At 47.2% G+C, this 143,260-nt stretch overlaps 2 protein-coding genes, 1 long non-coding RNA gene and 1 other non-coding gene across 6 annotated transcripts; 1 reads left to right on the top strand and 3 right to left on the bottom strand.

Annotated features, from left to right (window-relative positions):
• Positions 1-986: 986 nt before the first annotated feature.
• LOC117068009 (NADH dehydrogenase [ubiquinone] 1 beta subcomplex subunit 4-like) lies at positions 987-1,516 on the bottom strand. The gene has a single exon (XM_033185275.1). It carries the CDS (start codon positions 1,374-1,376, stop codon positions 987-989), a length of 390 nt encoding a protein of 129 aa, XP_033041166.1. The 5' UTR covers positions 1,377-1,516.
• A 35,839-nt stretch (positions 1,517-37,355) lies between these two features.
• SLC47A1 (solute carrier family 47 member 1) lies at positions 37,356-86,168 on the bottom strand. 2 transcript variants are annotated; one of them, XM_033184321.1, is made up of 17 exons: positions 85,905-86,120; positions 77,370-77,471; positions 72,239-72,307; positions 70,582-70,730; positions 69,011-69,053; positions 66,416-66,460; positions 62,260-62,357; positions 61,879-61,976; positions 61,660-61,773; positions 61,507-61,574; positions 56,946-57,054; positions 56,749-56,824; positions 50,649-50,718; positions 50,275-50,407; positions 45,915-46,009; positions 44,328-44,406; positions 37,356-39,049 (listed from the first exon to the last, which is right to left on the bottom strand). In XM_033184321.1, the coding sequence occupies exons 1-17, from the start codon at positions 86,037-86,039 to the stop codon at positions 38,823-38,825; spliced, it is 1,710 nt and encodes a 569-aa protein (XP_033040212.1). In that variant the 5' UTR covers positions 86,040-86,120; the 3' UTR covers positions 37,356-38,822. The 2 variants fall into 2 exon arrangements, with proteins under 2 accessions (XP_033040212.1, XP_033040213.1); XM_033184322.1 differs by lacking the exon at positions 45,915-46,009 and having other exon boundaries at positions 38,922-39,049; positions 85,905-86,168.
• Positions 86,169-110,749: 24,581 nt separating this feature from the next.
• On the top strand, positions 110,750-115,428 carry LOC117066514. 2 transcript variants are annotated; one of them, XR_004430369.1, is made up of 3 exons: positions 110,750-111,377; positions 114,962-115,115; positions 115,239-115,428. It is a non-coding gene; the product is annotated as an uncharacterized LOC117066514 (long non-coding RNA). The 2 variants fall into 2 exon arrangements; XR_004430368.1 differs by having other exon boundaries at positions 110,750-111,397.
• TRNAW-CCA lies at positions 110,887-110,958 on the bottom strand. Its single transcript has one exon. It is a non-coding gene; the product is annotated as a tRNA-Trp (tRNA).
• Positions 115,429-143,260: the final 27,832 nt, after the last annotated feature.

The following is a 143,260-nucleotide window of genomic DNA, read 5'->3' as shown; positions in this document are numbered from 1 at the left end:
AAAAAAACAGGAGCTTAATGCCTAGGTATGTGTTTAGATTACACTGGGTTTTACTACTTGTGAACACAGTGTTGTTTATTTGAACTGTTTGTGTTTTATGTATTCTCATTTTTGAATTCTTTTTCAGTTGATAATGTGAAAGCATTTGTTATAGCAAATTGGAAAATTGCTGGCACATCATAGGTGTCTGTGTAGTACTGTACTCTTTTCTTTCTTTTTTAAAATGTAAATTTGAAAGAAAAAGATACGGAAGTTACATGTGTTCCTTGTGGGGAGGGTAATATGGACAGAATAGATACGCAGAAAGTAGAAAGTGAATTCCCCACAGCTTTGCTCTCTTCTTTAGGGGTAACAAGAGTTTGCTGTGTCTCTTTCTACATAGTTTTTGTGGGAGTTCTTTATACATGTTTGAGTGCTTGTTTTCCTTTTGTTTTCTCTTGAACTTGTATCTTGAGATGAGTGCTTGTTTATGTATGTATTTATACACACACATAGTTTAAGACAAATTACATCATATTTTGTGAGTTGTTTGCAGTGTCCTTCTGTTTTTTACTTTGTAGTACATCACAGATGATGTTCCTCAACAGGATGTGGAAGGCCACTGTATGCTTTTTTATTTTGAGACTAGAGTCTTGCTCTGTTGCCCAGGCTGGAGTGCAGTGGCACGATCTAGGCTCACTGCAACCTCCGCCTCCCTAGTTCAAGCAATTCTCCTGCCTCAGCCTCCCTAGTAGCTGGGACTGTAGGTGCCCACCACCACACTTGGCTAATTTTTGTATTTTTTTTTATTAGTAGAGACGGGGTTTCACCATGTTGGCCAGGCTGATCTTGAACTCCTGACCTCAAGTGATCCTCCCACCTTGGCCTCCTAAAGTGCTGGGATTATAGATGTGAGCCACCATACCTGGCCAACTGTATGCTTTTTTTGTTGTTGTTTTTTAATGATTAATAGACTATTTATGTAGGCAGGAGTACATACGACAGACTTAACATGAGAGATTAAATGTCTGACCCAATTTTCCTCCCCGGATGAGCTTTTCTTTCCTGTCCCTGTCAGTTTTGAAAACATAATAGCAGAAGAAGAGGGGTCCAAGTCCACACAGAGCTCCCAAGAGTGAGTTTTTAGGAGTGGGTCTGAAATTAGGGTAGGTATTTGCTGATCTTGCATAGGTCCAACGAATCAAGGCAGGATCTTCGATGAGCCCTCTGCAGTTGGGGTGGTTGTACTGAAGCAGGTACTCTCGTTTCAGCCGGACTCTTATGGCCAATGGCTCAACTTGCGCCCGTCGGGTTTCTGGAGATATGTCGTATTTGGCTGGGTCGAGGGCTGGGGGCAGAGTGGCCAGGCGCGATGGAGTATACTTTGGGAACGACATCTTGGTGACCCAGGGCACAACTGCACCTGCCAGTGTATGCTTTTAAATGCCACAGAGAGTCCCATAGATGTACATTATTTTATTTAATCAGATCCCTGTTTTCATTTTTTGGTCACTACAAACAGGCTCTAGTGAAGTGTGTATGTATATATGTGTGTGTGTGTGTGTGTGTGTGTGTGTACACCTTTGTGTGCATTTTGTTAGTTTGGACTCCTAGAAATGGAATTGTCAGACCAAAAGATACACTTTCCAAATAGGCTATCCCAGTGAATACAGCAAGATAGAAGACTGCCCCTTTTCCCTCATTTTTACCAACACAGAATGTTAGCGGATTTGATGCTGTACAAATGCATAAGGACCAGTTAGCTATTAATTTAATTTAGATTGTTCTCTTCATTAGTGAGTTTGGCTCCTTTGTACTTGTTTAATATCATTTTCTTTTTCTTTTTCTTTTTTTTTTTTTGAGATAGAGTCTTGTTCTATTGCCAGGCTGGAGTGCAGTGGCATGATCTTGGCTCCCTGCAACGTCCACCTCCCGATTTCAAGCCATTTTCCTGCCTCAACCTCCCAGGTAGCTGTGACTACAGGCAGGCTACCACGCCCGGCTAATATTTGTATTTTTAGTGGAGACAGGATTTCACCATGTTGTTCAGGCTGGTCTTGAACTCCTGACCTCAAGTGATCCACCCGCCCCAAAGTGCTAGGATTACAGGCGTAAGACACCGTGCCCAGCCTGTTTAATATATTTTTGTAATTCTTATTCTTTGAATTGTGTACTTCTATTGCTTCACTCATTTTCCTATTGCTTGTTGTTTTCATATTGGATGTTAGGAAGTTGTATTAGTTCTCACTTGTGTTTAAGTGCTGCCCTTTTCCAGATGGAAATGGAGGTGGCTATTTTGTAATAGAGAACATTATAGCAACTATTAGTGCAAGATTGAAGTCATGGTAAAACTCCACATTGGGCTTGTGAGGTGCCTTACTCCTGCAGATACTCAGATAACAACAAGCACAGTACAGGAATCTTCTCAATTTGATGCTATTTCTCAAAGGCAGTTTAGTGCTTTTTTTTCCTTCTTTAGATGACTCTTACATGGTCTTCTTGGTATAAATGTATTGGTATTTGTGAAACCACATACATGTTTTAGTTTACTATATGGAAGGCAAAAATTAATGTTGTTTATATATATAAACTTATCACTTAGGTGGTTGTGTTTTTCCTTTCCCCCAGTATTCCCAGAGAAACATCACCTTATTTGGCTAATCTCCTTTTGGGTTTGCTTCAGAGAAACCAAAAAGATAGAATGGACTTTGGTAAGAAATAGTTTCAACTTTTGCATGCTTTCTAACTTCATTGTTTTATGTGCTGAAAGATTTAAAAAATAGAGATTTCAGAAGAAAATTGAAGTCAGTTTCGCTTTTCTTTTTGTTTATTTTCTTCACTAGTTGCGTAAATATTTATTGAGTGTTTATTACTATGTTCTAGGTATGGGAGATAGAGTAATAAAATCACTGTCCTCATGTAGTATATATTCTAGTGGTAGAGAGAGACAAGAAACAAATTAAAAACCATAGTTACATATTATATTAGAAGTTGCTAAGTATTGTGGGAATAAAGAAGTGGGGGTGGAGTGGGGGTGGGGATTGAAATTTTATTTTATTTTATTTTTTTATTTTTTTTTTTTTTTTTTTTTTGAGACGGAGTCTCGCTCTGTCGCCCAGGCTGGAGTGCAGTGACCAGATCTTGGCTCACTGCAAGCTCCGCCTCCCGGGTTTATGCCATTCTCCTGCCTCAGCCTCCCCAGTAGCTGGGACCACAGGCGCCCGCCACCTCGCCCGGCTAGTTTTTTTGTATTTTTAGTAGAGACGGGGTTTCACTGGGTTAGCCAGGATGGTCTCGATCTCCTGACCTCGTGATCCGCGCGTCTCGGCCTCCCAAAGTGCTGGGATTACAGGCTTGAGCCACCGCGCCCGGCCTTGAAATTTTAAATAAGATAGTCAGTGAAGACCTTATTGAGAAAGTGACATTTGAACAAAGACTTGACTTGAAATGAGAGTGAGCCATAGGATATCTGTGGGAAGAGCTTTTTAAGCAGAGTGAACAGCCAATACAAATGCTTAGGGCTGGGAACATGCCTGTAAGCTTGAGGAACAACTAGAAAGCCAGTTGAAGACTTGGGTTTTCCCACAAAGTGTGATGGGAGCCATTAGAGAGTTTTGAGTGGAGGAAAAGTGATCTGACTAATGTTTTTAGAAAGGATCAAGCTGGCTGCTGCTTGAGAATAGACTGTGTGCATATAAGGGGAAGAGCAGAAGCTGGGAGACTAATCAGGAGACTCTTGTCGTTACCCAGGTGAGAGATGAGTGTAGCTTCGACTAGGATAATAGCAGTGGAGGTGGTAAGAAGTCTTTCTGGAGGTAGAGGCAACGGCATTCACTGAAGAATTGAATCTGAGGGTGTGAGAGAGAAGACTCAAGGATGACTCCAAAGTTTTTGGCCTGATCAGCTGAAAGGATGTTGTCAGTTACACTGATGGGAAAGACTGTATGGATAGAGCAGGCAATGGGGACAAGATGAGTTTCTGTTGGATATGTTACATTTAAGATAACCATTGGATGTCTAAGGGTGGATGTCAGAAGTGCACTTGAATTTCAGAAAAGTCTAGACTGGGGGCAGATTGGGGAGTTGTCAGCCTGTGGTTGATATTTATTTATTTAATTAAAAAAATTTTTTTTGAGACAGGATTTTAGTCTGTCACCCAGGCTGGAGTGCAGTGGTATGATCATGGCTCACTGCAGCCTTGACATCCCCAGGCTCAGGTGATCCTCCAACCTCATCCTCCCCAGTACCTGGGACTACAGGTGTCCAACACTACCCCTGGCTAATTTTTGTATTTTTTTGTAGAGACAGGGTTTCGTTATGTTGTCCAGGCTGGTCTCAAACTCCTGGGCTCAAGCGATCTACCCACCTTGGCCTGCCAAAATGCTGAGATTACAGATGTGAGCCACCATGCCCAGCAATATTTATTAAATAGATTATTTTCTTTTTTTTTCCCCTTTATTTGAGAAAAGGCCTCACTGTATTTACCCAGGCTGGACTGGGAATGCAGTGGTGTGATCGTAGTTCACTGCAACCTTGAACTCCTGGGCGCAAGTGATTCTCCCACCTCAGCTTCCTTAATAGCTGGGACTACAAGCCTGCATCACCACAGTCGGCTAATTTTTTGTTTTGTTAATTTAATTAATTAATTAATTTGTTTTGAGACGGTGTCTCACTCAGTCGCCCAGGCTGGAGTGCAGTGGCGCGATTTCAGCTCACTGCAAGCTCTGCCTCCCGGGTTCACGCCATTCTCCTACCTCAGCCTCCTGAGTAGCTGGGACTATAGGCGCCCGCCACTATGCCTGGCTAATTGTTTTGTATTTTTAGTAGAGACAGGGTTTCACCGTGTTAGCCAGGATGGTCTGGATCTCCTGACCTCGTGATCCGCCCGTCTCAGCCTCCTAAAGTGCTGGAATTACAGGTGTCAGCCACTGCACCCGGCTTTGTTTTGTTTTTGAGACGGAGTCTCGCTCTGTCACCCAGGCTGGAGTGCAGTGGCACGATCTTGGCTCACTGCAACTTCCGCCTCCTGGGTTCAGGCAGTTCTCCGCCTCAACCTCCTGAGTAGCTGGGATTACAGGCACCCGCCACCACGCCTGGCTAATGTTTTATATTTTTAGTAGTGACAGGGTTTTTCACCATCTTGGCCAGGCTGGTGTTGAACTCCTGACCTTGTGATCTGCCCACCTCAGCTTCCCAAAGTGCTGGGATTCCAGGCGTGAGCCACCGTGCCCGGCCTGTTTTGTTTGGTTTTTGAGACGAAGTTTTGCTCTTGTTGCCCAGGCTGGAGTACAGTGGCACGATCTTGACTCACTGCAACTTCCGCCTCCCAGGTTCAAGCGATTCTCCTGCCTTAGCCTCCCAAGTAGCTGGGATTACAAGCGCCCGCCACCATGCCCTGTTAATTTTTTTTGCTTGTTTGTTCTTTTGAGACGGAGTCTTGCTCTGTCGTCCAGGCTGGAGTGCAGTGACGCGATCTCTGCTCACTGCATCCTCTGTCTCCTGGGTTCAAGCGATTCTCCTGCCTTAGCCTCCTGAGTAGCTGGGATTACAGGAGCATGCCACTATACCCAGCTAATTTTTGTATTTTTAGTAGAGACGGGGTTTCACCATGTTGGCCAGGCTGGTCTCGAACTCCTGACCTCATGATCCGGCCTGTCTCAGCCTCCCAAAGTGCTAAGATTACAGGCGTGAACCACCACGCCTGGCCTAATTTTTGTATTTTTTTTTTAGTAGAGATGGGGTTTTGCCATGTTGTTTAGGCGTGTCTCGAACTCCCGGCCTCAGGGGATCCACCTGCCTTGGCCTCCCAAAGTGCTGAGATTGCAGGCGTGAGCCACGGGGCCCAGCCCAGTCGGCTAATTTTTTTACCCTTTTGTAGGGATAGGGTCTCACAATATTGCCAGCGCTATTCTCGAACTCCTGGCTCCAAGCAATCTTCTTGCCTCAGCCTCCCAAAGTGCTGGGATTACAGGTATGAGCCATTGTGCCTAGTCAAAATAGATTATTTTCTAGTGTACCATTTAAATTCTTTCATTGAGTCTTCTGGCTTTTTTGTGCTATTTGTTATTTTTTTTAATGATTGATCTAGGGATTACAGTATGCATCTTAATTTATCACAATCTACTTTATATAAATACTAGTTGAGGTGGGGCGTGGTCGCTCACATTTGTAATCCCAGCACTTTGGGAGGCTGAGGTGGGTGGATCATGAGGTCAGGAGATCAAGACCATCCTGGCTAACGTGGTGAAACCCCATCTTTACTACAAGTACCAAAAAAATTAGCCGGGCATGGTGGCAGGTACCTGTAGTCCCAGCTGCTCAGGAGGCTGAGGCGGGAGAGTGGCATGAACCCGGGAGGCGGAACTTGCAGTGAGCCAGGATCTCGCCACTGCACTCCTCCAGCCTGGTTGACAGAGCGAGACTCTGTCTCCAAAAAAAACAAAAACAAAAACAAAACAAAAAACTAGTTGAATTCCATTAAAATATAGAAGCTTTGTTCCGTTAATATGGCTTCATTTGCTCTTCCCTTTGTGCTGTTATTGTCTCACATATTATGTCTATGTTGTAATCTCAGCAGTGCAGTGTTACAACTATTGCTTTATACAGTCTTACCTCTTTTAAAGAAGTGAGGAGAAGAAAGGTGAAAAACATGTATAGTATCTTTTTGTGTGTTTCTTTTTTTTTTTTTTTTTTCTGAGACACAGTCTTACTCTGCATCCAGGCCTAAGTACAGTGGTACAAACATGCCTCACTGCAGCCTTGACCTCTTGGGCTCAAGTGATCCTCCTGCCTGAAACTTCTATGTAGCTGGGACTACAAGTGCACAGCACCATGCCCAGCTAATTTTTAAATTTTTTGTAGAGAAGTTTTTGCCATATTGCCCAGGCTGGTCACCAGCTCCTGGGTTCAAGCAAACATCCTGCCTCGGCCTCCCAAGTGCTGGGATTACAGGTGTGAGCCATCATGCCCCGCCTTAGAGTACTATTTTAGCCTATACATTTATCATTTCTGGCACTCTTCATTTATTCTTATGGACTCAAGTTACTGTTTGGTGTCTTTTTTTTCTTTTTGTATTTTTTGTATCTCTTTTTTGTTTGGTGTCATTTTTTTTTAGCTCATATAATTCCATTCCTTTCCTCTTTTGTGTTGTCATATATATTAATTTTTGTATGTTACAAAACCCAGTAGTACAATTTTATAATTATTTTATACAGTTGTCCTTTAAATTGGTTAAAATACATAATGTACTCTTCTATAATTATCTGCATAATTACCAATGCTCTTTATACAGATTCTCAGAATCTTCATTTATCTGGGAATGTCATTATTTCCCTTTATTTACCTTCACTTTGGAAAAGTGTTTTTTTGGTAGATACTGAATTCTTGGTTGTTAGGATTTTCTCCAGCCAGTACTTTGACTATGTCATCTTACTGCTTTCTGGCCTCCATTGTTTCTGATGAGAAGTCACCTGTTAATCTTACTAGTTTCCCTAGTGGGTGATGAGTCATTTTTCTCTTAGTGCTTTTGAGATTTTTCTCTGTCTTAGATTTTCAACAATTTTAACTGTAGTCTATCTAGATGTGTATCTCTGTGTTTATCCTGCTTGGAGTTTATTGATCTTTTTTGATATATAAATAAATGTTTTTCACCGAATTTGGGGAGTTGTCAACCATCATTTCTTAAAATATTCATTCTGTCCCTTTCTCTTTCTCTTCTCTGAGACTCCCATTATGTGCACTTAATGGTCTATGCTTGATAATATCCCACATCTGAGTCTGTTCATTTTTCCATATTGTTTTTTCCTTAGAGTTTTTCAGATTGGAAATATCTATTGATCTGTTCTCAGGTTTGCTGATTATTTTATTCAGTTATTGTACTTTTTAACTCCAGAATTTCCATTTGGTTCTTTTTTATAATTTCCGTCTTTTTCTTGATATTCTTTATTTGATGAGTCACTGTCTCCTGCCTCAGTCTCCTGCGTAGGTGGGACTACAGGCACCCTCCACCATGCCCAGCTAACTTTTTGTATTTTTAGTAGAGTCAGGGTTTCACCGTGTGGGCCAGGCTGGTCTCGAACTCCTGGGCTCACATGATCCACCCACCTCGGCCTCCTAAAGTGCTGGGATTACAAGCGTGAGCCACTGTACCCAGCTGGCTTTCTCTACTTTTAAAAATGTATTTATAATAATTGCTTTAGGCCAGGTGCGGTGGCTCAAGCCTGTAATCCCAGCACTTTGGGAGGCCGAGACGGGCGGATCACGAGGTCAGGAGATCAAGACCATCCTGGCTAACACGGTGAAACCCCGTCTCTACTAAAAAATACAAAAAACTAGCCGGGCGAGGTGGCGGGCGCCTGTAGTCCCAGCTACTCGGGAGGCTGAGGCAGGAGAATGGCGTAAACCCGGGAGGCGGAGCTTGTAGTGAGCTGAGATCCGGCCACTGCACTCCAGCCCAGGTGACAGAGCGAGACTCCGTCTCAAAAAAAAAATAAAAATAAAAATAAAAACTGCTTTAAAGTATTTGCTAAGTCCAACATTTGGCCCTCTCACGACAGTTTCTGTTGATTGCTTCATACCCCTGTGTATGGGTCATACTTCTTTGTTGCTTTGCATGCCTTGCAGTTTTTTGCCGAAAATCAAACATTTTGTACAATACAAATAGCAACTTGAGATTTGCACCCTCCCCATCTCCCAATTGAGGGTTGTTCTTTTTTTTTTTTTTTTGAGACAAAGTCTTACTGTGTTGCCCAGGCTGGAGTGGAAGGACACGACTCAGCTCACTGCAACCTCCACCTCCCAAGTTCAAACGATTCTCCTGCCTCAGCCTCCCAAGTAGCTGGGATTACAGGCGCACACCACTACGCCTGGCGAATTTTTGTATTTTTAGTAGAGATGGGTTTCACCATGTTGGCCAGGTTAGTCATGAACTCCTGACCTTAAGTGATCTGCCTGCCTCGGCCTCCCAAAGTGCTAGGATCACAGGCATGAGCCACAATGCCTCGTTGGATTGTTCTATTTGTTTAGTAACTTGCCTGGACCAAATCTGTGGAATATTGTTTTCCTTGCAGTTTTTTAACATTGATTTATCTCCAAAGTTGTTTTTGTATTTTTTTCAGTTAAAAAAATTGTAAAGCCCAGTTTCCTAGGGATCACCCCTGTGTCTACAATTTTTAGTGGTCAGCCAGTGATTGGTCAAAGGTGGTGCTTCGAGACAGTAAGTTACCATCCTTTGTCCATTGATCTCTGCGTGGCTTGGGGAACGCATTAAAAGTTCAAGCACAGCTGGGCATGGTGGCTCACATGTGTAATCCCAGCAGTTTGGGAGGCTGAGGTGGGCAGATCACTTGAACTCAGGCGTTTGAGAACAGCCTGGACAACATGGTGAAACCCTACTACTAAAAATAAAAAAAATGGCTGGTGTTGTGGTGTGGGCCTGTAGTCCCAGCTACTCAGGAGGCTGAGCTGAGAGGATTGCTTAAGCCTTGGAGGTCAAGGCTACAGTGAGCTGTGATCATGCCAGCGTCCCCAGCCTTGATGACAGAGTGAGACCTTCTCTAAAAAGAGAAAAAAAAAGAAAATGTTTTATTTATCTTGACTCCAATCTTTATTATTTCTTTCCTTCTACTAGTTTTGGACTTAGTTTGCTGTTTTTCTAGTTCCATAAGCATGCAGTTAGCTTATTGATTAGATGTTTCTTTTTTTTTTTTTGAGACGGAGTTTTGCTCTGTCACCCAGGCTGGAGTGCAGTGGCACCATCTCAGCTCACTGCGACCTCCATCCAGCTTCTGGGTTCAAGCGATACTCCTGCCTCAGCCTCCAGAGTAGCTGGGACTGCAGGCTCACGTCACCATGCCTGGCTAATATTTTGTATTTTTAATAGAGACAGGGTTTCATCATGTTAGCTAGGCTGGTCTCAAGCTCCTGATATCAGGTGATCCACCCGCCTCAGCCTCCTAAAATACTGGGATTACAAGTGTGAGCCAGCATGCCTGGCCTATTTCTTCTTTTTTTTTGAGACAGAGTCTTGCTCTGTCACCCAGGCTGGAGTGCAGCAGCACAATCTGGGCTCACTACAACCCCCGCCGCCTGGGCTAAAGCAATTCTTCTGCCTCAGCCTCCCGAGCAGCTGAGATTACAGGTGCCCGCCACCACACCTGGCTAATTTTTTTGTATTTTTAGTAGAGACGGGCCTTCACCATGTTGGCCAGGCTGGTCTTGAACTCCCGGCCTCAAGTAATCTGCCCACGTTGGCCTCCCAAAGTGCTGGGAGTGTAGGCGTGGGGCACTGCATGTGGCCCCATTTCTTCTTTTTTAAAGGAGGTGTTTACAGGTATTTTTCCCACCTACTACTGCTTTTGCTACATCCCGGAAGTTTAGTATGTTGTGTTTTCATTTTCATTTGTCTCAAGATATTTTCTTATTTCCCTTTATGACTTCTTTGACTCAATGGTTGCTTCAGAGTTAGTATTGTTTGGCTCTATGTCCCACCCAGATCTCATCTTGAGTTGTAATCCCCATGTGTCTGGGGAGGGGCGTGGTGGGAGGTGAGTGAATCAAGGGTGCGGATTTCCTCCATGCTGTTCTCGCGATAGTGAGTTCTCACAAGATCTAATGGTTTGAAAGTGTGGTACATCTCCTTCCTGCTCTGCAATGGTAAGACATGCTTGCTTCCCCTTCACCTTCTGCCATGGTTGTAAGTTTTTGAAACCTCCCCAGCCATGGAGAACTAAATTAAACCACTTTTCTTCATAAACTGGCCAGTCTCAGGTTGTTTTTTTGTTTCGTTTTGTTTTTTTTTAGGGACAGAGTCTTGCTCTGTCACCCAGGCTGGAGTGCAGTGGAGCAATCTTGGCTCACTGCAACCTCCACTTCCTGGGTTCAAGCGATTCTCCTGCCTCAGGCTCCTGAGTAGCTGGAATTACAGCTGCGTGCTGCCACACCTGGCTAATTTTTGTATTTTTAGTAGAGACCGGGTTTCACCATGTTGTCCAGCTGGTCTTGAACTTCTGTTCTCAAGCGATCAGCCTGCCCGGGCCTCCCAAAGTACTGGGATTACAGGCATGAGCCATTGCTCCCGGCCTCAAGTAGTTCTTTATAGTGTTTGAAAACAGACTAAAACAAGAGTGTTTTGCTTAATTTCTACATAATGTGGGTTTTCCCGTTATTTCCTCTGTTATTGATTTCTAGTTTCCTTTTTTTTTTTAAGCAGAATCTCGAAAGGACAGGAATGAACCACTGTGCCCAGCCCTCGATACCTACTTTTATTCCATTGTGATTGGAAAAGATAATCAATCACCATGATTACAGTCTTTTGAAATTTATGGGCCAGGCATGGTGGCTCATATCTGTAACCTTAGTGCTTTGAGAGGCTGAGGAAGGAGGACTGCGTGAGGCCAGGAGTTTGAGATTAGCCAGGGCAACATAGTGAGAACCTGTCTTTACAAAAAATTTTAAAAATTAGCTGGGTTTAGTGGTGTGCACTTTTAGTTCCAGCTTCTTGGGAGCCTGAGGTAAGAGGGATTGCTTCAGCCCAGGAGTTTGATGCTGCAATGAGCTAATTGCACCGCTGCATTCCAGCCTGAAAAACAGAGCGCGACATTGTCTCTGATTAAAAAAAAAAATTATTAAGACTTGTTTTGTGGCCTAAGGTATGGTCTGTTTTGGAGAATGTCTCACGTGCACTTGAGAAAAATATATGCTCTGCTCTCGGAGACTAGAGTACTTTGTGTGTGTCTGTTAGGTCCAGTTAGTTCATAGCATTGTTAAGTGCCTCCATTTCCTTATTGATGCTGTAGCTGGCTATCCTATGCATTACTGAAGGTGGGATACTGAAATCTGCAACTATTGTTGTACACATCTCCTTGTCACTTCAGTTGTCAATGTTTGCTTCATGTATTTTGGGGCTCTGATGTTTATAAATCTTAAATTTGCTTGGTTAATTGACCCTTCTATCATTATTTAATGTCTTTTTTTTTTTTGGACACGGAGTCTCTGTCGCCCAGACTGGAGTGCAGTGATGTGATCTCGGCTCACTGCAACAACCTCCACCTCCCAGGTTCAAGCAAGTCTCCTGCCTCAGCCTCCCGAGTAGCTGGGACTACAGGTGCCTGCCACCATGCCCAGCTAATTTTTGTATTTTTAGTAGAGATGGTTTTTCACCATGTTGGTCAGGCTGGTCTTGAACTCATGACCTTGTGATCCGCCCTCCTCAGCCTCCCAAAGTGCTGGGATTACAGGCATGAACTACCGCGTCCAGCCCTTTTTTTTTTTTTTCCTTGAGACAGGGTCTTATTCTGTCACCTAGGCTGGAGCACAGTGGTGCATTTCAGTCCTGAAATGTCAGCACACACAAAACACATTTCAAAAAGTATATAAACATTTTCCTTATGAAACTAGAACTTATTTTAAGAGAACCCAAGAATGCCCCCAAGAGGCACAACCTGGTGGCAGAATTCACGTGTGCTGAGCAGCCCAGACATCCTGCCCTAAGCAGTTGCCATGACCATGATCTCAGGCAGCTCAGATGTAACACAGGTTCATTCTACAAATCCCTACTCCACTAGGGAACAAAACATTAGGTTCAAAGTAGAAAAAAGAATGGCCAGGTGCAGTGGCTCACACCTGTAATCCCAGTACTTTGGGAGGCTGAGGTGGCAGGATCACCTGAGCCCAGGAGTTTGAGACCAGCCTGAGCAACATAGTGAGAACCCCATCTCCACAAACAAACAAACAAACAAACAAAATCCCAACAAATTAGTTGGGCATGGTGGCACACTCCTGTAGTCCCAGCTACTCAGGAGGCTGAGGCCGGAGGATCACTTGAGCCCAGAAGGTCGAGGCTGTAGTGAGCCCTGATGGCACCACTGCACTCCAGCTTGGATGACAGACTGAGACCCTACCCCCATCCCCAAAAAGCAAAAGAAAGTGAGGCTGTTAGAGTTGCAAGTCACTCCCTAGAGAGACATGGGATCACATGGTGGGAGGGGAGGCGGAGGCTGCAGAACTCTATAGATAGCTGATGGGACTGTTGATGTGTGCAAGTGTCCATAGAAATGGCAGCGTCGTCACTGTCACCCTCTGCATCAACTGTTTGTTACTTTACTAATAACAAAATGGCTAAGGTAAATACGGCAAAAACGATTATAGTTCCAACAGAAACACAGGCCATGGCTAAAACAGGGCTGAATCAGTCACCCTGTGTACATACAACTCTTAGAAATTTGGCTTGGGCTGGTGCAGTGGCTCATGCCTGTAATCCCAGCACTTTGGGAGGCCAAGGCAGGTGGATCACTCAAGGTCAGGAGTTCCAGACCAGCCTGGCCAACATGGTGAAACCCCATCTCTACCAAAAATACAAAAATTAGCCAGGCATGGTAGTGTACGCCTGTAGTCTCAGCTACTTGGGAGGCTAAGGCAGAAGAATCGCTTGAACCAGGGAGGCGGAGGGTGCGGTGAGCCGAGATCGTGCCACTGTACTCCAGCCTGGGTGACAGAGTGAGTCTCTGTCTCAAAAAAATAAATTAAAATTAAAAAACAATTTGGCTTGATGCCTGGCCAAAGTCAGCTGAGGCACAAGCTAGTTCATGAGGCCTGGGGTCGGGCTTTTGTTCCTTCAGTTCGCGACCTCTGGCAAACCTCTGACCAGCAGCTTCCCTTTCCTCACTTACAAAATGACGGGTGCTGCAGTAGAGCCAAAACCCCACCCAACCTGAGTCTGCTAACGATGGGATAAGGGCTTAAACCTATGTTGAAAACCTCCATGACAGCCTAATGAAATGAGGCAGGACAAAGAAGCAAAGCTGGAGCTTCCTGGGAATCTCTGGAGACCTGACTGGCCAGGCTGAGGACAGCTTTCGACTGGACTGCTGACAAACCTGCAAGGAAGTTTCCGATCTCAAATGTCCACCGCTCAATGCACACCGTGAACATACTGGGAATAACCAGGCAGATGTAGGAGCGCCACTCCTGGAAGCACTCCCTTGTCCAACCTAGGGAACAGGAAAGAAAACAGGCGTTTGCTTTTCAACAGTCTCTGGCACCAGCAATTCTGTTTCACATACCCATACCGGCAAATGGCCAGAGACTAGGTGCAACCTCAGTTCTCCAGCAAAGTATAAAGATGCCAAACGGGTTGAGATGGCAGGCCCTAAGCTGGCAAGACTCAGTAGATGCCCTTTCACCCACACATTCTACTCCTGGGTATAAAAATCCCAGAGGGATTTTTGTAGACCTCTGTAAAAAGACATGTAGAAAGCCAGGTGCAGTGGCTCATGCCTGTAATCCCAGCACTTTGGGAGGCCAAGGTGGGTGGATCACGAGGTCAGGAGTTCAAGACCAGCCTGGCCAACATGGTGAAACCCCGTCTATACTAAAGATACAAAAAATTAGCCGGATGTGGTGGCACACGCCTGTAAATCCCAGCTACTCGGGAGGCTGAGGCAGGAGAATCGCTTAAACTCGGGAGGCGGAGGTTTTCAGTGAGCTGAGATCACACCACTGCATTCCAGCCTGGACAACAGGGTGAGACTCCTCTCAGAAAAAAAAAAGACATGTAGAATATTCACTGTGGCAGACGTTAGTTGAGGGGTGTGGGAGACAACACGGAACTAGAGAAGTAAAATATGATAGATGTACATTATGATTAAAAGCAAAATTGATGTATATATAGCAATGTGGATATTTAAAATACATAGTGCTCACAGGCAACAAAAGTAAACATAGATAAATTGGACTACATCAAAATAAAAAACTTGTGTGTATCAAAGGACACAATCAGCAGAGTGAAAGGGCAACCCATGGAATGGGAGAAAATATTTGCAAATCATATAAGGATATCTGGATATCATAATGTCCAGAATACATAAAAAATTTCTATGGCCAAGCACACAGTGGCTCATGCCTGTAATCCCAGCACTTTGGGAGTCCAAGGCGGGTGAATCACCTGAGGTCAGGAGTTCGAGACCAGCCTGGCCAACATGATGAAGTCCTGTCTCTACTAAAAATACAAAAAATTAGCCAGGCATGGTAGTGGGCACCTGTGATCCCAGCTACTCAGGAGGCTGAGACAGGAAAATCGCCTGAACCTGGGAGGTGGAGGTTGCAGTGAACCAAGATCGCGCTACTGCACTCCAGCCTGGACAACAGAACGGGACTCCATCTCAAAACAAAAACAACAACATCAGCAACAAAATTCCTACACTCAGCAACAAAAAAAGAAGTAACCTGATTTAAAAAAGGGAGGGCAACAGACTTGAAGAGACATTTCTCCAAAGATGATATATAAATGGTCAACAAATATATGAAAAAATGCTCAACATCAGTAATCTGAAGGAAATGCAAATCAAAACCAAAGTGAGACATCACATCATACCCATTAGGATGGCCACTATCAAAAAACCCAGAAAATAACAACTGTTGGTGAGGATGTGGAGCACTAGACCCCTTGTGCACCGTTGGTGGGAATGGTGCAGCTGATGTGGAAAAACAGTATGATAATTCCTCAAAAAATTAAAAATAGAATCCCCATATGATCCAGTAATTCCACTTCTGAGTATATGCTCCAAAGAATCAAAAGAAAGGTCTTGAAGAGATATTTGAACACCCATGTTCAAAGCAGTACTATTCACAAAAGCCAAAAGGTTGGAGCAACCCTTGTGTCTATCAGTGCATGAATGGATAAAACAAAGGTGGTGTATACATACAATGGAATACAATTCAGCCTTAAAAAGGAAGGGAATTCTGAAATGTGTTAAACGGGGATGAATCTTGAGGACATTATGCTGAGTGGGTGGGTAACAAAACGACAAATACCATATGACCTTCAATTATATGATGAATCAAGAATAGTTAAACTCATAAGAACAAAAAGTAAAATGGTGGCTGCCAGGGGTTCAGGGGCAGGGAGGAATGGGGAGTTGTATAATGAGCACACAGTTTCAGTTTTGCAAACTGCAAAAGTTCTAGAGATGGGAGGTGGTGATGGCTTTACAACAATGTGAATGGACTTCATGCCACCGACTATACACATAAGAATGGTTAAAATGATACATTTTGTGTTATGCATATTTTACCACAATTAGAAAAAATATAAAAAGAAAATAATGTGCAAAGTCAGGGGTTAACAAACTTTTTCTGTAAAGGGCCAGATGGTAAATATTTTCTACTTTGCAGGCCAAATGGTCTCTGTGGCAACCACTCAACTTTGCTCTAGCAGCCTAAGAACAGCCATGGGCAACATGTAAGTGATTACACATGGCTGTGTTTCAATAAAACTTTATTTTTAAAAAACAGGCTGCAAGTTCATGGGTTTGCCAACATCTGTGCTAAGTGAAAAGGTTTACAAAAAAGAAAGAAGTCTAGCCAAGTGTGGTGGCTTATGCCTGTAATCCCAGTACTTTGGGAGGCTGAGGCGGACAGATCACTTGAGGCCAGGATTCAAGACTAGCCTGGCCACCATGGGGAAACCCCATCTGTACTAAAAATACAAAAATTAGCCAGACATGGTAGTGGGCGCCTGTAATCCCAGCTACTCTGGAGGCTGAGGCAGGAGAATCACTTGAACTTGGGAGGCGGAGGTGGCATTGAACTGAGATCACGCCACCACACTCCATCCTGGGCAACAGAGTGAGAATCTAAAGAAAAGAAGAGAAGAGGAGGGGAAAGGATGGGAGGGGAGGGAAAAGAAGTCTAAACTATAACACTATATTAGGTAAATATAAACATACATATACAGACCAAAAAAACCATATTTTTAAAAGATACATATTAAAAGATATATGTCACTGGCTGGGCACGGTGGCTCATGCCTGTAATCCCAGCACTTTGGGAGGCTTAGGCAGGAGGATCAGTCGAGGCCAGGAGTTCAAGACCAGCTGGGGCAACATAGTGAAAACCTGTCTCTACTAAAAATAGAAAAATGATCCTGGTGTGGTGGTGCACACCTGTAGTCCTAGCTACTCAGGCGGCTGAGGTGGGAGAATCACCTGAGCCTGGGATATGGAGAGTTCAGTGAAGCAAGATTGTGCCACTGCACTCCAGCCTGGGCCACAGAGCGAGACCCTGTCTCAAAAAAAAATGTGTGTGTGTGTGTGTTTGTGTGTATAAACACAGAGTGAGTGCCTTGAGGGAGGAGAATGGGAACTTTGAAATGAAGGTAGAAATACCCTAAAATGGTAAAATGGGGCAGGGATAATGGAAGGAATGATGACATCAGCATGCCATGAATGTAAGTATGAGAAACTCAGTGCTGTGCATCTGAGGTTCAGGACTGGAGGGGGAGGGGGAGAAAGGAGGAGTCAGGCATTGAAAAACATCGAGAATTTCTGCAACATAAAAGCAAAGAAGGCACCAAGAGCCAATCGGCAACTTACCTTATCAGGAAGCAATAAGGTCTGCTCTAGGAAAGAAGAGCCGGGCCCTCACCCCATAACTGCAGACTTGGAAGTGAAGGTTTGAGGGAAGAACAACATGAAGAACAATAGAGAATGAGCTATATGCACTGTGATGGCTACGAATGGTGAGAAGGTGAGAGCGAGTCAAAGCATAGGTCCCAGTGAGCAGGGACTTAGGAGCCAGGAGAGCAGTGTCCCCCATCCTTTTGTAAACGAGGACCAGAAAACCTGCCTGCCAGCCTGCAGTCATGGCACAAGCACGCTGCCTATCCCAAGCCACTAGCAAAAGGGTCACTGCACAGGACAGAGGCCTGAAGCCAGAGCACAGTCACAGTGAGGAAACCCTGAACTAAGACACTGATTCTAGAGCAAGGATATTTCACAAGACCTGAGCAGATACAACCCTAAAAAAACGGACGGGGCACACATGTGACGCACAGGAACACAACCCCCTCAAAAGAGAAGGGCACAGACAAAGCCATAAGGAAGTCAGTCAAAACTACAGTCTCAGGTGGCAGGCATCCATCTGACACTGCTTAGTAAACTTGAATACTGTATTTCATCATATCAGTGAGGTCATTTATGTGCCGAAAACAGTTTGACAATTAAACTGTGACATAAGATCTTAAGACATCAATTGAAGATGAATTCCAATTTTAAAGACATTAAAATGGAAAACTTACGAGTCTTAGAATCAACAAAATACAGGTATAGATACGTTCCATGACTCAAGATATAAACAGATATTAAATCTGATACCAGGAAAGAAACTTCACAAAACCAGCACACAGAAGATTTCATACTCAGTGAAGTAGGAATAATAGGATAATCTGAAAAAAAAAATTTAAATAAGCATTCTTAAAATGTTCAAAGGCAGGAGGTTTTGAAATAAGAATCAGCAGATATAAAAAAGAACCAAGGGGCTGGGCATGGTGTCTCAGGCCTGTAATCCCAACACTTTGGAAGGCTGAGGCTGGTGGATTGCCTGAGGTCAGGAGTTCAAGATCAGCCTAGGCAACATGGCAAGACCCCGTCTCTACAAAAAAATACAAAAATTAGCTGGATGTGGTTGGCATACACTTGTAGTCCCAGCTACTTGGGAGGCTGAGGTGGGAGGATCGCTTGAGCCTGGGAGGTGGAGGTAGCAGTGAGCCAAGATCACACGACTGTACTCCAACCTGGGCAATAGAGTGAGGCCCTGTCTCAAAATAAGAGAGAGAGAAAAGAACTGAGTAAAATCTTAGACATAAAAAATATAATTATTGGCCGGGCGCGGTGGCTCAAGCCTGTAATCCCAGCACTTTGGGAGGCCGAGACGGGCGGATCACGAGGTCAGGAGATCGAGACCATCCTGGCTAACACGGTGAAACCCTGTCTCTACTAAAAAAAAAATACAAAAAACTAGCCGGGCGAGGTGGCGGGCGCCTGTAGTCCCAGCTACTTGGAGGCTGAGGCAGGAGAATGGCGGGAACCCGGGAGGCGGAGCTTGCAGTGAGCTGAGATCCGGCCACTGCACTCCAGCCTGGGCGACAGAGCGAGACTCCATCTCAAAAAAAAAAAATATATATATATATATATATATATATATATATATATAATTATTGAAATTATAAACTTTTAAATATAAATAAAAGTGCTGGGATTGCAGATATGAGCCACCACACTGGGCTTCACTTAGATTTCTATACCCAGCAATATTCAAGAGAAACATTCAAGAGAGCAGGCTGGGAGCAGTGGCTCACACCTGTAATCTCAGCACTTTGGGAGGCTGAGGAAGGAGGACTGCTTGACTCCAGGAGTTTGAGACCAGCTTGAGAAAAAAAGTGAGACCCTGTCTCTTCAGAAAATTAAAAAAAAAAAAAAAATTGGCCAGGTTTGGTGGCACGTGCCTGTAGTCTGAGCTACTTGGGAGGCTGAGGTCGGAGGATTGCTAGGGCCTAGGAGGTCTGCACTCCAGCCTGGGTGAAGAGAAAGACCTGTCTCAAAAACAAACAAAACTCCTCTCAACAAGTTAGGTGTAGAAGGAATGTACCTCAACACAATAAAGGCCATGTATCACAAGCCTACAGCTAGCATCATACTCAGTGGTGAAAAGGTAAAAGCTTTTCCTCTAAGATCAGGAAAAAGACAAGGAATGCTCACTCTCACTATTTCTTTTCACCATAGTACTAGAAGTCCTAGCCACAGCAGTTAGGCAAGAAAAAGAAATACAAGGCATCTAAATCAGAAAGAAGTAAAATGTTCTGTTTGCAGATGTCATGATGGTATATAGAGAAGACCCTATAGACTCCACCAAAAAATTATTAGAACTAATTTAAAAATTCAGTGACATTTCAAGATATAAAATCAATATACAAAAATAGTTTATGTTTCTTTATAGTAACAATGAACAGTCCAAAAAAAAAATTAAGAGAACAATTCCCCAGGCTGGGCAACATGGTGGAACCCCGTCTCTACAAAAAAATTACAAAAATTAGCTGGGCATGGTGGTGCACACCTGTAATCTCAGCTACTCGGGAAGCTGAGGTGAGAGGATCCCTTGAGCCTGGGAGGCAGAAGTTGCAGTGAGCCAACTCCACTCTAGCACCACTGCACTCCAGCCTGGGCGACACAGTGAGACACTGTCTCAAAAGAAAAAAAAAAAAATCCATTTACAATTAAATCAAAAAGAATAAAATACTTAGAAAAAAATGTAACCAAGCAGGTGAGAGATCTTTATATTTAAAACTACAAAGCATTGATGAAAAAAATTGAAGACACAAATGAATGAAAAGATATCCCACGTTTATGAATCAAAAGAATCAACACTGTCAAAATGTTCACACTACCAAAGTGATCTACAGATTAAATGCAATGTTTATTGAAATTCCAACACTTTTTACAGAATAGAAAAACAATTCTAAAAATTAGCATAGAACCACAGAAGATCTCGAATAGCCAAAGCAATATTGAAAAAGCTGGAAGTGCCGGGCGCGGTGGCTCAAGCCTGTAATCCCAGCACTTTGGGAGGCCGAGACGGGCGGATCACGAGGTCAGGAGATCGAGACCATCCTGGCTAACATGGTGAAACCCCGTCTCTACTAAAAAATACAAAAAACTAGCCGGGCGACATGGCGGGCGCCTGTAGTCCCAGCTGCTTGGGAGGCTGAGGCAGGAGAATGGCGTAAACCCAGGAGGCGGAGCTTGCAGTGAGCTGAGACCCGGCCACTGCACTCCAGCCTGGGCGGCAGAGCGAGACTCCGTCTCAAAAAAAAAAAAAAAAAAAGAAAAAGCTGGAAGTATCACATATCCTGATTTCAAATTATAATCATAATGAAAACAGCATAGTGGCTGGGTGTGGTGGCTTATGCCTATAATCCCAGCATTTTGGGAGGCTGAGGCAGGAGGATCACTTGAGCTCAGGAGTTTGAGACCAACCTGGGCAACATAGCAAGATCCCATCTCTACAAAAATTTTTTTAAAAATTACCCAGGCATGGTGGTACACACCTGTAGTCCCAGCTACTCAGAAGGCTGAGGAAGGAGGATTGCTTGAGCTGAGGAGTTCAAGGCTGCAATGAGCTATGATGGCACCACTATACTCCAGCCTGTGTGACAGAGTGATACTCCATCTCTTAAAACAAAAAACAGTATGGTACTAGCAATGGAAGATACATAACATAGACCAATGGAACAGAATAGAGAGCCCAGGAATAAACCCAGACATACGTAGTCAACGAATCATCATCAAATGCTCCAAGAATACACAATTGGGGAGGAGTAGTCTCTTCAACAGATGGTGTTAGAAAACTAGAAATTCACATGCTGGAAAAAAAATTAAGAAAAGAAATTGGACTCTTATCTTACATCATACACAAAAATCAACTCAAAATGGATTAAAGACTTAAACATGACCAGAAACCATAAAACTCCCAGAGAAAATGGGAAAAGCTCCATGACATTGGTCTTGGCAATGCTTTTTTTCTTTTTTTTTTTTTTTGAGATGGAGTCTCGCTCTGTCGCCCAGGCTGGAGTGCAGTGGCCGGATCTCAGCTCACTGCAAGCTCCGCCTCCCGGGTTCACGCCATTCTCCTGCCTCAGCCTCCCGAGTAGCTGGGACTACAGGCGCCCGCCACCTCGCCCGCTAGTTTTTTGTATTTTTTAGTAGAGACGGGGTTTCACCGTGTTAGCCAGGATGGTCTTGATCTCCTGACCTCGTGATCCGCCCGTCTCAGCCTCCCAAAGTGCTGGGATTACAGGCTTGAGCCACTGCGCCTGGCGGCAATGCTTTTTTTCTATGACACCAAATGCATAGGCAAAAAGACAAAAATAACAAGTGGAACTACATAAAACTAAAGCATTTCTGCAGAGCAAAGGAAATAATAAAATTAAAAGGTAAAGTACAGAATGGAAGAAGATATATGCAAACCATTTATCCAATAAGGTGCTGATATCCAAAATAAATAAGGAACTCATACAACTCAATAGCAAAAAAAAAACAACCCATGTACAAAGGCTTTAAATATTCATTTATCAAAAGAAGACATACAGGGCCAGGTGCCATGGTGCACGCCTGTAGTCCCAGCTACTCGGGAAGCTGAAGCAGGAGGATCCCTTTAGCTCAGGAGGTCAAGGCAGCAATGAGCTATGATTGCACCACTGCACTCAGCCTAGGCGACATAGCGAGACCTTATCTGTTAAAAAAAGAAAAAGGAAAAAGGCCGGACACGGTGGCTTACGCCTGTAATCCCAGCACTTTGGGAGGCGAGGCAGGCGGATCACGAGGTCAAGAGATCGAGACCATCCTGGTCAACATGGTGAAACCCCATCTCTAGTAAAAATACAACCGGGTGTGGTGGTGCGCGCCTGTAATCCCAGCTACTCGGGAGGCTGAGGCAGGAGAATCGCTTGAACCTGGGAGGCAGAGGTTGTAGTGAGCCAAGATTGTGCCTGCACTCCAACTTGGTGACGGAGTAAGACTCTGTCTCAAAAAGAAAAGATATGCGAATGACCAACAGGTATATGAAAAAGTGTTCAGCATTACAAATTATCAGAGAAATAGAAATCCAAACCACACTGAGACATCTATCACCTCACACCTCTTAGCACAGCCATTACCAAAAAGGTGTTGACAAATGTATGAAGAAAAGAGGACTTTTGTAAAATTTTGGTAGTAAATTGGTATAGCCAGTATAGAAAAAAGTATGGCGGTTCCTCAAAAATGTAAAAATATAACAATCATATGATCCAGTAATCCTTCTGGGCATATATCAAAAGGAAATTACTTTATCAAAGAGAGAGCTGCACTCCTGTGTTCATTGCAGCATTATTCACATTAGCCAAGATAAGGAAATGACCTAAGTGTCCATGGCCAGTGGAAAAAAGAGAATGTGGTGCACACATGCATGTGTGTGCACACGCGCATGCACGCAGACAATGGAATATTATCCAGCCATAAAAAGTAATGAAATCCTGTCATTTGCAACAACATGGAAGAACCTGGAAGCCATCATACTAAGTGAAATAAGGCAGGCTCAGAAACACAAATACTGTATGATCTCACTTATCTTAGGGGGTGGGAGAAATGGGGACATGTCGATCAAAGGGTGCAAACTTTCAGCTATAAGATGAATAAATTCTGGGGAACTAATGTACAACATGGTGAGCACAGTTAATATATTGGATACTTGAAATTTGCTCAGGGAGTAGATCTTAAGTATTCTTACCATGTGCAAAGAAAGGGGAACTAGGCCGGGTGCAGTAGCTCACACCTGTAATCCCAGCACTTTGGGAGGCCGAGGAGGGCGGATCATGAGGTCAGGAGTTCAAGACCTGCCTGGCCAACATAATGAAACCCTGTCTCTACTAAAACTACAAAAAATTAGCCAGGCGTGGTGGTGGGCACCTGTAATCCCAGCTACTCGGGAGGCTGAGGCTCCAGCCTGGGCAACAGTGTAAGACTCCATCTCAAAAAAAAAGTGGGGGGGGGAACTATGCAAGGTGATGGATATGTTAATTAGCTTAATAGTGGTAATCATTTCAGAATGTACACACATATCAAAACAACATGTTGTCAGAAGCTAAATGACTCAAGAAAAAACCCATCATGTTGTACACTTTAAATATATACAAGTTTTAATTGTCAATTATACCTCAATAAAGCTGGAACAAATAGAAAAACAACAACAAACCTAATCTATTAAACATACAGATGCATGTTAAAATATTTACAGTAATTTAGCTAAGTTGTAAGTGGTACTATTTATTTATTTATTTATTTATTTGAGACAGAGTTTCTCTGTTGTTGCCCAGGAGGGAGTGCAATGGCACGATCTTGGCTCACTGCAACCTCCACCTCCCAGGTTCAAGCGATTCTCCTACCTCAGCCTCCCGAGTAGCTGGGATTACGGGCATGCGCTGCCACCATGCCCGGCTAATTTTGTATTTTTAGCAGAGACAGGGTTTCTCCATGTTGGTCAGGCTGGTCTCGAACTCTGACCTCAGGTGATCTGCCCACCTCAGCCTCCCAAAGTGCTGGGATTACAGGCATGAGCCACTGCACCCAGCCAGTGGTACTGATTATTTAAGAGTTCAGTCTGCTTATGTGAATTGATAAGACACTAATAGAACAGAATGATTTGCAAGAAACAAGTAGGATATTTTGTATTTATCTTTTTTTTTTCTTTTTTCTGAGATGGAGTCTCACTCTGTTGCCCAGGCTGGAGTGTGATGGTGTGATCTCGGTTCAATCTCCATCTCCCAGGTTCAAGCGATTCTCCCGCCTCAGCCTCCCGAGTAGCTGGGACTACAGGCATGTGCCACCATGTCCAGCAAATTTTTGTATTTTATTTTATTATTTTTTTGTTGAGATGGAGTCTCGCTCCGTTGCCCAGGCTGGAGTGCAGTGGCGTGATCTCGGCTCACTGCAGGCTCTGCCTCCCGGTTCACGCCATTCACCTGCCTCAGCCTCCCAAGTAGCTGGTACTATAGGCGCCCACCACCATGACTGGCTAATTTTTTGTATTTTTAGTAGAGACGGGGTTTCACCACATTAGCCATGATGGTCTAAAACCCCAAAACAAATAGGAAAACATTTACATTTTCGAAAGCTAATTAGCTAGCCTGTTAAGTGAACACTCAAAGTTAAACAGGGAACAATTTAAATGATGGCAAAGTTACACAGGACTGGAATGGTTAGGAACTGAGATGACCAGATTAGTCTCCTCCGTTGGTGCAGCGTCTAGCCATCCCAACCAGAAGCTTGAAGATGCTTCTGAATGACCTGGTAGGTCATAGTTTCCAGAACAGCAGCAGAGAGAGAAAAGCTCCTGAAGGGCAAATGGGCCCTGGTGTGAAGTGAAGGAGAGGCAGCTTGGAAGATATCTAGGTCAAGTTGCTAAAGTTCTTGCATACAAGACACCCAGCAGCCTGCTTCATAGCAGGTGTGCAGAACACGCTCACCCTGTTGTAGGCGCCAGTCACTCATTTCTTTTGTTTATGCTGTCTATTCAAACATTTTCTTTCAGTAAAACCTCTCTTTCGTACCTGCATTGAAACAGAGAGCAGACTGTTACCAAAGCTGGGCAAGGCAAGAGGGCTGCGGCCTCAGATGGACGAGAAGGGACCCAGGGAGGCAGAGCCCTACTTCTCTCCACTGTGCACCCAAATCTTGCCCTCAAACTCCTCCTTCGCTGCTCCCTAGTGGCTGTAGGGACCCCGGGCCCTTCTCTCTAAAGCAGAAGCACAAGAGCCAGGCCCCAGGCTAGATGCAAAGTTGGCACCAACCCTAAGAGAGGGGAGGGGTCGGGCAGGGGCTGCAGAGAGAAGGGGGTGGTGGTGATTGAAAGGGGAATGGGACAGATTGATACAGCCATCTCTCTCAGGCTAGACAATATTCACCTACAAGGCCTCAATCTCTCAGACAAAGAACTCTAGGGTAGAATTAAAGGCGGAAAAATGTGAATTACTTTTATAGAACATTCCCTACAAATATTTACTAGACATTTCCAGGATTATGGAGTAAAAATTATAAAAAGAATCTATACCTGACTTTGTAAATATCTTATCTGCAGCTGGAACAAGAACGCTGCCTGTAAGTTTAAACAGAAAAACACACACTTCTCATTAATATAAATTCCAATGGTTTAGTTTAGTTCCGGTTTTTAATCTTAAATAAGACACTTCCCCTTGATGTGTGATCTCAGAGAACCTCACTCACATGAGACAATGCTAGGGCACTAACTATTTGGAATTTTCCAGAGTGGATAAAAGATGTACTCCCTGAAGAACTGACACAGGCAAATTCTAACTAGCTGAAGCAGAAGCCACCGTCTTGACATTTTGAAGGGCTCTGAGAGTGCCCAAATGCAGCACTCCCCAAATCCTAGATGATCCCAGAAACATTCTGGTTGATTTGCAATCAGAAGTAACTGTAGAACAAGGAATCAGGAAGGAAATGTCTTCCCCTCATCAATCTTTGTCTTTGTCTTTTTTTTTTTTTTTTTTTTGAGATGGAGTCTTGCTCAGTCACCCAGGCTGGAGTGCAGTGGCGCGATCCCGGCTCACTGCAAGCCCTACCTCCTGGGTTCACGCCATTCTCCTGCCTCAGCCTCCCGAGTAGCTAGGACTACAGGCGCCCGCCACAACCCGGCTAATTTTTTTTGTATTTTAGTAGAGACAGGGTTTCACCATGTTAGCCAGGATGGTCTCCATCTCCTGACGTCGTGATCCACCCGCCCCGGCCTCCTAAAGTGCTGGGGTTACAGGTGTGAGCCCCCACACCCGGCCCAATCTTTGACTTTAATTTAAGCTACTGGACATCAGAGTAGTACATGTCCTGAGAGTCAGCAAGGGAGGGACAACAGGACCAAGAAATACATGTTGGGCTTTTGGCATGAACTGCACCAAGATGGAGAAACAAACAAGAGTGGGGGGAAGGGGCACGTGCAGGGCAACACCTGTGAGCTGCTTCATGTCATGAGACACAACAGCCTTGAAACTTACAAGAAGGGCAGGAATGAAAATCAGCACATAAATTTGGGCTATTCTGAAACAAAATAGTCTTCAGTTAATATTAAAACAGTTGCTGGTCATACTGTCTTCAAATTGAACCCACAAGAGTATTTTCTAAAAATTAAAATTAAAAATTATTTATTTTTTAGAGACAAGGTCTCACTCTCATGCCCAGACTGGAGTACAATGGTGCCATCATAGCTCGCTGTAACCTCAAACTTCTGGGCTCAAGCAATCCTCCTGCCTCGGCCTCCCAAAGTGCTGGGATTACAGAGGTGAGCCACCAGACCCAGCTTAAAAATGGGAGAAACTTAATAACTTTAAGTGTTTTTCTTCAACCTACACCAACATGACACTAAGTCTACTAAACGTCTGCCATCTAAGGGGAAGCCTGACCACTTTCCATTTTTCAGCTCATTCTTAGCATAAAAGGTGGAGTGAACACAGCAAAAGGAACTAAAACTTGGGCAAAATTCAGAAGCCATTTGAAAGTGTCAGGGCCACCTAACAGTGAGCGAGACAGTCTTCTAGAAAGGACCACGTGCCCCAAGGACAATACCAGAGAATACGCTGGAATTACAGGTTAAAGAAAAAACCCAACTCTAAAGTCATACATGAAGGCGATTACACTGGTTTTCTACTTCAGGGGAAAAGTATTCTATGCATTTGCCAGACAGCAAAACGGAGGGACTTGGTGAATGGGAGACAGACCAGGCACACAACACCCTGGTCCTGTATCTTGTCACCCAGAGTCAGGTGGTCCCTGCAGCCCCAAGACCCTATGGTCCACAGTCACAGCTTCCTTTTTTTTTTTTTTTTTTTTTTGAGATGGAGTTTTGCTCTTGTCACCCAGGCTGGAGTGCAATGGTGCGATCTTGGCTCACTGCAACCTCCGCCTCCCAGGTTCAAGCAATTCTCCTGCCTCAGCCTCCCGAGTAGCTGGGATTACAGGCGCCCGCCACCATGCCCAGCTAATTTTTTTGTATTTTTAGTAGAGACGGGGTTTCACCATGTCGGCCAGGCTGGTCTCGAACTCCTGACCTCAGATGATCCACCCGCCTCAGCCTCCCAAAGTGCTGGGATTACAAGTGTGAGCCACCACGCCTGGCCAGCTTTCAATTTTTAAAGGGTTCAAGGCCATGTCATTGGCTGAAAATGTCCACATAGGTACAATGACCAGATAGCCACTTACTTTTAACCTAGGATTGAGAAATAGTGGACCTCACCTGGAGACTTCGGGGTCTTGTTTTAAGAGCAGGAGGATGCGCTCGGTGTTGACGAAGTCGGCCCAGCAGGGAAAGCAGCACAGCATGAGGATGAGGACTCCTCTCTGCATATGATCCCCACGCACTTGAGGTTCTTGCCTCCAAAGGACTTGAGGAAACAAACGCTGCTAACAGCATATGTCAGGGCAGGCTGAGGCTGGGGGCCTGTGCCACAAGCAGCCCCTCCCAGGGGTGCCTGCCCGCCGCCCAGGCAGCCCTGTTTCCCACCATCTGCTCCCGCCCTCCCCACCAACAGCTGACAGCATTGGGGGAGCTTCTGAGCCAAGGACAACCAGTGAGCCAGCTGGCCCCTGTGGCATTTGACACGTGTCCTGGGACAATGTGTCCCTGCTCCCAGGAGCTGGGACGGTTAACATGGTGGGTATAGGCAGCAGAAACTGAAGCTTAAAAGACAGTTTTCAACAATGGGGGAGACAGATGCTGCAGGAGAGCATGTGCCGTGGTAGAAGGTGAAGTTGTGGGGGACTCTGAGGGCCAGGGATACTGGGGGAGGGTGCAGAGGAAGAAAAGCACATACTGTAGGCTGAGAAGGGCAGTTGGGGGGGCGGCAAGAACTTCCGGGGGTGGTAGGTCATGGAGGCCAAGGCAGTGCTCTAGAAAGCAGGGATGGCCAAGTGGATTAAGGACAGCCAAGCGCTCACCTGAGGATTTTGTCACAGAAGGCCAGGAAGAGGCCAGGCCCAGTGGGCTGGGCAGGAAAAAACAAGGCATCAATGGGCGCTTAGTCAGGAGTGCAGCCCAGGCCTGAGTGCAAAGAACACCTTCAAGAAGCTTGGCCTGAAGGAGGCCAGCAGGGAAGGAGGGGTGGTGGTGAGGGAGGGCGATTTTAGGGTATAGGAGACCAGACTGGGAGGGAGGAACAAAGGACAAAATGCCCTTGAACAGGTGGCCCCAGAGGACAGCACTAGTCAAGCTGACTCTTCTGTTTTTTTGTTTTTGTTTTTGTTTTTTGAGATGAAGTCTCGCTCTGTTGCCCAGGCTGGAGTGCTGTGGCGGGATCTCGGCTCACTGCAGCCTCCACCTCCCGGATTCAAGTGATTCTCCAACCTCAGCCTCCTGAGTAGCTGGGGTTACAGGTGCCTACCACCATTGTATCCTTAGTAGAGATGGGGTTTCATCATGTTGGCTAGGCTGGTCTCGAACTTCTGACCTCAGGTCAGATCTGTCTACCTTGGCATCCCAGAGGGCTGGGATTACAGGCGTGAGCCACTGCACCCGGCCAACCCTGGTTGTATTTCCGGTCATTTGCAGCCAGGTACAGATGTTTGCTCCAGTAGTCCCAGCTACATGGGAGGCTGAGGCAGAAGGATCTCTTGAGCCCAGGAGTTCAAGTCCAACCTGCCTGGGCAACATAGGGAGACCTTGCCTCCAAAAATAAAAATAAAATGTTTTAAAAAGATGCTCCATGACTTACAATGGGCTACCTAGCTACCTCACAACTGTAAATTAGAAATATCGTGAGTTGAAAATGCATTGAATGCATCTAACCTACCAAACATCACAGTGTAGCCTGGCCCACTTTAAACATGCTCAGAACGCTTACGTTAGCCCACAGCTGAGTAAAATCATCTTAGATAAAGCCTATTTGTGATACAGTGTTGACTCTCTCATGGAATCTACTGGAGGGTACTGAAAGTGGAAAGCAGAATGGTTGTATTGGGCTTGAAGTGCAGCTACTGAACGCGTGTCGCTGTTGTACCATCGCAAAGCTGAAAAATCGAAGTCAGGGACCATCTGTATTTGACAGATAAAATGCAACAAAACCCATAGGGTGGATGGTCCTAGAAAGTCTCTATTATGAAAGGTAAACTGCCAAAAAATGGTATGTGGGGGAGGGTGGTGCTCACCTGAGACATGAAGGTGTCACAAGCTGAGGCGAGGCCGATGCCAACTGCAATCCCAGTAACCTTCACCACCTGCAACAACAGAGCCGGTGTGGCAGATGTTCTGGAGACGACGCCAGTTCAGGGTCACATCAGACAGCTCGCTTTTCATGGAGGAACCTCAAAAAGCTTGTCTCTAAAGAACTTCAGGGGGCGGGAGGTCATGGAGGTCAAGGCTGTATTTTAAATGTATGCTGTATTTTAGATCAAATGGGTGTCTACATCTATCCTTATTGATTATTGAACAAAAATGTACCTTCTGACTAAAGGACGATAACCACCTTGTGTCAACTGGGGAAATATGAAACCTAGTTTTTCTTAAATAGTATAGCACATTATAATTTCTATATTTACAGTTAAGTTGTGGGCCAGGTGTGGTGGCTCACACCTGTAATCCCAGCACTTTGGGAGGCCGAGGCTGGTAGATCACTTGCGGTCAGGAGTTTGAGACCAGCCTGACCAACATGGTGAAACCTCATCTCTACTTAAAATACAAAATTGGCCGGGCATGATGGCAGGCACCTGTAATCCCAGTTACTCGGGAAGCTGCGGCAGGAGAATCGCTTGAACCCAAGAGGTGAAGGTTGCAGTGAGTCAAGATGATGCCATTGCACTCTACCCTGGGTGACAGAGTGAGACCCTGTCTCAAAAACATAAAAAATAAATTAAGTTAGGTTGTGGTTAACATCTAAAGGTGATGCCCTGATCTGCCAGTAGGATGTGTATTTAGTAATAATAACAGCAAACTTTTATTGAGCACATACTATGTGCCAGGCACTGCCCTAAGCCCCTCATGCACATGGTGCTAGGACCACTCATCTCATTTTTTGTTTTGGGTAGCGTGAGTTACACAAAGTGTATGTCCCTTGCCCAAGTTACTCAGATGGTGACCTGAGTCTGGGAAGTCTGGCTCCAGATCCCAAGCTTTAGTCCTCCAGTGAGGAACAGGACTAGTTGTGTCACCCTCTTGACCAGACTTCACCCAGTCCCTGACAATCAAGGCCACATAGTGTAGCCTGCAAGTAGGGCACAAGAGGCATGCAGGGTGAGGGGCTGAAAGACCCTCGCTTGCGTCCTGGGTCTCACAGTTAGTGGTGATGTGAGTTAGCTTCTTCACTGACCATGACTCTGGCCTGGTGAACACAAACTCCAGCCCCCACCATGTAACTGACAGGCCACACACACACTGCCCAGCGGGACTCCACGAGACCAGGGTCTCCATCTAACCGTGCCTCAGGAGGGCTGTGGCACAATGAGGATACACCCACACTGCGACCCTGAATTCCAGCCAGGGGAGAGGGGCATGACTAAAGCTCCCAAACCCCTTAGACTGCCAGGAAAACAGAAGGGTAAAGCATGCCAATTTATGAAAAGTTTTGTGTTTTAAAAAAGTCACGGCCGGGCGCGGTGGCTCAAGCCTGTAATCCCAGCACTTTGGGAGGCCGAGACGGGCGGATCACGAGGTCAGGAGATCGAGACCATCCTGACTAACACGGTGAAACCCCGTCTCTACTAAAAAATACAAAAAACTAGCCGGGCGAGGTGGTGGGCGCCTGTAGTCCCAGCTACTCGGAGGCTGAGGCAGGAGAATGGCGTAAACCCGGGAGGCGGAGCTTGCAGTGAGCGAGATCCGGCCACTGCACTCCAGCCTGGCGACAGAGCGAGACTCCGTCTCAAAAAAAAAAAAAAAAAAAAAAGTCACACAGAGCTGGGCACGGTGGCTCACATCTGTAATCCTAGCACTTTGGGAAGCCGAGGTGGGCAGATCACTTGAGGCCAGGCATTCAAGAGCAGCCCAGTCAACATGGCAAAACCCATCTCTACTAAAACTACAAAAATTAGCTGGGAGTGGTGGTACGCACCTGTAGTCCCAGTTACTCAGGAAGCTGAGGCACAAGAATTGTTTGAACCTGGGAGGCAGAGGTTGCAGTGAGCCGAGACAGTACCCCTGCACTCCAGCCTAGGCAACAGAGCAAGACTCTTGTCTCAAAAAAAAAAAAGTCACATAGGAGGGTAAGGGGGATGGGGGGGATAGGGAGAGATGTGTTAAATGATACAAAGTTACAGTTAAACAGAAGGAATAGGCCTGTGTTCACCACACTGCAGGATGACTGCAGTAAACAATCACAGATAGCTTCAAATAGCTGGAAGGATACTGAAGCCTGGGCAACATGACCAGACCCCATCTCTACAAAACTTTTTAAAATTAGCTGGACGTTGGCCAGGTGTTGTGGCTCACTCCTGTAATCCCAGCACTCTGGGAGGCCGAGGCAGGTGGATCATCTGAGGTCAGGAGTTCGAGACCAGCCTGGCCAATACAGTGAAACCCTGTCTCTACTAAAAATACAAAAATTAGCCGGGTGTGTTGGCACATGCCTGTAGTCCCAGCTACTCAGGAGGCTGAGGCAGGAGAATCGTTTGAATCCAGGAGATGGAGGTTGCAGTGAGTCACTGCACTCCAGCCTCGATAATAGAGCAAGACTCTGTCTTAAAAAACAAAACAAAACAAAACAAAAAAATTAGCTGGACGTGGTAGCACACAACTGTGGTTCTAGCTACTTAGGCTGAGGTGGGACAATCACTTGAGCCCGGGAGTTTGAGGCTGCAGTGAGCTGTGATTGCGCCACTGCACTCCAGTCTGGGTGACAGAGCAAGATCCTGTCTCAAAAAAAAAAAGAGAAAGAAATAAAAGAAAAGAAGATATTGAATACTCCCAACACAAAGAAATGAGAAATGTGTTACTCTCCCCCAGGACTCAGTCTAACCATGTAAGCAGGACCACGGCCTTGGGCCCTGTGGCTTCCGCTGTCACAAGCTTTTATCAAACTGAGCTCTGACATTAGACCTCTTGCTTACAACACATAACTTTATAAAAGATGGAACAAAAATTGCTACTGTCTCTGGCGGCAAGCTGCCCAGAATACCATGCTCCATGTCGTGGTGTCTGCCTTCTGAGGGTCAAGGGGAATGGGGCTGAGGCTCAGTACCCAGGCCTGCCCTTCCCCCGAATCAAGGATTCCATAAAACCTCAGCACGATTTCCTGGCTCTCCCATGCCAATTCACCCCCGGCTCCAGGTTTTTCCACCCATGTTTCTTTGACCCAATTCTAACAGCTATTTATTTATCCTTCTTTTAGGGAAGTGTTTCTGTAAACTAGTTCAAATTATTTGTGGAACAAGGTGGAATATAAATAAATGTTATTTTAAAAAAAACACTTTTGTTAATCCTTTTATATTATGAACATTTGTCTAAAGGTAAAAAATTTTGTTTTCACAGTTATCTTAAAAATTAGTCTATTCTCTTCCTAGAATATCTCACTGCAACCTCTGCCTACCGGGTTCAAGAGATTCTCCTGCCTCAGCCTCACAAGTAGTTGGGATTATAGGCACTCACCACCATGCCCGGCTAATTTTTGTATTTTTAGTAGAGACGGGGTTTCGCCATGTTGGTCAGGCTGGTCTCGAACTCCTGACTTCAGGTGATCTGCCCGCCTCAACCTCCCAAAGTGCTGGGATTACAGGCGTGAGCCACTGTGCCCAGCCTAACCACAGTAAATTCTGTAGCCTGTTCCGTATAAGGGGCTCTGCACTCCTCCGCCTTTGACCAAGGGCGGTGGTATTTCAACTAAGTTGTCGAGACAATTTTGGCCAACATGGTGAAACCCCGTCTCTACTAAAAATACAAAAATTAGCCAGGCATGGTGGTGGGTGCCTATAATCCCAGCTCCTCAGGAGGCTGCATTGGGAGAATCGCTTGAATCTGGGAGACAGAGGTTGCAGTGAGCCAAGATCTCACCACTGCAGCCTGGGCGACAGAGCGAGACTTCATCTCAAAAAAAAACAAAAAAACACAGTCAGTTTGACTAGTGCTGTCCTCTGGGGCCACCTGTTCAAGGGCATTTTGTCCTTTGTTCCTCCCTCCCAGTCTGGTCTCCTATACCCTAAAATCGCCCTCCCTCACCACCACCCCTCCTTCCCTGCTGGCCTCCTTCAGGCCAAGCTTCTTGAAGGTGTTCTTTGCACTCAGGCCTGGCCTGCACTCCTGACTAAGCGCCCATTGATGCCTTGTTTGTTCCTGCCCAGCCCACTGGGCCTGGCCTCTTCCTGGCCTTCTGTGACAAAATCCTCAGGTGAGCGCTTGGCCGTCCTTAATCCACTTGGCCATCCCTGCTTTCTAGAGCACTGCCTTGGCCTCCATGACCTACCACCCCCAAAATTCTTGCCACCTCCCTAGCCGCCCCTCTCAGCCTATGTGCTTTTCTTCCTCTGCACCCTCCCCCAGTATCCCTGGCCCTCAGAGTCCCCCACAACTTCACCTTCTACCACGGCACACGCTCTCCTGCAGCATCTGTCTCCCCCAGTGGTGAAAACTCTCTTTTAAGCTTCAGTTTCTGCTGCCTATACCCACCATGTTAACCGTCCCAGCTCCTGGGAGCAGGAACACATTGTCCCAGGACACGTGTCAAATGCCACAGGGGCCAGCTGGCTCACTGGTTGTCCTTGGCTCAGAAGCTCCCCCAATGCTGTCAGCTGTTGGTGGGGAGGGCGGGAGCAGATGGTGGGAAACGGGGCTGCCTGGGCGGCGGGCAGGCACCCCTGGGAGGGGCTGCTTGTGGCACAGGCCCCCAGCCTCAGCCTGCCCCGACATATGCTGTTAGCAGCACATTTGTTTCTTCAAGCCCTTTGGAGGCAAGAACCTCAAGCGCGTGGGGATCATATGCAGAGAGGAGTCCTCATCCTCATGCTGTGCTGCTTTCCCTGCTGGGCCGACTTCGTCAACACCAAGCGCATCCTCCTGCTCTTAAAACAAGACCCCAAAGTCTCCAGGTGAAGTCCCCAGTTTCTCAATCCTAGGTGAAGAGTAGGTGGCTATCCGGTCATTGTACCTATGTGGACATTTTCAGCCAATTACATGGTCTTGAACCCTTTCAAAAATGAAAGCTGTAACTGTGGGCCACAGGGTCGGGCCCATGCCCCAGGGATGACACAGAGGCAGGGAGAGGAGAAGAGTGGACACCCAGGTGCTGAGGTCCTCTTGAACGAGGCAGCTGACTGGCCATTAGACATCATCCACAGGGAGGAGTGACAGATGGCTCAGAAGTGAACCCAGGGAGCGCCCTGGGCGCAGTGATGGTTGGCAAGCAGTGATCAGAAAAGTTGGACCCCAATCCTGGGCTCTGCGGGGACACAGCAGGAAATGTCCCCACCAGCCATGTATACGAATCTCCTCTGCCTTCGTGCCTCTTCCTAGAGCCCCAGTCTAAAGTTTCAAAGGAAGCAAAAATGTCCCTTAACCCAATTAGCTCACCAAATAACAGGCCTGTAAATAAAATGTGACTGATTCCACCTGGCAAGGTCTTCTCTACCATGAAGCCAAATGAGAAGCTCCGGTGGCCCTCCGTATTCTTAGGGTGTGTACCCACCTCACGGGGACACAGGGGACATTTTCTGAGACTGGGGAAAGCCGCCTACCATCACCAGCAGAAGTGTTTTCCACGTTCTCTGAAAGCCTGGATGAAATGCAGGAAGAAACAACTTTCCACATCACTAACAAAAGCCAGGGAAGACACGTCCCAGGAGGCGTGATTTCAACCCAAGGGAGAGGCTTTTCCACAAGGGTAAAAGGGTAGTAGCTGAATGCACTGTGTAATCCAATTAATGGCAAACAACCTAAATTACCTAAAAGTCTGCTGATTTAATTTCATAATAGAAAAAAGTGCAGTTTTTTCAGTTTTACACTTTTCTAAGTATTGACACAAGTTCCTTCCAAATCTAATCAGGTAATGGTAAGCCACAGGTCAGTCCCAGACCTGTAAACGAAGATGCATAAGACATGATACAATTCAAATTGATTTTTCTTTCTTTTTTTTTTTTTTTTTTTTTTTTTTTTAGACGGAGTCTCCTTCTGTTACCCAGGCTGGAGTGCAGTGGCAACATTCCAGCTCACTGCAACCTCAGGCCCCTGGGTTCAAGCGGTTTTCGTGCCTCAGCCTCCCGAATAGCTGGGATTACAGGTGCGTGCCACCACACCCGGCTAATTTTTGTATTTTTAGTAGAGAGGGGGTTTTGCCATATTGGCCAGGCTGGTCTCGAACTCCTGACCTCAGGTGATCCGCCCACCTCGGCCTCCCAAAGTGCTCGCTGGGATTACAGGAGTTAGCCACGGCGCCCAGCCTTGTGTGTTCGTTTTTGAAACAGGGTCTTGCTCTCTTGCCAAGGCTGGAGTGCAGTGGTGCGATCTCAGCTCACTGCAGCCTCCATCTCCTGGGCTCAAGGGATCCTCCTGTCTCAGTCTCCCAAGTAGCTGGGACCACAGGCGGTGCCACTACGCCGGGATAATTTTTGTATTTTTAGTAGAGACAGGGTCTTGCTATGCTGCCTAGGCTGGTCTCCAACTCCTGAGCTCAAGCGAGCCTCCCACCTGGGCCTCCCAAAGCGCTGGGATTACCGTCGTGAGCCACAGCGCCCGGGGACACCGCTCAAATCCTAAACCTTGGCCGCCCGTTAGCTCCTACAGGGGCGAAATCAGGCACCCACCGTGAGGGCGAGCGTGACAGCGTCCAGCTCGACCTTGCCCAGATGTCCACAGAAGATGGAGCTGACGAGGCTATTGAGAAAGATGATCAACTGAGCAAGAAACTGCGGAGGCGCAGAAAGCAAGGCGCGTTCATAGCCGCCCTCCCTCCTGGAAGCCCGCGCCCACCCCCGCGGGGCGGCTGCTCCAGAGGCGTAGGGCTGGGCGCGGGGCCCCCGAACTCACCAGGGGACCCGCCAGCGCCGCCAGCTCGGCCGCCTCTCGCTGCAGGTCAGGGGGCAGCGCGCCCCGCAGGCCCCGCAGGCGGTCGCGCCATCCGAGAGCCCGTGCCGCTATGGGGGCCGGCCCTTGGCGACGGCGGGGAGGGCGGCGGCGGGGACCTCGGCGGCCGCGGAGGCCTCCGTGCGGAGGCGGGGAGCGGCTGGGGGCGGCGCAGGCGCGGGAACGCAGCACGGGGGAGGGGGGATGGAGGACAGCTCGGCCCCACCCAGCCCGGACCCGGACCCGCTCCAGACGCCCAGTGCAATGATGCCGCCCGCAGAACCCTGCGGGAGGGGACCGGGAGGGCCCTTGGGGGCTGATGAAGGGGGCTCGAGGAAGGGGTCCCTGCGGGGGAGGACCCCTGGTGTGCTTTTGGATGACACAGGTTTTTATCAGGAGAGTTTGTGGGGGGTCACACTGGAAGAGCAAAATGCCTAGAGGGTGGGCAGACAGGACGGAGCTGGTGATTCCATCCTCCCCCGTGGAGGACGGGTCTAGCGCTTTCTGGCATGCTTCTCCTGGCCTGGGCTTGCTGCCGGTTCAGGTGTTTCTGGGAGAGGAGGGGTCCTGTCTCGCAGACACCCCAGCCTCCCTGCTCCTGGCGGCCCGGGGTGGGGCCAGCGGCTATTTGTGGCTGTTGACTGAAGGAAACTCCTCTCATCCCCGAGGGGTCCCTGCCCTACCTGGCAAGGGGAAGGGCAGGGAGTCCTGTGCGAGGGGAATGGAGACAGGGCTCGAGAGTTCCTGACGAGGAACTGGGGAGGGGCCTCTGCAGTGTCTGCCCCCAGCCCCCAGGCCCAACCCCGAGGGCCACAGTGCAGGCCTTTATCTGCCTTCCTAGAGATTGGGCCTCCTGGCCCCAAGAACAAGGCACTGAGCGTAGAGATACCTTAAGGTGGCCCCAGCCAAAATCAGCACTTGGGTGTTTTTTACTCAAAGCGGGTAACTTTTCTGATTTTGTTATTTCAGGAAAAGGCCGTGCCTAGAGCATTATATCCATCCTAGCACTAAGTCAAGCATGTACAGGCAAATCTCCATTTAATGTTTTATTTGGGACGAAAGAATTGCAGTTCAGGGCATCCATGTAGACCAGGTGGTCCTCGGTATGTGGGAACAACACAGAGAAGGCTGGAGGTTTTATCAAAAGAAATGTCAGTATAGCTCTTGGAGAAAGTTTATTGGCACCGGGAAGGGTCCTGGGAGCTGGCAAGCTACAACTGGTGAGCAACCGGGCAGGTGAAATTACTCCTAGAGCTTCAGCAAGTTATCTCAGCAGTTATGGATAAAGCTGGCCTCAGCTTACAGCAGGCAGTTTCACCAGCTGGATGTGCAGAGAATTACATTACTAGATTAATGTTAATGTGCCTGGGGTGCTTTTATCCCTGGCTTCTTGACTTTTAATTGGGTGTGATAAGAATGACTTAATTTGGTGTAATCCACTTTCACAGCACTAAGCATACTTCGGATGTACTAAGGCTTGCTGAGTTATCAGTGCGTATCCCACCCCAGGAAGGTTAATGAAGTAGGATTACTACTTAAGCTAAGATCTTTATTAAAATTTTGTCCTCTGGCCAGGCGTTGTGGCTCACGCCTATAATCCCAACACTTTGGGAGGGCAAGGTGGAAGGATCACTTGATCCCAGGAATTCAAGACCAACCTGGGAAACAAAGGGGAGACCCTGTCTCTACAAAAAATAAAAAATTAGCTAGGCGTGGTGGGACACGCCTGTGGTCTCAGCTACTCAGGAGGCTGAGATGCGAGGATCACTTGAGCCTAGGAGGTTGAGGCTGCAGTAGGTCACACACACACCCCTACCAGGAATTATCAGTCCTTGTTTGGATTTCCACAGCTCCAAAGATTTCCCGACTGTTTTTCAGTGCCCACAGTGCCTAGATCTAGACCTCAAATGAAGATTAACAAATGCCAGCTGGGCATGGTGGCACACCCCTGAAGTCTCAGCTACTCTGGTGGTTGACACAGGAGGATGGCTTGAAGCCCAGGAGTTTGAGGCTGCAGTGAGCTATGATCGCACCACTGTACTCCAGCCTGCGTGACAGAGCGAGACTTCCGTCTATTAAAAAAAAAAATTAAAACAAAAACAAATACCATTTGCCCAGTGAATAGTAATCTAAGGCCCAAGGAAAGACATCTTGTAAAATATATTTTACATAATTCAGGCAGTATGAATTCTTAAGCATTGAGTTTACGGGTTTGTGTCTAAAAAAATAGCAAAGCCATTGGCCAATGGTCCTTGGTTCAGAGAGTAGTGAATTATATTCCTCATGTCATCTTTCAGACAGTGTCTGGGGCCACAATATAGCTTTTAACCTTAGTTGCTTTTTCTTTTTTTAGATAAATGTATCTTTGCATTTCCAACCCTCAGAATCCATGGGCACACCTGAATGACGTTAACTCAAAGTAAATTGTCACTGGTGGGCCTGTGAATTGTGTGTAAGCTCAAAAAGCATCACTTGACCTGACTTTCTTTCCTGCCACGTCACTGAATTCTGACATAGAATCTCACTAAAATCCCCACCAGCAAGATTAAGAAGGCCCCCAGGAGCAGAAGCCCTCGCCGCAGCACCAGCTGTGTCCTGGACAACTTAGCACTGTCCTGTGGATGTTCCGGCAAAGGTTCTTCTTGGCGCATCTGCTGATCCAACTGAGTCTCGCCCGTCTTTCCAACATCGTTCATTAAAATTCCTTCATGGTGTTCAGGGCACCCTGGGAGGAAAAAGGACCTTAGCAGCTTAAAAGGTATGTTTTTTTCATTTGTATAAAGGGCTATGTATAAAAGGATTATGTGCTAATAGCTGAGAGAAAGTTAATTCAGGACGCTATTGCTACAGTGAATAAATAAAAGAAATCCTATCCCAGAGTGCCTCTCCACTCACTCCTTCACAAACACCGATGATCCTACCGGGGCAGGCTTGGGTGCTCCAGGGAGCACTCTCCCAGGAGCTAGAGAAATAAGGGAGCCCTCTCCATTAAACTTCACAGGGAAGCCCTCTCCATTAAAATTCACAGGGTTACAGGCATGATGGCTCTTGCCTGTAATCCCAGCAGTTTGGGAGGCTGAGGCAGGCAGATCACCTGAGGTCGGGAGTTAGAGACCAGCCTGACCAATATGGAGAAACCCCGTCTCTATTAAAAATAGAAAATTAGCCGGGCATGGTGGCACATGCCTGTAATCCCAGCTACTCGGGAGGCTGAGGCAGTGAGGCAGGAGAATCACTTGAACCCAGGAGGCGGAGGTTGCAGTGAGCCAAGATGGTGCCATTGCAGTCTACCCTGGGCAACAAGAGCAAAACTCCGTCTCCAAAAAAAAAAAAAAAAAAGATTCACAGGGGAAATTTTCAAGGAGCCAACACCAATTTAATAAGCATTTCAGAACAAAACACAAGGAGAAACAACCTAAGAAATAATTCAAGGCTGGGTGTGATGGCTCACGCCTGTAATTCCAACACTTTGGGAGGCCTAGGTGGGAGGATCCCTTGAGCCCAGAAGTTCAAGACTAGCCTGGGCAACATAGTGACACCTCATCTCTACAAACAAAAACTTCGCTGGGCATGATGGCGCATGCCTATAGTCCCAACTACTTGGGAGGCAGAGGTGGGAGGATCACTTGAGCCCAGGAGTTTGAGGCTGCAGTGAGCTATGATTGTAATACTGCAGTCCAGCCTGAGTGACCGAGAGAGACCCAGTGTCCAAAAAAAAAAAGAAAGGAAGAAAGAATACAAGGCTATTCACAGAATGGGAGAAAGATGTGACCGTTCACATCAAAGGGCCTACGAAGTATTGAAGGAGTGCAGGGAATTTCACCCCAAGATATGGCTCCCTCCTATAATGAGTATTTTAAAATAAAAACTCTTTAGAGATCAACAGGCCTTGAAAGAGACTTTTCCCCCTCCTACATGAAAGCCAGACAAACCCACCAAGAAGAACGATTGCCAAACCTTTTACAAAATGATGCCAGTCTCTCAGGTTCATTCAACTTCCAAAGAGAACCAGTCTCTCCACCCTGCCCCCAGTCCATTCATTCTGCCAAATATCCATTCATTTTCCCTAGTAATCATTTACTATCCCTCAACAGAAGCACCAAATGCCCCATCTCCTCTCTCCCCTCTGAAAGTTGGTTATATGCGTGTTGGTCCTCACTGCGAGGTTGGGTAATCACTGGGATTCTTCCCTTGTGCATGGTTAAATACATTTGTATGTCTTTTCTCTTACTGATCGGCCTTATTATAAGTTGATTTTTCAGTGAACCATCGGAGGGCAAGGGAAAAGCTTCTCCTTCACCCCAACAGTTTCAAGCAGATAATGACTCACATCTAGACTTAGTGTCAAGACACTTCAGAACAGTCAGAGTAATAGGCCAGGCATGGTGGTTCACACCTGTAATCCCATTACTTGGAGAGGCTAAAGCAGGAGGATTGCTTGAATCCAGAAGTTCAAGACCAACCTGGGCTGCAAAGCAAGACCTGGTCTCTACAAAAATATTAAAGGGTTAGCTGAGCATAGTGGCACACACCTGTAATCCCAGCTACTCAGGAGGCTAAAATGGAAGGACTGCTTGAGCCCAGGAGTTTGAGACTGCAGTGAGCTATAATTGCACCACTGCACCACTGCACTCCAGCCTGGGTGACAGAAAAAGACCCTATCTCAAAAAAAAAAAAAAAAAGGAATAATAAGAAAATTTCCTAAAATGAAGGCAGATTACATAATGGCACAAGAATAAGCTTGGCCATCCCACTTCCTAATGAGCATAAGTGGATGAATGTTAGGAATGTAGCAATATCCTCAGAGTTCTGAAAGAAAATCATTTTGGGCCGGGTGCAGTGGCTCACGCCTCTAATCCCAACACTTTGGGAGGCTGAGACAGGCAGATCGCTTGACCTCAGGAGGTCAAGGCTGCAGTGAACCATGATCGCACCACTGCACTCCAGCCTGGGTGACAGAAAAAGAAAGAGAGAGGAAGGAAGTGAAGGGGAGGGGAGGGGAGGGGAAGGGAAGGGAAGGGAAGGGAAGGGAAGGGAAGGGAAGAAGATAGGAAGGAAAATAGGAAGGAAGGAAGGAGAGAGAAAAAAAGAAAATCATTTTGAACAGAGTCATATCAGCTCACTCTTAACAAAATGCATTCCCTGGTCAGGCAGTCCTGGGTGCTTCTCAACCCCAACAGGGGTAGTATGAAGTAAGTGCCATTGTTAGGCTGGGCACAGTGGCTCACGCCTGTAATCCCAGCACTCATGCCTCATGCCTGGAATCCCTGGAATCCCAGCACTCATGCCTCATGCCTGTAATCCCAGCACTCATACCTCTAATCCCAGCACTTTGGGAGGCTAGGCCAGGTGGATCACTTGAGGTCAGGAGTTCAATAAAAGTCTGGCCAACATGGTGAAACCCGGTTTCTGCTAAAAATACAAACATTAGCCGGGCGTGGTGGCACACGCCTGTAATCCCAGCTACTCGGAAGGCTGAGGCAGGAGAATCACTTAAACCTGGGAGGTAGAGGTTGCAGTGAGAAGCCACTGAACTCCAGCCTGGCAACAGACTCGACACAAAAACAACAACAAACAGAGATAAGTGCTATTGTCAGGCAGATTTCACAAATCAGGGAAACTGGTAAGATGGTGGAAAACATCGACCAACCCTTCCCTGAAGATCATTATAGAATCTGAATAAAACAAATTAAATATAATCTTGAAGGCATCAGAATGCAAACAATGTAATGAAGAGTCACCAGAGCAAGATCCAGGGGATAAAGGAAACTCAGAGGGGCCGCCCAGCCTCTAGGGCTGCCTCGGATCAGAGTTCATTCAGATCAGAAAGATCAGAGGATGCAGGTCAGAGAGAGCTACATCCAGATCACGTGACGGAGATGCTGATCAGGGCTTTGGGGACTTGGGTACCTACCAAGAATCAGGCTCTGGCAAACCTCTCTGTATTTGAGGTTAGAACCCCAAAGGGCTGCATCCAAGACTTAAGGATGAACCACTCTGGGTGCGATGGCTCACACCTGTAATCTCAGCACTTTGGGGGGCCGAGGAGGGCGGATCACTTGTGGTCAGGAGTTCGAGACCAGCCTGACCAACATGGTGACACCCCATATCCACTAAAAATACAAAAATTAGCCAGGTGTGGTGGCACGTGCCTATAATCGCAGCTACTCAGGAAGCTGAGGCAGGAGAATCGCTTGAATCCGGGAGGCGGAGCTTGCAGTGAGCAGAGATCACGCCACTGCACTCTAGCCTGGGCGACAGAGCAAGACTCCGTCTCAAAAAAAAAAAAAAAAAGCATGAACCAGAAGAAGTAAACCAAGCCTCACACTGGCTGCAGCACACCTTCAGGTCGGCTGGATGCTCCAGAAAGCTCCATTTCCAAGATTGCCCTAGACTGCTGGTCACCCTCAGTGTCCAAAAGAAGCAAAAGAAAATCCTCTCTGAAGATAAATAGACAACATTCTTTCAGGCTCAAGTTACTTCTATGAACAATTTTCAAATATAAAGTCTGGAACATAATCAAAAATAACCAGTCAGGTGCGGTGGCTCCATGCCTGTAATCCCACTGCTTTGGGAGGCCAAGGCAGGAGGATCGCTTGAGCCCAAGATGTAGAGGCTGCAGTGAGCTACCATGGTACCATTGCACACCAGCCTGGGCAACAGGGTGAGACCCTCTCTCTATTTAAAAAAACTTTTTAAAAATTTTAAATTTTATTTATTTATTTTTTTGAGACGGGTCTCGCTCTGTCACCCAGGCTGGAGTACAGTGGTGCAGTCTCCGCTCACTGCAAACTCTGCCTCCCAGGTTCACGCCATTCTCCTGCCTCAGCCTCCCGAGTAGCTGGGATTACAGGCGCCCGCCACCTCACCCGGCTAATTTTTTGTATTTTTAGTAGAGACGGGGTTTCACCATGTTAGCCAGGATGGTCTCGATCTCTTGACCTTGTGATCCGCCCACCTCGGCCTCCCAAAGCGCTGGGATTACAGGCGTGAGCCACTGTGCCCGGCCTAATTTTTTTTTATTTTTAAAAATTAATTTAAAAATAAATTAAAATCAAAGATAACCAGACACACAGCACAGGAGCCTAGACAACATGAATGAAAATGGGCAGAAACAACACAATTGACCATTGACTGCATATCAGACAGTCTATGAAATCAAAGGGTTATTAAATGATAAAGGAGCAAGGATTACTGTGAGTGGGTGGCTAACTGCCTAACAGGCCAGGAATCGGGTGGGGGGATTACTCAACTGACTGAAGAAAACCATAACCACATTTGCGTGATGTGCACCACAAGCAAAGGTCCAAGCAAACAACTTGTTTAAAATCCACAAGTGTCTGCGCGATGAACAGCAGGGACCCCATTAAAACAAACAAATGTCAGTTTCCAAGCTATGGTAGAAGCACAGTATCTCCAAGTGTTGGAAATGCCTGGAAAGTGCTTGCAGAAATTAGGGGAGGCACTGGGGAGCTTTCAGTCATCTATAGCAGTCTACTAATGTGTGGAATTAAAGTAAATAAACTTGAAGTCAGTTTACCTTGAATTGCTTGTTACTTGACTTTATCATGTGTTTCTGAAACACTATTGCCCTATTTTTTTTTTTTTTTTGAGACGGAGTCTCACTCTGTGGCCCGGGCTGGAGTGCAGTGGCCGGATCTCAGCTCACTGCAAGCTCCGCCTCCCGGGTTTACCGCCATTCTCCTGCCTCAGCCTCCGAGTAGCTGGGACTACAGGCGCCCGCCACCTCGCCCGGCTAGTTTTTGTATTTTTTAGTAGAGACGGGGTTTCACAGTGTTAGCCAGGATGGTCTCGATCTCCTGACCTCGTGATCCGCCCGCCTCGGCCTCCCAAAGTGCTGGGATTACAGGCTTGAGCCACCGCACCCGGCCTGCCCTGTTTAAATGAGAGCTCATAGCAGCAAATCTAGCTGTGTCTCATGAACAGCCCCTCCAGTCCCACCTAGACAACCCTGTCCAAGGGCTGAGGGAGTCATATCATACCTGGGTGAAATGGGTCCTGAGGGAGAGCGGAATTCCCACTCCGAGCCACGTCTGCTTTCAAATTGGCATGTACCTGAGCCTGGAAAATGAAACTCAGTCAGTCCTTCAGGCTTCACGATGGTGTTAATAAGGTATTTTACTCGACCATCTAGTTTAGGAAAAGCCAAGCCATTTTCCTTAATTGGCATGTACAGCAGAAGCTCCTCTTATTCACAGGTCATCTTTCATAAAGATTGAAATGGGACCAGGCTCAGTGCTCACACCAGTTATCCCAGCACTTTGGGGGGCTGAGGAGGGAGGATTGCTTGAGCCCAGGAATTCAAGGCCAGCCTGCGCAACACAGCAAGACCCCATCTCAACTAAAAAATTAAAAACAAAAAACAAAAAACAAACCCAGCCAGGCATGGTGGTGTATGTCTGTATTCCCAACTACTCAGGAGGCTGAGACAGGAGGATCACTTGAGCCCAGGAGGTTAAGACTCCAGCAAGCTGTGATCCTGCCACGACAGTCCAGCCTGGGTGACAGAGTGAGAGCCTGTCTCTTAAGAAAGAGGAGGCCGGGCACGGTGGCTCAAGCCTGTAATCCCAGCACTTTGGGAGGCCGAGACAGGCGGATCACGAGGTCAGGAGATCGAGACCATCCTGGCTAATACGGTGAAACCCTGTCTCTACTTAAAAAATACAAAAAACTAGCCGGGCGACGAGGCGGGCGCCTGTAGTCTCAGCTACTCGGGAGGCTGAGGCAGGAGAATGGCGTAAACCCGGGAGGCGGAGCTTGCAGTGAGCTGAGATCCGGCCACTGCACTCCAGCCTGGGTGGCAGAGCAAGACTCCGTCTCAAAAAAAGAAAAAGGAAACAGAAAAGGTTGAAATGGGGTCCATGAGAGGGAAGGTGGCATGGGAACAGTACAGGGTGAGGGAGACAGGGACAAGAGAAGGACCAAGATCATTTGGAACTCTCCCTTCTTTTTATCTCTTTTTTCTTTTTTAAAAATTTTTATTTGTAGAGACAGGGTCTCGCTCCATCACCCAGGCTGGGGTGCAGTGGTACAATCACAGCTCACCACAGCCTTGAACTCTTGGGCTCAAGCGATCCTCCCGCCTCAGCCTCCTGAATAGCTGGGACTCAGGCATAAGCCACCGTACCTCAACTCATCTCATTTTTCTACCACCTATTTCTAGACCTCACACTGGCCCTAGAAAGTTGAAGGGAAGGATGCACACAAGCATCTTAACAAAACATTTGGTAATCATAAAAACGACATCAGGATGACTTTGATGCATCCCACCTTTCTCTCCAGTTCTAATTCTTGTCCTGAAATTGGATTTTCCTGCACAAGGGTGGCAGCCTGGCATGGGAGACAAGGAAGAAAGGAGCCCCCTGTTTTTCTGGAAATGGATAAAGCCGGGGTCATCTGGCCCTTCACATCTGAACTGTCTAGTTAAAACAACAAGAAAAATAGTATTTGTGAGATAAGAAGAAAGAAAATGAGAAAAGAACTTTCCAAAAGAAAAAAGGGAGAGAGCCAGATCAGATCCTGTTTTTCTAGGAGAGGAACCTTTACCAGGACAGAATGAACATAGTTACCTGCTGACACGCTTTTTTCCAATTTAGCTGAATAATAAAGCCTAGAAAACACACAGCTTGAAAGACTGTACAGATGATGATCCCTGACCACAGACCTAGAAATAGAAATATTTAATAGAAGTTAATTCCATAGAAAACCAGCTGCCCCTGGGGAATATGTTTTGTCTATCTCATTTCTATCAGCCATACTTAATATCTGCTTTCATGGCTGAGGTAGAGCCCACAGTGGGTCAGAGACCTCTACCCTGCTCCTCCTCGGGCTTCCAGAAGGTTCCAGAAGGTGCTGGAAAGCCCAGTACTCCCTGAGGCCACCCCCAAAAGGGCCATCTCCTTTGGTTCAGAATTTCAGAACAAATATTCAGAGGATATTTTTGGCCTTACTGATTATGATGCTTGAATATTAAGAAAAATGCCAGTTATAAGGAAATTAAAATTTCCCAGGACCAACTACTTCTGCCCTAGTTTCCTCAAAAAGGGGGACTAACATATATATTTTTAAAAAAAGCAGAAATCACTAGCCATATAAATTACTAATGTTCTCTCCCTCAGAGTTCCTGCCAGACCTTGGACCTTAACTTGCTTCTGACACAGACTTTGCTGGAAGCTTCCAGAGCAGGGCTGGGCACCCAGAGATGACTGGAGAACACCAAAGGCAGGCCAGGTGGGAACGGATGGCGGGAAAAGGGCCCTGTGGATCTCAAGGCACCACATAGGGCACAGAGGGAGACCCCAGGTGAGGAGGGTTTTTTGGTCAATAGTAAACTAATGGAAGAACAAAAAGCTTCAACAATAACCAAAAGACAAGGGCCTGACCGTAATAAAAACAGACCTATGCCTCACAACGTGCAGCATCCTGCCCAAGAACCCACCCCCTATCTGCAATAAACCCAGGAAGCCAGCCTTCCCTAAATCAGGCTCGCAGGAAGCAAGATTGCCGCCTCTGGTGACAATCCAGGAAGCTAACCAGTAACTTCTGTAACGATTGGCCCCAGATGGCCAGGACTTGATTAGCAACTGATAGCTTCCCTAATTTTGGTCTGCACTTCCAACTTAGAACTAACCAGAGAAAGTAAAATACATCCCCCCTAACCAATCACATGAGGCCCATTTCTAGTCAGCTACCTCCAGCATCCCCCAGATCAACAACCTTCACTCAGGGCACACCTGCAGCCTCCCCTTTTATCCACTGTGACGCTTTCCCACTCCTTTGCCTGCCTTTGAGTCTCTGCCCAAATGCAAGTGGTGGCGGCCAACACCCTTGCTGAGAATACACAGCCTTTGCTGGTCTTGCTTGGTTGGTCCTGGTTGATTTCCACAGCTGTCCAGATCTATGTAAGCGTTAAGGTGGCTAGTCTGGGTTCCTGGTTTATGGATTTGGTACAGGGTCTATAGCTCTGTTTTCTTGGTACCAATCACATTTTCAGGTATGATCAGCCTGCCCTTTTGTTTGTTTGTTTGTTTGCTTTTTAGAGGCAGGGTCTTGCTCTGCTGCCCAGGCTGGAGAGCAGTGGCATGACCACAGCTCACTGCAGCCTCCAACTCCTGGAGTCAAGTGATCCTCCCGCCTTGGCCTCCCAAAGCACTAGGATTATAGGTATGAGTCACTGCGCCCAGCCTCGCCTGCTCTTAGTATAGTTGGTGCCACCTGCTAGTCCTATACAAAATTAGTAAAAGAAAGCTACTGACTTCCACTTTCAAATCCAGTGTTCTCAGTACATAGAAACTACAAGCTCACCTGAACCATCTTAAACAGGAAATAACCAGCTACCTCCAGCTATAATCTGAAAGTTATGTATTAGGTTTCCAATAATTTTAGCATACATCATTTAAAGGATTTCTATTTGACCCAACCTAGGAGCCCAAAGTAGGATGGTTATTAGAATCTCATGGGCAAGGTCCAGGAATTTACATATTTACAACGTCTCCCAGGGATTCTGAGGGTCATTATGATTTCCTGGGGTTGCTTCTGAGAACCTGCAGAATTCTGATGCTCTCCTAGACACCTTGTGTAGGTATTCTGCATACCATACCAGAGGAGATACGATACTCAAAACCAATTCATACCACACTTTCTTCTAATAGGTGGGTGGAGGGATTGACTACAGTCTTCTCACAGAAGGGCCCCTACCATTTCTTTTCAGTGATTCTCAACTTCCTCTTCTGCTTTGCACAGTTAGTTATGCTTTTTTTTTTTTTTTTTTTTTTAGATAAAATCTCACTCTGTTGCCCAGGCTGGAGTGCAGTGGTGCCATCTTGGCTCACTGCAGCCTCCGCTTCCCAGGTTCAAGCAATTCTTGTGCCTCAGCCTCCCAAGTAGCTGGGACTACAGACGCACACCACCACACCTGGCTAATTTTTGTACTTTTAGTAGAGACGGGGTTTCGCCATGTTGCCCAGGTTGGTCTTGAACTCCTAACCTCAAGTAAACCACCCACCTCAGCCTCCCAAAGTGCTGGAATTACAGGCATGAGCCACTGTGCTTGGCCTAGATATATTTTGTTAAATGAATAGGTGAGCCAAGGACAGTACTTGGGATATAGATGGATTTATATTTCAAAGCAGGTTCCTCATGCCTGTAATCCCAGATACTTGGGAGGCAAAAGTGGGAGGATCACTTGAGTCAAGGAGTCTGAGACCAGCCTGGGCAACATAGCAAGACCCCATCTGTAAAAAATGAAACAAGGGAATAAAGTAGATTCCTCTTCTGAAAAAGTTGAACTCATAGAAGTAGAGAGTAGAATGATGGTTACCAGGGACTGGTGGCAAGGAGGGGAGGGTGTGGGAACGGGGAGTTGTTAAGGTACAAAGTTTCTGATAGACAGGAAGAATAAGTTTTGAGATCAATTGCACACCAAGGTGACTAGTCAATGTACTGTACATTTCAAATTAACTAGGTAAATTTCAAATGTCTCGCCATAAAAAAAGTGGTGATAAGTATGTTAATTAGCTTGATCTACTTGTTCCACATTCTATACATATATCAGAATACCACACTGTACCCCATAAATGCAAACAATTATAATTTATCAATTTAAAACTTAAAAGATATAAAAAGGAGAATTTAAAGTATTTCCTTAATACTTTATACTGATTGCATGTTGCAATAATATTTTAGATATATTGTGTTACATAAAATATATTACTTTAAAAATAAAAATAAATTAAGATTCCTATAATATTTGTATTAGCTAGGCAATGGCAAATCCAAAACATGAATCATACAAGAAACTCAGCTAAATAATTTTCTGCACTATCATGTAAGCCCAGTGAACTTTGCATTGGCAATTCTATTCTTTGAACAACTCCTGTATTTTTAATTAAAATATTATTGAACTTGAGAAAAATGTGCCACATAAAGGAACATACTGAACTGGAAGTTCCCTGTAGCTATCAGTTGACTTCTCACCACCTCTGAGCCTGCCAAGTACAGATGGATCAAAACAAGCCTCGCTTGTACAGATGGATCAAAACAAGTCACTACTCATCCCAAAGATAAATGTCCAGGTTTTCATATCATCATTTATTAACTGCCAATTTTTCCAAATTATTATTTTAGAAATCAAAGCTGGGCAGTCATTTATTTCTGTACTTTTTAAAAAGATTAGCTCTGGTAATTTCAGATGCGGTGGATTAAGTTTTTTCTTCCAAATGTGGGAAGGTGCTGAAGTCCACCCTCTTCCTTCTGTGCTGTTCACACCGACCACGTGCATGGCCTTGTGAGGAGACCCACAGGCACAGAGCTAAGGCTGTGCAAGGAGGGAGGTGGAGGCTGCGGAGCGCAATGAGTGTGATGAGAAGGGCAATGGCCACCTGTTGCCCTCCAAGGATCCAGCCACGCTGCTTGGTGAACGTACAGGGTGCCGCTCTAGGATGCACAGTGCCACCGTGAATGCTGACCCTGCGGCACCCCACGCACACAGGACAGACCGCCTACGATGGCCTCAGCCCTGCAGAGTCACCCACAGGGGATCACACGCTGTCTCTAAAGAACAGCATGGAACATCCAAAAGGGAAGCTTCCGAATGCTTCTTCAGCGGTTCCTACTGTCGCCTCCTTTAGAGAAGTGAGGGCTGGATGATTCAGGATAGGAGGTGAGTAGAAAGGGCATCTGTGCTCAAGTGAGTCAGCATGGAAGATCGCCCGCAGGGGTGCGAGGGGCAGGACAATGTAGCCTTGGGGTCCTGGCTAGAGCTGGAGGCCACCTCCTGAATGCCCTCTACGCTCTCTAACAAGACACAGAATGGACGTCGGTGAGTTCCTGAGTTTCAGCGGTGAGCCTCAGTCAAAGGCCTGTGTGCTCCAACAGACATTTCCTGGACTGGTGAGCAGCTAAGCCCTGCCTGCAGAGGTTAGAGCTTACCCATCACTCCAAGTTTGGTTGCGAACATCAGCGTGATCCCGATGGGGAGGCCAACCATGTAGTACCCAACGGTATTCACAATGGCTCCAACCTTCTGATTTCCACTCCCCCTCAGAATGCCACCGCTCGTGCACTGCAGGCAGAGAGCATTCCATCAGTCGGCGCTCCTCAAACACTCCCATCTCGTGAGCACTTCATTTCTGTGGGACTCTGACGCTAAAACCCATAAGGTGACAGTATCCTTCTAAACAAAATGTGATAACAATATTCAATCTTCCTACCTACGCTGACCTGTCCTCTCAGCTGAATTTACCACCATCAGAAGAAATCCATAGATCACAACAGGGCTTAGGGAACTACTACATAATACTTACAGCAAGAGCTTCAAAGAGGTGGGAAACAGCATAAATTGGAACCACCTGAGCCACCAGATTAATGATGTCTCTGTTAGGAAAAAGAAAGCACGTGGTGATTAGGAGGACAAAGTGGAGAAAGAAGTATATAGCTTTCTGGCTGGGCGCAGTGGCTCATGCCTGTAATCTCAGCACTTTGGGAGACTGAGGCGGGAGGATCACCTGAGGTCAGGAGTTTGAGACCAGCCTGGCCAACATGGCGAAACCCCGTATCTACTAAAAATATAAAATTAGCCAGGCCTGGTGGCAGGTACCTATAATCCCAGCTACTCAGGAGGCTGAGGCAGGAGAATCACTTGAACCCAGGAGGCGGAGGTTGCAGTGAGCTGAGATCACACCACTGCACTTCAGCCTGGATGACAGAGTGAGACTGTCTCAAAAAAAAAAAAAAAAAAGGATATAGCTTTCTGCATATTACAAACATGCACATGCATTGAGGCCAGCAGCCTAGTCAGGGACAGTTCTCCTGTTGCTGGGCCCATAGAAGAAACTAACTGCATGTTTTATCTCATGACTTTTAGAAAAGAATATGCAGTACCACATCCTTGTCTTCAGGAGATATGTTCCAAGACCCCCAGTGGATGCCTGAAATCGCAGAGAGGACTGAACCCTAAATACATTGTTTTCCTTATACACACACACCTATGATAATGTTAATTTATAAATTGGGCACAGAAAGAGAGTAACAACAGTAGTAATAAAGTAGGCCATAACCACATGCCGGCATCACTACTTTTGTGCTTTGGGGCTGTTGCTAGCACTGTGATACCGAAACCGTCCATCTGAAATAACTAGCAGGTGGAAAGCACACACAGCGTGGAGACGTTGGACAAAGGGATGATTTCATGTCCCAGGTGGGATGTGAGATTTCCTCCTAATACGCATAACAGCATGCAATTGAAAACGTATGAATTGTTTATTTCTGGAATTTTCCACTTAAGATTTTCAGGGGCCAGTCATGGTGGCTCACGCCTGTAATCCCAGCACTTTGGGAGGCCAAGGCGGGTGGATCACAAGGTCAGGAGATCGAGACCACCCTGACTAACACAGTGAAACCCCGTCTCTACTAAAAATATAAAAATTAGCCAGCTGTGGTGGTGGGCGCCTGTAGTCCCAGCTACTCGGGAGGCTGAGGCGGGATAATGGCGTGAACCTGGGAGGCGGAGCTTGCAGTGAGCCGAGATCACGCCACTGCACTCCAGCCTGGGCGACAGAGTGAGACTCTGTCTCAAAAAACAAAAACAAAAAAAGATTTTCAGACCAAAATTGACTGCAGGTGACTAAACCTTGGAAAGCAAAACCGAGGATAAAGAGGGGCTACTGCATAGTCCATGTGGTCAGTATAGACAAATCAAGTGATTTGATGACACCCCTCCCCCGTTCCCCACCAGGTGAAAAAAAGTTTGGTTGGGCACAGTAGCACGCATCTATCAGCCCAGCAAGTTTGGATGCTATGATCATCCCTCTTTTAAGATGATGCCACAGGCCAAGTCTGACTATGTCTCTTAGTAAACCTGAGTGAAGCGCTACAGAGTAAAAATTAAGTTCCCTCTACGGAACGAAGGTTGGTAAAGGCCATAGATATATTCTGTAGAAGTATCCTTGGTTCCTAGAAATGCCACCCCTAAAGCTAGAGACTTGGATTCTAACCCCTACACATGAAGGGAGATGAGAAAAATGCTGCCCTGACCTGCGGAAGCAAGAAATCCACAACACCCGTGGAGTGAGTTTGGTCACTCCAATCTAGAACCTAGAAGACTGTCTGCCAGTAAATACTTGTTTAATTACTAAATGAGAAATCCAGCAGTGGGCTGGGCACGGTGGCTCACGCCTGTAATCCCAGCACTTCAGGAGGTCAAGGCGAGCAGATCACCCGAGGTCAGGAGTTCGAGACCAGCCTGACCAACATGGAGAAATCCCGTCTCTACTAAAACTACAAAATTAGCGGGTGTGCATGCCTATAATCCCAGCTACCCGGGAGGCTGAGGCAGGAGAATCGCTTGAAACCAGGAGGCAGAGACTGCAGTGAGCCAAGATCGCACCATTGCACTCCAGCCTGGGCAACAGGAGCGAAACTCCGTCTCAAAAATAAAAAAAGAAATCCAGCACTGAACAAGAGGCTCACTTCTTCCTCACCAAAAAGGACAGAAATATAATTATTTTATTCAAATTTTATTTTCTGAATAGGTAACATGCACGTGGTCAAAAAATGGTACAATATGAACAAGATAGTAAGCAAAGTCTTACTGCAATGCCCTTCCAGTTTGCCCCAGTACCAGTACCAGCCCTGCCTCCTCCAGGTAACAATTCTTTTTTTTTTTTTTTTTTTGAGACGGAGTCTGGCTCTGTCGCCAGACTGGAGTGCAGTGGCCGGATCACAGCTCACTGCAAGCTCCGCCTCCCGGGTTTATGCCATTCTCCTGCCTCAGCCTCCGGAGTAGCTGGGACTACAGGCGCCCGCCACCTCGCCTGGCTAGATTTTTGTATTTTTTAGTAGAGACGGGGTTTCACCATGTTAGCCAGGATGGTCTTGATCTCCTGACCTTGTGATGCGCCCGTCTCGGCCTCCCAAAGTGCTGGGACTACAGGCTTGAGCCACCGCGCCCGGCCCAAGTAACAATTCTTAGCACGTTCCATATTTGTCTAGTGTCTATGAAAATATAAGCAAATACAAATGTATATTCTTAATTTTCCTTTCTATATTCTATCATTTCACATGCAGCATTCTCTATATGATGTTCTGCACCTTGCTTTTTCCACCTGAGATATTCACTTTTTTTTTGAGACAGGGTCTCACTGTCACCCAGGCTGGAGTGGAGCAGTACAAGCATGGCTCACTGAAGCCTCAACCTCTCAGGCTCAAGTGATCCTCCCACCTCAGCCTCTTGAGTAGCTAGGACTACAGGTGCACACCACCATGCCCAGCTAAATTCTATTTTTTGTAGAGATGGCATTTCACCATGTTGTCCAGGCTGGTCTCGAACTCCTGGGCTCAAGTGATCCTTTTGCCTCAGTCTCCCAAAGTGTTGGGATTACAGGCATGAGCCACTGCACCTGGCCTATATTCACTTTTATATTTCACCAAAATAGATTCTTTTCAATGTGCTGCTAAATTCTGTCTAACAATATTTTTATTTTGGATTTTTAGATTGGTATTAATACATAAGAATGATCTGTGATTTTCTTTTTTATGTGCAAACTTTGGCAGATTTTGGCACCAATGTTATATTTGCTTCATAAACAGAATGCGAAGTTTTCCTTTTCCTGTGCTCTGGGAAATTTTTGATCTGTGTTTGCAATTCCCTATGTTTTGAAGATTTTATAAAATCATCCTTTGGAACCTTCTGGCATTGTGCTTTTTGACATTTTAAAATAGCTTTCTCTTATTTCTTACCAGGAAATTAGTTTATTTAGACCTTCTATCTTTTCTTTTTTTTTTTTTTTTTTTTTTTTTTTTTTGAGGCAGAGTCTCGCTCTGTCGCCCAGGCTGGAGTGCAGTGGCCGGATCTCAGCTCACTGCAAGCTCCGCCTCCCGGGTTCCCGCCATTCTCCTGCCTCAGCATCCCAAGTAGCTGGGACTACAGGCGCCCGCCACCTCGCCCAGCTAGTTTTTTGTATTTTTAGTAGAGACGGGGTTTCACTGTGTTCGCCAGGATGGTCTCGATCTCCTGACCTTGTGATCCGCCCGTCTCGGCCTCCCAAAGTGCTGGGATTACAGGCTTGAGCCACCGCGCCCGGCCTAGACCTTCTATCTTTTCTAGGGTACATCCTGATCAGTTATTTCCCTAGATAATTATCTGTTTATTCCAGGTTTTTAGATTTCCTTGGAAAAAGTCGTGCAAAGTAGTCTCTTAGGATTTTAAAAAACGATTGTGGTCAGTAGTAACGTCCTCCTTTCTTTGTTAGAGGTGTCGTTTCCCGCCCCCTGTGATTAAGTTAGGTAGAGGTTGAGCTCTTTCACCGATTGTACCAGGGTGGGTCAGATCCTGGTCACCTTACAAGTAATTTGATTGTTGAGTTTCTGATGTTTCCTTGTCTCGTCAGTTCTATAGTTTGTGGGCCTCTTGTTTTTCGTTCTTCTACTGCGCTCTATGGTTTCCCAAGTGGACAGATTCAGAGTCCAGTGTCTACCATATTCCTTCTGAAACCATCCGTCTATCCTGGTCCTCATAAAGGTCATCCTGATTCCCTTTGTGAAAAAAGTCAACTACTTACCATCACCTTCCCCATTCATTCTGAGTGAGGGAGCTATAAACATCTTTCTATTTGTTTGTTTGAGACAGAGTCTCACTCTGTTGCCCAGGCTGGAGTGCAGTGGTGCAATCTCAGCTCACTGCACCCTCCGTCTCCCAGGTTCAAGTGATTCTCCTGCCTCCGCCTCCTGAGTAGCTGGGATTGCAGATGTGCCTCACCACACCTGGCTAATTTTTTTTTTTTTTTTTTTTGTATTTTTAGTAGAGACAGGGTTTCCCCATGTTGACCAGCTGGTCTTGAACTCCTGAACTCAGGCAATCCATCTGCCTCAGCCTCCCAAAGTATTGGGATTACAGGAGTGAGCCACCGTGCCTGGCCTAAATATCTTATTTCCCCGTAACAAAATAGCTGAAGCTGAAAAATGAAAACCAACGATCTGAAGTCAAAAGTCAAATGTGTGAAGAATAAACCATGAAATTAGTTCTGTCCACTCCACCAGCTTTCTGAATTGTGGTCAGTAGTAACGTCCTCCTTTCTTTGTTAGAGGTGTCGGAAGGCAAAGTCCATTTGCATCTTGTAACTGCTGACAACAGTGTCCCAAATAAGAAGTATCACCATAAAGTTTCTATATAGTCCGAATGTACACACTAGCATCACCGATGAAGGAAACAAATTCTGCAGAGCAGAGGGGACTTATCCAAGAATTCTTCAGTAATCAATCTGAGTATGTGACTTTTGAGACAGCTCACTGGTGAGATTTTAACTTCAATTAAGTTTGACAAACATATTATGCAACTACTACAAACCAGGCAGTTTGGCTGATACTAAGAAACCAAGAGGATTCTTACCATTGGAAACAAAATAATTAACTGAAAATGTAATGCATCCTACTAAAAAGGGCTTTCCACTTTTAAAATACATGACCAGCAGAAGCATAAAATCATCACCAATGGCCATTAAGTTGGCATTGTAGATTATAAATCAGTTCCTACATCTAATATGTTCTTCCCAAGTAACATCAGTGGAGCCTCTGATCTTGCAAATTATTCAGACATCCCTGCTGCAACAACCACAGGCGGCCCCTCTATGATAGCATCTATCCAACTTAACCATTTCTTTTTTAAATTTTTGAAATGGAGTCTCACTCTTGTCACCTAGGCTGGAGTGCAGTGGCGTGATCTCAGCTCACTGCAACCTCCGCCTCCTGGGTTCCAGTGATTCTCCTGCCTCAGCCTCCCGAGTAGCTGGGATTACAGGCGCATGCCACCATGCACAGCTAATTTTTGTATTTTTAGTGGAGATGGGGGTTTCACCATGTTGCCCGGGCTAGTCTCGAATTCCTGACCTCAGGTGATCTGCCCACCTTGACCTTCCAAAGTGCAAAGATTGTGCCTGGCCTCTTTTTAAAAAACATTCCTAGTTTTAAAAAACTTTCTGCTGGCACCTTGCTCTTGGAGGAACCATTTCTTTTTTTTTTTTTTTTTTGAGACAGAGTCTTGCTCTGTTGCCCAGGCTGGAGTGCAGTGGCACAATCTCGGCTCACTGCAACCTCTGCCTCCTGGGCTCAAGCGATTCTCCAGCCTCAGCCTCCGAAGTAGCTGGGATTACAGGTGTCTGCCACCACACCCAGCTAATTTTTGTATTTTTAGTAGAGATGGGGTTTCGCCATGTTGGCCAGGCTGGCCTCGAACTCCTGACCTTAGGTGATCCCAAAGTGCTAGGATGACAGTGAGTGGGATGTTTCTTTTTACTGATAATGATTTCAAACAGCAATGTTTCTGAACAGCCTGATTTTAGAGAACAAAATTTCTCAATGAACCATTTCTTTATCACAGATTTCACATTTCAAGAAAATCCTAGCACTCACCGGTCGGTAGTGAAAATGTACCCCACATGATCCTTACAGCTTAACAGCAGGACACTGAAGGCTACAGCAAAGAGCACTGAAGGTAAAAACGACAGAAGAAACAACACGGTGAGCAAGAAGATCCACAGGAAGTGGGGGAGCCTGGGCTTTGCATGGAGATACTGCAGCAAGAGCCTCGGGTAAAGGGGTCTCAGCACCTGTGATTAGTAGGGAAACGGTGGAGGACTTCCGTGCCTGCTCCATGTCTCCAGCACCCAGAGCGTTTCCTACCCGGACACTGGCAGCCACGCTGAAGCCTGCAGGGACCTAAAATGAAAAGGAAACCTGCAACAACGAATCTGCAGAGTGAGAACACGTGCACAGAAGCAGCCTCAAGTCTCACACCTGGTGGGAAAACTTGGTCCTAAAAGTTTTGAAAAGACTGATTTGCAACATCCCCTTTGTCTAGCTGGGAGCTCCCACGCTACTGTGGAAACCAAACCCCAGGTTAGGATGCTTAGCACAAACTGGGCTTTGCTGCAGAGCTTCCAACCTCTACAACATGAGGGTGCTGCACAACCATGTTCCTCCTCTGAGTGTGGGAAATGGACTGACTCACCAGGAGCCCAGGTTTGTGGGGTTTTTTTTTGTTTTTTGTTGTTGTTGTTGTTGTTTGATTTTAATAGGGACAGAGGCCAGGCACGGTGGCTCATGCCTGTAATCCCAGCATTTTGGGTGGCCGAGGAGGACGGATCACTTGCGGTCAGGAGTTTGAGACCAGCCTGGCCAACAAAGTGAAACCCTGTCTCTACTAAAAAATACAAAACTTAGCTGGGCGTGGTGGCGCACGCCTGTAATCCCAGCTACTCAGCAGGCTGAGGCAGGAGAATCGCTTGAACCCGGGAGGCGGAGGTTGCAGTGAGCCGCGATAGTGCCACTACACTCCAGCCTGGGCGACAGAGTGAAACTCCATCTCTAAATAAATAAAATAAAATAGGGACGGGGTCTCATTGTGTCCCTCAGGCTGGAGTGAAGTGGCACAGTCATAGCTCACTACAGCCTCGACCTCCTGGGCTCAAACGATCCTGCAACCTCAACCTCTCAAGTAGCTGGGATGACAGGCATGTGCTACCACACACGGCACAGTGTCTATTCTGAAAGACTATCAAGGGATCCAGTTTACAAGACAGGAGTGGCACTAAAGGAACTGCAGGGAAGAAACCCTGCATTGTGGTTAGGGATCACAATTCTGAAGCCAGATGGCTATGGCTTGGGTTCAAATCCCAGCACAGCCACTTTTATCAGCTGGATCACCCTGAGCAAGTTACTTACCCTCTCTAAACCTCTAGAGTTTTGTTTTATCTGTAAAAGGAGTTGAATCGGCTGGGCGCGATTACGGGCTCACGCCTGTAATCCCAGTACTTTGGGAGGCCGAGGTGGGTGGATCACGAGGTCAGGAGATCGAGACCATCCTGGCTAACACGGTGAAACCCCGTCTCTACTAAAAAATACAAAAAAATGAGCTGGGCAAGGTGGCGGGCGCCTGTAGTCCCAGCTACTCGGGAGGCTGAGGTAGGAGAATGGCGTGAACCCAGGAGGTGGAGCTTGCAGTGAGCTGAGATCGCACCACTGCACTCCAGCCTGGGTGACAGAGCAAGACTCCATCTCAAAAAAAAATAAAAAAATAAAAAAGGAGTTTAATCATAGAACCTATCTCATTGGGCTATTGTGGGAACTTAATGAGTCCATACATGCCTAACTGCTTAGAAGCAGCATGTAGGAATTGCTCAATAAAGATTTACCATTACTATTATTTATATATAAAGTTACCACTTGAAAAATTAATATTAATAAGGAAAAAGGAGTCATCACTTGTTGAAACATGAACATTGCCTTAAGATCAGGATGACTAAGGACCAGCTTAAAGAAAATCTGATACACAGATTGAGGAATAAAAAATAATAGAAGACTGAGTCTCTGCCTATAAATTCATAAGTGGGGACAAACATAGAGATCACCTGACAAATTATTTATTCATTACAAAGGGAAAGGCAGTAACTTGACAGGAGAAACCTGGCAGGCACCACCTTAACCAAGCAATCAAAGTTAATACTGGCAGGGTGCAATGGCTGTGCCTGTAATCCCAGCACTTTGGAAGGCCAAGGTGGAAGGATTGTTTGAGCCCAGGAGTTTGAGACCAGCCTATGCAACATAACAAGACCAAATTGTTTTAAAAAATTAGCTGGGAGTGGTGGTGCATGCCTGTAGTCCCAGCTACTCAGGAGGCTGAAGTGGGAGGATTGCTTGAGCCCAGGAGGTCGGACTGTAGTAAGCCAAGATCAGGCCACTGTCACCAGCCTGGGTGACAGAGCAAGATGCTGTCTCAAAAGGAAAAAAAACCACCGCCACCAAGTAAAAAGCTAGTATCACCAACACTGAGACAGATCAACATTATGTGTCTCCTGATACAGTGCACTAAGGAGGACACAGCATCACTTCTCTAGCTTTCCTGCCCAAAATAGACAATCTAAATTTATTTATAAGGAAACATCAGCTGCACCACACTGAGTGAACTTCTACAGATAATGGCCTATGTTCTTCAAAAATGCCAAGGTCAAGAAAGACAACGGAACAATGAAGATCTGTTCCAGATTAAAGGACACTAAAGATGCTAGGGGAAAATTAGTGATAAGGCACATTACCAGAACAATTGGTATTGTTTTGAATTGACTGTATTGATATTTTATTTGAACATGGACTATGTAGATAGACCAGACAGAATAAATGTGGCAAAACTGGTGAAACTGAGGAAAGCACATACATCTTTCTTTTGATTGAGAAGAAATGTAAGTGTAAATTCTTACAAGCCTATTGGAAAGTATATGAAAACATATTCAAAAGATGTAAAATCGTGCCTTGGTTTCTCTTTTACGAATCTTAAAGAAATAATCAGACAAGTGTATGAAGATATTTGTCCTAGGATGTTCCTTGAAGAGTTGTTAATATTGAAACATTGGAAATAAACTGTTCAACCATAGGAAATCGATTTTAAAAGTATATCACATATAGTGGAATCCTATATACCATTAAGCATTTTGACTTAGATATAGTTAATGAATTTACTCAAACATAAAATGTAAATAAAATACTAAAAGTGAAGTAAAAAATCCATGTTAAAAAAACTCTGCCAAGGATAGAAAAACAAAAAACAAAAAAAATAGGTCTGCAAGAGAATAATTCTTAAAGAAAACAGGAAATGTGTACTCTATGTACTTTTAAAACATAACCAGTATGTTTATGTTTATACTGCAAAATCTAAGTATCAATACTGCAAAAAATGCCAAGCATATCTGCTGGCTTGAGTTTCTCCCCACATTACAAACTCCCTTTTTGTTTTTTAATTTTATATTTCTAAAATGGTACTTGCTTCCTTCAGAATCTCCAGCTGATGTTTTCAGGAAAATAAAGTCAAAGAAACCCTCCTAACGACTGGTGTTCTCTGTGATCAAAATTTCCTCCCCTTTAAGGCTGAATAATACTCCACAGTACGCGAAGAACCCATTTTGTTTACCCGCGGACATATAGGTTGCTTCCACCTTTTGTCTACTGTCAATAATGCTCCTGTGAACACAGTTAACAAACACCCCTTTAAGTCGGGTGCGGTGGCTCACGCCTGTAATCCCAACACTTTGGGAGGCCGAGGCGTGTGGATCGCCTGAGGTCACAAGTTCAAGACCAGCCTGACCAACACGGTGAAACCCTGTCTCTACTAAAAATACAAAAGTAGCTGGGCATGATGGCAGGCACCTGTAATCTCAGCTACTTGGGAGGCTGAGGCAGAAGAAATGCTTGAACCCAGGAGGTGGAGGTTGCAGTGAGCCGAAATCACACCACTGCACTCCAGCCAAGGCAACAAGAGTGGGACTCCGTCTCAAAAAAAAAAAAAAAAATTCCCTTTAAGACCCTGCTGCCGGGCGCGGTGGCTCAAGCCTGTAATCCCAGCACTTTGGGAGGCCGAGGCGGGTGGATCACGAGGTCAGGAGATCGAGACCCTCCTGGCTAACACGGTGAAACCCCGTCTCTACTAAAAATACAAAAAAAAAAAAAAACTAGCCGGGTGCGGTGGCGGGCGCCTGTAGTCCCAGCTACTCGGAGGCTGAGGCAGGAGAATGGCGGGAACCCGGGAGGCGGAGCTTGCAGTGAGCCGAGATCGCGCCACTGCACTCCAGCCTGGGCGACACAGCGAGACTCCGCTCTCAAAAAAAAAAAAAAAAAAAAAAAAAAAAAAAAAAAAAGACCCTGCTTTCAGTTGTTTTGGGGATCTACCTAGGAGTAGCCACACTGTGTTTTCAGAGGCTTCAGAACCAGGCAGGAGCAGGCACAGTGACACAGGCAGCTTGATGTTTATGGCCATACACCCAGCCTCATCCCTCTGCTATGCCACCCACCTGGCTGCTCAAGGTATTTGTGTTGTGACAACTGAAAAAGATTCTAAAAGTATGGAAACAAAATCAAATCTTTCAAGGGAAGATTCAGCTGGGAGCTGCGTTAGGAGACAGAGAACCAGCAGATCACGTGCAGTTTCTCTCCAGCCCCTCTTCAGTTCCCAGGGAAGATCCAGCTGTAGCAGAGGTACACTCCCAGGCTCAAGGATGGGATTTGACTTTTGTTCATCGTTTCACAAATGATTCATGTACAAACGCCTATGCTCATCCATGGACTCTTTCAGATACTGAGCAAGGAAAACGCCTGGCACCTCCCCACAACTCCCCTGCTTACCATGTACACAACGATGGCCAGTTCATACACGATGGACTGAGCGCCCAGCTCCACCATGCCAAGGATGCCTGGTGAAAAGAGACAGCTGTCGCCTTGCACCCAGACAGGGCCCCCGGATTCCCACCAGTCCCCGTCATCCGTCCTCATACAGACCGCTGAGAAAGCTCCCGACCTCATAGGCCCACCACTCCATGCATAGCATGAGCATGCTGGGGACGGCCAGGCGGAGGAAGGAGGCCCAATCCTGCAGGCACTCGAGGGACCAACCTGTGGGAGGGACACACACATTTCCAGGAGATCTGGCCATCGGGCTGGAATTCAACCCGACACAAAACCCACATCCCAGTTGGAAGACAAAAGGGCAGTCGTTACCTCCCCATGTAGCTTGATGCAGTTGTTTCCCAAGGATGTAGAAAAAGAGGAGTAGAGCCAGGGTGTACTGGGAAATCAAATTTGCCACTGCAGAGCCTCTGGAAAGAATAGTCCCAGTGAGAGGGAGATACCTTCCTGCGCCTCTCCCTGCCCCACTCGGTGAGGAGGGGAGACTCATCCCTTCCCGTGCCGTCCTCAGCAGACCAAGGTCTTCTTCCCAGAGCAGCCTCACCCTCTAGCCCTGACAGTGCTTTCCACAGTATGCAAGAAAGAAACCACGTGTGAACACAAGAACCAGCTAAAGAGCCCACTCTTCTCCCTCCTGGAAAAACCACATGCAAGTCATCCCTTCTCCCTGTCCCAAGAGTACATTGGACTCACATCACCCCAAGATGCAGCTGATGGAGAAACAGATAGTTGGCGAGGGCATTGACAAGGTTGGCTGCAACTCCAGTTACGATCTGGGGCAGTAGAATTCCCTGGAACAAGGACACCGCATATGCCATCCTTGAGATCCACAGAATAGGACTGCCTTTCTGCTACCCAAGCACACAGGCTCCAGCTGGCCTGCTCAGTGGGTGTCACAGGCAGAGCAGGGGGGCTTAACTGGGGAGGCCACGTCCTTGTTGCTCCTGCCTTTCCACTCTCCCATCCCTTTCTCTTCCTTCTCTCTTTGAGGTATAAAGTGCAGAGTTCTGGCCACAGAGAGACACAGGCAAGATACGTTCAGCAGCAGAGAAGGAAAAAGATAAATGGCTTATTTCCAACATTGCAAGGACTGGCAGGGGCTAAATGGGTCAACAAGCCATCTTTGACACCGGACAATAGGAGAAAATGAGAATACTTTCTTGACCAAAATAGAAATTCAAAAAATTGACCTAAGGTCTTGAAGAAACTAGAGTTCTTTTCTAGAATATGGAAGGGATTCCAACATATCTAACTGTCAAAAGTACAGGACCGGAGAAACATCCAGACTATTTGGTGTGTCAAAGTAAGACAGGGCGTGAAAGTAAAACTACATCAGACCAAGGAAGTAAAACTCTGTTCTGCTCTGCATCCAGCTAGAATAGCAGACGCAGATAAAGTCAGTGCAAACGTAAGAGGAAACCTTTCTCCCAAGGTCACGCTGTCCCCATAAAGTGTCATTACTCCCCTAGTAGAATGACGAGTGCTTTCTGACTCATTTAGAAACTTTGTTCTCTAAAATCACACTGTTCGGAAACACTGCTGTTTAAAATCATATCAGTAAAAAGAAAACACCCCACTCTTGCCTGGAGGCTCAAAATCACTTTAACACAAAAAAGTAAGTCTCAATTTGAACCCAGGCACAGAGCTTCGTGGGAGCTCCTGGATGTGGCATTCTACATCTGTCCACCCTCAACATCCTTCTTAGCCTTGAGCTTCCAAAGGAGGAGCACCGGGTCCACGTCACAGCCCAGACCTGGTGTTGGGCCCCTCACTCACAGATCTGCTCGGTGCCTATCAAACCGTGGTTTCGATATGTTTAATAATGTCACCTGAGCCCCACCCTTCTTCAAACCTTTATAATAACTTTTCTTCCTTTGGTGAGGCATCCCCTGGCCCCTTTAGTCTCTCTCATTGCCACAGGTTGATAAATCGAACTGCAAACCCACTGGCCTGCAGGCCTGTCTCTGGTGGTCTCAGGCTGACAGGGCCAGGACAATGGTCTTGGCTGATGACTTGTGTAGGCCACATATTTATGGGGAGGCCCTGGTTAGTTTTTAGCAAGGGAATTAGTGATCAGATTTACTTTTCAGGCAGACGGCAGTGGATGGAGACAGGTTAAGGTCTTCTGAAATGACACAGAGGACAAATGACAAGAAATGAATTCAGGGCTGGGCGTGGTGGGGCATGCCTGTAATCCCAGCACTTTGGGAGGCCAAGGTGGGCGGATCACCTGAGGTCAGGAGTTTGAGACCAGCCTGGCCAACATGGTGAAACCCCGTCTCTACTAAAAATACAAATACTAGCTGGGCACAGTGGCACACGCCTGTAGCCCCAGCTACTTGGGAGGCTGAGGCAGGAGAATCACTTGAACCTGGAAGGTGGAGGTTGCAGTGAGCTGAGATCACATCACTGCATTCCAGCCTGGGCAACAAAGTGAGACTCTGCCTCAAAAAAAAAAAAAAAAAAGAAAAGAAAAGAAAGAAATGAATTCAGGTGGTGGCACTGAGAATTGGGAGGAGCAGGCAGAAGCTAAAGGACCAGGTGACTGACCAGATGTGGGAGGGAAGGAAAGATGGAGTCGAGGATGTGACAAGGACAAAAAGGACAGGTTACTGGGAGTGAAAATGGGGAGGCCACGCAATTCCACCCATTGCGATGGAATGGAAGAAGGCAGAGGAGCAGGCTCGTGGGAGGACGAGAGGAGCTGGCCAAGCCTGCAATACGCATACGTCTCCATGCCTAGTGGAGTGACCTTCTCCTCTAAGGCCCTCTTGACTCTCCTACTTGAAAGTCTGTCTTCCCCTGGTACCATCTGGCTCTCTTCACACCCTCCGCCCTCTCCGAGAGCATTCACTTTCTCCAAACTCCCAGCTGCTTCTCTTTGGTGCTACGCTCAGCTAAAGGTCGCCCTGTCTTCCTAGGGAAGGGCTCAGGGCAGAAACTCCTTCCACCCTGGGGGCCCGACAGCCCCTGCCATTTCTATAGAACCCACCCATCATCCCATCTCCCACTGCTCCCACAACGCAGACCCTTCATCACAGACCTTCACCATCATTTGTTTGGATCATGTCCATAACTCTCACCTCTTCCTCTCCCCATTAGTTAATTTCCCAAAACTAAATGCCCCAGCAGAGAACACAAAGCCTGACCTTGGGCCAGCCCGCCTCTCAATGCCATCATGTCACTGCGTCCCCTCCCAGCACAGTGGCCTAACGAGACTCTGCGGGCCTCAGCCCCTAGAAACAGGCATCCCCTCTGTCTGGGATGCCCTGCCTTCCTTCCTGACCTTGGAAACCCCACATGTCCTCTGTAACCAAATTCAAAGCTCCCAATCCCTCTCAGCTCGTGGCTCCTACTTCCAGGCCTTTCCCTGTGCCCCAGAGAACAGGAGGGAAGACTTTCACACTCACTGTCCTCAGTAGGTCACATCAGACCCTGAGGTTAGGGCCACCGCAGTTGTTGGGGGACTGAGTCCGGGAGAAGGCATTGCAGCGTGCTAAGGTATCCATGCTGCCTTAGCAAAGGTCTAGATCAAAAGGAGACAGCCCAGAGCCGGATGAGATGTGTGGGTTTCCTTCTCTCTAGTCTACGCCTATTTCTGAGATGTCATTCTAAATACTAATAGGGATTCTAAATATTCTTGTTTTGTTGATAGAGCAATATCCTGGCCGGATGCAGTGGCTCACACTTGTAATCCCAGCACTTTGGGAGACTGAGGCAGGAGGATTTCTTGAGCCCAGGAATTTGAAACCAGCCTCGGCAACATAGCAAGATCCCATATCTACTTTAAAAATGTTTTTTTTAGTAGGGTAATATCTTTTTTTTTTTTTTTTTGAGACGGAGTCTCGCTCTGTCACCCAGGCTGGAGTGCAGTGGCTGATCTCAGCTCACTGCAAGCTCCGCCTCCCAGGTTTACGCCATTCTCCTGCCTCAGCCTCCCGAGTAGCTGGGACTACAGGCGCCCGCCACCTCGCCCAGCTAGTTTTTTGTATTTTTTAGTAGAGACGGGGTTTCACCGTGTTAGCCAGGATGGTCTCGATCTCCTGACCTCGTGATCCGCCCGTCTCGGCCTCCCAAAGTGCTGGGATTACAGGCTTGAGCCACCGCGCCCGGCCTTAGTAGGGTAATATCTTAACTTTAAGAACACTGCATAGGTGGGAAACTTCCTTTCTTCCTCCTCTCATCCTGGCCCTCGCTGTTGCACATCCCTGGAGAGCCCACCAGTGCGGCCGGGACCCATTGCCGGGTACCCCTGTTTACCTGGACTTATCTAGAAGAATGTGGAGAGTCCCACATATGCTGATTTCATAAATCTACCCCTTCCGAGCCAGGGCCTTTGGCCGTGACTGTTTAATCACATAGGAGTTCTGGCTGACGTTAGGTGTCATGAGAGTTTGAGCTCTTACATCCTCGCTGAGAGAAGTGGGGCCATTCAGACAGAACAGAGCAGACAGGTTGGTTCCCTCTCTGCCAGACGAGCCGCCCCCAGCCTGCGCTCTGTCTCGGGAGCAAACAGGTATGCACCCTTCTTTCCAGGACATTGGTTAAAATGCAGAGCCAAGGAACACTGCGGCTCTGAGCCCACCCTGCCAATGACAATATTTCCAAGTGGAAATTGGATACGTTTTCCAGAGCCAAATATAATATGTTCTTTCCTTGATATCACTTAACAAACCTCTGACATCCGAGTCGTGTGTGCACAACACTGAAAAAATACCTTTCAGTGGCTCCCAGCAGTGAGCTCCCTCCACCCTGGTGTCCCTGGTCCTGGAGTATCTTCAGGGCCCCCACTCCCAGAAAGGTACAAACTCCCATTAGCCTCCCAAAGGAAGAGAACAGTCAGTATTACCTGGTTGAGCAAATATTTAACTTGTAGCATATAAAGAAAGGTTGCCTACAAGAGAACAAGAGAGATGAATGTTAATGTTTCAGCCTTGCCACACAGCAGTGAGGTCACACAGCAGGGAGCTGGGAGCCACAGCCAAGGCTCGGCTGCCCTCTGCTCCTGCACGGAGCCACAGAGGCTGCCGTCTCAGGACAGGGCTGGGGCCAGGGGGTTATGGCCCGGGGGCTTCCCACATCTCCTTTATGGGTGAATATGCCCCAAGCATATTCCCTCTGTCTAGCAAAAGGAAGTGCAGGACTCTTCTGGGGACAATGGCATGGAGAGGATGCCCTGGGCACACTCCAGATGGGCACCTCCATATAGACTGGTCCTATGTGGTGGAATCATGAAAGACTGTCACATTTACAAGGTTTCAGGATAAATAAGTGAGCACACTGTCAATTCTGAGGGCAAATGGTGTCCCTAGATCCGTATATTGAAGCCCTAGTCCCCAATGTGACTAACTGGAGGTCCTCAAAAGGAGATAAAATTAAAATGAGGTCATTAGGGTGGGGCCTTAATCCAACAGGACTGGTGTCCTCATAAGAAGACAGGAGACACCAGGGTATGAATGCATAGGGGACAACCTGCAGAGGGTGGCCGTCTGCAGGCCAAGGAGAGAGGCCGCAGAGGACACCAACCCTGCTGCGCCTTGACCTTGGACTTCCAGCTTTCTGAACTGTAAGAAAATAAAATTCTGTTGTTTAAGCCCCCTAGTGTGTGGTATTATATTATGGAAGCCACCGCAGACTAATTCAGCTACAGTCTCCAGCTGAATAACAAACACTTAGCTCTCAGGCCAGGTGTGGTGGCTCACACAGGAAACCCAACACTGTGGGAGGCCAAGGCAGACAGATCGCTTGAACCCAGGAGTTCGAGACCAGCCTGGGAAACATGGTAAAATGCTGTCTCTACAAAAAACACAAAAATGAGCTGGGTATGGTGGTGTGCACCTGCAGTACCAGCTAATTGGGAGGCTGAGGTGGGAGGATCACTTGAGCCCGGGAGGCAGAGGTTGCAATGAGTGAAGATTGTGCCACTGCACTGCAGCCTGGGCGACAGAGTGACAACCTAGCTTAAAAAAAAAAAAAGCAGCCGGGCGCGGTGGCTCAAGCCTGTAATCCCAGCACTTTGGGAGGCCGAGCCGGGCGGATCACGAGGTCAGGAGATCGAGACCATCCTGGCTAACACGGTGAAACCCCGTCTCTACTAAAAAATACAAAAAACTAGCAGGGCGAGGTGGCGGGTGCCTGTAGTCCCAGCTACTCAGGAGGCTGAGGCAGGAGAATGGCGTAAACCCGGGAGGCGGAGCTTGCAGTGAGCTGAGATCCGGCCACTGCACTCCAGCCTGGGCGACAGAGCGAGACTCCGTCTCAAAAAAAAAAAAAAAAAAAAAAAAAAAGCAAGACCCTGTCTCTACAAAAACCAAAAAATTAGCCAAGTGTGATGACTTGTGCTTGTAGTTCCAGCTACTCAGGAGGCTGAGACAGGATGATGGCTTGAGCCCAGGAGGTCAAGGGTGCAGTGAGCTATGACAATGCCACAATGCCCCTGCACTTCAACCTGGGTGACAGCATGAGACCCTGTCTCAAAAACACCAAACAAACAAGCAAAAAAAAACACTTAGCTCTCATTGTTCATTGACCACACACTGCTGTGTCAAACATTAACCCATGCTTAACGGTTCTGTGTGGTCAAACTCAGCAGACCAAAAAAAGTCTAAAGGTTCTAAGTGACACCCTCAGGGGTTCTCAGATGGGTGAGACTTTGCCCTTGTTTACAATAAAAGTTTGCACTCTTCTCTATGGATGATTCTGGAGGTCTCTCCAGCACTACTCCAGACCTCCTGGGCGCTACTCCAGACCTCCTGGAGTAGCCTCAGTCTTGGTGTTCCTTGAGACAAATATCTGTTGTGTCCTTAACAAGCATAAATAAAAACAGACTTCCTTGATGGCACCAACACCACCGATAAGAATCATCTAAGGGCCGGGCGCGGTGGCTCAAGCCTGTAATCCCAGCAGTCTGGGAGGCCGAGGCGGGCGGATCACAAGGTCAGGAGATCGAGACCATCCTGGCTAACCCGGTGAAACCCCGTCTCTACTAAAAAATATAAAAAACTAGCTGGGCGAGGTGGCGGGCGCTTGTAGTCCCAGCTACTCGGGAGGCTGAGGCAGGAGAATGGTGTAAACCCGGGAGGTGGAGCTTGCAATGAGCTGAAATCCGGCCACTGCACTCCAGCCTGGGCCACAGAGCGAGACTCCATCTCAAGAAAAAAAAAAATACAAAAAATTAGCCGGGTGTAGTGGCGGGCGCCTGTAGTCCCAGCTACTCGGAAGGCTGAGGCAAGAGAATGGCATGAACCTGGAGGCAGAGCTTGCAGTGAGCGGAGATCGCGCCACTGCACTCCAGCCTGGGCAACAGAGCAAAAACTCCGTCTCAAAAAAAAAAAAAAAGAATCATCTAAGACTGAGCCAATGCACTGAGCTCACAGATACGGTGGCTACCTTTCACCCACCGACCCCAAGAAGGCAACCAACCTCTTAGCCCTTAAGCACTTACAGGAAGAGCTGGAATGAAGATCGTGACATAGGTCTGGGTAAGCCTAAATAACGAAAAGAAAAACAAAAACAAAAGCTGTGATGGAGGCCTCTGTTTCCAGGGAAAGGTGAGCAGAAGAAAATAACTAAAACCGCCTTTTGCATCCTTGGCTCTTTCCAAATTAATAGGCTTAAGTTGCTGGAGCAGGCCGGGCGCGGTGGCTCGTGCCTGTAATCCCAGCACTTTGGGAGGCCGAGGTAGGCAGATCATGAGGTCAGGAGTTCGAGACCACCTGGCTAACACAGTAAAACCCCGTCTCTACTAAAAATACAAAAAATAGCCGGACGTGGTGGCGGCTGTCTGTAATCCCAGCTACTCGGGAGGCTGAGGCAGGAGAATCGTTTGAACCCGGGAGGAGGAGGTTGCAGTGAGCTGAGATCACGCCATTGCACTCCAGCCTGGACGACAGGGCGAGACTCCATCTCAAAAAAAACAAAAGAAAGAAAGAAAAAATTGCTAGAGCAAATGTGAAAATTTACATATAGAGCTTGTCATCTTATAACCCAGATAACTCTTCTTGGTTATTTGATGTCTTTATGTCTAGGACAGGGTTTTTCAACCTCAGCACTATGGCCACGTAATTCTCCGCCTGTTGTGGGGTGCCGTCCCGAGCACTGCAGGATGTTTCACAGCCTCCTTGGCTTCTACCAGGAGCACCCGCCTACTGCCAGCTATGATAACTGGAAATGTCTTCAGACGTTGCCAAATGTCTCCTAGGTTCAGAGCCGCTGGTCTAGATTAGAGTTTTAAAAGCTCTTACCCAATTAAATCACTGGTTCTCAAACTTGGCAGCACATTAGAATTACCTAGGGTGCTTTGAAAGATACTGATACCCAGGCCTCACCCCAGACCAATTAAAACAGAATCCTGGCCGGGCATGGTGGCTCATGCACTTTGAGAGGCCAAAGTGGCAGATCCCATGAGGTCAGGAGTTTGAAGCCAGCCTCGCCAACATGATGAAACCCCGTCTCTACTAAAAGTTCAAAACTTAGCCAGTCGTGGTGGCGGGCGCCTGTAATCCCAGCTACTCGGGAGCCTGAGGCAGAAGAATTGCTTGAACCCGGGAGGCAGAGGTTGCAGCGAGCCAAGATCGCACCACTGCACTCCAGCCTGGGGGACAGAGCGAGACTTGGTCAAAAAACAAAAAAACAAAAAAACAAAAAAAACAAGAATATTGAGTGATAGGGAGCAGGGGCACAGGTGGATTTGAAAGCACCCAGGTGATTTTAATATCAACCAAGGTCAAGAATAACCAAGCTTTGAGCAAACGTCACAAACTACCATCCCACATGCAGAGTGCTTGCAAATCTATTTTCATTTAAAACTCTTAACCATGCAAGTCACCCAGGAGGGGAGGGGGAGTACATCTTAGGTGCCAGGTGAGGAAAGTACTAAGATCTGGGAGACGTCAGCCAAGGAGAGATTAGCACCACCTTGGTGTGCAGCCTTGTCCCTGGCCTTGGCTGCACCCAGACGGGATAATCTTTCTGTGGGATGGACACACAGTCCCACCGTGACAGGTTCCATCTTACCTGGACACATCCGGGTCCTGCCTGAAGAGCAGCAGGATGTGCTGGGTGTTGAGAAACAGCGCCCAGCAGGGGAAGCAGCAGAGGAGCAGAATGAGCGCACTCCGCTGTAGGATCACGCCCACGTACTTCAGGTTCTGGCTCCCATACGTCTGGGGTGCACACAGCCAAAATGAACCCATTAGCACAGACCCAGCACCCCAGCTGTCCCCTGAAAGCCTTCAATTGTGCCTCATAAAGAAGCAGGTTGGCTGGGTGAGGTGGCTCACGCCTGTAATCCCAGCTACTCAGGAGGCTGAGGCAGGAGAATCGCTTGAACCCGGGAGGCAGAGGTTGCAGTGAGCTGAGATCACGCCACCGCACTCCAGCCTGGGGGCCAGAGCAAGACTCCTTCTCAAAAAAAAAAAGCCCATGGCCCTAGAGACTTTGCCTCAGTGTTTAGGTAGGATGAGGATGGTGTGAAGGATGCTTCTCAAACTCAGCTTCCATTAGCATCACCAGGGGATCATTTTCAAAACTCTGATGCCAGGGTCTCACTAATGACATTCTGGACTTAATTCACCCAGGGCAGGATTCAGAGATCCATACCTTTTTTTAAAAAAAAAAATCTGTTTAAAAAATTTTTTCTTTTACAGAAGTAAACAATCTGAAATTCACACTTCATTTATTTTTAGAGACTGGAAAAAAATTTTTTTTAGGGAGGCAAAGGTTACAGGGAGCTGAGATCCCGCCACTGCACTCCAAGCTGGGCAACAGAGCCAGAGTCCGTCTCAAAAAAAAAAAAAAAAAAAAAGGCAGGCTGGGCATTGTGGCTCATGCCTATAATCCCAACATGTTGGGAGGCTGAGGTAGGAGGATTGCTTGAGCCCAGGAGTTTGAGATCAGCCTGTGCAACATGGTAAAACCCCATCTCTACAAAAAATACAAAAAAATTAGCTGGGTGTAGTGGCACATGCCTGTAATACCAGGTACTTGAGAGGCTGAGGCAAGAGGATTGCTGGAGCTCAGGATTTCGAGGCTGCAGTGAGCAATGGGTGTGCCACTGCAGCCTAGCCTGAGCGACAGAGCAAGCCTCTGTCTCAAAACAAAACAAGCCAAATGTTGCACATCTTTTCAAGTTGTGCACATCTCCTCCAGCTCCAGGTTCAGTGACATCTCTGGTAGTCTGAAATTAACCAGAGGAACTACTTACACCCCTGGAATTGGCAAACACTGCCAGTCATGTGTTTCCCTCCTTCCGCTTTCACCCTCCTTCCCCTTTCACCTAAGACCTGGTTGCTGAACATTTACCAGCCTGCCACTGGGTGGGGCCAGGCAAGCTGGGTTTTAACAAGCCCTCCAAGTTCAATGCACGCTCAATTTTGAGAGCCACACAACTATACCAAATTCAAACGCAGGGAGTAATAGAAGGGAATTTTACAAAATGTCCCCTATTTGATCAAAATATAGTGTAAGGCAGTTGTGCAGACAAAAACTAGTTGACACAGCTGAAAGAAACCCAGTGACATTTCAAAGAAAGCAGGCCAGGAGAAGAGGAGTTGCTGGCCGATAGGTGCTGCAGGTGCTGGCTGCTGGACTCTTCCTGCCAATGGGGAACTTCCATCCACACTTGAGAAAAGATGTCTGAGGTCACTGTGAGCGTGTGACCACTTCCATTTACCTGGGAGATGAGAGTGTCACAAGCAGAAGATAAGCCGAATCCCACTGAGACACCAGTGACATTGATAACCTGCAAATAAACCCAAAGATAAGGCCCTGTAGAGTTAAAGGAGGAAAGGAATACAAAACCCCTGTCTGTTGATGAGAACCTGCAAAGCTCCTCCTTCAGCATTCACAAGTCAATTTTACCAACTTTGTTAGCTGCCTGGACCCTGCTCAGACTGAAGCCATTCTCACAGGTTTATCAGGAATTCTGGACAGAACTATTATATATATGTGTGTGTGTGTGTGCATATGTGTGTGTGTGTATATATATATATATACTTTTTTTTTTTTTTTGAGACGGAGTCTCACTCTGTCGCCCAGGCTGGAGCGCAGTGGCGCAATCTCGGCTCACTGCAACCTCCACCTCCCGGGTTCAAGTGATTCTCCTGCTCAGCCTCCCGAGTAGCTGGGACTACAGGCGCGCGCTACCACAACCGGCTAATTTTTGTATTTTTAGTAGTGATGGGGTTTCACCATGTTAGCCAGAATGGTCTCAATCTCTTCACCTCATGATCTGCCCACCTTGGCCTCCCAAAGTGCTGGGATTACAGGTGTGAGCCACCCCGCCCGGTCCAGAACTATAGTATTAATCAGGCTGCACTTTGACCCACTTCCTTATAACTGAAAGTCATGTGGCACCAGACACTGACCATGTACATCCCCATTGTTCCTACCAGACACACTGGCCACATGCATCCCCACTGTTCCTACCAGACACACTGGTCACAGGCATCCCCACTGTTCCTACCAGACACTGGCCACGTGCATCCCCACTGTTCCTACCAGACACTGGCCACGTGCATCCCCACTGTTCCTACAGATGGGATTTCTGGTGTTACAATCATAAAGCTATTGTTTAAGAATTGTTGGCCAGGTGTGGTGGTTTATGCTTGTAATCCCAGCACTTTGGGAGGCCAAGGTGGGAGGATCGCTTGAGCCCAGGAGTTTGAGACCAGCCTAGGCAGCATGATGAAACGTCATCTCTACAAAAGTATAAAAACTAGGCCGGGCGCGGTGGCTCAAGCCTGTAATCCTAGCACTTGGGAGGCCGAGGTGGGCGGATCACGAGGTCAGGAGATCAAGATCATCCTGGCTAACACGGTGAAACCCCGTCTCTACTAAAAAATACAAAAAAAGCTAGCCGGGCGAGGTGGCGGGCGCCTGTAGTCCCAGCTACTCCGGAGGCTGAGGCAGGAGAATGGCGTAAACGCGGGAGGCGGAGCTTGCAGTGAGCTGAGATCCGGCCACTGCACTCCAGCCCGGGCGACAGAGCGAGACTCCGTCTCAAAAAAAAAAAAAAAAAAAGTATAAAAACTGGCAGGCATGGTGGCACGCTCCTGCAGCGCCAGCTATTTCCGGAGGCTGAGGTGGAAGGATCACTTGAGCCCAAGAAGCAGAGATTACAGTGAACCGAGATTGCACCACTGCACTCTAGCCTGGGCAATGGAGATCCTGACTCAAAAAAAAAAAAAAAAAAAAATCTGGCCGGGTGTGGTGGCTCACGCCTGTAATCCCAGCACTTTGGGAGGCCTAGGTAAGCAGATCACAAGGTCAGGAGTTTGGGACCAGCCTGACCAATATGGTGAAACCCCATCTCTACTAAAAATACAAAAATTAGCTGGGCGTGGTGGCGGGCGCCTGTATTCCCAGCTACTCAGGAGGCTGAGGCAAGAGAATCACTTGAACCCGGGAGGCAGAAGTGGCAGTGAGCTGAGATCGTGCCACTGCTCTCCAGCCTGGGCGACAGAGCAAGACTCCATCTCAAAAAAAAAAATTATTAAGCAGAGCCTAAATTCCAGTGAAACATCTGACACCAACCAGTTTGAAGACCCACATAGAGGAACTGAATCAGCATAAGAACACAGTTTCTTCATCTCCCTGTCCCATGACTTCATGCTGCACTCTTCAACCAAACAACAATCACACTTCAGCCCATTCGAAAACCCTTAAAAAAATTTTTTTTTTTTTTTTTTTTGAGACGGAGTCTCGCTCTGTCGCCCAAGCTGGAGTGCAGTGGCCGGATCTCAGCTCACTGCAAGCTCCGCCTCCCGGGTTCACGCCATTCTCCTGCCTCAGCCTCCGGAGTAGCTGGGACTACAGGCGCCCGCCACCTCGCCCGGCTAGTTTTTTGTACTTTTTAGTAGAGACGGGGTTTCACTGTGTTAGCCAGGATGGTCTCGATCTCCTGACCTTGTGATCCAACCGCCTCGGCCTCCCAAAGTGCTGGGATTACAGGCTTGAGCCACCGCGCCCGGCCAACCCTTAAAAACTCTAGCCCCAAACTCCTCGGAGAGACTGATTTGAGGTTTCCTCATTCAGTGACCTTACAATTAAACCTCTTTCACTGTTGCAACCTGGCGTCTTGGATTATTGACTTGCCATGAGCAAGTCGACGAACCTATTATGGTTACAAGATCTTGGCTGGGTTAAGGACACGTACAAGTTTAGACGCGGAAAAGTAATCGCCTCTAGGCTAGAGGCGATTACCCAGCCTTTCTCTTTTAAAAAGTCACTTTGTGCCAGGCGCGGTGGCTCATGCCTGTAATCCCAGCACTTTGGGAGGCCGAGGCGGGCGGATCACGAGGTCAGGAGATGGAGACCATCCTGGCTAACACGGTGAAAACCCATCTCTACTAAAAAATACAAAAAATTAGCCGGGTATGGTGGCGGGCGCCTGGATTCCCAGCTACTCGGGAGGCTGAGGCACGAGAATGGCGTGAACCCGGGAGGCAGAGCTTGCAGTCAGCCAAGATCGTGCCACTGCACTCCAGCCTGGGCGACAGAGCAAGACTCCGTCTCAAAAAAAAAAAACAAAAAAGTCACTTTGCTCTCCAATTTCAGCAATCAGAGACACTTCTTCTGGGAATGCAATGGCACAGTAGCACAGAAAAGTCCACCTGCTGGAGACCTAGCATGGCCTGCGTCCGTACCCTGGGGGGCACTGGGAGTGCAGAGGCAGTCTGAAGTCCAGGCTAGTGCCAGAGAATTTCCAGGTGTGCTCACCTTCATCAGGGTCAGCAGCAAACCCTGAAGCTTTGGGGAGCCCAGAGCAGTGGCCCCCAAACCAGGGAGTGGTATCACAGGATGTCTGATGCGCTCCCTATCTGCAACCTGGTACCTCCACTTGATTGTACAGCAGGGAACCTGTGGACAACAGCCCAAACTGCACCCAGCCTGGAAGAACTGACTTTGATAAGTCCTTGGCCACATCCTGCAATTCCTTGGCCAAAGAGAATCTGCTGAGTCTTGCTAAGTGCATTTCTGTCTTCTCCTCTATTGCAAATACAATACTTAAAAACAAAATGGATAATTAAACCTGGGATTTGTCCATGTTGCCCACTAAAGCCAAAATAAAATAAGCCATGCTGGGGCAGTGGCTCACGCCTGTAATTCCAGCACTTTGGGACGTCGAGGAGGGCGGATCACAAAATCAGGAGTTCAAGACCCACCTGACCAACATGGTGAAACCCCATCTCTACTAAAAATACAAAAAATTAGCTGGGTGTGGTGGCGCATGCCTGTAATCCCAGGCTGAGGCAGGAGAATCGTTTGAACCCTGGAGGTGGCAGCTGCAGTAAGCCAAGATTGCACCACTGCACTCCAGATTGGGCGACAAAGCGAGACTCCATTTCAAAATAAATAAACAAATAAATAAGCCATATGTACTCATAGCTAGTTCCACATATAATTGGTGACTACTTCCCAGGCATCCTGCATAGTTCATGGGTAGCAAACTCAAATGCCTGGTGAGACCAGGCAGATCAAGTGAAACTGTGTCTCCGTCAGGGCAGGAGGAAAGGAAAGGTGAACATACACCTGCCTGAGAGCCACTGAATCCACTTTTCTAGAAATACCCTAACTAGACAAAACAAACCCTTTGGTCTTGTGTAGCCAGTTGACAATTCCTGGCTGAGACTGATGACATGTCTCTGGTTTGGGGGAGTTCACATCTACTATACGGAGAGGATTTGCAGATCTTTCCAATTTTAAATTTGGACACAAAGATCTAGACTTTCACCTTCCAGACTCATTTCTAGATTAGGACTCTCAGTAACACAGACAACTGAGGGGTGGGCATGGGGGGAGTCAGTTCCTCTGAGGAAGTCAGACTTGAATGCCCCTTTTACTGTTCCCCTCCCCAAGCTGTGGGACCAAGAATGGGAACGAGTTCCACGGATTAGAAATAAGATGATGTAGGCCGGGTGCTGTGACTCATGCCTGTAATCCCAGCACTTTGGGAGGCCGAGGCGGGTGGATCACCTGAGGTCAGGAGTTCAAGACCAGCCCAAGCAACAAGGTGAAACCCCCGTCTCTACTAAAAATACAAAAATTAGCCAGACGTGGTGGCAGGCACCTGTAGTACCAGGTACTCAGGAGGCTGAGACAGGAGAATTGCTTGAACCCAGGAGGCAGAGGTTGCAGTGAGCCGAGATTATACCACTGCACTCCAGCCTGGGTTGGAGGGAGACTCTGTCTGAAAAAAAAAAAAAAAGAAATAAGATTCGCAGTGGCTCACGCCTGTAATCCCAGCACTTTCAGAGGCCAAGGCAGGTGGATTGCTTGAACTCAGGAGTTTAAGACCAGCCTGGGCAACATGGTGAAACCCCATCTCTACTAAAAATACAAAAATTAACCAAGTGTGGTGTCACCTGCCTGTAACCCCAGTTACTCAGGAGGCTGAGGCAGGAAAATCGCTTGAACCCGGGAGGCGGAGGTTGCGGTGAGCCGAGATCGTACCATTGCACTCCAGCCTGGGTGACAGAGTGAGACTTTGTCTCAAAAAAAAAAACAAAATAAAATGAAAAAATAGAAATGAGAAGATGTGATAGACAGGAAAATGCCCCCCAAGATGTCCCCATCCCAATCCCCAGAACCTAGGAATCTGCAAGGTTACACGGCATAGGGGAATTAAAGTTGCAGCACCTTGATTTTAGGCCACGAAACCCACTTCAGACTTCTGCACTCCAGCACTGTAAGAGAATAAGTCTATGTAGGTTTCGACCACTGCATTTTGGTGATTTGTTATAGTAGCAGCAAGAGACAAACACAGACCGTGTTGGTAAACCTTCCAGAAAGCCCACACGTACCGCGATCGCCAGCGTGACTGCATCCAGCTCCAGCTTGCCCAGGTGGCCACAGAACACGGAGCTTATGAAGCTGATCAGGAACACCATCAGCTGAACCAAGAACTGGGAAGAGAGGGGAACGGGAAGGGAGGTGAGTGCCCACCATCGCAGGGAAGCCTGGGGCCCCAAGGGTGACCCCGACCCAACAAGTCCAGTCAGAAGTAAAGAAACCCGACTTCAGTGAGCCTCTGCCACCTTTCACAGACAAACGTACAGTTTCTGGGGCTGGGGATGGGAGGCTTTTTGAAATATTAAAACATTTATTTGCAACCACTGGGTCAGAATCACTTTTTTTGAGAACTTCCCAGCCTTTTCGGTTTTTCTTTTTTTTTTTCTGAGGCAGAGTCTCACACTGTCACCCGGACTGGAGTGCAGTGGCACGATCTCGGCTCACTGCAACCTCCGCCTCCCGGGTTCAAGTGATTCTCCTGCCTCAGCCTCCTGAGCAGCTGGGATTATAGGCAGGCGCCACCACGCCCACCTAATTTTTGGATTTCTAGTAGAGACAGGGTTTCACCATGTTGGTCAGGCTGGTCTCGAACCCCTGACCTCATGATCCACCCGCCTTGGCCTCCCACCCAAAGTGCTGGGATTACAGGCATGAGCCACTGCCCCCAACCTGCCTTTTTGGTTTTTTGCTTCAGTTTCTCAAGCCATAGATCACATTAAATTTCCTCTGAAATCTGCAGAGGCGGCCTTCTGGGATAACCCCCTTGTTATCCAAGATTCCTAGTGCAGACTGGAGAGAATGCAGCCTTCAACAACAAGAACTCACTCCAGCAAGGAAGTCCGTAGACCGGAGGAAGCAATGAGATCGTCCATTTGGAGTCCCAATGGGATCCAGACTCTCAGGGTGAAACATTACAGGCCTGCTGAACACCTTGCAATCTAGGAAGCCTCAGATGTGAGGGCAAATTCTGGAATATTGAACCATTCTTCCTCAAAATTCCAGGGGGCAATGCTATGAATTGCTCCACAGTGCTTTCACTACACGATTGGATAATGAGCTTATTTCTGGAGGTTAACTTAAAATCACCTCCTGCCCCTCACCCACTAGACCCAGGCCGTCCAGTATCTTTCTTGAGGAATCCCCTCTCCCCTGGCAGGCTACATGGCCCAAAGTGGGGGGTTCACCTGATCCCTGCTCCCTAGGAGAGAATGGGTGCTTAAGGATTTGCTGCTGCCGCCCCTGCCTGTATCTGCCCCATGGGGCCCTCAATGAAGCTGGTACCCCAGAGTTGGTGATGCTGCTGCTGGTCCAGCCGCAAGGCCGCCTCTCGCCGCCCTCAAGGAGAACAGAATCCTCTGTGCTGAGCCCACAGAAAGGCCCCTCTTTTAGGGTTCCAATGACTTAGCTTCATTGGACCTCCACCAGGCTCACACATAGCCCATCTGCCAGCTCTGCAGCCAACCCAAAATTACTACATCAGGACCTCATCAGGCCCCCAAGCCATGATGTTTCCAATGATCTCCCTCTTTTCTTCCCTAGAATCCACATCTGAGGAGAGACCATTTTCAACTCCTGTGATGGGCCCAGAACTTCAGAGCATGCAAAGCCTGTTCCGGGTGTGTGTGTGTGTGTGTGTGTGTGTGTGTGTTGTAGGAGAATTTTCTTTCTTGTATCAACTCCTACATGATCCAGGCACCTCTCTCACTACCACAGAAGCCTAATGTGAATTTAATCGCCAACAGTCCCCCACTACTGAACATGAGGAACACTTTTGCAATGTTCTGCATGAGTAAGCCAAAATAAGACAGAAGATGGGAATAAAAGGGGGTGGGGTGGAGGTGTCAATAAGAAAGGCTGGGATGAAGAACCAGATGCTGTAGAATCTAAACCTAGAGCCAATGGACGCCCCGTAGGCCTGTACTGGGAATGGTGCCACACGATTTTGGCGTTGTCACCACCCTTACAGATGTCCCCATTAGGTGGAGCTTGGTGTCTCTTTAAATTGTGAATTCATGTACTTTTAAAGGCCACAGGGTCCTTTTTATTTGTAAACTCGGCATCACTTCCAAATCTTTTCAGCTTACTGTGCTTTAAGCTTTTGCATATCATCTGTCACAAATGGTTCTGTTCACAGAATCTGTCTTCTCCTTTCCCACGGAACATCGCATTTCCACTCCACAGCTCCCTGCCTCCCTGCGGGCCACCTGTGAGCTGTTTTTCATGGTTTCACGTGGAAACGTGCTTGGTCTCCCCTACTACCCGATCTTTGGAGTGCCACCCAGATTTTACCATCACAAATTGCACTGCCCTGAGCATCTTTCCCACTTGGGTGGGGGCCCGTCCAAGGGTGGGAATCATTAGATGTCTTGGATACAAAAGGCCAGGAAGTTGAGCTGAGTTAGATTAACCCATGTGAGATGCACCTTCAATGCCAATGCCAGCAAAAATAGTTTTCTGAGAGCTGCTGCGGCTCTGCCAGGGTTACGGCAACAACCCTGTGCTCTGACTGCCTGAGTCGGGCAGCCTCATGTAGCCAGCCCATCCTGAAAGTCCGTGCCAGGGATCTCGGCTTCAGTCCAGATTTACTAACCTCTTTCAGATCTTGGTTTCAAGCCCTTTGGGTGAACACTTGGCCACAGACTGTGGATCATGTACATAAGGGTCACCTGGGAGGCTTTGCCCTGGCCCATTGCAAGCCCCAGGAGGTTAGGCTGGGCTCAGTGGCTCACACCTGTAATCTCAACACTTTGGGAGGCGGAGGCGGGTGGATCACCTGAGGTCAGAAGTTTGAGACCAGCCTGGCCAATACGGGGAAGCCCCGTCTCTACTAAAAATACAAAAAATTAGCTGGGCGCAGTGGTGCACACCTGTAATCCCAGCTACTCGGGAGGCTGAGGCAGGATAATTGTTTGAACCCAGGAGGCAGAGGTTGCAGTGAGTGGAGATCGAACTGCTACACTCCAGCCTGGGTGACAGAGACTCCATCAAAAAAAAAAAAAAGAAAGAAAGAAAGAAAGAAGAAAGAAAGAGAGAGAGAGAGAGAAGAGAAAGAGAAAGAAAGAAAGAAGAAAGAAAGAAAGAAAGAAAGAAAGAAAGAAAGAGAGAGAAAGAAAGAAGAAAGAAAGAAAGAAAGAAAGAAAGAAAGAAAGAAAGAAAGAAAGAAAAGGCCCAGGAGGTCCATGGGGTTGAGGAATCTTCATTTCAGTATATTGCCACGCTCCCTCATACACACCCAGGCAAGATGCATGTGGTCCAGGGTCACACTTTGAGAGTGCTCCAGACCCTCTGGACTGTGCTATCACAGAGCGTATTTCTGTGCCCAGGGAATGAACCAATTCTGGACAAAGGCCTGTTCCGCTAGATGTCTCAGCAGCTGCTGTCTGAAGAACAGCCTGAACTGGCAGTGGCTTGGACAGAGCTGAATGCATGACAGAAATTGCCAGACTGGGCCGGGCATGGTGGCTTATGCCTGCAATCGCAGCACTTGGGGAGGCTGAGGCGGGAGGACTGCTTGAGCCCAGGAGTTCAAGACCAGCCCAGCAACATTTTGTAGAGACCACGTCTCTACAAAAAAATACCAAAAATAGCATGCATGGTGGCATGCACCTGTGATCCCAGCCACTCAGGAGCCTGAGGCATGAAGGATCACTTGAGCTCAGGAGTTTGAGGCTGCAGTGAGCTGCCCACACCACTGCATTCTAGCCTGGGTGACAGAGCAAGACCCTGTCTCAAACAAAGAAACTTCCAGACTGACCGTGCTTCCGTCCCTTCTCGTCACAGCGACCCTGTTCAGATTTTGGCTTGATAACAATAAGCAAACTTGGCAGCCAGATAAAGACCTTCAATGCCTGGCGGCTTTAGAAGTTGCTCTCCAGGGCCAGGCACCTCCAGACAGCCTCTCCTACCCCCTCCCATGACTGCTGAAAGTTCACTCACTGGAGAAAAGCTAAGAGGGCACCTGGGACAGCCCTACTTCCTTTACACGTGAGGAAGCACAGCCCAGGAGGTTTCGCAACCAGCCCAGCTACCTGACTCTCAACTCAGATGGTTACATACACCACTGTCTTTGGAGCACGAAGTACATCCAAGCACTGGGGGAACAGGTGTGAGTTAGACACCATTACTCCATTTCTGCCCCGTGGGACCCACAGTACAGATGGTTCTGACTTACAATTTTTCAACTTTGCAGTGGTGCAAAAGCAATGGACATTCGGTAGAAACTGTACTTGGAATTTGGGATATTGATCTTTTCCGGGGCTAGTAATGTGTAGTCTCAGACTTGCAGTGCCTGTCAGGGCAGTGGGCCACAGCTGCCCATTGGCCCTGCCATCAAGAGTGCAGGCAACTGACACTCTACAGTAGACCGTGTTGCCAGCATTTTTTGGGTATTGTTTTGTGTTTTCGCATCCCATCATAAGCACAAAACAGCCATATGTGTCTCCTGCTTCTGGGGAAAAGAAGGCAGCTATTACTCTTGTAATGGAACTGAAGATAATCGGCCAGCATAGGGGTGGCAAGCCAGTCACGGCTGTCCCACGCAAGTCAGGACTCTTGCAATCCATGATCTCATCCTTTAGAGGCATTTTGACTTAATGATATTTTCAGTGCACGTAACCCCATCGTAAGCCAGGGAGCATCTGTAGAGTAGGGAAAGATGTTCAAAACGCAATAAATTACACAGCTCAAGACGTTTGTGTGATGAGCTATGGGATGCAGCAGAGAATTCAGAGGTTTCTGGGGGAAATGAAGTGGAGCTGAAACCTGCATGATGAGCAAGTCAATGTCAAATAGTCGGGTACCAGACTTGTCTGTAGGGAGGACTTTCCAGGCTGAGGCACTGAAAGGAGGCCTGGGTGGAGGGTGTAACCAGGAGATAGGGACGAGAGATGAGGCTGGAGGGCTGGCCAGGCCCAGGCCACAGAGGGCTTTGCAGGACCAAGGAAAAGGTTCTGAGCAGGAGACATAAGCTCAGATGGGCATTTAAAAAGTGGATCCCTCTGAGAGGTATTTAAGGAGTTAAAGCCAAAGGCCTTGGTGAGGACGGATTGGAGGAGGAAACGGGGAGTAGAGGCGGCGGGGGCTGGACCTCACCCGGCTTTCCTCTGTCCAGCTCCTGCCATCTTTGACTACTTCCTCTCACCCTTTGAATGGGAGGAACCGCCTTCCCTGTAGGTCTTCTCTTCCTCCGGCCTAGGCCTGTCTGTCTCTGACCAGGCTTCTCCTGCAGAATCTGGTGTCAGTAACCACTTCCTGATCAATTATCTTCTCCATTGCCTTCAGGATACAATTCAAAAGGTCAGCTTGCATTTTTTCCTTTGTGTGTCCTGGGTAAAGCGGGTCTCTCGAGATCCCCCACCTCACCCCCCTCAACCTGCCTGTCTTACTTGATATTTCCATCCTGCAGCCCTAGAAGGTCCGCCAGCTCCTTCCCTTACAAGTGGAAACACTTCCCTGAGTTGGGGCCTAGGCTATCCCACCTCTGTTACATCCTGGGCAATGCCCGGGGGTCCACCTTTGGTGTTACTTTTCAGAACTTTTGCTGTTTGAAGTTTCTGGATTCAGCCAGGTAATAATGCGAGGCTGATGACAAAGAGGAGGCACAGCTGGAGTACCTGAGGCCAGGTATCTGCACATTCCTTCCCTTGCAAATCCAGTCTTCCTCAAGCTTTCTCCAAGATGAAATGGACACATCTTTTGAGAAGTAAGCACCATTCAGCTCACACTTTCCATTGTGTTATGGGTTATTCTCTTTACAAAGGCCTCATTTAAAGCCCAGTGAGACCTCAAGGGTCAGGGTTAACTTGAGAGGTCTGGAAGGGAGATGGCGAATAAGAGAGAAAATTACAGAGAGGAGAGCCGGACAGGGCATCTTCCTCATGTTATGCTGGACACTTGGAGTAGAAAGTATTGGACAATGAGCATGGGAAAAGAAAGGGTGGTCTCTCCTTATCCCATGCCCTTTAGCAAACAGAAAACTTTACAGCAGATGGGATTAGAGATGGGAGACAGACCCAAGTGGGTCCACATACACTTCATGAAAGACTAAAACAGGTAGCAAAACTCTACAATCCCATTTTCACAAAGCAGAGACACACACGCACAAAGGACTGGAAGGAAAGCTCCCAAATTACCTCTCAGTGGTGAGATTTCAGAGGGTTTTTTCCTTTTGTTGCTCTTGGTTTTCTCTTTTTTTCTACAGTAAATATGCATGACATTTGTAATAAACACAATGGTATACACACATGTACATACAAAGAGAAAAGGTGAGGTCCCCAGTGCGTCAATCCAGTGCTCATCCCTGGAGAACTGGAGAGGACCCCACATCAAGGGGATCAGGCTACTAGGAGGGCTGGATTTCAGAAACCTGCTCTGTTATTATTATTATTGTTGTTATTATTATTATTATTATTATTGCTATACTATTAAAGCAATAACAGGCTGGGCAAGGTGGCTCATGCTTATAATCCCAGCTCTTGGGAGACCGAAGGCAGGAGGATTGCTTGAGCCCAGGAATTCAAGTAATGGGCAACACAAGGAGACCCTATCTCTAACCCAAAACACAAAAATTAGCCAGGCATGGTGGTGTGTGCCTGTAGTCTCCACTACTTCGGAAGTTGAGGCTGCAGTGAGCTGTGATCGCACTACTGCACGCCAGCCTGGCCAACAGATCAAGACCCTGTCTCAAAAAAATAAATATATAAAACAATAACAGCCTTAGAAAGCCCCTTCTTACAGCAGCTCTGTGAGGGAGTGTTAGGACAAGACACGATTATTATCTCCATTTTACAGATGACTACGCAGAGACCAGAAGAGGTTAAGAGGCTGTTTCAATCTGCGCAGCTGCTTCCTGACTTTTGGAGGTCAAAGCAGGGCATGCAGCCCCAGGTCTTGAGATTCCAAATCATGAGGTTTTTTTATTTTTGTTTTTTGGAGACAGAGTTTTGCTCTTTTTGCCCAGGCTGGAGTGCAACGGCGCTATCTCGGCTCACTACAACCTCCACCTCCCAGGTTCAAGCGATTCTCCTGCCTCAGCCTCCCAAGTAGCTGGGATTACAGGCATCTGCCACCATGCCTAGCTTTTTTTTTTTTTTTTTTTTTTTGCATTTTTAGTAGAGACGGGGTTTGTTAGCCAGGATGGTCTCGATCGCTTGACCTCGTGATCCGCCTGCATCGGCCTCCCAAAGTGCTGGGATTACAGGCGTGAGCCACCAGGCCCGGCCATGACCAGGCTGGAGTGCAGTGGCACGATCTGGCTCACTGTAACCTCCGCCTCCCAGGTTCAAGCGATTCTCGTGCCTCAGCCTCTGGAGTAGCTGGGACTACAGGCGCCCGCCACCACGTCTGGCTAATTTTTGTATTTTTAGTAGAGACGGAGTTTCACCATTTTGCCCAGGCTGGTCTCAAACTCCTGACCTCAAGTGATCCACCCGCCTCGGCCTCCCAAAGTGCTGGGATTACAGGCGTGAGCCACCGGGCCCGGCTCCAAATCATGAGTTCTTTCTGGTCTGTGAGAAAGCATCGCTAATGGATCTTCATTCTATGGCTTTGACTTCGGCATTACTCTTGCTGTCCTGCACACCACAGCGTGTGCCACAATATCCCACAAACCACCGAGTCCCCACTCCAGGGGCAGCCCGCGCAGGTGCAGAATGTGGGCCTCAAAGTCAAAAGGTTATTCACGCCTTAAGTGCATACCGGTCGCTTCTTGTGCAAGCGTCCTACCCTCTCGGTTTGAAAACCACCCAAGCGGACAGGAGAACGTGGATAGGATTATATTTTTGTGGTTTTAAAAACCACGTTACTTTTAGGAGACAAGGCAGAAACAGCCCTAACCTAATGATTAAAAAGAAAAGAATCCCACAGATAAGAACACCTCGATCCCACAAAGAACCACATTAAAACCCCTTTTTTCTTTTACATACATAATTACTGGCACGGAGGGGGCGGTATAGGATGCCTCTGGTTTCCTCGGTAGAGGTTGACTTAATTCTGAAGAAATCATTTCGCAACTCTAAGTCCAGGACAGACCACGCACCTCCTCCTCCATGCTTCGGGATTATTTAGATCGCTGAGCTCCCGAACTTTTTACCGCTAATTTTCAAAGAAATAAGTTCCCTCGTGTTTCGAAGTTCAGGCAACTTGTGCTTTGTTGGTTGGAATCAGCTCCCAGAGAAGGCACCCCCGGATGCAAATGCAGCCTGGACCTGGGTGAGCCCCGTTAGGCGCAAAGGTCCCAGCTCCCCGGTGTCTCCTGGCGTAGGAGGCGGGAGCCGCCGGCCTCTCCGAGCCAACGTGCGCCTAGGCGCATGCCACCCGTGCCCGCAGTACCCCGCGGGGCTCCCAGTCGGGTGGTGCGGAGCGGAGGGCGGCCGGGACGTAGGCGGAGGAGCTGGGGTGCCCGCCCGGCTCCTGGCACTAAGCTCCCCGGCGCCCGCCCGCGGCCAGCTCGCTCTATCCCCAAACTCCGCCAAGTCACCCGGGGAGGCAGGACTCACCAGGCCCCCAGCTCGCCGGGACCGGCCTCCCACCGAGGCCACCTTACTCACCGCCGGGCCCGCCAGGACCAAGAGCGCCCGCAGCTCCTCTCGGAAGGCGGACAGCCGCAGGCAGCGCGACCCACGGAGCTCAAGGGTGGCCTCCGGGCCTCCGCGCACCGGCGCGGGCTCCTCAGGATCCTCCATGTGACTGGCGCGCTGCGGCCGGGTAGCGCAGAGGCAGGCAGTGGGGAGCGCGCAGCGCAGCCCGCTCTGCAGTCCCCGCCCCGGCCGCCCGCCTAGAGCCCGCCCCGCGCCTGGCGCCCGGGGGCCCGACTGAACGCGCAACCAGGCAGCCTGCGACCTTAGGCGCACCCTTTGCACCTTTTTCTGCACCACTGAGGACGCCTGCGGGTCTTGCAAAGACCAAGGAACTCCTGCACTTGGAAGGCAAAGTTTGAAAAAGCTCTGGAAACTAACGGAATGCGCTCCGGGGGCTGGGTCCGCCAAGTCTCGCGGACGCCAGGACTCACCCCGGCTCTGCACCTCCGCTGGGAGTTTCAGGTTCTGAATGACCTGGCCTGGAAGGACTCAGAGGCCTCGAGCGGTGACTACGTTAGCACCCCGCGGGGTGTATGGGTTGGGCGCATTTACTGTGCAGATTGAGTTGGGTACACGCTTTGATGCTGGTTTGGATGTTGCATACTCCTCTCCTTTCATCAGTGGTTCCATTAGAGAACTTAGAATCTACCAGGATAGAGCAACATGCTCCCATTTGCCAAGTTGCACAGTTGGTGCCGGCTGGTCGTGTTGGAAGTTTATCCATCAGCCTGCTGTGGGAGTACAAGAGGCTGTGGCCCAGAAGGGCATGGGCAGCGCGCTTTCCTCCCAGAGCCTCAGCTTCCTCATCTGCAAACGTGAAAGAACATCTCATCGCCAGCTGTGAAGACTGGGGTTGCCTGGGCGGAGGACCTGAGTCAGTGCCACCTGCCCTCAGCTTGGCACCAGCCATTACCTAATGTGTCAGTTACCAGGACAAGAATGATTTCTGTAATAGTCAAAATTCCTTCCATTGTAAGTGATCCAATGTAAGTAAAGAAAACGGAAAACAAATTTTTTGGCTCACATAATCAGGAAGTGTGGATTCAGGGAATTTTTTTTTTTTTTTTTTTTGAGACGGAGTCTCACTCTGTCCCCCAGGCTGGAGTGCAGTGGCACCATCTCGGATCACTGCAAGCTCCGCCTCCAAGGTTCACGCCTTTCTCCTGCCTCCGGAGTAGCTGGGACTACAGGCGCCCACCACTACGCCCGGCTAATTTTTTTTGTATTTTTAGTAGTGAAGGGGTTTCACCGTGTTGACCAGGATGGCCTCGATCTCCTGAATTCGTGATCCTCCCGTCTCGGCCTCCCAAACTGCTGGGATTACAGGCGTGAGCCACCGCGCCCGGCCGCATTCAGAGATTTAAAAACAAGATCATTCGGCCTGGTGAAACACCAGGCCAACATGGTGAAACACCGTCTCTACCGAAAATTAGCTGTGCGCCGAGGCGCGCGCCTGTAATCCCAGCTACTAGGCAGGCTGAGGCAGGAGAATTGCTTGAACCGGGAGGCGGTGGTTGCAGTGAGCCGAGATCTCGCCACTGCACTCCAGCCTGGTGGCAGAGGGAGAATTCATGTAAAAAAACACACACACACAAACAAGATCGTCCCTCTCCCCATCTCGGTCCCTCTCCTCCCTTCTCCTTGCCACTTGGGATTCTTTCCGTGGTTTCTCTTCCTCCTCTGCAGGCAGCCTTTCTCTTCCTGTGCAGGTTACAGTGGTGGGTGGCCTCTGATGCCCTCGTTTCTATCTTTCCCATCTGTTAAACCAGAAAGTAAGGCCCTCCCCTCCTCTCTTCTGGCTCCAAACTAACAAACAAAAAACTGGGAGAAAATCTGGTTGGCCCTGCTTGGGTTTCTTGCCCACCTCTGGAACAATCGCCCTGGGTGGGAAAATAGGGTCTGATGTTTGGCTTGCCCTGGACCATGCACCCAGCTTTGTACCTACAGGGTAGAATTAGGCGCCCTGTGACTGGTCTCGCCCCACGAGGACTGTAGGTATGGAGTAGAGAAGTTTTCCAAAAGACCAGACAAATATCCAAGGATGTTCACTAGATCTGTGATCACTGCTGTTCTTTGATAATCTTCTGGAAGTCCTGACTGATGTAATAAGACAGGAAATGGAAATGTAATGTACAATATTAGGAAAGAAAAGGCAAAGGGATTACTCACATTAGAAATTGCCAGACTGGGCCAGGCACAGTGACTCATGTCTGTAATCGTAACACTTTGGAAGGCCGAGGTGGGAGGATCACTTGAACCCAGGAGTTTCGAGACCAGCCTGGGCAACACAGTGAGACCCCATCTCTTAAAAAATAATTCCACACATTGCCGGGCGCGGTGGCTCAAGCCTGTAATCCCAGCACTTTGGGAGGCCGAGACGGGTGGATCACGAGGTCAGGAGATCGAGACCATCCTGGCTAACACGGTGAAACCCCGTCTCTACAAAAAATACAAAAAACTAGCCGGGCGAGGTGGCGGGCGCCTGTAGTCCCAGCTACTCCGGAGGCTGAGGCGGGAGAATGGCGTGAACCCGGGAGGCGGAGCTTGCAGTGAGCTGAGATCCGGCCACTGCACTCCAGCCTGGGTGACAGAGCAAGACTCCGTCTCAAAAAAAAAAAATTCCACACAACCCAACCCAAAGAAATAAAATATGAAGAAAAACTAATAGAATTGATAAAGGGGTTTAATAAAGTTGCTACATAGAAGTTCTTCAACAAGTCATATCAGTCCTTTGTATTGGTAATAACATATATGAAAATACTAAAAGAAATCCTTCACAATAGCAACAAAAAACAAAAGGTCCATGTGATGCAGAGCATAACCCCTCACTCCTTAAAGATGGATTGTACATAGTGACTTCCTTCCAAAAAGTTGAGCAGGAAAATTAATTTTCAATTAACATATTAGGTTTTAGTCCACTTCTGTGTATTCCATTATTTTAAAATGTAATAGAATGATTCTAAAAGCAATTGATAGTGTAAACAGGAAAAGATATAACAAAAACTCTGAAAAAGAAAAGGAAGGAGGAAAGAAGTAGCTCTGTTGGCTGATAAATAGCTTTTAAAACAATGTGTGGTTGGCTGAGCTTGGTAGCCCACACCTGTAGCCCCAGCACTTTGGGAGGCTGAGGTGACAGGATTGACTGAGCCCAGCAGTTTGAGGCTGCAGTCAGCTATGATTGCACTACTGCACTCCACTTCGGGGCAGCAGAGTAAAACCCTATCTCAATAAAAAACAAAAAACAAAACAATTAAAAAAACAAAGAACCCTGTTGTTAGGATTTTGATTGACATTGCATTATATCTGCAGATTTATTCAGAAAGAATGCACCTCATGAAAATACTGTCTTCTAGTTAAATCATATCCCTAGTCTAATCAGTACTTATCTAGGGAATGGGACACTCACTGGACTAGGGATATGATGAATTTGTTATTGATGCTTGATAAATAGTCATAATTATGTTCATATATGGTTCTTAACTTGCTGAAATATATTATTAAAAGCATGTATTAAAGTTGAATTTTATCAGTTTGTTTTGTTTTGTTTTGGGACAGGATCTGTCTCTGTCGCCTAGGCTAGAGTGCAATGGTTTGATCTCGCCTCAAAGCAGCCTCAACCTCCCTAGCTCAAGCAATCCTCCCACCTTAGCCTCCTGAAGAACTGGGACTACAGCCATGTGCCACCAAACCCGGCTAATTTTGTTTTCTTTTTCCTTTTTTTTTTTTTTTTTTGAGACAGAGTTTCACTCTTGTTGCCCAGGCTGGAGTGCAATTGTGCGATCTTGGCTCACTGCAACCTCCGCCTCCTGGGTTCAAGCAACTCCCCTGCCTCAGCCTCCTGAGTAGTAGCTGGGATTACAGGCATGTGCCACCATGCCCGACTAATTTTGCATTTTTTTTTTTTTTTTTAGTGAAGATGGGGTTTCTCCATGTTGGTCAGGCTGGTCTCAACCTCAGGTGATCCACCTGCCTAGGCCTCCCAAAGTGCTGGTATTACGGGCATGATCCACCATGCCCGGCTTGTTTTCATATTTCTTATAGAGACAAAGAGGTCTCACTATATTGCCCAGGCCGGTCTCAAACTCCTGGGCTCTAAGCGATCCTCATGCCTTGGCCTCCCAGAGTGCTGGGATTACAGGCATGAGCCACTGTGCTCACAGATTTTTTTTTCTTTTAGTATTAATTGAAATAATAATATTTTTCTTCTCTTTTTGCTTGTTAATATAAGTTCATTGTAGATTTCCTAATGTGTAGCTGTCACTGATTCCTGGAGTAAACTTCCCTTATTCCTAATAGTATACTATAACAGGTATATAGTGGCAGATTTATTGCTAATATCCAGGATTTTTATATTTATTTATTTTTATAGAGACAGGGGTCTCACTATGCTGCCCAGGCTGGTCTTGAAATCCTGAACTCAAGCAGTCCTCCTGCCTTGGCTTCCCAAAGTGCTGGGATTACAGGCGTGAGTCGCTGCGCCCGGCTTCCGTCTATCTTTAGGCTCCATAATTTTTCAAATACCATAAGAATGATCTGTTTCTTGAAGGTTTGAAGGCCACTCACCTAGAGGACCATCTGATGCCTTTATAGAAGGGGAATTTTATTTAAAAATAAGAAAAAAAGTAAAAAGTTTTCTATTTACTTAGAAGTTGCTGGTCTATTCAGGGTTTTTTTTTAACCTCTTCTTGAATTAATTTTGGTCACTCGTGATAAATGTTTATTGATTGCTGCTGTAACACATTACCACAAATTTAATGGGTTACAATAACATAAAGTTACTATTTAACAGAGGTCAGAAGCCTGAAATGGGTTTTGTGGGGCTGAAATCAAGGTGTTGGCAGAGCTGCTTTCTTGCTGGGGCTCAGGAAGAATCCATTCCCTTGCCTGTTCCTGCTTCTAGATGCCACCTCCCTCTTTCTCCATCTCCAAAGCGCATCACTGCAGCCTCTCTTCTTTCATCACGTCTCCTTTTTCCAGCTTTTACTCTCTTGTCCTCCTCTCAGAAAAAGAGATTCCATTAGGCCCACCCGATAACCCAGAATAACCTTTGCATCTTACGATCCTTGCAGTAATCACATCTCCAAGTCCCTTTGCCACGCAAGGTTACGTATTCACAGGTTTCAAGACTTAGGATGGGGACATCTTTGGGGGGCCTTGTTCAGCATCTCATACTCACCATGTTCTGACCACGTCTCCGTCTTCCCTGTATTCTGATTAGCTTTTCATTTTCTAGTGGGTACTTATTCAGGACATTGTGGCGTGTGCTTTCTGAATGTTTGCAGCCATCGTATTTTACACATTCCCATGCTTCTAGCGTTACATGTTACAGGTGAAAACTCCAAACACTCCGATTCTCAATCTCTCTCTTTTTTTTTTTTTTTTTGAGATGGAGTCTCACTCTGTCGCCCAGGCTGAAGTACAGAGTGTAATGGCACGATCTCAGCTCACTGCAACCTCCACCTCCCAGGTTCAAGCGATTCTCCTGCTTCAGTGTCCCGAGTAGCTTGGATTACAGACATATGCCACCATGCCTGGCTAACTTTTTTTGTATTTTTAGTGGAGATGGGGTTTCACCATGTTGGCCAGGCTGGTGTCGAACTCCTGACCTCAAGTGATCCATCCGCCTCGGCCTCCCAAAGTGCTGGGATTACAGGCGTGAGCCACCGTGCCCAGCCCCAATTCTCTTTTTTGTTTTTGAGATGAAGTCTCACTCTTTTGCCCAAGCTGGAGTGGCTAGATCTCGGCCCATTCCAACCTCCACCTCCTGGGTTCAAGCAATTCTCCTGCCTCAGTCTCCTGAGTAGCTGGGACTACAGGCATGTGCCACCAGCCTGGTTAATTTTTGTATTTTTAGTAGAGATGAGGTTTCACTATGTTGGCCAGGCTCTTCTCGAACTCCTGACCTCATGATCTGCCCACCTCGACCTCCCAAAATGCTGGGATTACAGGCGTGAGCCACTGCACCCGGCCCTCAATACTCTTTTTATTGTAGACTTGATGGTGGTCATTATGGCTAGATCCCCAACATTCCTTTCACCCCAAGTGGCTCACTTTAGCCAGGCACAAGAATCTCATTTTCCTTCTCAGGGCCCTATGTAGGAATGGACATGCATGACCCAATTCTATTTAATGTATTTATATGTATATTAGAGACAGAGTCTCACTATGTTGCCCAAGCTCATGATCCAATTCTAGCCATGAATCTTGAGTGAAAATCTAATGGGGTTTCTGGAAAAGGTTTCCTATTTCTAACAGTCAGACAAGAAAAAGGCCCCTATCTTCTCCTTCAGATGTTGCGGTGTCCAAATTTTTTTTTTTTTTTTTTTTTTTAGACAGAGTCTCACTCTTTTGCCCAGGCTGGAGTGCAGTATGTGATCTTGGCTCACTGCAACCTCTGCTTCCTGGGCTCAAGAGGTCCTCCCACCTCAGTCTCCCAAATAGCTGGGACCACAGGAGCCCATCACCAAGCCTGGCTAATTTTTGTATTTTTTTGTAGACACAGGGTTTCACCATGTTGTCCAGGCTGGTCTCGAACTCCTGAGCTCAAGCAATCCACCTGCCTTGGCCTCCCAAAGTGCTGGAATTACAGGCGTGAGCCACCACACCCAGCAGTATCTAAATGTTATGCCTGGAAGCGCTACAGCCATAATGCTGCTGGCCCTAGGATAAAGCCAATATTGGAAAAGGGCAAAGCCAAGAGAATCACAGATATTAAATGAAGACAGAGAGGGAGAGAGCAAGGGAGGCAGAGAGTATAAACAGGTGATGGTAAAAGGCAAATATCTATTTTTGGCAAGAAAGGGGAAGGCTTTTTAAATTTAGATACACGGGGTAGCACAGTGGCTTACGTCTGTAATCCCAGCACGTTGAAAGGCTGAGGCAGAAGAATTGTTTGAGCTTGGGAGTTCAACACCAGCATGGGCAACATGGTGAAACCCCATCTCTACAAAAAAAAAAAAATACAAAAATTAGCCAGGTGTGGTGGCACGGGCCTGTAGTCCCAGCTACTTGGGAGGCTGAGGTGGGAGGATCACTTGAGCACAGAGGGGGGTGCAGGCTGCAGTGAGCTGTGATTGTGCCACCGCACTCCAGCCTAGGTGACAGAGTGAGGCCCTGCCTCAAAAAATAAATAAATGCACTTAGTCACACAGAAAGAGAGCCAACTTTTTCAGTTTTGTTCACTTTGCCACAAATCATCAAGGAAAACACAGAACTCAAAACTGACCAATTGGTTGATCTACAGGCATCAAAGGCTGTTCTCCATTCCAGGGAAAGAAACGGCCCTTTTCTAATTGAGTAACTTGTGCTCACACTGTGTATAAACAACAAAGACAAAACTGAGGAGCCAGGAGACATTGGGATCTCCAAGATAAACACATAAACCAAAACAAGAGCAACAAAAATCCACCACCAATAGTCAGAATTCCTGTTCAGTCCGCTGTCTGGCAGAGATCGCCTAATGGTCAGATCATGAAAACCTCACTGAATGGGGCATAAGTCGCTGTATACAAATCAGAACCCAAGCCAGAAACAGACCTGGCCAAGAATCAGACAGAATCTAGAAAGTAAAACAGAAATAAAGCCAGCAAACAGTCAAAAAAAACACAGGAGGCCTGGCACGGTGGCTCACGCCTGTAATCCCAGCACTCTGGGAGGCCGAGGCGGGCGAATCATCTGAGGTCTAGTGAAACCCTGTCTCTACTAAAAATACAAAAAATAGCTGGGCATGGTGGTACGCGCCTGTAATCCCAGCTACTCAGGAGGCTGAGGCAGGAGAACGGCTTGAACCTGGGAGGCGGAGGTTGCAGTGAACCGAGATCACGCCACTGCACTCCAGCCTGGGGAACAAGAGTGAAACTGTCTCGAAAAAAAAAAAAAAAAAAAAAACAGGATTCTTGAGAGTTAAGGTTTATTGCCTCATAAAATTCATCCTTATTGGGAGGATCAAAGGATGAAATGAGTGTAAAAGTGCACTGTGAGACTCTTTTTTTTTTTTTTTTTTGGAGACAGGGTTTCACTCTGTCACCCAGGCTGGAATGCGGTGGCATGATTTCGGCTCACTGTAGCCTCAACCTCCTAGGCTCAAGTGATCCTCCCACTTCAGCCTCCTTAGAAGGGATTACAGGCACTCACCACCATGCCTGGCCAATTTTTTAGTTTTTGTAGAGATGAGGTCTACCTATGTTGCCCAGGCGAGCCTCAAACTCCTGAGCTCAAGTGATCCTCCAGCCTGCGTTTGCCAGAGTGTTGGGATTACCGACGTGAGCAGCCATGCCTGCCTGTGAACCCTATTGAGGAATGCAAAACAAGCCATCACTATTAACATCATCATCTCCAAGTTATAGGAGCTTTAGAAATGATCTAGGTTCATTTGTGCACTTGGACAAACCGCCCCTGCAGCTCCAGTAGATCAGTGCCTCCAGGCTTTCTGGGTGGACCCTTCCCAGTGGGAGAAAAAACCAGAGGCAGATGGTTTTATTAGACAAGGGAAGAATGTTATCTGCACAACAATTGCACGGTCAGACTTCAGGGAATGGATTTCCAAATGAGAAAACACTACAGGTTTTTGAAGAAAAAACGAAAGATAAGATTACCAAAGTTACTATCTGTCTGTTAATGATACGAAAAAAAGAAAAAAACAGCGAAAATTTCACATGAAAATCGTATCCATAAAGGTCATAACACATCTTCAGATATTAGCATTACAAAAATCAGAGAGAAGAATTTCAGGTCAGGGAGTCAACAACTTCCAGGAACGACTCAAGTTTCACTGATTTGGGATACTGGGACTTAACAGAGTGACCCTGGTTTTTTTGGTTTGATCTGGTTTATCTCAGAGCCCAGTGTTTGCTTTGTAATTTTCTCCTAACTGTGGGGTGTGATGCATGCACTTAGCCACCACCGTAGCAGTTCAAAGCGTCAGGTTTTGGGGTTTTATTTCTTTATTTTTTGTTTATTTTTGTTTTGAAACAGAGTCTCACTCTGTTGTCCAGGCTGGAGTGCAGTGGCACGATCTCGGCTCGCTGCAAGCTCTGCCTCCTGGATTCAAGGGATCCTCATGCCTCAGTCTCCCAAGTAGCTGGGACTGCAGGCACACGCCACCATGCTTGGGTAATTTTTGTATTTTCAGTAGAGACAGGGTTTCACCATGTTGGCCAGGCTGGTCTCAAACTCCTGACCTCAAGTGACCTGCCCACCTATGCCTTCCAAAGTGCTAGGATTACAGGTGTGAGCCACTGTGGCCAGCCTGTTTTTTGTTGGTGGTGGGTTTTTTTGTTTTGTTTTGTTTCTTGAGACAGCATCTTGCTCTGTCACCCACTTTGGAGTGCAGTGGTACAACCATGGCTCACCGCAACCTTTACCTCCCTAGCTCAAGTGATCTTCCCACTTTAGCCTCCCAAGTAGGCTCATGCCACCACGCCCAGCTAATATGTTGTTGTTGTTGTTGTTGTTGGTAGAGATGGAGTTTTGTCATGTTGCCCAGGCTGGTCTCTAATTCCTGCACTAAAGTGATCCTCCCACCTTGGCCTCCCAAAGTGCTGGGATTACAGACATGAACCATGGAGCCTGGTCATGAATTTAAATCTTATGTGATTCCTCCTCTTTGAAACTTAATAACCATGTGGCAAACATTCCTAAACATGTGGTTGCCTCTCGAGGAACACATAAACAATGAAAAGTGGCAAAATCAAGGTAATTCCAATCCACATGTATGAGAAACTCTGTCTCCAAGTTGCCCAACCTGCTAAGGTCACTCTATCATCTAAAATCAAAATGAAAATGGTTGAATCCCAGCTTACCTATAGTGGGAAACCCAACACCCTTCCCCATAATCGCTCCAAAACAGGCTTGTGGTGGTGGGTTAGACAAGGGGCATTGGTGATTGGTTTAGGCAAACCAGGATCAACCCCTTGAAACTTAGATATGCTTACATATGCCTAAGTGAAATGAATGATAGCAGCCATAGAAAGGAATGAGAGGGAGGAATTAGGATTATTTTGTTATTATAAAGCACTTGTATTACCTGTGAAGTGACATATTGTTATTTGAAAGTGGACTTGAAATAATTATAAATGTATATTGCAAACTTTTGGGGAACCACTGAAAAAAGTTCTTTAAAATAGAAAAAGAAACATAGGCTAGGCAAGGTGGCTCATGCCTGTAATCCCAGCAATTTGGGAGCTGAGGTGGGAGGATTGCTTAAACCCAGGAGTTCCAAACCAGCCTGCGCAATGTAGCAAGATCTCATCTCTATTAAAATAATAATAATGATAATAATAAAATAAAGCTATTTTAAATATAAAGACACATCTAGATTAAAGGCAAAGGGATGGAGAAAGAGATATTATACTAACACTTATCAACAGAAAGCAAGGGTTAGCTATACTGACTTCAGACAGATTTCAGAGCAAAGAAAGGGATATCTTTATAAGGGTATTACACAATGGTAAAGGAGTTAATGCATAGCCATCTTTTTTTTTTTTTTTTGAGACAGGGTCTTGCTCTCTCTGTGTCACCCAGGCTTGAGTGCACTGGTACGATCTCGGCTCACTGCAACCTCAAGCGGTCCTCTCACCTCAGCCTCCTGAGTAGCTGGGACTATAGGCACATGCCACCATGCTTGGCTAATTTTTGTATTTTTTTGTAGAGATAGGAGTTTGCTATATTACCGAGGCTGGTCTCAAACTCCTGGACTCATGCAATCTGCCCACCTCGGCCTCCCAAAGTGCTTCACCCAGCCCCATATCAATCCTTAATGTGTGAAGCAAAAACTGGTAGAACTACAAGAAGAAATACGTGAATCCACTATTATTAGTTGAAGATTTCAACACCCCTCTATCAAAAATGAACAGATCCAGCGAGCAGAAGCTCAGTAACTCAATAGCACCACCAGTCAAGTGGATATATGAGTATTTGTAGGCTGCTTCACCCAGCAGCAGCAGAATACACATTCTTCTCAAGGTAGCATGGAACATTCATGAGATAGGCCATTTTCTGGGCCATAAAACACACCTTAACAAATTCAAAAGAATAGAAACCACACAGGCCACCTGCGGTGGCTCACGCCTGTAATCCCACCACTTTGGGAGGCCCAGGTGGGCATATCACCTGAGGTTGAGAGTTCGAGACCAGCCTGACCAACACGGAGAAACCCCGTCTCTACTAAAACTACAAAATTAGCCAGGACTCATATCTGTAGTCCCAGTTACTCAGGAGGCTGAGGCAGGAGAATCACTTGAACCCGGGAGGCGGAGATTGCGGTGAGCTGAGATCCAGCCATTGCACTGCAGCCTGGGCAACAAGAGCAAAACTCTGTCACACACACACACACACACACACACACAAAAAATTTAAAGGAAGCCGAGGGAAGCACAGGGCTTCAGAAGAACATTTTGGGCCAGGCGCAGTGACTCATGCCTGTAATCCCAGCACTTTGGGAGGCCCAGGTGGGCGGATCACCTGAGGTCGGGAGTTCGAGACCAGCCTGACCAACATGGAGAAACCCTGTCTCTACTAAAAATACAAAATTTAGCCAGGTGTGGTGGTGCATGCCTGTAATCCCAGCTACTCGGGAGGCTGAGGCAGGAGAATCGCTTGAACCAGGGAGGCAGAGGTTGTGGTGAGCCAAGATCGCGCCATTGCACTCCAGCCTGGGCAACAAGAGAGAAACTGTCTCAAAAAAGAAAAAAAAGAAAAAGAAACCACACAAAGTATGTTGTCAGGACACAATAAAATTAAACTAGAAATCAATAATAGAAAGTTAGCTGGAAAAAAACCCGAAATATCTGGAGATTAAACAGCACACTTCTTTTTTGAGACAGAGTTTCACTCTTGCTGCCCAGGCTGGAGTGCAGTGGCACAGTCTTGGCTCACTGCAACCTTCGCCTTCCGGGTTCAAGCGATTCTCCTGCCTCAGCCTCTCAAGTACCTGGGATTACAGGCATGGGTCACCATACTCAGCTAATTTTTTGTATTTAGTAGAGACGGCGTTTCACTGTGTTGGGTCAGGCTGGTCTTGAATTCCTGACCTCAGGAAATCACCTGCCTCGGCCTCCCAAAGTGCTGGGATTACAGGCGTGAGCCACTGCGCCAGCCAACAACACACTTCTGAGTAACACATGGGCCAAAGAAGAAATCTCAAGAAAAGTTTTAAAACATGTTGGTATCGAATTTAAATCTTATGAAAATTAAAATACAAACTATCAGAATTTGTGGGATGCAGAAGAAAAAAAACAGTGCTTAGAGGGAAATTTCTAGCACTGACTGTATCTATGAGAAAAGAGAAAGATCTAAAATCAGTCATCGAAGCTTCTACCATAGGAAACAAGAAAAAGAACAGCAAATTAAATCCAAAGCAAACAAAAGAAAAGAAAAAAAAGAAATTAGAGCAGAAGCCAATAGAATTGGAAACAGGAAATCAATAGAGAAAAATCAACAAAACCGAAAGCTGGTTCTTTGAAAAGAAAAATCATTATGGTTCTGTGAGCACAGAATATGAGCAGAATGGGTGTAAAGCAGGCAACCGAGAGAGCGTCTGACGTGTATGCTCAGCAGAAGTCCAATTCCCTGTCCAAGATGTCAAATCTCTTGATACATCTCTGGACTTGGAGCACTGCCCTACAAGGTGCCTCCACATACACCCCAACAGAGGACGCCCCTTTGCCCCACCCAGCTCACCTAGCCATATGCAGATGTAAGACCCTGAGATTTTAAGCCCAAATGGGCAAAACATGCAGCCACATCTTTTGTGATTTTTTGTTCAAAACGTGTGGCCACATCTTGAAAGGGCCCCCTCCACACCCATGGGTATTTCTCACAAGGTGAAGATGAGAGACTGAGAAAAAAAATAAGACACAGAGACAAAGTATAGAGGAAGAAAAGTGGGCCCAGGGGACCGGTACTCAGCAAGTGAGGACCTATACTGGCGCTGGTCTCTGAGTTCCCTCAGTATTTATTGATCACTATCTTTACTATCTCCGCAAGGGGAATGCAGTATGACTGTAGGGTGATGGTGGGGAGAGGGTCAGCAGGAAAACATGTGAACAAAAGACTCTGTGTCATAAATAAGTTTAAGGAAAGGTGCTGTGCCTGGATGTGTACATAGGCTAGATTTATGTTTGACTTTACACAAACATCTCGGTGCATTAAGGAGCAGTATTGCTGCCAGCATGTCTCACCTCCAGCCAGTAAAGAGAATGTATGATCGAGTTTTACACCGAGTCATTCCATTCCCAGGGACGAGCAGGAGACAGATGCCTTCCTCTTATCTCAATCACATAGAGGCCTTCCTCTTTCACTAATCCTCCTTAGCATAGACCCTTTATGGGTGTCGGGCTGGGGAACAGTCAGGTCTTTCCCTTCCCATGAGGCCATATCTCAGACTATCTCAGTGCGGGGAAACCTGGACAATACCCAGGCTTTCTTGGGCAGGGGTCCCTGTGGCCTTCCGTAATGCATTGTGTCCCTGGGTACTCGAGACTGGAGAATGGCGATGACTTACCAAGCATACTGCCTGCAAACACATTTTTACCAAGGCCATCCTACACAGCCCTAAATCCCTTAAACCTTGAGTCAATACAGCACAAGTTTCTAGGAGCACAATGTTGGGGCTAGGGCTACAGATTAATGGCATCTCAAAGCAGAAGTATTTTTCTTAGTACACATCAAAATGGAGTTTCTTGTGTCTTCCTTTTTCTACATAGACACAGTAACAGTCTGATTTCTCTTTATTTCCCCCACAACATCTTTTATGACTCAGCCCAACAATCTCCAGGCAGTGCCCAAGGTTAATGCCACTTCTCTCCAGCCTGGGTGACAGGAGTGAAACTCCATCTCAATAAATAAAATAAAATAAAATAAAAAAGTAGGAGAACATCCTGTCCACCATCTTTCCAGTCCAGAAAGCTCTGTGCAACTACAAAGGCCACTTGGAGTCATCTGAGGGACTGTGTTTGTAAGAAGTACAAGGACTGTCAGATTGTAAGCCATCTTTGGAGAAGAGTGTTTGCTTGGCCATGCCTGTGAGGGGCCACTGTGGACCAAGTGTGACACCAGACCAGAAGTAATATCAAAGACCTTGGAGGGAACCATCTTCCAGGAACCTGGGTGTCATCTGGTCACTGAGGGAGAATGCCCAGAAGCACTTCTTGTCCTATAGCTCCATTTGAATCTGTCCCCAAGATATTGCTAACAACGACAACGATAATAATGTAATACCATTGTCTATTACCTACTATTTGATGTAATGACATTTCCTTCTTGTAATATCATTAACAGCTGCCATATTCCGGGTTGGGCTGAGTGTTTTCAGCCATTACCTCATAATCCTGACAAGGATCCTAGAGGGGGTTATCACTTGCTTTCTTCAGATGGGTGAATTGCAGTTCAAATGGTTTAAGTAAGTTGCCTGGAGCTAAATGGCTAATTAGTGGCAGATAGGGGACTGGAAATTACTTCTGCCTGATTCCAGAAACAGAGTGGGAATAAAAGGTCATCATTTAACATCAGATAATCAAAAAACAGGAATATCCAACTCCATACACAGCTCATCACTCATTCAGCAAATGCACTGGGAGTACCTGCTGTCCCCAGAAATAAAACATTCAGAATGAATAAATTCCGTATTTTCAGATGTGAGGAGTCAGAAATGAAGAGTAATGTCTCTAAACTGTCAGGATATGCCTAATTCCTAGAGTCAACAAAATGTCTAAATTCCCAATCATTCTGGTGGTTTGGTTCTTCCACTAAGGTACCTCAAATCAGTTTAATCCGTAACAGCGGGGCAGAACCTTTTCGGTCGTAACGTGCATGAGAATCACAGAGTCTGGGGTAGGTCTGGGATGGGGTCTGAGAATCTGCAGCTACTCCCAGGCCTCCTCTACTGCGGGTCTGAGGCCCACCTTCTGAGCAGCAAGGCTGTAGAGAGTTAACACGAGAGTGTCAAAGCTGGAGGCCTCTCCAGGCGTCCAACTTGCATTGGTCACATGGGGTCACTGGGCCTCAGAGGAAAATGGGATTTGCCCAAGGTCACACAAGAATTTAGGGCAAGAGCTGGCCCCAGAAGTCCTGGCCCTCAGAGCAGTGGAAGTGTAAAGACAACCCTGTTCAGCATCACCACAAGAATAATATCCAGTTTTGAACACCTAACTGCCAGGCCCTGTAACACATTCTCATTTGATTCCTACCAAAAAAAAAAAAAAAAAAAAAAATCACAATAGGCATTATTATCTCTTATTCTTTTTTTTTTTTTTTTTTTTTTTTGTTGAGATAGAGTCTCGCTCTGTCGCCCAGGCTGGAGTGCAGTGGCGCGATCTCAGCTCACTGCAACCTCCGCCTACTGGGTTCACGGCATTCTCCTGCCTCAGCCTCCTGAGTAGCTGGGAATACAGGCTTCCTCCACCACGCCCGGTTAATTTTTTTTTTTTTTTTTTTGAGGCGGAGTCTTGCTCTGCCGCCCAGGCTGGAGTGCAGTGGCGCGATCTCGGCTCACTGCAAGCTCCGCCTCCCGGGTTCACGCCATTCTCCTGCCTTAGCCTCCTGAGTAGCTGGGACTACAGGCGCCCGCAACCGCGCCCGGCTAATTTTTTTTGTATTTTTAGTAGAGACGGGGTTTCACCATGGTCTCGATCTCCTGACCTTGTGATCTGCTCGCCTCGGCCTCCCAAAGTGCTGGGATTACAGGCGTGAGCCACCGCGCCCGGCCCAATTTTTTGGATTTTTAGTAGAGATGGTGTTTCACCGTGTTAGCCAGGGTGGTCTCCATCTCCTGACCTGGTGAACCGCCCGCCTCAGCCTCCCAAAGTGCTGGGATTATAGGTGCGAGCCACCGCGCCCAGCCATTATCTCTTATTCTTATTATTCATAGATGAGAAAATTAAGGCTTATGTAAAAGCAACTGGTCAAACCAGGATTTGAATGTAGATATGTCTAACTTTAAAGCCTGTTCTTTCTGCTAAGGTACATACATTTCATCCCATTTCAAAATGTCTAAGACCAGACAATCATGGGCAGTCTTCAACAAGTAGAGGACTTAAGTTGCATTCAAGTGCAAACTACCTCTTTTTTTTTTTTTTTTTTTGGTACAGGGTCTCACTCTATCACCCAGGTTGGGGTGCAGTGGTGCAATCATCGCTCACTGTAGCCTCGACCTCTTGGGCTCAAGTGATCCTCCCGTCTCAGTCTCCCAAGTAGCTGGAACTTAGACTCCCGACTAATTATTTATTTATTTATTTTTGGTAGCTACTGGGTCTCATTATGTTGGTAGACTGGTCTTGAACTCCTGGGTTCAAGCAATCCTCCGTCCTCAGCCTTCTGAGGTTCTGAACCACTAATAAAAATAAATATTATTGCCGGGTGCGGTGGCTCAAGCCTGTAATCCCAGCACTTTGGGAGGCCGAGATGGGCGGATCACGAGGTCAGGAGGTCGAGACCATCCTGGCTAACATGGTGAAACCCCGTCTCTACTAAAAATACAAAAAATTAGCCGGGCGAGGTGGCGGGCGCCTGTAGTCCCAGCTACTCGGGAGGCTGAGGCAGGAGAATGGCGTGAACCTGGGAGGCGGAGCTTGCAGTGAGCTGAGATCTGGCCACTGCACTCCAGCCTGGGCGACAGAGCGAGACTCCGTCTCAAAAAAAAAAAAAATAAATAAATAAATAAATAAATAAATAAATATTATTTAATTAATAATTTTAATTAAAAAATAACCAGACCAGTTGCGGTGGCTCATACCCATAATCCCATCCCTTTGGGAGGCTGAGTCTGGATGATCACTTGAAGCCAGCAGTCCATACCAGCCTGGCCAACATAGTGAGACCCCATTGCTACAAAAAATAAAAATATTAGTCAGGTGTGGTGCTGCATGCTGGTAGTCCCAGACAGACAGGAGGCTGAGGCATCAGGATTCCTTGAGCCCAGGAGTTCAAGGTCCCAGTGAGCTCTGATGGCATTCCAACCACTGCATTCCATCCTGGGTGACAGAGCAATATCCTGTCTCAAAATAATAATAGTTGGGGGTAGCAGTCTTGCCATGTTGGCCAGGTTAGTCTTGAACTCCAGGCCGCGAGCGATCCCTCCGCCTTGGCATATCCAAAGGCATTGGGATTATAGGAATGAGCCACTGCGCCCAGCCTGTAAAAGTGGAGTTTAAAGAGCTGTAAATTATTTCAGGGTCTTATTGCAAAGTAAGGCAATTAAATAGACTATAGACATAATTAACACTTAAAATAGCAACTCTTTTTTCTTTTTTCTTTTTTTTTGAGATGGAGTCTCGCTCTGTCGCCCAGCCTGGAGTGCAGTGGCCGGATCTCAGCTCACTGCAAGATCCGCCTCCCGGGTTTACGCCATTCTCCTGCCTCAGCCTCCCGTGTAGCTGGGACTACAGGCGCCCGCCACCTCGCCCGGCTAGGTTTTTGTATTTTTTAGTAGAGACGGGGTTTCACCATGTTAGCCAGGATGGTCTCAATCTCCTGACCTCGTGATCCGCCCGTCTCGGCCTCCCAAAGTGCTGGGATTACAGGCTTGAGCCACCGCGCCCGGCCAAAATAGCAACTCTTTAACCTAAGTTAAAACATTTAAAACAGGCCAGGAGTGGTGGCTCAAGCCCAGCCTTCTGAGAGGCTGAGCCAGGCAGATCTCCTGAGGTCAGGAGTTTGAGGCTAGCCTGGGCAACATGGCAAAACTCTGTCTCTACTAAAACAAAATACAAAAAATCAGCCTGGTGATGGGCGTCTGTCATCCTAGCGCCTCAGGAGGCTAAGGCAGGAGAGTCGCTTGAACCTGAGAGGCAGAGATTGCAGTGAGCCAAGATGGTGCCACTGCATTCCAGCCTAGGTGAAAGAGAGAGACTATGTCCCAAAAAAAAAAAAAAAAAAAAAAAAATTTAAAACAGAAAAACTACCTACTCATGAGTGTTCTGTTATTCCTCGTCATAAAGTAATAACGTTATTTGGGAAAACTGCATTTTTCTTTTTATTTTTTAAAATGTCTACTCGTCCCTTTGCACAGATTCTGCCTGTGACTCGGTCTCCAGGCTTCCTTTGGGTTGACTTGGCTCAGTGACATCTGGCCCAGCTCTCTGGGGCCATACAAAGACCAAGCTTGGGGTGTGCTCCTCCTCTGGCATCTGGGATGTGGTTGCTTCGTCTGCTCTGCTGTGGTCCCTCCAGTGAGCCACTGGTTCGGCCAGCTTTCCCAGTCTCTCCATAGCAGGTTTTGATAGCATCTTCAAACTGGAGCAGTCAAGTGTATGTGACAAGGGGATACTGTGTGTGACAAGGAAAGTTTTAAGGCTCACACCTGTAATCCCAGCACTTTGGGAGGCCGAGGCAGGTGGATCACCTGAGATCAGGAGTTCAAGACCAGCCTGGCCAACATGGCGAAACCCTGTCTCTACTAAAATACAAAAATTTTCTGGGCATGGTGGCAGGTGCCTGTAATTCCAGCTACTCAAGAGGTTGGGGCAGAAGAATCGCTTGAACCCGGGAGGCAGAAGCTACAGTGAGCCGAGATCATGCCATCATGCCGACTGCACTCCAGCCTGGGTGACAGAGTGAGACTCCATCTAAAAAAAAGAAAAAGCAACTACTGCTCCAGATTCCCAAGTTTCTGATTAAAACTGCCTTCTCCTTTCTCTTGGCAGTGTATTTGTCACTAAAGAAAGACACCTTCTCACTCACATTGTGCCTCACATCGCCCCAAGGCAGAAACACTTCTCAGGAGCCAAACAAAGAGGCAGTCTGACAACTTCAAAACCTTGTAATACGTTATCAAGATGTGTAACATATTTGTGTTGTTTGTAGCAACATTGTATTGATATTAATTATAGTTCCCATGATTTGAGGGAGACAAAAAAGATTTTTTAAAATAGTGATAATTCTATCCCAAAGAAAAATTGTTAATACTTAGCCTTTGAAGATCTCAGGAAATGAGACATTTTAATTTTCAATTTACATTTGTATTTTTGTGGCGAGAGTCATGACAGAGTGGTAAATAAAATACTTTCAGCATAAAAGTATATTACAAATTGATGGAGGGAAGGAATGGAAATATGAAGAGAAAAAGGAAAGATGAAAGTTTCTGACTTTAAGGAAGAGCTTGTTCATGTATTTTTTAAAAATGGGTGACAGTATCAAATTGTGGTGTGTATACGTCATTGGATATATTTAAAACAATGATGTAACCATTTTATTTTTAAATGTTACTATTTGTAATATGCCAGCCCTTGCAACTATTTTTAATTATGGTGAAAATGTTTTATGCCCACTTGGAACATGTACAAGGGTTACATGGTTTTCCAGAAATTATTTTAGAGAATGCTCAAGCACACAGTTAATTAGTTCTATGTTGGAGGAAAAATGTTCCCAACGAGTCCCTGTGATTCCTGGGCTTGCCATTTGCGCCCTCTGCCAGTGTGCTGAGATGTTTTGCTTTTTAGACAGCGAAACTGTCCTTGGCTCTATCCCTTGCTAACTGTGGTCAAAATCCCCCCACCAGGAGGGCCTGAGAAGAGCCAGGCCGCCTGTGATGGTCTCAGGAGCCTGTCGTGCATTTGAATGATCCATCACAGCACGCAGGTCACAGAATCACCGGGTCCCTCTCTTGGAGTTGGGTGACAGCAGAACACACTCTTGGTCTAAGTTCTGAACTTACACAATCTTCTTTTGCTGACTAATCTAGTGATGAGTTTCTTAGCCTTGGAAACATTAAGAATTCTAGAAGAGCTACTGTCAAAAAGAGCCATACTCTGGAGAATATTAGAAGAGACTTATTCTGAGCCAAATGTGAGGACCACAACTTGTGACACAGTTCTAGGAGGTCCTGAGAATATATGCCCAAGGTGGTTGGGTCATGGTGTGATTTTATACATTTTAGGGAGACAGAACTCGCAGACATCAATCAATACATGTAAGGTGTACATTGGTTCTGTATGGAAAGGCAGGATAACTCAAAGAGGGGAGTGAGAGGTGGGAGTGATGAGGGTGGATTGGAGCTTCCAGGTCATAGGTGGATTCAAAGATTTTCTGATTGGCAATTGGTTGAAAGAGCTAAGTTATGATCTAAAAACTTGGCATCAGTAGAAAGGAGTGTCTGGGGATAGGGGGTTGTGGAGACCGAGGTTCTGTTCGTGCAGAGGAAGCCTCCAGGAAGTGGGCTTTAGAGCTCTTACCAGACCTGAAAAGGTACCAGACTCTTAGTTAATCTCTCCTGGACCAGGAAAAAGACCTGGAAAGGGAGGGGGATTCTCTACAGGATGTAAATTTCCTCTACAAGAGACAGCTTTGCAGGGCCGTTTCAAAATATGCCAAAAAAATATATTCTGGGGCCTGGCGCGCTGCCTCACGCCTGTAATCCCAGTAGTTTGGGAGGCTGAGGAGGGTGGATCACTTGAAGTCAGGAGTTCAAGACCAGCCTGGCCAATATGGTGAAACCTCATCTCTAATAAAAATACAAAAATTAGCTGGGCATGATGGCATGTGCCTGTAATCCCAGCTACTTGGGAGGCTGAGGCAGGAGAATCGCTTGAACCCAGGAGGCAGAGGTTGCAGTGAGCCAAGATTGCGCCATTGCACTCCAGCCTTGGTGACAAGAGTGAAACTCCATCTCAAACACAACAACAACTCTCTCTCTCCTCTCTCTCTCTATATATATATACACACACACATATATATACACATACATATATATATATATTCCGGAATAAAATACATTGATTTCTTTCGGGGCCTGTTATCTGTCACGTGATGCTATACTAGAGTCAGGTTGAAATTTGGTACCTATAAAGACATTGCTTTGTCAGTCTTAAGATCTTTATTTTATTATTATTATTTTTATTTATTTATTTATTTTGAGATAGAGTTTCGCTCTTGTTGCCCAGGCTGGAGTGCAGTGGCCTGATCTCAGCTCACTGCAACCTCCGCCTCCTGGGTTCAAGCAACTCTCCTGCCTCAGCCTCCCTAGTAGCTGGGATACAGGTGCCCGCCACCATGCCTGGCTAATTTTTGTATTTTCAGTAGAGACGGGGTTTCGCCACATTGGTCGGGCTGGTTTCAAACTCCTGACCTCAGGTGATCCACCCACCTTGGCCTCCCAAAGTGCTGGGATTAAAGCGTGAGCCACTGTGCCCGGCCAGATCTTTATTTTAACATTAATGTTGGTCTCTTGTACCTGAATTCCAAAGGGAGAAGGGTATCATGAGGCATGTGGACTCCTGTTCCCATCATGGCCTGAACTAAATTTTCAGGTTTACTGTGGAATGTTCTTGGCTGAGGGCGGGGCAGGGGTAGGGAATGGGGGTGTCTGCCAGTCAGTTGGAGAGCTTAGAAGTTTTTATTTTATTATTTTGTATTTATTTTATTTTATTTTGAGACAGGGTCTCGCTCTGTCACCCAGGTTGGAGTATAGTAGTATGATCATGGGTCACTGCAGCCTTCACCTCCTGGGCTCAAGCAATCCTCCCACCTCAGCCTCCTGAGTATAGCTGGGACTACAGGTGCATGTACCACACCTGGCTAATTTTTTAAATCATTATGTGTAGAGATGAGGTCTTTCTATGTTGCCCAGACTGGTCTCAAACTTCTGGGCTCCAGCGATCTTCCTGTCTTGGCCTCCCAAAGTGTTGGAATTACAGGTGTGAGCCACCACACCTGGTCAGAATTTTACTTTTGGTTTACAGAGTAATGGTGAACACACCGCCAGCGTCTATGGTGTTTGCCATGTGCCAGGCACTGTTTGAAGCTCTCTATGTTCACTTATGCAGTGTGAACTCTAATCCACTCACTGAATTCTCTTATTTGCCCTGTAAGATGGGGACCACTATTATTCCCATTTTACAGATGAAGAAGTTGGGGACTGAGAGGTTAGATAAACCGTCCCAGGCCACACAACTAATCAGGGTAGGAGTCAGGATTTCCAGCCAGGTCCTCTCACTGCAGGCTGGAACATTTACCGCTATTCTTTACTGTTTGTTGCTTTAAAATAATAAAACACAGGCAAAAAGATTTTTTAAAAAATCTGTTATCTTGCCACCCAGAGATCATTACCGCTAATGTTTTGGCCTTCTCCTTTCTAGTCCTGTGTGAGTGGGAGTCTGTGGGTCCCTGGCATTCTGTCTGTTTTATACAAATGAGACCTTCCAGTTCTGTAATCGCTCTGGACACTTTTTGCCTCTATTCCCAGCCACTGTCATTTTTGTGTATCCCCTGGAGCACGAACTAGGCTGAGATCACCCAGTTTCTTTCTGACACTCAGATTCTAGAGTTCTCTCTCCCACAGGCAGCTCCAGGGAATGAGGTCGTGAGGACTTTTCACCAAGGCCTGGCCAGGCAGTGTCCCCCGGGGCTGAAGTCCCCCCTGAGGGAGGCTGCCCCTCCTCTGAGGTGGGAGTGGGGCTGATGCTAAGGAGTTTCTCATGCTGAGTATCAAGTTCAGATGGTGTGTGGGAGGAACAGAAGGTGGATTCCAGATCTTGGCTTGTGCCGCTTAGCTCTCCAGCTTTGGTGACATGTGCTCAGGCTTTAGCCCATTGAAGGAACAGATTCTGATAGGAACATTCTCGGTTCTGAAGCCCAAGCTCACTCCTCCCCTCTGGAGCCAAGGATGCCAGTATGTGGTGTAAACTAAAACTCCTAGGCTCCCCAACCAACAGAACGGACCCCTCCTCTCAGCCAACTGCATTTCTAAAGTAAACCTGAAGTACGATTTCACGCCGTGGTGGGAATGGGTAGTCGTGCTTCCTTATACCTTCCTCCCTTTGGAATTCAGGCACAGTTGCCCAGCATCAATTTTAAACAGAGACCTTGGCCGGGCGTGGTGGCTCATGCCTGTAATCCCAGCACTTTGGGAGGCCGAGGTGGGTGGATCATCTGAGGTCAGGAATTTGAGACCAGCCTGACCGAAATAGGGAAACCCCATCTCTACTAAAGATACAAAATTAGCCAGGCGTGGTGGTGCACCAAGCCTGTAATCCCGGCTACTTGGGACGCTGAGGCAGGAGAGTTGCTTAAACCCAGGAGGCAAAGGTTGCAGTGAGCCGAGATTCTGCAGCCTGGGTAACAAGAGCGAAACTCTGTCTCAAAAAGAAAAGAAAAGAAACGAAACAGAAACTTTAAGATTGACTTTTCGTAGCAATAAGATACCAACGTGACAGACAGTAGGCCCTAAAAGAAATCAAAGAATTTTATACCAAAACATAGTTCCTTGACTTTTTTTTTTTTTTTTCTGAGACAGAGTTTCGCTCTTGTTCCCCAGGCTGGAGTGCAATGGCATGATCTTGACTCACCGCAACCTCTGCCTCCCAGGTTCAAGCGATTCTTCTGCCTCAGTCTCCTGAGTAGCTGGGATTACAGGCATGCACCACCACGCCTGGGTAGTTTTGCATTTTTAGTAGAGATGGGGTTTCTCCATGTTGGTCAGGCTGGTCTTGAACTCCTGACCTCAGGTGATCCGTCCGGCCTACTTTTTGTTTTGTTTTGTTTTTGAGACAGGGTCTCACTCTATTGCCCAGGCTGGAGTGCAGTGGTGTGATCATGGCTCACTGCAGCCTCCTGAGCTCCTGGGTTCAAGTGATCCTCCTGCCACAGCCTCCTGAGTAGCTGGGACCACAGCGGTGCACCACTACATCCGAGACAGGGTCTTGCCATGTTGTCCAGGCTGGTCTTGAACTCTTAGGATCAAGAGATCCTCCCTCCTGGGCCTCCCAAAGTGCTGGGATTACAGGCATAAGCTACCATGCCTGGCCCTCTATTTTTATAATATGGTTGAGCAGTTGTCAATTTGTATATTTAGTCACACCTGACCATATATTTTGAATTACCACAATATTCCATTTTATTCTTTTTTCAACTCAGTCTGATCTGCTGTTAAATATATCCATTGTGTTTCTAATTTCAAGTATTAAATCTTTCATTGCTAGAATTTTTTTTTAGTTATTTACACATATATTTTCATTGTTTATCATTCTCTAGTTAACTTTTTGGTCCCCTCTTTTATTTTTTGAGAAAGATTAAACATATCCGTTGTGTATTCAGTATCTGATAATCTCCATACTGGAATCTGTGGATCTGATTTTGTTGTTTTTGCAAAAACAGTAGACAGCAGAATCAGCTTCACAGATTTTATTTTCCTTTAAAATGTATTATGAGTAAATTTCAACTGAGACTTTATATGTGGGAAAACTAGAAGGCCTATTGTGAGGGTGTATGTCTCTCAGAGATAATTTACCTCAACTTCTGCCAGCATCTGTGGAGTCTCCTAACCTGGGAAACTATAATTTCTTGGCCTGGGGGTTTTGGACCACGCAGGTGGAGAGAATTCAGACCTGAACATCATGTTTCATAATATTAGATCCTATGAACCCTCCAACCAGATGTAATACATGGTAACAAATGTTAGACAACATTGAAGTGAATATCCAGGCCTTAGGGCTGTGGCCAAATTATAGACCTGCTGAGAATGAGGTGTCAATTCAAGTGTCAGAGAAAGGACCACCAGAGAGACCATCACTGAGACTAGGAATACCTGAAAGTGCAGCAGACAAAAAAAGAGAATTTCAAGGCAGGCAGGGAGAAGACGGAGATGCGAAAGAAACCAGTCCTCAGGGTGGGGAACACACTTCCGGGACGCGAGGGACCCCTTCCAGGTGAGAGCCCAGGTGAGTCGGCGGGGGGACAGAAGTGGGCGTGGGCGTGGCGGGCAGGGCACCCTCCCTGCGACCGGGCTGGGTGGCTTCCGGCTCCCTCGGGGTTCGCTCGGAGAGTTGGTGGTGCCCTCTCACCAGAAACTCTTTCCCTCGGAACGGAACGGTTTTTTTACTCCCAGGGAAAGGAAAAACGAGTTGTTTTCCGTTGCGTTGGAAGGACAACAGATCTTGCACGGGACTTAATTTCTTCATTTGTGACTTTTATTCCTCTCCTTCCAGTTCTCTACAGTTAAGAAAGAAAAAAAAAACCCTGGCTTTGACCCCGACGTGACTTGAACACGCAACCTTCTGATCTGGAGTCAGACGCGCTACCATTGCGCCACGAGGTCACAGCTAGCAAACGACTTCGCATCACTAAAGACCTCGTTTCTCCAGTATGGTCCCAGGGCTGGGAGGCTACGAAGGAAAAATGCCCTCTTTCCTGAATTCCAGCACCAACTTAGCGCGCTGGCGAGTGTCGTTTCTCGGGTGTGGGAACATGGACGCGCTGGGACATCCCAGACTGAACTGCGGCGCCGCAGGGGAGCAGCTACCCGGCGGCCGAGACTCGGGCTCCGCCTTCTCCGCGTCGCGGAGTGACCCGGCGAGGGGACGCCGGGATTCGGGAACTAGCACCGGGGGTTGGGATTGAGGAGATGCCCGGGTGGAGGCCCGGGATCAGGGGGATCCCGGGGCCATAGGGATTCTGGGAGGGAGCGAGGGGACGCAGGGGAAAAGGGGACGCCGCGGAGGACTAGGAGACGTGGGGGTGGGTGACTTCGAGGAGCGGTAGGGACGCCGGGGGTTAGAGGGGAGGAACGAGGGACGGGAGGAAGCCCAGAGGGCAGAGGGACCCCCGGGCAGAGGGGACTTTAAGGTGGAGCGAGGGGACGTCGGGGCGGGCGGGGGAGAGAACGCCGAGGACGGGGGTGGGGTGACTCCGGGCGGGGCTGGGGACGCCGGGGCCTGGCTGGGGGCGGCTGGGCGGCCGGCAGAGGCGTTCGCGGTCGCCGCTTGTCAGGTCCTGTGCCTCCTGTGAAGCGGCGACGTTGTCGTCGGGAGGCGGCAGGACCCTGGCGTGGCGGCCGAGAGCGGATGGCGGCGCGGGGTCGCGGGGAGCGGGGCTCGGGGCTGCTCCTTTCTCCTCTCCTCTCAGGCGACAAGCGCAGGGTTGCGGAGGGCGACGCCCACGACCAGGAACCAGCTTGCCAAAAATACTTGAAAAATGCCACAATTCTTTTTCTTTTTGAGACAGTCTCGTTCTGTTGCCCAGGCTGGAGTGCAGTGAGGCAATCTCGGCTCACTGCAACCTCCGCCTCCCGGGCTGAAGCGATTCTCCTGCCTCAGCCTCCCGAGCCTCCCGAGTAGCTGGGATTACTGGCGCCCGCCACCACGCCCGACTAATTTTTTTTTTGTATTTTTAGTAGAGACAGGGTTTCGCCATGTTGGCCAGGCTGATCCCGAACTACCGACCTCAGGTGATCCGCCCGCCTAGGCCTCCCAAAGTGCTGGGATTACAGGCGTAAACCACCAAGCCCGTATTTTATTATTTATTTATTTTATTTTTTATTTATTTTTTTATTTATTTATTTATTTTTTTTTTTTTTTTTTTGAGACAGAGTCTCGCTCTGTCGCCCAGGCTGAAGTGCAGTGGCCAGATCTCGGCTCACTGCAAGCTCCGCCTCCCGGGTTCACGCCATTCTCTGCCTCAGCCTCCCGAGTAGCTGGGACTACAGGCGCCCGCCACCTCGCCGGCTAGTTTATTGTATTTTTAGTAGAGACGGGGTTTCACCGTGTTAGCCAGGATGGTCTCGATCTCCTGACCTCGTGATCCGCCCGTCTGGGCCTCCCAAAGTGCTGGGATTACAGGCTTGAGCCACCGCGCCCGGCCATTTTTTATTTTTTTTTATTTTTTATTTTTTTTTGAGACGGAGTCTCACTCTGTCGCCAGGGCCGCAGTGCAGTGGCGGATCTCAGCTCACTGCAAGCTCTGCCTCCCGGGTTCACGCCATTCTCCTGCCTCAGCCTCCGAGTAGCTGGGACTACAGGCGCCCGCCACCTCGCCCTGCTAGTTTTTTGTATTTTTAGTAGAGACGGGGTTTCACCGTGTTAGCCAGGATGTCTCGATCTCCTGACCTCGTGATCCGCCCGTCTGGGCCTCCCAAAGTGCTGGGATTACAGGCTGAGCCACCGCGCCCGGCCATTTTTTATTTTTTTTTATTTTTTATTTTTTTTTGAGACGGAGTCTCACTCTGTCGCCAGGGCCGCAGTGCAGTGGCCGGATCTCAGCTCACTGCAAGCTCTGCCTCCCGGGTTCACGCCATTCTCCTGCCTCAGCCTCCCGAGTAGCTGGGACTACAGGCGCCCGCCACCTCGCCCTGCTAGTTTTTTGTATTTTTAGTAGAGACGGGGTTTCACCGTGTTAGCCAGGATGGTCTCGATCTCCTGACCTCGTGATCCGCCCGTCTCGGCCTCCCAAAGTGCTGGGATTACAGGCTTGAGCCACCGCGCCCGGCCTATTTATTTATTTTTTAAACAGGGTCTTGCTCTGTCGCCCAGACAGGAGAGCAGTGGCGCCATCTCGGCTCACTGCAACCTCCTCCACTTCCAGGTATCAACCAATTCTCCTGCCTTAACCTCCCAAGTAGCTGGGATTACAAGCGCGCACCACCACTTCTGGCTAACTTTTGTATTTTTACTAGAGACGGGGTTTCACCATGCTGGCCAGGCTGGTCTCGAACTCCGGACCTCAAGTGACCCGCCATCCTTGGCCTCCCAAAGTGTTGGGATTACAGGCTAAGCCACCGTGACTGACCCCTGGCATGGTTTTAAATGGTTCATTGTCCACTTAAGACTCTAGGCTCTTGTGGGAGTGCAGTGGCCGGATCTCAGCTCACTGCAAGCTCCGCCTCCTGGGTTTACGCCATTCTCCTGTCTCAGCCTCCCGAGTAGCTGGGACTACAGGCGCCCGCCACCTCGCCCGGCTAGTTTTTCGTATTTTTTAGTAGAGATGGGGTTTCACCGTGTTAGCCAGCATGGTCTCGATCTCCTGACCTCGTGATCCGCCCGTCTCGGCCTCCCAAAGTGCTGGGATTACAGGCTTGAGCCACCGCGCCCGGCCGTGGGAGTCTTAAGTCCCTGATTTGTACAGTACTTTCTTCTTATTATTAAATAAAAATAAAACAAGTGAGTGAATGCTTTTTCTTTTTTTTTTTCGACGGAGTCTCGCTTTGTCGCCCAGACTGGAGTGCAGTGGTGTGATATGGCCTCACTGCAACATCTGCCTCCCAGGCTCAAGTGATCCTCCTGCCTCAGCCTCCCACTTAGTTGGGATTACAGGCGTGTGCCACCATCCATTGCTAATTTTTGTTTTTTCAGTGGAGACAGGACTTCGCCATGTTGGCCAGGCTGGTCTCGAACTCCTAGGCTCAAGTGATCCTCCTGCCTGGGCCTCCCAAAATGCTGGGATTACAGGCATGAGGTGCTGGGCCTGGCCAATAAGTGAGTGAATAAATTATTCAGTAAAAAAGCTAGTAAATAGGCCGAGTGTGGTGGCTTATGTCTGTAGTTCCAGCACTTCGGAAGGACCAGGAGGGAGGATCGCTTGAACCCTTGAACCTGGGAGGATCGCTTGAACCCGGGAGGTCGAGGTTGCAGTGAGCCATGATCGCACCACTGCACTCCAGTCTGGGACAGAGCGAGACCCTGTCGCAAAACAAAACAAAACAAAACAAAAAACCTTATTAAATAAGAAAGATAAACTCTCCTGGTCTGTTGAAGAACATGAAGCATCAATCTTCATTCAATAAATACAACACCCACAGGGCTTTATGCCTTTTAGAAAAGGAAAGATCTGACCAGCGCAGTTGCTCACACCTGTAATCCCAGCACTTTGGGAGGCCTAGGCGGGTGGATCACCTGAGGTCAGGAGTTGAAGACCAGCCTGGCCAACATAGTGAAACCCTGTCTCTACTAAAAATACAAAAAAAATTAGCCGGGCGTTGTGGCATGCGCCTGTAATCCCAGGTACTCAGGAGGCTGAGGCAGGAGAATCACGTGAACCCAGGAGGCGGAGGTTGCAGTCAGCCGAGATAGAGCCATTGCACTCCAGCATGGGCAACGAGAGTGAAACTCCATTTAAAAAAAAAAAAAAAAAAAAGGAAAGAAAAAGAAGAAAAGGAAGAAAGAAAAGAAAAAAGAAAAGAAAAGAAAGATCTGGAAAGGGCCCCTACCTTTGCAGAAAGAAAAGAGGAAGCATGTTTGCTTTTCCCAGTGAAGAATCTAAGGGCTCCCAGGCTGCCTCTAACATGTCAAACAGGAAAGACGTCTTTGATAATTTTTGTTTGTGTCCAGATGTGAGAGAAGAGCAGGAATTTAGGATCAACTGTGAGTCCTGAGGTGCCAGCCCCCAGGCTGTCAGAAAAGCAGGAAGCCAAAGGCTCCTTGTCTTTCCTCCGGGAGGGAAGTCAGCGGCAATTACTGATACCACCTCCAGGTGGCCAGACACGTAAGTCACCTCTTTCTTGCTTTTGATGGCCCAGGGTGGATTTGACTCTGGTGGGGGCAGCTGGTGAGTGGTGTGCTGGGTTCCCTTTTGCTGATCACTCTGAGACTTCCTTCCTTTTTCCAGCATCAGCCACACAGCAAAGTCACTGTGAGAACTTCAGAACCTGCGTCCAGAGTCTACTGGAAGGCTGCCCCACACCAAGGAAAGACCAGTGTCACTCTATTTCAATAATTTTTTTTGGCCAGGCCAGGTGGCTCACAACTGTAATCCCAGCACTTTGGGAACGAGGCCCTGTCTAAAAATAAACACTTTTTTAAAAAATTCGTATTTGTTTTTGATTCAGGGTCTTTGTTGCTCAGGCTGGAGTACAGTGGTGTGATCACAGCTCACTGCAGTTTGAACACCTAGGCTCAAGTGATTCTTCCACCCAGCCTCCTGAGTAGCTAGGATTACAGGTGCACAGTACCACACCCATAATTAATTAAAAGTTAATTTTTAACTTTTTTGTAGAGACAGAGTCTCACTATTTTGCCCAGGCTGGTTGTGAACTCTTGGCCTCAAAAATTCTCCTGCCTCGGCCTCCCAAAGTGCTGGGATTACAGGCATGAGCCACTGCACCCAGCCTCCACTGTGTTTGGACCCCTGCTCAGATTTGTGGCTACACCTGTGATGTCCTGGCCCCTATTTTCCTGGGATATGGAACCAAGCGCTGTCTTGTGTTCTATGACAGGGGCATGATGTTAAACTACAGTATGGTGTTGTGATCCCATGAAGAGATTAGATCAAGTGACTCATGCAGATGTGGTTACAGGGTCCCTTTAAAGACTGGGACCCTGGCTGGGCACAGTGGCTCACACCTATAATCCTAGCACTTTGGGAGGCTGGGGCAGGCAGGTCGTTTGAGGTCAGGAGTTCAAGACCAGCTTGGCCAACATGTGAAACCCCATCTCTATAAAAAAATAAACAACTAAACAATAAAGACTAGGACCCTACTTACCAGGGCAAGGACTAGGAGTGAGGCAAGCATGCAGTTGTGCAGGGTGGAAACCCATCTTATGTAAAATTTTGATACTTTTTTCATCAGAGATTTTTGCACTACTTTTTACTTTTGGAAATATTGAATATTTTAAATGTCTTGATTGCTGAGTGTTTTGACAGCTCTTTGAATTCGGCACCTGAGAGAGTTACTCAGTGCCTCGCCCTCCTCCCAGCTCTGCTGTTGCCCAGAAATTGTAAAGAATTGCTTCCTTATCTTAGAGTTTGTATATACAAACACTAAACCTTATTTATTTATTTATTTATTTAGACAGAGTCTCGCTCTGTCACCCAGGCTGGAGTGCAGTGGTGCGATCTTGGCTCACTGCAAGGTCCGCCTCCCAGGTTCACGCCATTCTCCTGCCTCAGCCTCCCGAGTAGCTGGGACTAGAGGAGCCTGCCACCACACTCAGCTAGTTTTTTGTATTTTTAGTAGAGATGGGGTTTCACCGTGGTCTCGATCTCCTGACCTTGTGATCCGCTCACCTCGGCCTCCCAAAGTGCTGGGATTACAGGCGTGAGCCACCACGCCCAGCTAAACCTTATTAAAAACAAACAAAGAAACAAAAAAACTTCTGTAGAATATAGAAAATTGACAAATACAACTAGGATAATTATCAACATTGGCAAGAATATGTGGAAATAAATATTCTCATGCAAGATGGGAAAAGTATGTATAAATTGGAACTTGCTTTTTGGATTGTAATATGACGAGTGTTTTTTAGACGCTTTTGTCCAGGCATTTCTATTTCTAGAGAATATGTATTAAAGAGACAATTAAGGATAAATGCAAAGATATACCCTCAAGATTGTTTTCATAAAAATTGTGTTTATAATCATGATGCCCTAGAGCATCTTGACTATCCATTGTACAAATGCAGCCTGGATTTCCAGGGCATGAGGCTGGGAAGCTGACCCTGGTGAGGGCTGGCCCCTACGCATGAACATACAAGGCTCCTGGAGTAAAGGGGTGTGCGAGTGAGGACTCAGAGTGACTGCTGTGGAGGAGGCGGAGGGATGCAGAGGTTACACCACAGGCACATTATGAGTGGGGCTGCCTCATCACTGAGAAAAACACACATAGCTTGGCTTCCCAGTCTCTGCTTAGTTTAGTATCATCTCACACCTGGGTAACTGGTGCGTTTTTGTTTTTGAGACAGAGTCTCACTATGTTGCTCAGGCTGGAGTGCAGTAGCACCATCGTGGCTCACTGAAGCCTTGAAATCCTAGGCTCCAAGGGATCTTCCTGCCTCAGCTTTCCAACTAGCTGGGACCATGGCCACCATCCCCAGCTAATTTTTTTTTTTTTTTTTTAGATATAGTCTCGTTCTGTTGCCCAGGCTAGAGTGCAGTGGCGGGATCTTGACTCACTGCAACCTCCACCTCCCAGGTTCAAGCTATTCTCCTGCCTCAGCCTCCCGAGTAGCTGGGATTACATGTACGCACTACCATGCCCAGCTAATTTGTGTATTTTTAGTAGAGACGGGGTTTCACCATGTTGGTCAGGCTGGTCTCGAACTCTTGACCTCGTGATCTGTCCACCTCGGCCTCCCAAAGTGCTGGGATTACAAGTGTAAGCCACTGCGCACAGCCTTGGCTCCTGTTTTCTAAGGGGCTGAAAATGTTCCAGCTCTCCAAAGCCCATGGAAGATGTCATTTATCTTTTAGATTTATACATTCCTAATCTGACAAATTCCAACCAGAACTTGCAAACTGAACCCTGAAGGTAAAAGGCACGCTGCTCCCTGGAGTGGGTTATCTCCACCACCACACCAAAGATTTGGGGGACAGCTTTGCTCTTGCAGGCTGGCTTCTTGGGAAGTATCTGCTGACACAGTGATTTTGGGAGTAACTCTTGTGAAAGGAAATGGGCGTCGACCGGGTTGGCAGGGAGAGCTGTCAGGCCAAGATGCACATGTACAAACTCTCTCTAGGTGCCTGTATTCTCTACCTGCCCATGGGGAGCTCTGTTAGGGGAATCCCATGTTCCATGGAAATGGCTTGCCCTGTGCCACCACCTTGCTCAGTCACCATCTCCTGCGGGATGGTGACATTGGTTGGAAAGCTGAGGTAGGCAAAGGCCAGCTGCAGGCTGTTCACTAACTGCCCTTCTATGGCTGGACAGCAAGTTCTCCCTTGGAGGAGGACCTGAGGGCCACATCTGGGATTTGCCACAGCATGCAACATACAGATTTTCCTCCTCTTTGTTTTTTGCAGATTTTCCTGTTTTTGCAGATTTTGTTGGTTTTGCAGATTTTCCCCCTCTTTGTTTTTTTACCCATCTCTGATGTCCTACTTCAAGCACCAATCCCAACTATGAGTGCCCAACTGATAGATGACTCCAGATTCCTGGGAGCGAGGTCTCTGGATCATCTTCTCCAGCTCCCCCGCTCCCTGCTAACAGGGAATTTAGCTCAAAGGAAAGAAAGGAACTCCTGTTTCATGGTGACAGTAAACCTTTAAGTCCCAACACCAGCTAGCTATGCCACTCTTCAGGAGGAAAGATACCGTTGACACTGGTGGCATGCCTTCAGTTTCCATCAGAAATCCTCACAGGGAGTCAGTGTGGGCTTCGTGCGGAGCCCCAGACAGAGGGAGCCTCCACCAGGCTGCAGCCTCCTGACAAAAAAAGGCCAGTCCACGGTGGCTCACACCGGTAATCCCAGCACTTTGGGAGGCCAAAGCAGGCGGATCACGAGGTCAAGAGATCGAGACCACCCTGGCCCACATGGGGAAACCCCGTCTCTACTAAAAATACAAAAATTAGCTGGACGTGGTGGTACGTGCCTATAGTCCCAGCTACTCGGGAGGCTGAGACAGGAGAATCGCTTGAACCTGGGAGGCAGAGGTTGCAGTGAGCCGAGATCATGCCACTGCCCTCCAGCCTGGGGACAGAGTGAGACTCTGTCTCAAAAAACAACAAAAAAAGGCCAATCTGAACGCCATGATAGGGAGATGGAGGAAGAGCAAAGTGGAGTCTAGCTGCTACTTGAGGGTAAAAATGCAGATGCAGGGAGTTTGTGAACATTGGGCATTTAGATTTTCATGATGATTTTGTTTGATGCCAGGTGTTCATTCATTTCAGATGTTGTGCCTCAAGGCCCTCAAATAGGAAAGAAACCCTCTCTTAAAATTGGAAAATCCAAAAAGGTGACAGACGGAAACAATTGCCTTGTCTTCTCTCTCTGCCTGTCCCACTTTTAAGGCTTCTGTGACCTATTAGGCTTTGGTTTTTCCGAAGACGTGGTTCAGTTCAAACTCATGTAAATGTGGCTGAACAGTCAGGGCCTAAAGTCAATGGTCTGTCTGATTAGAAGAGTGCCATGTATGTTCAATGGTCTGAAGACACTGGAGTGATTTGGATGCCCATTGCACTGGAGAAATGGAATGTTGGAAGTTGAGAGTGCTATGTCTGTTGGGGTAACAGCCTGTGAATGCAACTAGTAAGGGACGAGGATCCTATCCAGCCAGTCCCTATTTGACAATAAATGTGACTTTTTCCATTTATCTTTGCCCCCATGACAATTTTGGCTGACCCTGTCTTTGGAGATGGTTTTCAGCCTAGAGAGCTGGACTCAGTACTTTATGAAACCCAAAGGCCACGCTTCCTCAATGCTCACAAATTCAGCTGATGATGAGTGTGCCTTATTAGTGAGGGCTGTGTGCAGAGAGAAGCTCAGTGGCAGACAGAACTCTGTAATTCTGTCACCATTAATGAATATGAGGCTGTCTTTTTTGGACCACCACAGCTGTCTTCCAACCTGATATACGATATTGATTGTAAAAGAGAGAGCTTTGTCCTAATTGGGTTTTCTGTTGTTGTTGTTTGTTTTATTTTTTGAGACAGAGTCTCACTCTGTCACCCAGGCTGGAGTGCAGTGGCGTGATCTCAGCTCATTGCAACCTCCACCTCCCAGGTTCAAGCTATACTTGTGCCTCAGCCTTCCCAGTTGCGGGAATTACAGGCCCACACCACCACACCTGGCTACTTTTTGTATTTTTAGTAGAGATGGGATTTTGCCATGTTGGCCAGGCTGGTCTCGAACTCCTGACCTCAAGTGATCCACCCGCCTTGTCCTCCCAAAGTGCTGGGATTACAGGCTTGAGCCACCGCGCCTGGCCAAAAATCCCAGCTTTGACCCCGACGTGACTTGAACACGCAACCTTCTGATCTGGAGTCAGACGTGCGACCATTGCGCCCCGAGGTCACTACTCTTTCTCTGATTAGGCCATGTGGAGTCCAATCTAATCACTCTGATTGCATGCTCAGAATCCAGATTGTGTGAACTTCTTGCCATGCTTGATGGATGTGTAAATTGGCCACAGAATTGATGTGAATCTGGTGTGAATCACCACAGAATGATTCACAAACCAATTCTGAGTGGTCTGGAAATGCAGATCTTTGTTATTTTATCTAATATTTTTTCCTGAGGGACCTATTATTTTCCTTGCACTATATTTTACATGCATTATTTCATTTAATCTTTGTAACAAATCTATTTTTTAATTCTCATTGCACAACTTTACCTCCTTTAATGGCCTTCATTAATTTTCCTCCATTGTTTTCCTTTTAATTGCATTTATTTTAATGCTGAATTCACTCCCGTGCCATAAGTTTTTGTTTCTTCAGTTTCTTCTGGGATATCTCTTTCTTCTGGGCAACCTTTTCTTCTGGTTTAGGAACAATCTGTTCCTTTTCAGTAAGGATCATGTCAGTGTGGCAGAGAGAGCTCATGTATGGGTTAATCCGACCATAGGCTCTGTAGGTCCAGCGGCGCATCTTCAGTGCTCTGTTCACTTGGATATGCTCAATGACCAGATAATCTACATCTAAACCCTTAAGTTCAGCATTACTCACTGCATTTTTAAGCATGTGCAGCAAAAATTTAGCACTCTTTTTGGGTCACCGACCTTGTGTCCATCCCCACTGCTTGCCAACTTCATTATTGTAACGTCAGAATGGTACACACTGTTTCTGTAAAGCGACATCTTTCGGACACTTCGTGGCTTTTCAAATATGCATACCCTTGATGGCCTGGGCAGATTCACAAGTGTTCTTTTTTGAGTGGAACACGAGGAACTCTTGGATCACAACTATGAATTGCATACCTTAAAGTGAACATGAAGATTGGAACCTCTTGATTTGCATGATTTTGTGGGGTTCTCGGGGGTCAAGTGACTAGCCAACCATTTTCACAGATTACCTCGGACCGCTTAGGGAAAGAGGCTCCATTCTTTTTTATGTGGAATATCTTCCTTTGGGAGATTTTCTGCTTTAGGCTTCCATTCACATTTTGATAATATTGTAAGGACTCTTGCATCTTTATAGAGATTTTTTTTTCTTTTCCCCAAGACGGAGTCTCACTGTGTTGCCCAGGCTGGAGTGCAATGGCACGATCTTGGCTCACTGCAACCTCCGCCTCCCAGGTTCAAGCAATTCTCCTGCCTCAGCCTTCTGAGTAGCTGAGAATACAGGCGCCTGCCACCATGCCCAGCTAATTTTTGTATTTTTAGTACAGATGGGGTTTCACTACGTTATCCAGCTGGTCTGGAACTATCTGACCTCAAGTGATCCGCCCACCTTGGCCTCCCAAAGTGCTGGGATTACAGGCATGAGACACTGCGCTGGCCTGGAGATTTTTTTAAAAACATGTTTAATCTATTGTTCAGTCCATTGACATCTTCCCTTTCTGAAGAAAAGTGTTCCTTTTTTTTTCCTTTTGTAGAGATGGGGTTTTGCCATGTTGCCCAAGCTAGTCTTGAACTGCTGGGCTCAAGCGATCCACCCACTTCCGCCTCCTAAAGTGCTGGGATTACAGGCCTGAGTCACCGTGCGCTGCTGAACATGTTCCTAAGAATAAAATTGTATTGATTACAGATTCCCCCAAACACTTCAAGAAATTCTGGGCCAGGACCTAGGCCCCCATATCCCACAGAACCATTAACCAATCCTGAGGTTCTTTAATGGAAAGAGAGGTACAATCCACACCTTTTTTTGTGGGGAAAGGTGGCTCCTCTAAGCCCTGTTTTGAGGTTCTGATGCTTCTTGTTATCATGAGCAAAAAGGCAGCCTCTCTGCACCAGTACAAACTATTTTTAGATGCTCCTATTCTAAAACCTAATTCTTCATTCTCTGTGGTTTTGGTTCTTCTCTGCAGGGAATGACCTTCATTTATTTCTGTTCCTATGCCCCCAATTCAGTTTATTTGATGAATGTTTCCAAAGGTTCAATGAGTTTCAGTCTAAATTTGTCCCAGAGGCTCTAGAGATGTCCAGCTGGACAGTGGGCCTCACTGAGGACGTCTGTCCCTGAGCTGGAGGCATGGCTTCCCATGGAGGCACTGCCACGCAGCATCCACACTTCCCACAGCACATCGGCTTCCCGAGGCCGCCACCCGACCCTGGTTACCTAGACCCAGACAGACCTGGGCGCGAGACAGGTAGGCCGCAGGAAAGTTAGAAGGGCAAGAAGCCTGGAATGCAGTCAGAGGCTAGGCCTGGCAGACCTAGCATAGAAGTGCAGCTCCAGCCCTGGGCTGACATGCAGACAAGGTCTGGGACTTAGGTGACCCAAGACAGGTGAGCGTGGCCTCCTCAGCGGGGTCAGAGTTCAGGGTTAACTACAAGGAAGGCCCACCCAGGAGCAGGAGAGCCTCTCTCTGCCCAGACTCTGGCCAGGGTTGGGCCCTGGAACTCTCGCTTTATCCCCGGCCCACGCCCTCCTGGCCAATCGGGGCTGAGGCTGTGCGTGCGTCACAATGGGGCTATTGTGACGTCATGCTGGCCCTGTCCCGCCCCACCCCACCCCACGTGCTTGTCTGGAACCGCCTGTCCTACTTGCTGCCCTATGGCGATAGTTCTTCCCCTCCGACTGGGTCCTCCACCTGCTCCCATGTTCGGTCCTCTGGGGAACCAGGAGCTTTCCCACACCTTATGGAGACATACTTGGGATGAGGGACAATGACTTGCCCAGGATCACCCGGCCAGTTGGAAAGGAGGAAACGTCCTACACCCGTGGCGCTGTCTCCCGGGGTTGCTGCGTCCAAGAGGCCCACCCGCAGGGGTAAGCCTGAGTAGGCGAACCCAAGCAGGAGAAGGGGGCTGGGAATCTCTGTGTGGCTGGGGACCCCTGCTCCTTCTAGGGCCTCTGCCTCTAGGTCTTTAATAAAGTATATACAATGACTGTATCAAATGCCTTTAAAAACAGTTTTTTTCTTAAAAAAAAAAAAAAGTAGCTATATGTTATCGTGAAATGTGATTCATATACCATACAAAAATAGCTAATGTTATATTGAGATAGAACTCACATGCCATAGAATTCAGTGGCTTTTAATATAGTCACAGTTATGCAGCCATCACCGAAGTCAATTGTAGAATATTTTTATCATCCCAAAAAGAAATCTTAACCGTCACCTCCCAATTCCCCTGAATTAGTCAGAATTCTCCAGAGAAAGGAAACCAATAGGACATATACGTATTTGAATTGGCTCTTGCAAGTCCTAAGATCTGCAGGGTCAGTCAGCAAGCTGGAGACCCGGAAGAGCCGATGGTTTTGTTCTAGTCTAAGTCCAAAGGCCTGAAAGCTAGGAGAGCCACTGGTGTAACTTCCATCTGAAGGCCAGTAGGCTCAAGACCCGGGAAGAAGCAATGTTTCAGTTTAAGTCCAAAGGCAGAAGAATCGTCTCTTACTCAAGGGAGGGTTTTCTTTGTTCTAATCAGGCCCACCCACATTTGCAATTGGATTGGATGAGGCCCACCCACATTTGCAGTGGGCTTTACAGTCTACTGATTTAAATGCTAATCTCATCCAAAAACACCCTCACAGACACACCTGGAATAATGTTTGACCAAATATCTGGGCACTCTGTTCCTCAGTCAGGGTGACAAAATTAACCATCACATCTGCCAGTTTCTACAGCCCAAGGCAACAACTAGTCTACTTTCTGTCTTTATAAAGGAATTGCCTGTTTTGAGTATTTCATGTAAATAGAATCATACAGTACATGGCCTCTCAATTCACTGCAACCTTCACCTCCCGGATTCAAGAGATTCTGCCTGAGTCTCCCAAGAGGCTGGGATTACAGGCATGTGCCACCACACCCAGCTAATTTTGTAATTTTGTATTTTTAGTAGAGACGGGGTTTCACCATGTTGATTAGACTGGTCACAAACTCCTGACCTCAGGTGATCCACCCACCTCAGCCTCCCAAAGTGCTGGGATTACAGGCGTGTGAGCCACCACGCCTGGGCACATTTTATTTTTCCATTCATCAGTTGGTGAATATTTGGGTTCTACTTTTGGGCTTTTTTTTTTTTTTAGAAGGAGTCTCACTCTGTCACCCAGGCTAGAGTGCAGTGGCGCGATCTCAGCTCACTGCAACCTCTGCCTCCCAGTTCAAGTGATTCTGGTGCCTTAGCCTCCCAAGTAGCTAGGAGGCACCCACCGCCACGCCTGGCTAATTTTTGTATTTTTAGTGGAGACAGGGTTTCACCACGTTGGCCAGGCTGGTTTCAAACTCCTGATCTCAAGTGATCTGCCCGCCTCGGCCTCCCAAAGTGCTGGGATTACAGGTGTGAGCCACCAGGCCTGACCTTTGCTTTGTTTTTGAGACAGGGTCTCCCTCCCATCGCTCAGGCTGGAGTGCAGTGGAATGATTATGGCTCACTGCAGCCTCAACTTGCTGAGCTCAGATGATTCTCCCATCTCAGACTCCGGAATAGCTGGGACTACAGGCTCATACCACCATGCCCAACTAACTTTTTGGATTTTTAGCAGAGATGGGATTTCGCCATAGACTTTTAAGTATATTAAAGACAGTTGATTTAGCATCTGTCTAGTAAAGGTCCAATAACTGGATTTCCTCAATGAATTTTTCTGTTAATTTTTCTTTTTCCTTTGATTGGACTGTGCTTTCTTGTCTCTTTCCATGCCTCATATATTTTGTTGAAATCTGGACATTTTAAATATTGTAAGGTGGTAACTCTGTAAATCAGATCCTCCCTAGCCCCCACCATCTTGGCTATTATAGTTATTTGTTCAGTGTCTTTTTATTTTTATTTTATTATTTTTTTTTTGAGACGGAGTCTCACTCTGTCACCCAGGCTGGAGTGCAGTGGCGCGATCTCGGCTCACTGCAAGCTCCGCCTCCCGGGTTCACGCCATTCTCCTGCCTCAGCCTCCCGAGTAGCTGGGACTACAGGCGCCCGCTACAACGCCCAGCTAATTTTTTGTATTTTTAGTAGAGATGGGGTTTCACCATGTTAGCCAGGATGGTCTCCATCTCCTGACCTTGTGATCCGCCCATCTCGGCCTCCCAAAGTGCTGGGATTACAGGCGTGAGCCACCCACCGTGCCTGGCCCAGTGTCTTTTTAAATTATCTTTGTAAACTATTCTTTGTTGTGTGTGTGTGGTCACTGAATTCTCTGTTCCTTTTCCTTAGTGGTCAGTACTAATGATCCTTAATTATCTGTAGCCATAAAACCAAGAAATAAAATGAAAATAATTAAAAAAACCTCTTCCACACTTTGCAGATTTGTTCTGAGTTGAGGCACTCCATCAGTGCTTAGCCAGACCTCATACAACTCTGCTTTAATTTTTTTTTTTTTTTGAGGCGGAGTCTCGCTCTGTCGCCAGAACTGGAGTGCAGTGGCCGGATCTCAGCTCACTGCAAGCTCCGCCTCCTGGGTTCACGCCATTCTCCTGCCTCAGCCTCTGGAGTAGCTGGGACTACAGGCGCCTGCCACCTCGCCCGGCTAGTTTTTTTTTGTATTTTTAGTAGAGACGGGGTTTCACCGTGTTAGCCAGGATGGTCTCGATCTCCTGACCTCGTGATCCGCCCGTCTCGGCCTCCCAAAGTGCTGGGATTACAGGCTTGAGCCACCGCGCCCGGCCAACTCTGCTTTAATTTTTATCCCTGCTTGCACAGAGTCTAGAGATCAGTCAGAGCAATAAGCTTCATGTCTGCTCAGTTCTTTTTGGAGCATGTGTCACGCCTTGGGTATGCACCTGGCTTATCTAGATTTCCTGGTATATGCAGGAGCTTTTCTTTTTTCTTGTTTTTTCCTTTGAGATGGAGTCTTGCTCTGTCACCCAGGCTGGAGTGCAGTGGCATGATCTCAGCTCACTGCAAGCTCCACCTCTCGAGTTCACGCCATTCTCCTGCCTCAGCCTCCCGAGTAGCTGGGACTACAGGAGCCTGCCACCATGCCCAGCTAATTTTTGTATTTTTAGTAGAGACGTGGTTTCACCGTGTGAGCCAGGATAGTCTTGATCTCCTGACCTCATGGTCCGCCCGCCGCGGCCTCCCAAAGTGCTGGGAGCGTGAACCACCACGCCCGGCTATGCAGGAGCTTTTCGAAGCCTTTATTTCTCCATGTTTCTCCCTCCCCAGCCTCTTCCCTCCTAGGTGCTCTGGTGTGTCTGCTTCTGGCCCCATCTATTTTCCCTTGCTCCAGGTGGCTACAGCTGGCATATGCCTTTAAATACTTTTGACAAACATTGCTGGGAAGGTGGCTCCAATGCTGAAAGTTCTGAGGGTGATGAAACAAAGGCAAGCCTCTGAGTCAGCCCATCTGGTTGCTGCCACACCGGTCGAAAAATACAACCACAGCTTTTTGAGAACAAGGACCTTATTGGCCTCTCTGGCACAAGCAAGTTGCACCAGGAATGTGGGCCACCATCTCTATGGCTGCTATCTGAATTGGGGATTGAGAGGTGGTTGGGGGTTACATTGAAATGCCACAATATCTCTTACCAAAATTTAGCTGCCTCTTTTTCATTAAGCAGTCCCTCGGTGGTTGTTTTTTATTATCCCAAAATTCAGGAAAAGTAAATTCTGACATTTTTTGCCAGTTTAATTGTTGCTTTAGTGGAGGGATGGGTTTTGGAGTTCTCTATTACACCATTTTCAGTGACATCACCTTCTTTAACATTCTTAAAAGCCCTCCTAGTCACACCCATACATCATTTTGAGGTATCAGAGAAGGGTCTTATCATTCACAATGGACAGAAATTTATTAGCTCACTGTTCTGGAGGGCTCCAGGATCTGGCAAGGGCCTGCTTGCTGGGTGGTCCCGTAGTGGAAGGGCAAGAAAGAGTGAGAAACAGAGAGAGAGAGAGAGAAAGAGATAGAGCAAGAGGTAGCTGAACTGGTGCTTTTATAAGGAACCCACTCCTTATAAAAGTTGAAATTTGCATGCTGAAACCTTTACACATTCAAACCTTCCAACTAGCTCTGTGTTTCCACTCTTCAATATGAGAAGAAAACCGAGGACTATGACACATCCCAAGGAAGTGTCCGTAAAAGAAGGAGATCAGCAACCTTTGCTTGGTCTCAGAAAGGTAACACACACCAAACTCTGTGAGGAAGATAGGGTGGCGGAGAAGGTTGCACATGTGTGGCGGGGAGTGGGATAGAGGAAAGAGAGCAAATTACAGTGTCCCGTTTTGAAATATGGAGCTATAAGGCTGGGCGCAGTGGCTCAGGCCTGTAATCCCAGCACTTTGGGAGGCCGAGGCAGGCGGATCATGAGGTCAGGAGATCAAGACCATCCTGACTAACACGATAAAACCTGTCTCTACTAAAAACACAAAAAATTACCCGGGCGTGGTGGTGGACGCCGGTAGTCCCAGTTACTTGGGAGGCTGAGGCAGGAGAATGGCGTGAACCCAGGAGGCGGAGCTTGCAGTGAGCTGAGATCGCACCACTGCACTCCAGCCTGGACGACAGAGTGAGACTTGGTCTCAAAAAAAAAAAAAAAAAAAGAGAGAAATATGTATGGACCTTTGTACCAAAAGAATCTGCAAAGATTCAAAGATTCAAATGAAGCTGGTGAAGAACAATGGTAAAAATTTCTGAATGGGGCTGTCTTGGCCTGTATTGCTGTAAATGAACATCTGAGACTGGATAATTTATAAAGAAAAAAATGTCGGCTGGGCATGGTGGCTCATGCCTGTAATCCCAGCACTTTGGGAAGCTGAGGTGGGCGGATCACGAGATCAGGAATTTGAGACCAGCCTGACCAACATGATGAAATCCCGTCTCTACTAAAAATATAAAAATTGGCCGGGCGCGGTGGCTCAAGCCTGTAATCCCAGCACTTTGGGAGGCCGAGACGGGCGGATCACGAGGTCAGGAGATCGAGACATCCTGGCTAACACGGTGAAACCCCGTCTCGACTAAAAAATACAAAAAATTAGCCGGGCGAGGTGGCGGGCGCCTGTAGTCCCAGTTACTCGGGAGGCTGAGGCAGGAGATGGCGTGAACCTGGGAGGCGGAGCTTGCAGTGAGCTGAGATCCGGCCACTGCACTCCAGCCTGGGCGGCAGAGCCAGACTCTGTCTCAAAAAAAAAAAAAAAAAAAAAAAAAAAAAAAAAAAAAAAAAAAAAATATAAAAATTAGCCGGGCGTGATGGTGCACACCTGTAATCCCAGCTACTCAGGAGGCTGAGGCAGCAGAATCACTTGAACCCAGGAGGTGGAGGTCGCAGTGAGCCGAGAGTGCACCACTGCACTCCAGCTTGGGCACAGAGCAAGACTGTCTCAAAAAAAAAAAAAAAGGAATCTACCAAGAAAGTTAGATGGACAATACCAGGGAGGGAGAGATGAGGGGAAGAGGGTAGAGACATTGCTGCTTATCACAAACAAACATACTTTAATTTGATTTTTATACTCTTTGCATCAATAATTTGGTTACAGTGTACAAGAAATAAAGAATAAAAAGAATCTTAGAGTGTGGGTTATTTTATTTCCTTTCTTCCTCTCTTTCTCTCTTTTCTTTCTTTCTTCTTTCTTTCTTCTTTCTTTCTTTCTTTCTTCTCTCTCTCTCTCTCTCTCTCTTCTTTCTTTCTTTCTTTCTTCTTTCTTTCTTTCTTTTCTTTCTTTCTTTTCTTTCCTCTTTCTTTTCCTCCCACTTCAGACTCCTGAGTAGCTGGGACTACAGGCACATGCTACCATGCCTGGCTAATTTTTATTTTTATTTAAAAAAAAAATTTTTTTTTTTGAGATAGGTTCTTTCTCTGTCACCCAGGCTGGAGTGCAGTGTGGCATGATAATGGCTCATTGCAGCCTCAACCTCTCTAGGCTCAGTTGATCCTCTCACCTCAGTCTCCCTAGTAACTGGGGCCACAGGAGCAGGAGCATGCCACCACACTTGGCTAAACTGCTAATTAAAAAAATATATATATATATATAGATGGGATCTCACTACATTCCCCAGACTTACCTTCAACCCCTAGGCGCAAGTGATCTTCCTGCCTTGGCCTCCCAAAGGGCTGGGATTACAGACACCAGCCCCGAGTAGGCTGTTGATTAATGATACCGATCTGTGTTTGTAAAGAGCCTCTGCCATAGTTTGGATGTTTTTCCCCACAAACCTCATGTTGAATTTGATCCTCAGTGTTGGAGGTGGGGCCTAACGGGAGGTGTTTGGGTTATGTGGGTGGATCCCTCATGAATGGCTTGGTCCTGGCGGTAATGAGTGAGCTCTTGCTCTGTGAGTTCCCGCGAGAGCTGGTTGTTAAAGAGCGTGGCACCGCCACCTCTTCGGCTTCCTCTGTCACCGTGTGACCTCTGCAGGCACCCTAATTCCCTTCCCTTCTGCTGTGAATGGAAGCAGCCTGAGGTTCTCAGCAGGTGCCTGACCTGCCAGCCAGCAGAATTCTGAGCCATAAACGTTCTTTTCTTTTTTTTTTTTTTTTTGACAGAGTCTCTCTCTGTCGCCCAGGCTGGAGTGCAGTGGTGCAATCTTGGCTTACTGAAACCTCCACCTCCTGGGTTCAAGCGATTCTCCTGCCTTAGCCCCCCCAAGTATCAGGGATTACAGGCAGGCATCACCAACCCCGGCTACTTTTTGTATTTTTAGTAGAGATGGGGTTTCACCGTGTTGGTCAGGCTGTTCTCGAACTCCTGACTTTAGGTGATCCACCCACCTTGGCCTTCCAAAGTGCTGGGATTACAGGCATGAGCCACCACGCCCGGCCGACATTTTTTCTTTATAAATTATCCAGTCTCACGTGTTCATTTATAGCAACACAGGCCAAGATAGCCCCTATTCAGAAATTTTTCCCATTGTTCTTCCTCAATTTAATTTGAATCTCACGGGAGTAGAGGTGTACATACGGGCGCAGACCAACACACACAAACACAGAGAGGGAAAGGCACCAAGAGTTTGGGAGACAGAAAACAATTCAGTGCGGTTCTTTGCCAGTGACTTTCCCGTGTGGCACGGTGCCAGCTCCCTGCTCTGCTTTCGTCTGTTGTCATACTTATTTGGTGCCTTCGATCCATCCATTCTAAGATTTGTTCTCCCTGTGCCATTTGCTGTCCAGTCTTCATTTGTGCTGCTCGCCTGGCCCTGGGCTCATTTTTATCCGTCTCTTTCTCTGGTGGAGTATTGGATGGGATGGCCAGACCTGTTCCATGTTGAGCAATGGAGAGTTCAGGAGGGGACCATTGGGCTAAGAGCCTGCAGCACACCAAGAGCTGTGGGGCTTTCCCTTCAAGCATCAGGAAAGGAAGTGCTGGGATTAGGCTGGAGCCCATCAGGCCCAGAGGCCAGACACAGGAGGGGTGGCACCTTTGCCCAGTGTATCAGTCACACCTGCTGTCGCCAGCCCTCACCCAGCAGGGGTTTGGTGCTGCTCACTCTTGTTAACACCCACATTAGTAGCCTGTGCCTGTGCCACTGATTCCTGCTGGCAGGGTGAGGGGCAGGCAAGGCTGTCCCACAGCATGGCTGAGCAGAGCCCAGAGCGGAGCAGAGCTCTATATATATTTTTTAGAGATGTGGTCCTGCTATTTATATCGTACTCACAGGCATGATCTCAGATCACAGCTCACTGAAGCCTTAAACTCCTGGGCTCAAGTGATCCTCCTGCCTCAACCTCCTGAGTACCTGGGACTATAGCACTGCACCACCACACCCGGTTCTAATATAATAAATGTTGACGGCAGCGCTGACAAGTGCTGGAGCGGCACCTGGGCCCCGCCTTCCCAGAACACAAGGGCGACTCTGTGGCGTTTTCCTTGCTCTAAGTCTCAGCCTTCAGTCCACCTGAACACCATGCCTGCTCCCAGAAGCCACATTCTAAGCTCTCCTCTGGCGAGGTGCCTTCCAGGCTCAAGCAGCTTCCAAGTCCCCATTGACTCTGGTCCAAGTCTCAAACCCACTCATAGCCCTGGATTTGTTGGCTGGGGTTTCATGGCACTGCCTGGCCTCTCTCTCCCAGTCTGGCTTCCCTTTTCCTGTGGCCCACCGCTCTGCCTGCATCTGTCACACTGGTCTCCATGCACCCCTGCTGAGCCCCCTTCTCTTCTGGCCCATCAGTCGGAATGGAAGTTCTACTGTCCTCCAACTTTTGAATTCCAACCTGGCCTTTACTCAAGCCCACACTGGGGAGCTTTTCCTGACTAGGAACTCCTTGAGCCTAACCTTATACCGAGAAGTCCCTGGGACCTCCGCAAAGTAAGTGCTGATATAATATGAAAGTTGTGGCCGGGCGCGGTGGCTCAAGCCTGTAATCCCAGCACTTTGGGAGGCCGAGACGGGCGGATCACGAGGTCAGGAGATCGGACCATCCTGGCTACACGGTGAAACCCCGTCTCTACTAAAAAAATACAAAAATTAGCCGGCGAGATGGCGGGCGCCTGTAGTCCCAGCTACTCGGGAGGCTGAGGCGAGAGAATGGCGTAAAACCCGGGAGGCGGAGCTTGCAGTGAGCTGAGATCCGCCACTGCACTCCAGCCTGGGCGACACAGCGAGACTCCGTCTCAACAAAAAAAAAAAAAAAAAAAAAAAAAAAAAGAAAGTTGTACAGTTGTCATCCCACGGACTGTTTGCAGCTCATTGCAGGACCAGGCCCTGCTCAGCCCGAGGAGTGGTGTTGAATGGTGGGAAAATGGGTCAAGGTTTAGGACTCTGGTTTGGCTCCTCCCACTAACTACCGTGTGCTCTTGGACAAATCTCTCCTCTCTTGGTCTCGGTTTCTGCATCTGTAAAGTCAGGGCCCAGAGAACTGATTGAATCAGGTGTTCCTGTCAGCCTGTACGTTATAAGTATTTGGGGAGTTTCAAAAAACAAGATAAAATGGAATACCCCAACTACGACTCCAGACCATTAAAATAATTTTATAGTTTTATGAGGGTAGAGCCAGACATAGTTTAAAGAATGTTCCCGGCCGGGCGCGGTGGCTCACGCCTGTGATCCCAGGATTTTGGGAGGCAGAGGCAGGTGGATTACCTGAGGTCAGGAGTTCGAGACCAGCCTGGCCAACACGGTGAAACCCTGTTTCTAGTAAAAATACAAAAAAATTAGCCAGTTGTAGCGGCGGTCGCCTGTAGTCCCAGCTCCTCGGGAGGCTGAGACACGAGAATTGCTTGAACCGGTGAGGCAGAGGTTGCAGTGAGCCGAGATTGTGCCACTGCACTCCAGCCTGGGCGACAGAGTGAGACTCTTATCTCAAAAAAAGAAAAAAAAGGAAAAGAAAAGAAAAAGATAAAATGTACCCAGGTGATTCTAGTGTGCAGCTGGCTTTGTGAACTATGAGAATAGTCTCCAGACCATTCCACCTTTCCCAGCCTCCAGATTGACACCTTTGCTGGAGGAGGCCGAGTGATCTAGAGGGCCCTACTTATTCTGAACTCTTGGTGACTGAGCCCTCTGTAGATACCAAAGCCCCTGCAGCACTTCCAGTAGCAATAGAAGGAGCAGGTTAAAAGCAACAACAGGAACAATGATGAGGGTGATGATGGCAGCTGGTGTTTCCAGCTTCTCATGCGTCTCACTTTTCCTCCACTCCCTCCAAAGGGGACACTGCAATTGACCATCCAGATCCGCCTTTGGAAAAGAAACATTTCTTGGCCACACTGCTGGGAATGCTGTTGGCAGACAGCCTTCAGCCGTCAGGCCTCTCTAAACGTGCCTCCACCTAACCAGTCTCATTTCCTTCAGCAACACACTTCCAGGGTGGGGATAAACACATGGGTTGGCCGAGGCCTCCACTGAAGGCAGCCAGTTTCTGCCTCTTCCTGACCCTGCTTTGTTCTCTTCTCTTCTGTGGGTGGCGATCACAGGGCACTCCCTAAGAAACCTGCACACTAACCTCCCTCTCAGATACTGCTTCTGGAGAGCCCAACCTGTGACCACTAGGCCAGGAGGGGTCTGAGGAAGAAGATGCTAAGATGGGATTCTGGCTCTGGATCACCCACTGCCTGGCTGCTGATAAGGACCCTTTTGCTGGGGGTAGATGGAGTGGGTACATGCCCCCGCACAGAGCAGAGGTACCATTGTTCAAACTGTCACAGCTGGTGGATGCAGAGGTGGAAGGGAATGTACCAGCGAATGATGAATGTGGGAGAGCCAGTCATTGTCAGGAGAGTGGGACTGGAGTGGCTGCAGCTAAGCAGAGCCTGATTAGTCAGCAATTTAAAGCTAAATGAGAAAACTGCAGGGTTTCCTTCGGAGCATGTAAAGCCACTGAAGGATGGAGAAAGCTGAGGCCCTGGCCCAGGTCTTAATTGTGAGTAACTGCACCCAAAGAAGGGGAACTCCGGCTGGGCACGGTGGTTCACACCTATAGTCCCAGCACTTTGGGAGGCTGAGGCGGGAGGATCACCTGAGGTCAAGAGTTTGAGACCAGTCTGACCAACATGGAGAAACACTATCCTACTAAAAACACAAAAAAATTAGCTGGGCGTGGTGGTGCATGCCTGTAATCCCAGCTGCTTGGGAAGCTGAGGCAGGAGAATCCCTTGAACCTGGAGGAGGAGGTTGCGAGGAGCCGAGGTCATGCCGTTGCACTCCAGCCTGGGCAACAAGAGCAAAACTCCGTCTCAGAAAAAAAAAATGAGGAACTCCCCATCTGAACAGGCCTGCCATACCAAGGTCATGAGCTGGTTGGAAAATTATGGGGACCATGAAATGTGGATGGGGCTAGATGCAACCTCAAATCCTGAATCACCAGATTTTCCCAAATCCTCCGAGTCTGCAGAACTGGCTCCCTCCTCCTTATTGAGGGAGCATTCCTCTCTTGCTTGCAGACAGTGCAGAGGCCACTCCCCTGCAAAACCACATCACCCGCCTCAGATCTTCCTCCACCTCACAATCTGGCCAGTAGACCACTAACGAGGGTCAAGTCACAGTGTGTCCCAGCTGGGTATGTGCTAGTCTGAAAAGGGACAGATGATCCTTTGCTCCAAAGAAGCTACAGGACCTAGTCCCCATGGACCAGCAGGGATGGGGAGAGTCCTCATGGGGCTGGATCTGAGGACCTGAGTCAAGGGCAGGGAGAAACAAATTTGGAAGATGAGGACTTCCTCAATTTGGAAGCACTCCTCCGGGATATAAGATTTGTCATCCGGAAAAGGACTCCAGAAGTTGGTACAAACATGTAACTATGGCCGGGCGCGGTGGCTCACACCTGTAATCCCAGCACTTTGGGAGTCTGAGGCGGGTGGATCATGAGGTCAAGAGATAGAGACCATCCTGGCCAACATGGTGAAACCTTGTCTCTACTAAAAATACAAAACTTAGCTGGGCTTGATGGTACACGCCTGTAGTCCCACCTACTTTGGAGGGTGAGGCAAGAGAATTGCTTGAACCCGGAAGGTGGAGGTTGCAGTAAGCCAAGATCATGCCACTGCACTCCAGTCTGGTGACTCTGTCTCAAAAAAATAAAACAAAACATGTAACTACACTGGCATCTAGAAGCATGGTAAAAGGAATTACCCAAACTAAGTGAGGTTAAAAAGGCCCACATTGCCAGAGACAGTGGGAGAAGGAATGAGAAGTTTCAGTGACATGAGCATGCTCAGATGGATGATGCCGTGTAAGGCTGGTAAATCCACCAGGTGAGGTCGCACCACAGAGGCCCCCGAATATTTCACCACTTACCAAAGCAGCCAGGAGTATGCCGGGTAGGCATCCCAGCACCACAGGAATGTTGGAGTGCCTCTCTTCAGAGGGCCAAGGCAGAGGTAGGAGATGCCTTTGCCACACACTGTGCAATGGGGATGAGCAGGCCCTAAAACCCTTGAGATAAGCTGGTAGCATAAAACCACGTGAGTGCAAGCATCTCGGTAAATGGAAGAGCAGAGTGACAGCCAAGGGGTCATCATGTGATGATAAAAGGTCAATTCAGTAGGCATATATAATAATTATAAATACATGAGCTCAATATCAGAGTACTTCAATATGTAATACAAGTATTGACAGGTCTGAAGGGAGTAATTAACAGTAATACAATAACAGGAGGGGACTTCAATACCCCACATACATGAGTGCATAGGGAATCCATACAGAAAACCTATAAAAAGCTGGCTCAGGCTGGGCGCAGAGGCTCACGCCTGTAATCCCAGGACTTTGGGAGGCCGAGACGGGCGGATCACTTGAGTTCGGGAGTTCGAGACCAGCCTGACCAACATGGAGAAGCCCCGTCTCTACTAAAAATACAAAGTTAGCCGGGCATGGTGGCACTTGCCTGTAATCCCAGCTACTCGGGAGGCTGAGACAGGAGAATCACTTCAACCCGGGAGGCAGAGGTTGTGGTGAGCGGAGATCATACCATTGCACTCCAGCCTGGGCAATAAGAGCGAAACTCTGTCTCCAAAAAACAACAACAAAGCTGGCTCTAACAACACTATAGACCAGTACCTAACAGACACATGCAGAACTCTCCACCCAACTGCAGAATACACATTCTTCTCAAGCATACATGGAACACTTTCCAGGATAGGTCACATGTCAGATCACAAAACAAGTCTTAACACATTTAAGAAGGTTGAAATCATTACAAGCATCTTTTCTGACCACAATGAAATTAAACTAGAAATCAATAACAGCAAGAAAATGGGAAAAGTCACAAATACATGGAAATTAAACAACATACCCTTGAACAATCATTGAGTCAAATAAATCAAAAGGGAATTTAAAAATATTGTTGAAGGCCAGGCACACTGGCTCAAGCCTGTAATCCCTGCACTTTGCGAGGCTGAGGCAAACAGATCACTTGGAGGTCAGAAGTTTGAGAACGGCCTGACTAACATAGTGAAACCCTGTCGCTACTAAAAATACGAAAATTAGCCAGGCATGGTCGCACATGCCTGTAGTCCCAGCTACTCAGGAGGCTGAGGTAGAAGAATTACTTGAACCCAGGAGGCTAGGTTACAGTGAGCTGAGATGGTGCCACTGCTCTCCAGCCTGAGTGACAGAGATTCCATCTAAAAAATAAACAAAAATTTTAAAAATATATTGTTGATGAAAAACCCAAACTCTGTAAAATATTTGAAGAAATTTATTCTGAGCCAAATGTGGGGACCATGATCCATGACACAGCTCCATCATTCACAGGAGGTCCTGAGAACATGTACCCAAGTTGGTTAGGTTACAGCTTGGTTTTATGCATTTTAGGGGGACAGAATTTACAGACAGACACCAATCAGAACATGTAAGAAATACATCGATTTGGTCTAGAAAGGCAGGACAACTCAAAACAGGGGACTTCCAGGTCATAGGTGGATTAAAAGGTTTTCTGATTGGCAATTGGTTGAAAGAGTTATTATCCAAAGACCTGGAATCAGTAGAGTCCACATTAAGATAGGTCCTGGAAGGCCAGGTGTGGTGGCTCAAGCCTGAATTCCCAGCACTTTGGGAGGCCGAGACGGGCAGATCACGAGGTCAGGAGATCGAGACCATCCTGGCTAACACGGTAAAACCCCATCTCTACTAAAAAATACAAAAAACTAGCCGGGCGAGGTGGCGGCGCCTGTAGTCCCAGCCACTCGGGAGGCTGAGGCAGGAGAATGGCGTAAACCAGGAGGCGGAGCTTGCAGTGAGCTGAGATCGGGCCACTGCACTCCAGCCCGGGCCACAGAGGGATACTCCATCTCAAAATAAATAAATAAATAAAGATAGGTCCTGGAGACTGGCTGGTCATGGTGGCTCACGCCTATAATCCCAGCACTTTGGGAGGCCGAGGCGGGTGGATCACCTGAGAGGTCAGGAGTTTGAGACCAGCCTGACCAGTATGGTGAAATCCCATCTCTACTAGAAATACAAAAAAATTAGCCGGGTGTGGTGGCATGTGCCTGTAGTCCCAGCTATTTGGGAGGCTGAGACAGGAGAATTGCTTGAACCTAGGAGGTGGAGGTTTCAGTGAGCCGAGATCGAACCACTGCATTCCAGCCTGGGCAAGCCACTGCATTTTAGCCTGGGCAACAGAGTGAGACTCCATCTCAAAAAAAAAAAAAAAAAAAAGAGATCCTACAGACCAAGGTTCTTACTATGTAAATGAAGTCTCATAGGTGGCTGCCTTTAGAGGCAATAGATGGCAAATGTTTCTATTCAGACCTTTAAAAGGTGCTAGACTCACAGCTGATCTCTTCAGGATCAGAGAAAGACCTAGAAAAGGAAGGGAATTCTTTACAGAATGAGAATTCTCCCCACAAGAGACAGCATTGGAGGGCCATTTCAAAATATGGCAAAGAAATATATTTTGAAGCAAAATATTTTAATTTCTTTTGGGGCCTGCTGTCTGCCATGTGATGCTATACTAGGGTCAGGTTAGGATTTGGTGTCAAATTTTTATTACTACAAAGACTGTTTTGTCAGTCTTAAGATCTCTGTTTTAATGTTAATGCTGGAAGTTGTGCCTGAATTCCAAAGGGAGGAGGCCATAACAAGGCATGTCCAACCCCCTTTCCATCATGGCCTCAACTAGTTTCTTAAGTTTACTTTGGAATCCCCTCGGCTGAGAGGAGGGATCCATTCCGTCAGTTGTGGGGCTTAGAATTTTATCTTTGGTTTACCGTATCTCAAGACACATAAAAAAAAATAACACAACATACTAAGAGGAAAGTTTGTAGCGATAAATGCCTATACCAAAAAAGAAGAAAGATCTCAAATAAGCAACTAACGTTACATCTAAAGGAACTAGAAAAAGAACAAACTAAAAATCAAAGTTAGCAGAAATAAGAAAATAATAAAGGTTAGAACATAAATAAGTCTAATAAAGAATAGTGTTACCAGACCAGATTGGAGTCTGCTTGCCTGGCACAGTGAGGCCAAACATCCACACTGAGGTTTGCATAGGGAGAAAGGAGGGCATTTATTTGCAGGGTGCCGAATAAGGAGAATTAGGCAGCTCATGCTTAAGACCTGACCTCCCTGATGGCCTGCATGTAAGAGTTGCTTGTTTGTTTGTTTGTTTGTTTGTTTGTTTTTGAGACAGGGCCTTGCCCTGTTGCCCAGGCTGGGGTGCAATGGTGTGACCTTGGCTCACTTCAACCTCTACCTCCCGGGTTCAAGTGATTCTCCTGCTCCAGCCTCCCAAGTAACTGGGGTTATAGGCATGTGCCACCACGCCCAGCTAATTTTTTGTATCTTTAGTAGAGAAGGGGTTTCATCATGTTGGTCAGGCTGGTCTCAAACTCCTGACCTCAGGTGATATACCCACCTCGGCCTCCCAAAGTGCTGGGATTACAGGCGTGCACCACCACGCCCAGCTAATTTTTGTATTTTTAGTAGAGACAGGGTTTGTCATCTCACGCTGAGAAGATTAATGACACATATACATGGAGTGGTTTAAGGAGAGGAAAGTTCATTTATTTATTTATTATTATTATTATTTTTTGTATTTTTAGTAGAGACGGGGTTTCACAGTGTTAGCCAGGATGGTCTCGATCTCCTGACCTCGTGATCCGCCCGTCTCGGCCTCCCAAAGTGCTGGGATTACAGGCTTGAGCCACCGCGCCCGGCCCATTTATTTTTTATTTTCTTTTATTTCTTTTATTTTTTTTGAGACAGAGTTTCACTCTTATTACCCAGGATGGAGTGCAATGGCATGATCTCAGTTCACTGAAACCTCCACCTCCCGGGTTCAAGAGATTCTCCTGCCTCAGCCTCCTGAGTAGCTGGGATTACAGGCATGTGCCACCACGCTTGGCTAATTTTGTTTTGTTTTGTTTTTTAGTAGAGAGGGGTTTCTCCATGTTGGTCAGGCTGGTCTTGAACTCCTGGCCTCAGGTGATCCATGTGGCTCAGCCTCCCAAAGTGCTGGGATTATAGGCATGAGCCACTGTGCCCGGCCTATTTTTTATTTTTTTATTTTTTTATTTTTGAGATTAAGTTTCACTCTTGTAGCCCAGGCTGGAGCACAATGGCATGATCTTGGCTCATTGCAACCCCTGCTTCCTGGGTTCAAGCAATTCTTCTGCCCCAGCCTCCCAAATAGCCAGGATTACAGGTGTGCGCCACCACACCCAGTTAATTTTTTGTATCTTTAGTAGAGACAGGGTTTCACCATGTTGGCCAGACGGGGTTTCTCCTGACTTCAGGTGATCCACCCACCTTGGCCTCCCAAAGTGCTGGGATCACAGGCATGAGCCACTGCACCTGGCCTCAGTGGCATTCTTTACAGAAATAGAAAAAAATCCTAAAATTCATATGGAACCACAAAAGACCCCAAATAGCCAAAGCAACGTTGAGCAAGAAGAAAAGCTAGAGGCATCACAACTCTTGTTTTCAAAATATATTACAAGAGTTCATGACCAGCCTGGGCAACATAAAAAGATCCCGTCTCTGCAAAAAATTTAAGCTGGGCATGGTGGCATGCACCTACAGTCCTAGCTACCCAGGAGGCTGAGGTGGGAGGACTGCTTGAGCCCAGGAGTTGCAGGTTACAATGATCACAACTCTGCATTCTGGGTGACAGAACAAGACAGTGTCTCAAAAACAAAACAACAACAGAAACTCAAAGCTACATTAATCAAAATAGTATGGTACTGGCATAAAACAGACATACAGACCTATAGAATGGAATAGAAAACCCAGAAATAAATCTACTCATCTATGGTCAACTTATCTTTGATAAGGATGCCAAGAAAACACAGTGAGGAAAGGATAATATCTTCATTGTTGGAAAAACTAGATGTCTACATGCAGAAGAATGAAATTGGAACTTTACCTCACGTCATGTACAAAAATCAATGAAAAATAGCATAAAGACATAAACTTAAGACTGGAGACTACAAAACTATTAGAAGAAGAAAACACAGGGGTAAGATTCTTGACATTTGGCCGGGCGCGGTGGCTCAAGCCTGTAATCCCAGCACTTTGGGAGGCCGAGACGGGCGGATCACGAGGTCAGGAGATCGAGACCATCCTGGCTAATACGATGAAACCCCGTCTCTACTAAAAATTACAAAAAACTAGCCGGGCGAGGTGGCGGGCGCCTGTAGTCCCAGCTACTCGGGAGGCTGAGGCAGGAGAATGGCGTGAACCCGGGAGGCGGAGCTTGCAGTGAGCTGAGATCCGGCCACTGCACTCTAGCCAGGGTGACAGAGCGAGACTCCGCCTCAAAAAAAAAAAAAAAAAGATTCTTGACATTTATCTGGGTAATTTTTTTTTTTTTTGTATGACACTAAAAGCACAGGCAAAAAGGCAAAAATAGACAAGTGGATTGCATCAAACTGAAAAGTTTCTGCATAGCAAAAGAAACAAAAGAGTGCAAAAGGCAACCTATAGGCTGAGAAAAAATATTTGAAAACCGTGTATCTGATAAGGGGCAAATAAATATCCAAAATATATCAGGAATTCATACAACTCAGCCAAATAAACAAAAAACCCAAATAACTCAATTTTAATTTTTAATTTTTTTATTTTTGAGATGGATCTTGCTCTGTCACCCAGGCTGGAGTACAATGGCATGATCTTGGCTCACCGCAACCTCCGCCTCCCAGGTTCAAGCGATTCTACTGCCTCAGCCTCCCAGGTAGTTGGGATTACAGGTGCCCACCATCATGCCTGGCTAACTTTTTAATTTTTTAAGTAGAGACAGAGTTTCACCATGTTGGCCAGGCTCGTCTTGAACTCCAGACCTCAGATGATCCACCCACCTTGGCCTCCCAAAGTGCTGGGATTACAGGCGTGAGCCATCGTGCCCGCCCATAATTCAGGTTTTAAATGGGCAAAATACCTGAATAGACACTCCTCAGAAGAAGACATACAGGCCAGGCATGGTGGCTCATGCCTATATCCCAGCACTGTTGAAGACCAAGGCAGGCAAATGGATCCCTTGAGCTCAGGAGTTGGAAACCAGCCTGGCCAATATGGTGAAACTCTGTCTCTACTGAAAATACAAAAATTAACCAGTGTGGTGGGACATACCTGTGGTCCCAGCTACACGAGAGGCTGAGGCAGGAGAATCGCTTGAGCTCAGAAGGTGGGGGTTGCAGAGACCTGAGATCATACCACTGCACTCCAGCCTGGGTGACAGAGTGAGACTCCATCTCAAAAAGAAAAAAAAAGAAGAAGAAGACATACATACAGCAGCCAATAGATATATGAAAGGGCACTCAACACCACCAATCATTAGGGAAATGCAAATCAAACCCACAATTAGCTATCACCTCACACCTGTTGAAATGGCTATTATGAAAAAGACAAAAGATAACATGTTAGTGAGGACGTGGATCTAATGTACAGCAATGTGAATATAGTTAACAATAGCATATTAAAGACTTGAAATGTGCTAAGTGGGTAGATGTAACTACAAAAATACCCTAGAAAAAATCAGACACAAGAAACCGCAGTTAATGAACTAATTGAAGGAGGAAAGAGATGTAGGGCATGTGGAAAACAAATAACAAAATGTCAGAAGTCATTCTTTATAGGCTGGGCGTGGTGGTTCACGCCTGTAATTCCAGCACTTTGGAGGCTGAGGCAGGTGGATCACCTGAGGTCAGGAGTTCGAGACCACCCTGGCCAATATGGTGAAACCCCATCTCCACAAAAATACAAAAATTAGCTGGGAGTGGTGGCATGTGCCTGTAATCCCAGCTACTTGAGAGGCTGAGGCACAAGAATTGCTCGAACCTGGGAGGCGGAGGTTGCAGTGAGCCCAGATTACACCACTGCACTCCAGCCTGGGCAACAAAGCAAGATCCTGTCCCACACAACTCGCCCCCCAACAAAAAAAAAGAGCTGAGGCAGGAAGATTGCTTGAGCCCAGGAGTTCACAGTTACAGTGAGCTATGGTCACACACTGCACTCTAACCTGGATGACAGAGCAAGACCCTGTCTCAAAAAAACCAAAACCAACCAAACAAACAAACTCACTTTACCACAGACAAATTAGAACATTATGTACAGATGGTCTCCGATTAAAATGATTTGGCATACGATTTTCAAGTTTATGATGGTGGGAGAGAAGGGCACATTCAGTAGAAACCATACTTCATACTTTTGATTTTTTAAAAAATTAAACAAAAATATTTAGTGGTTGCCAGGACCCCTGGTGCAGGGTGCGGTGGGCCTGGCCAGAGCCGCAGATTGGAGGCCCAGTTTTTCACTTTCAGTAAAATAGTCAATAAATTACACAAGATATTCAACACTTTATTATAAAATTGGCTTTGTGTTAGATGATTTTGTCCAACTCTAGGCTAATGTAAGTGTTCTGAGCTTGTTTAAGATAGGCTAGGCTAAACTATGATGTTTAGTAGCTTCAGTGTATTAAATGCATTTTCAACTTATCACATTTTCAACTTACAATAAACTTCTTAGGATGTAATCCCATTGTTTAAGTTGAGGAGTATCTGTATTGACAAAATTCATCCAGAAGAATAACAATTATAAATAATATACGTACCTAGCAGCAGAGACCCAAAATACATGAATTGAAGGGATAAATATAAAGCTGTTAGTAATAGTTGGAGACTTCAGTACCCCACATTTAATTAATTAATTTATTTATTGAGACAGAGTTTCATTTTTGTTGCCCAGGCTAGAGTGCAATGGTGAGATCTTGGCTCACCACAACCTTCGCCTCCTGGGTTCAAGAGATTCTCCTGCCTCAGCCTCCAGAGTAGCTGGGATTACAGGTATGTGCCACCACACCTGGTAATTTTGTCTTTAGATGGGGTTTCTCTATGTTGACCAGGCTGGTCTTGAACACCTGATCTCAGGTGATCTGCCCACCTCAGCCTCCGAAGGTGCTGGGATTACAGGCATGAGCCACTGTGCCCGGCCCCACCCACTTTTAATAGTAGAACAATTAGACAGAAGAGCAAGAAAATAGAAGGCTTGAGCATCATTATGAACCAACTAATAGACACAT

The sequence above is a fragment of the Trachypithecus francoisi genome, unplaced genomic scaffold, assembly GCF_009764315.1.
Source record: "Trachypithecus francoisi isolate TF-2019V2 unplaced genomic scaffold, Tfra_2.0 Lachesis_group20, whole genome shotgun sequence".
Lineage (NCBI taxonomy): Eukaryota > Metazoa > Chordata > Mammalia > Primates > Cercopithecidae > Trachypithecus > Trachypithecus francoisi.
The sequence above is the reverse complement of the archived record's forward strand: the minus strand, read 5'-3'. Positions and strand labels throughout refer to the sequence as shown.

Coding starts and splice junctions, on each gene's coding strand:
- LOC117068009 (XM_033185275.1), bottom strand. CDS start 1,376: ATGTCGTTCCCAAAGTATACTCCATCGCGCCTGGCCACTCTGCCCCCA.
- SLC47A1 (XM_033184321.1), bottom strand. CDS start 86,039: ATGGAGGATCCTGAGGAGCCCGCGCCGGTGCGCGGAGGCCCGGAGGCC. Junction 61,977..62,259: donor CAGCTGCATCTTGGGGTGAT/GTGAGTCCAATG, acceptor TATTCTTTCCAG/AGGCTCTGCAGTGGCAAATT. Junction 61,774..61,878: donor GCATCAAGCTACATGGGGAG/GTAACGACTGCC, acceptor TCCCTCCCACAG/GTTGGTCCCTCGAGTGCCTG.